This window comes from Accipiter gentilis, chromosome 1 (genome assembly GCF_929443795.1).
Source record: "Accipiter gentilis chromosome 1, bAccGen1.1, whole genome shotgun sequence".
Classification (NCBI taxonomy): Eukaryota; Metazoa; Chordata; class Aves; order Accipitriformes; family Accipitridae; genus Astur; species Astur gentilis.
The window spans coordinates 33,915,619-34,052,805 of record NC_064880.1 but is presented as its reverse complement, the minus strand read 5'-3'; the positions used below and the strand labels follow the sequence as shown (position 1 = coordinate 34,052,805).

General features: G+C 36.6%; 1 protein-coding gene across 1 annotated transcript; it reads right to left on the bottom strand.

The window, feature by feature from the left end:
• Positions 1 to 24,948: 24,948 nt before the first annotated feature.
• LOC126045365 (sodium channel protein type 2 subunit alpha-like) lies at positions 24,949 to 102,477 on the bottom strand. Its single transcript, XM_049816396.1, is given in 28 exon segments — positions 24,949 to 26,868; positions 26,870 to 28,013; positions 28,360 to 28,630; positions 29,038 to 29,135; positions 32,137 to 32,278; positions 33,072 to 33,125; positions 35,590 to 35,871; positions 36,143 to 36,265; positions 41,006 to 41,179; positions 42,416 to 42,570; positions 44,500 to 44,617; positions 52,991 to 53,443; positions 55,362 to 55,718; positions 56,871 to 57,044; positions 58,864 to 59,102; positions 59,923 to 60,055; positions 61,618 to 61,998; positions 62,351 to 62,641; positions 63,511 to 63,717; positions 64,555 to 64,696; positions 65,977 to 66,040; positions 68,750 to 68,986; positions 70,045 to 70,136; positions 70,582 to 70,710; positions 71,584 to 71,673; positions 72,056 to 72,174; positions 74,461 to 74,784; positions 102,395 to 102,477. Coding segments are annotated over 27 exon segments (5,976 nt in total). The 5' UTR covers positions 74,734 to 74,784; positions 102,395 to 102,477; the 3' UTR covers positions 24,949 to 26,834.
• Positions 102,478 to 137,187: the final 34,710 nt, after the last annotated feature.

The following is a 137,187-nucleotide window of genomic DNA, read 5'->3' as shown; positions in this document are numbered from 1 at the left end:
ACAATATTTAGTATCCTGCATGTTTACAAGAAGGTCCCTGGTTTTCGTGCAAACGATCAAGTACCCCAGCAATGATAAGTGAACACTGAATTCTCAAATTCAGTGCAAACTCCTCAGATGATAGGTATCACTAATTTTGTAGTTTTGTACACATATGCAGTTTCTGATATTTAACATCATACATTATCCTAGAAAATAATTGAAAAATTATAACCCAAATAAGTGTAAAAACTTTCTACAATTAAAGTATGAACACTGACTAGTTCAAGGTCACAGTAATCTTAATATTCATGGACTGTTCTTTGATTTCTTTTTGACATCTTTTCCTCTTCAATAAAACTAGCTACGACAGGCTTTTTAATTCCTTTCTCAGATTTTTTTGTAAGATTTATAGGGCTGTCTATTATACCTCTGAGAGTGCCTACAAACCGATTTCCCAAGCCACTATTTTTGTACTTATCTCATAAAAAAACCCATCTGCTGTTTTGCATATTAATGCTAAAAGAGAATGACAAAAATAGAAGGAAAGAAAGAAGTTAAAATTAAAAAGCAATTAATTAAGCATTTGATAAATATGCCTATTTATTTTAAGTGAATGATCTTTATCAACTGAAAATAACCAGTACAGGCAAGCTTTTTTGCTGAATTTTGTTCTGTCAATTATTCCAGGATGTTAAATTTAGATTTTAATATTTTTTTTTTAGTATCTCCCTAAACTAGTTCTTATGAGCTGAAGAGCAACAACCAATACACAATTAGTTTTGGAGACTAAGTTGTTTAGGCTGCAAGTCATCCATGAAAACATTTCTAGAAATTGTAGTAGTAGTACCTTGAACTCCAAGCCATGAGTTATTCACGCCTAAGAACAATGTCAGGCAAAACAGATTTATGGTTCAGCATAATAATAAATGTACCATTAGCACTAAAAGCAGTAAGGCACCTTTTTTTTCTTTCTTTCTTTCTTTTTTTTTTTTTTCCTTTTTCCCGAAACCCTCCTAAATATCCCACAGCATGCATCACTTTTTATATTGATTCAACACAGCCACAGAACTACCTAACACAAAATCTTGAAAGACCTACTGCAATGAACAAGCTCATGAGATTGGTCATCCCCTCTAGCAACACACGAAGATATAATCAGCACTGACTTCTAGCTAAAAGGCATAAATTTGTCACTTAAATTTCATTCTGAATCCAAGTAGCTTTTTTTTTTTGTCTTTGTTCAGTTGACATGGGACCTGGACCTGTCAAACAAACCATATTTAGCCTTCATTATGTTTAAATCTCTCTTCAATTCTTTGAAATGTCTATACTTCTAGAAAAAAAAAATCAGATTTGATTCTTCATAGAAAAGTGATACTTACTGTATTTTGTTGTGCCAGAAATTTTAGAAATATGTTTAATAACTACAGGGTACCAAAGGTGCGGGTGACCTGTTAAATGCTTTCAGAAGATCTATTTGGTTCCCATAAAAGACAATGTTCCAGCTCCTGGATTCTGTTCCTCTTATTTCCATTGTTTGGATGCTTCCAGGAAATAACACAGATTCTCTTTGATCTCTTGCTTTTCTCCCAAGAGGTTCCTAGTCACTTGGGCATAGTTTACAATATAAGAGCTCACAAATGCCTAAAAAAGAAGCCTGTATCTCTGGCAAGTTTTCAGGTCTCTAGCATCTGTAGCTGTTTTCCATAGAAGACTTACTGAGCAGTAATCAAAGCTTCTCAGGCTATGTATTCCACATCCAAACTTTGGACTTGCACACTACAAGCACTCAAAGGCAAAAGACTGTACAGCCTTCACACCGTCCAGAGAGTTAAATGCAGATGATGCACAGGTGTCTAGGTTAGAGCACACTTCTGTCTTCAGTTCTCCTCCACCAACCCAAAGATAAAGACCAGTAAGAATGAGACAAGTCTTTCAAGTTAATACCTTTGACTTAAACATGGAACCTGCATTCAGTGCTGAGACACAGTGGTCCAACGTGCCAGATCTTCCAAATCTTCTTTGTAAATTGAGGGTAGTCCTTTGCAGAGCAGGAGGATTCAGGGTGCTGTCAGTTACACTCTGCAGCTCCCAGGTTCTGAGGTTCTCCAGTTCAGTCCTTAGCTAACTGATACACAGTATATTATTGATTTATATAGCAAGATATATCCATGCCAGCACTCTTTATATACTTAGGTTTGCATACACATTTCACTTCGAGTTTAAATGTTCCCATGTCTAACGTTGAGCTTAGAAGCACTACATACAAGCCTTAAAAAAGATTTGAATACTATCTCATCTGAAGAAAATTCAGTAACTCCTAGAGTGCCTTTTTTTAAAAAAAAAAAACCACATTTGTTTTACCTGTCAGAATAAGTATTTATTTGGCTACTAATTGACCTTTAATTTAAGTAAACTCTCGACTAAAACCAATTAACACAATAATTGTATAATCAGCAATAGTATTTTTAAGCTTACAGGACAAAGTGACATAAAACTCTGTGCTATTTTTTAAAGGATACATTTTTTGCTTGTCTTGCTCATCTTTTTGACGCAGCTTTCTCTTTTTTCATTCCCTTATGTGAGAAAGTAAACTGAATGTCCTTGTAAGCCACTGTGGCTTGCTGTCAGGCAGAGTGAAAAAGAGAGAACCATAAACTGATCAAAGCAGTGCAGAAAAATGCCTTGTCTTTTAAAGATATCAGCTCTTTATGTTAATTTCTTTTGGACTGATCCCACAGTGTAAACCAGTGAGATCTCACAAAAATCTATTGCAGAAGTTTCCTTTTCCTCAATCATTCCTAATGGGTCATTCTTCAAGATTCAGCTATAGCCATACTCAAATCACCAAGTTTTTGGAAGTCAACGAGAGAAAATACTTTTCCTATTTTTTCCAGGTCATGTCAGATGAATTCAGCCAATTCTGTTCTTTATGAAACTTCAACAAAGCAAAATTCTTTAGTTCAGCCTATTTACTTCTTCAACAGTTTTTCATTTTTATTGGAAGCTGTGGCAATGTGACCTTGAGAAAGAAATCTCTCTAGTCTTCATTCTTCAATCACTTACAGTGCAGTATCGGCATACCTATAACAGTCCTGTCAGAGACCATGGTCCTCCTAGAACCAATAGCTCAATTTATGTCAACTTGGAATCATTGCCTTGCAAAACGTAGATTTTGGTCTCCTTGTGTCTAAAGGTGGACTTGCAAAGGAAATCAAGCAATGCAAATCTATCTGTTCTCTTGCCTAAGGTCAACTGCCTGAAGCCACCTGAAAGCTCCAGGTCTAAATAGAGTAATTTGGGAAAGAGGCTGAGCTCTCTCTCACAAGGCATGTGAAGATTCCTGTGGTACTCAAATAGAAACATGAATAGGACTTTCTGCCTATAACCACAGCTCTGTGGTCTTGAAATTTCCTCCAGGATTTCTATTTTGATTCACAGGCTTCCTGGAAACAGTGGGTTTTCCACTGAGCTTTCCATGCCCACTCCTTCAAGACTAAGAGAGCAGGATGGAGTAATTTCTTATTTTTCCCTTTTTAATGTAGGACTTCTGTGAGGACACTAATTATATAATTGCTGCTACCCTAACCTTAGGCCTAAGCAGGGTTACTCTGATACTGGTTGTAGGGCTATGTTGATATTTTCCTTCTACACCCTCTACCCCACTTTTTATTACCCTAAGTCCACTAGAGTAGTCATGTCAGTCTAGAATTGGAACAGTATATTACAATCTGCCATTGCTGAAGAGCTAATCTTGAGCATTTGCAGTAGCAATATAGAAATGAATGCTAGTCCCTGATGAGTTTACTCCATTGCAGCCATTTTCAGATAGGGAAGTGATTTTAAGCAAAAAAAGTTGGAAAACATAAGCAACATTGTTTCACAGAACTTTGAGCCTCACAGGCTAGAATGTTTAGTCTGAGCTTCATTCCACTAGATTTAGCTCAGTTATTCCTCTAATGAAACCACAATTTATTTATTTTGACTGAAATCAGGAGGAGGTGAAATAATTGGGTGACAAAGGGCACAGAATGAAGAGAAAGAAATGCTGCAGATGCCTCCACGGGCAAGTGAGTGTTAGGTGAAATGTATTGAGATGTCCTGCGCCACAGCAGAGAGCAAGGGAAAAGCCCTAAAAACCTTTCTCTGCTGATCTGACCTGTAACCCCAAGCTCGACAACCACTTTAAAGCTGAGTTCATGAGGAAGATACAGCTTGCTCATTCCCGCTAGTCCTTCAGACTACAGGTATATTCCAAAAACTATCTAATCTCCAGTGGCTAATTCATACTGCCTCAAAGCAATTCAGAGAAAAAAGAATAAACAGAATACAGCTGACTAATTTATGCATCAGAGAGAAGTTGTTTCATGACCTCTAAAGGACATAATTTGATTATAATAATCTTAAAGCAGAACTGTTCCTATTAGTCATAGGAAAATACTCTTTTAAGATGAAGGGAAAAGAGGGATTGCTAAGTTAACAAATTCCAAGGTGGAAGTGAACAGTTTAAATTTAATTTGCTCTGAATCTGAAGTAAAGGCCCAGATGAGTTCTATGTCCACTGCCTTTTGTATTAGCTGTTCCAACACTTATTTACAATAAATTGCATTTTACAAGGTGAACTCATCTACTATCAACTGCTGGTTGTTAGGTAATATTATTCCGTTGTCTGTCAGATGTGCTGGGGAGTCCCAGTGTAATATCTTGTCCAGCAGTTACGTGCGCTGCTTAATTTTCTCTTCAGCAAATCCATAAGATGAGTTCTTTAAGCCTGGTTTAAATCTCATTGCCAGTCCTTCAAAACACTTTTGTGGCTCTCCCACAATCTGTTAATAGAACTTCAAAATCTTTCTTGAACAAGAGGCAGAATATCCTAAAGAGACCTCTTCAGTGCAACATGTCCCAACTCACACCACGCTCATCTCCCTGCTTCTGCTTGCTGCTCCCCATTCCAGTCATCACAGGATCACATTAGCCTTCTTTCCCAGATCACTCACTTTGAGGTGGTTTTGGCTTTTAAAGCTTTCATTCTTGTTTCATTTGAAAATGAACTTTCTTATCCTATATTCTGAAGTCCCAACTGTTGCATCTTGCATTTGACTACATTCAAATACAGTGTTTTCAACTCAAATTTTTAAACCAGACTACCCAGCTTGCCTTGAAATAGCAACCTTGTTAACCTTCTTCTTTTTTTATGTCATCTCCAAACTTTACTACCAAACACCTTACAGTATTGTTTGCATAACTGACAAAAATACTTATTACACCAAATAAATAACTTATTCATAGAAGTTCCTTGCTAGAAATAATACCACTCAGCTACATCTCCCCATTAGTAGTATTTTAAAATCTATCAGACCAGGTTGTAGCCCACATAATATATTATCTATTACTTCCAAACAAAGTAAGTGTTTAATGAATGCATGATATTTAGTGCCTTAAGAACCCCCACAACCATGCTTCTACATTTGCCCTTCTAAATACATCCATGATCTTGACAAAAAAAGGAATAATTTAACAAGATGTATCTTTGTGCTGATTACCATGACTACCACTTTAGCCTCTAATTTTTTGGTTGCTCAAGTCCAAAAATCTTCGCTATTTTACTTGGAATTGACATCCATGTAACTAATCAATAGTTCTTCAAAATGTCATTTCTAGGGTTTATACATTTGGAGTAAGATGCTGCAGTATAGGAACACAGGAACTGAGGAAACATTTCTACGACCTTACCTCTTGGAGTTTCCTTGTCTGTACCAAGCTGATTTGGAGATAAAACCTGTCTAAGCTATATCCTGATAACACAGGAGATACTCTGGGAATGGGAACTCTTTTGATCATGAGAAATAAGAACTGATCAGAAACACAGAAATTTTGTGCAGCTGCAATAAAGGCCTATGTGTGTGCTTCTGTAAAGGAGAGATTCTAGAGAAAAGCATGTATGCATGCTGTGTTATTTACCATAATAACCTCTTCATCCTTCAAATGTGTCTGGTATCTATATTTCTATTTCCAAGAATATTGAAGCATTATATATTCCAGTAATTTGAAAGTCAAAGCAAAGGAAGTTTCAGAAGATCTTAGCCTATTGTTATTCAAAATCTAGTCAGCAAATATAAAGTAACTGGATTGAAGGACCATCTTGCCCAAAGTTGTTTTCTCTAACCATTTTGATGTATAAATATCAGTAGAATTTAAAAAAACATATTTGTGTGTTGGAATGAAGCCCAGGCCTTATTTTACAAATTGCCACCTTTTAAAGAATTCAAAACTCTTTTTTTCCAGCACTCTGTAGATGTTGATTACCTTTCAGTGCTCTGTCTAAATGGTTACAACTAAATAAGATTCATTCCCCTCACTTTCCATTTATGGTGCTCAGATGCTGTCCAGAATGCTTAATTTTAAAATTGACTACACAGTCAAGAGCTTCAAAGATGGAGAATACTTTCAGTTATCTATGTTTCCATCATTGCATTCAAGTTGTCTTTAGTACTCAGTATCTAAGCTAGTTTTGCTGCAATTTGCTGATAAGTGTCTGAAATATCAACCCTAGACCTCGTATTTGCTGCTGTGGCCTATTCAATGCACTTTCAGTGTTCAGTTGGTTTTTTTTAATTCAGTTGATCACCTCCCATTAGTCACATTTTGAAAGAAGCCGTACTTGGATCAGCTTGGAATTCCTCCTGGCCTATTCCTTAACACAAATATGAATTTGTCAAGATCCCTTTGGACCACACTTATTGCAAAGTGTATGTTTGTATTTGTGATTTATTTAGAATAGATTATTGATACATAGACTCGAATACCTCTCTGTAAAAGGGTCTGAATGCTACAGAAAGGGTTGTAATGTCAATGATGAGTATCTGGCATCCTGAACTGAAAAGTGAAATCATAGTGAGCTGAGTGGCTGTGTCTTAATTTTTCTGAACTGTGCTTACCTACTGAGACTGGCATCTGTAGGTCTTCCAATTGGGAGTTTGATGAGTGGATGGTGACTAGGCAGCTCTGATTTAACAGAAGCAAGAAGGTACCAACAGGGAAAAGATTTAGAACAGTACACATGGAGTACCTGTTTGGCTAAAATTTATTGTCTCAAGATGCTCTAAGTTCCCGTATAATGAACAGGAGGAAGTTGAGCAGTTCCAAAACCTACCACCCAACTTAGAAGACAGTCCCCCTTTTTTGCAGCCAGTGCTCCCATAGTCCTGACAAGCTCCAGGAACAGCTCACCGGGTTAACTTTGGTGGGACCTGTAGGCAGCCAGTCCACGAGACTTCAGACTCATTTGTTCTGACCTGGTACCAAAACTGCCATCAAGTTAGGAGCCCCCTCACTGACCACTTCCAATCCCCGCTTTTTTTTTTCCTCATTATAATCTGCTGTCTAATTAAAACAACCGACTCATTCATAGACCAGCCTACTACAAGTAAAACATACAGTATTCAGAAGCTATTGTAGACATGCTTTGTGTTTGTCATGATTGGATCACATTTTTTCTTCTATCTCTACTTTTTCCAGAATATTTTTCTCTCTTTCTGTGCATGCTTCAGATCATCCACTCCCTCTCACCTTTTTTTCTCTTCCATTTTATCCTTTCTTTTTAGTTACAAAATTCCCCCTCATCCACCTGCATCTTAACATTTAGCACTTTGTTACTAGTTATGAAGCCTTCAAAAAACTAGTGACTATGCTTGGGATTCCAGAATGAATGGGATGGAGCAAGTATAACCGTGGACAGAAAAAAACTCAAATGTGTCATGTACTAATTCTTACCCGAGAAGAAAACACATACAAATAAAATCATACATGTTCTATTTATAATATGCAGGGTAGTGTATATATTTTCTTTCTGCCAGAGAATGCCACCTTTGCTTAACCTATTAATTCTCCCTTTTCCCCCCCTGCAAAATCATAAAGCTTTCTGCCTTATGGAGAAGGGAACCCAGACTAGTCAGAGGCCTTTCCAAGTAATATTTTGCCTCTCCTGCTATTCAGTATGCATCAACTCTGGCTTGCCTTCCCATCCAGAGATTCATTCTTTCTCCTCCTGAGGAGATTAACATGAAATTTGATAGCTTTCAAAAATGGTTTGAAACCTCGGATAGGAAATAAGAGCAGTTGGGACCAATTGTTGAGAACAGTGAAATCTGTCACACTGCATATAGCCCAGTATGCTCTGACAGTTGTTTCACTCTGAACTGGGTAATGCGAGAGTCGGTAAAGAAATGTTACATAACCTGCCTTGAAGCCCATATTATCTGAGTTTCAGAGAATTTGAACAAAACACAAAGAAAACTATATTTGTTGCCTAGGAAAAGAATGAGTTGGTTCTGCTTATCTTCTAAAGTAAGCTTCTCCAGGCAGGGATTGTATCTCTGTACTTTTTACAATATCAAGTGTGCTGCAAGCACTTAACAATTAATAATGAATAGTAAGTAAATGCAAAACTTGTGAGAGGTGCCAGACTGACATCTCTGGAGAATTCTCCTGTCTATTTATATAGAGAACAGGCAGAGCAGCAATGCAGGCTTGTTTACACTGCCCCGCAAATCACTAATGCATTTCACATAGGCTGCTGAACGACTGTCAAATGGTAACTGCTCACAATCACTAAAATCCTGGAGAGATTTAGACTGCTGGCTTCATATTCTAAAGCTAGAAGTAGGGGTTGTATCTCATTATCAATCATCAGAATGAAGCAGCATCCTTTATTTTTAATTGGAATAACACTACTCCAGTAAAAAAAGTTTTGTTAGGTACAGCAAAAAATATTGCAAGTAGGATTAGAGGAACCACTATTTGCCAGATATTTGTTTATATGCCATAAGAAGTGAGTTAAAAGTAACTTGTTTGCATTTTAGCTGTATTATTTTGTTTAGCATGCCTTGTCATTTTCTGCAATGCTGAAGAACACAGGCATAGTATAACTGGCAGTAGGTAAAATTCTTAGGTAATAGCTAATCATCCTCTCTGAATTTCCCTTTTAAAACACCGGTATGAAAAGCTTTTTAAAGAAAACCTGAACAAAGTAGAAGAATACTTCATTCAGTATTGGACTTACCAGTAATTCTTTGGATGGCAGAGTCAGGAGACAGAAGGAACTTCTTCATGCTCTGCAGAATTTAAAAAAAAAAAAAAAAAAAGGAAAGAAACAAAAAAGATTTCATCTGAAATTACTTCCCTGTGTCTACATAATTCCACAGAACAACAGGTTCACCTTCACATCAGCTGCTTTGTAATTATTAAAGCAGCAGCAGATCAGGCTTATCTCTATTATAGCCACCAAAATCAAAACACTGCCTTTCTCATTAACCAAATAATGGAAAAAATGGGAGTAGTAGGGTAGCATTCTGTAAAGGTACCCATCTGGTTTTGCACTGAGCCTAGGACAGGGCTGGTGTTGAGGCACAGTAAATAACATCAATCTGACTGAAACGAACTCCTGCAGACCTACTCCCACATGTCTGTATACTCTGAGTGTAATGGGTTCGGGCACAGAATGGCACAAAGGCATTTAGGTCTAACTGTGTCACCAAACGTTGAAGGCACCTGGCTTGTCTAGACACTGGCTTTTAGGAAAAGATGTTGATCTTCTTGCTACTCCCCCTCCCCAGCTGTGACTTCTAGAGAACAAGCCCTTTTTAATAACGCAGAAGTCTTTGACTCAGGCTCTCTGAACCCTGCATGCCTCCCTCCTCATATGGCAGGTAGAAATGAACTCCTCTACAGTTGATTTGCTATGTTGGTTTTTAATTGTCAATAAAATAAGGCTCAAAGTAATGTCTGTCTGCTTTGTTTACATGCTGATAACTTCACGCTTTGCTCAATAATCACGTAGCAATCGCAGTACTGAATGAATTCACCCACTACACCAGTCATCAGCCTGCAGGTTTTTTTGCTGCCATTCTTGGCTATTCCTCAAGTTACTATGCACTAACATTTCATTTGATGGTATGTGTAATCAGTCCTCTAATTTTGCTCTGAAAAATGTCATCAGAATGCAACTAATAGGCACATGTCTTCCATTCACCTCGAAATAATAAATTCACAGGCACTATTCTGTCTTTGTTGTGCTCCCCTTTATTCCCCAAAATATTGTGACAGTGAATATTATCTTTTTCTTTTTTTTCTTTTTTTTTTTTTTTTTAATATTGAAGTTCATTATTCGATCAGTTCACATTCCACACTTGGAACAAAACCTGCAAAAGCTAAAGAGTCCCTACCAATCTCTGTTCCTACAAATGCAGTCAACAGCACTAGTAGGTTTTTTGTTCTTTCTCACAATAACATAGACACTTTCCTGAATCCGTAGAGTGAAGAAGACATCATTTTAGCCAGTTCATACCTCTGGACATCACAGTGTTAATTTATGCTCATGAGCCTCTATGGAACCAGGAGTTTATTGAATTTCTCAATATTCTCTTAAAAGGCATCAGCACAATCAGTGGATTTCTGCAAGCACCAGCTGCAAAAGGCTGCTGGCCTGACGACACCTGCAAACTGCTGCAGAGCATGGCTGCCTGCTCCAGAAATTTAACCCCCTACTCAGCAAGCATGCTGCAGAATTAATCCAATCTCTCTCTATTTTAGCTCCCCAAATCTTGGTACATTTACTGAGCCTGGAATCCAAGTGGGTTATTTTTTTCCATTTTATTAGCATTGTGGAGAGACAGGTAAGATCTGATTTTAAAGTCTTCAGTCTAGTTTTTTTGCCATACTCAGGAATCTTGGCAGAGAGCCCAAAGATGAGAAAGGATGATTCTATTCATTTGTAGGGGAGTACCACTTTGATGAAATTCTTTAAAGCTAAGAAAATATATTTTTATTCTCTTATTAGTTTAAGAGGCATATGTAATTACTAGATATATTTATGAATTAGACTAATCAGTTATTTTCAGGTGTACTGCTTAGATAGTCGTATTGGAAAGAGTGCTTATTCAAAGAAGCAAATTTATGCATGTTCTTTATCAGAAGGTTTATTGCTGATAAAAGCTGAATTTCTTAAATTTAATGATGGATAAATATTTGGAGGGAGGGAGAATTTCTCACAGTTGCTCACAAACATGAGGTAAGTCTATCAGGTTGACTTAAAAAATCACCATCTGGGAATCCTTGCATTCAGCTTAGGTACAATCTGCTTCCTGATGGCATGACTCAGGTTGGTAGGTTGAGGCAGCCAAAAGTGATAAAAAGCCATTAAAGGTGGGGTAGCAAGATGCTAAAAAGAAAAATGCCTCATGGGACATTACATCTTAATATTATTATCTGTCCTGTCAGACATCAAGAAGTGATTAAAAAAATACAAATCCCTAATTTTGACTCTAAATACCTTAAGAACAATTAGCATAGAAATTTAAAAACAAAAAAAAGTTTAAAAAAAATCGACTGCATGATAATAAACATGTATACAACCTATTCAATAAAAAAGTCACGGAGACATTTTGCTTCATAAAAAGATCTCTGGAATTCAAAGACTTATCTTTAATTGAATAAAAACTCCTTAAAAAAATCTCTTCTGATCCTGGAAAACATGGCTATGGCAAAGATAGTTATGTGTGACGCACTTCGAAGTTATGCAAATCCTAAAGAGGAAATAATATTAATCCCCAGATTCTACATATTCTTCACTAATCATTTCTTATGCACACTCAAAATTCAGAAAGAAACCCAACCTAACACTTTTTTTTTACAGGAGTCTAAAAATTCACAGATCTTCATGGAATAAATAATACAGGGAGATGCAACCAAAAGATGAAAGTCAACTTGAAAATGAAAGCAAATTCACTGAATGGATGACATCTCACCCCCGACCTTGGATTTTATACAACCACCACGTACCAAAGTTGTCACATCAGTTGTCTCACGGTAGTTGCTCCCAGACATTTTGTAGGTGAGCCGCAATGATCGCTTCTCCTCCTACCTCACCAGGTCACTGCCTCTGCCTTAACCTACCCACCGTGCTGCCATCTCGCTGCCCCCCTGCCAAGGTACCTTGTCATGTCAGCCAAAAATAGAGTTGTATATACTGCAACTGAGTAATAGATGAAATCCCTCTGCTTGGAACTGGAGCAAAGTCATCGCCTTCTAAAATGGAACTAGCCTGTGTTGGCTTTCGCTAGCTCTATGCCCATCTAAACATTCAATGTCAAAAAACTGTGGGTTTGGAAACGGGAATAACCAGAATGAGCACATCGTAAGAGGTGGCACTGTATATTATTTATGGACTGCATTGTAGTAATACTTTTGTCTAATTATTGTGGCAAGATTGGTAAGGAGAGGTAACTCCCCAGAAGGGCTATAAAGTATCCAGGTTTAAAAATCGTCACTCAGAAGTAAGTGAAGTTGATCGGCTACACACCTTTTATTTCTCTTATAGGTAGACAAAATGACTGGCTGATAAATCAGTAGCTACACATGCAGTAGTCTGCTTTGGAGGTGACAAATATAGGGATTACTGTTCCTAAGATGCTAAAAGAACAAGAAAGCAGTTTTCTGGCTAGACAAAACTTTGAAGAAAATAATTCCTGTACTGAACACAAAATGTTTGAAAGACACAATTAGGAAATTTTGCATCATGCATTTGAGGCTATAAAACTAGCTACAGCAGAAGGCGTGGAAAATGAAGCTACTAAGCAAAAGCTGCTCCTGAGTTTATTTTAATTATTGTGATTAAACTTAGAGAAGAACATCAGAGTTGCTGTGAGGGGACACATCTATACTGCTGACATAGCTTATAGCAATACAGTACCAGACAACAGTGTTTTTTAAATAATCTTAACAGAACAGAAAGTTACATAATAAACTGAAACTTGAAATATTACGTGTCCACAGACAAGCTGTTCATTAGTCATAAAGCAGGAAACTTCTGAAACAATGGTGTTGACTTTCCAAGTTTCTGTAAATATCTTCTTGGGTTTTTGTTTGGTTGGTTTTTGTGGTTTGGTTTTGGTTTTTGTTTTGGTGTTGTTTCTTTTTTCTTTTTCTTTTTTTTAATGAGCATCAATTTATAACGTAGAAATTATGGTAGAGATAAATGATTCAGAAAAATATAACACACCATATTAGTTGATGTTTAATCTACTTGTAGATGTTTAATCTACAAGTCAGCAAGCATTTGCATGGAGGCAAAGGTAACATGGGGCTGGATTTTGAGTAGCACGCAGCAGTCATGCTCCTGGGAATCATAGGATCATCAGAGGAAGGTGAGACAGGTTAACTAGTGATACCTAACTTCTGGCCTCTGCTGAGCTGTGGACTCAGTGGGAGCTGCTGCTTCACATCTTGGCAAAATCCTGTTGATGAGCAACCCCTCACTGCTTTCAGAGGCAGCACCTTCTGGAGTCCACTGAGTTTCTCCTAGTGGATTTAACTGGCAACTGGGCACCATTTAAAATAGAAGAGCTCAGAATAAATTAATCATATACCAATTTCAAACCAACTAGCATTTTGAGAATTTTGATGAGTATTATCTTTGTTGATATGAAAAATGTCTATTTCAGCAAAATGAGTTTAATTCACAAAGTGAAGCTCAATGGAGATAAAAATGGAATTTTCATCTGTATTACAAAAGTGAAAAGCTACCAATTTTAATTAACAAATTTCTTGGGTTTAAGAACAGACTATGTCAAGGGTATGGAGTACTGTAAAATGAACATACACAGGTTTGGGTTTGACCTACATTGCCATTTTGACAAAAGATGGAGTCTGAATCCTGATTTTTAATTCTCTTAATGTAGATGCTTTCTTGTTTACTTTGTAATTTTCTTTCTCTTCTACGATGGAAGGAAAACATTAAGGCTTTGGCTTGAGGGACCACCAAGAGATATCCAGAGCCATAATTTCACAGATACCAAATTTGTACAAAAGGGCATTGCTTGCTGCTGTTCCACCTCCCTTCTGTCTACCATAAGAATTTCTATGGCCGTATAGTGAATTGAATAGGAAAATTAGCTGAGTTTTTAGTTCTGCTATCTAGTCTGTTGTAGAGCAACACAAATGGTTGTGCTAACCTAGGGGAAAGGGAAGGGCATGGCCTCTTTCGCTTACATTGCCAGCTTATGGCAGTTAAATATGTTTGTGGAACTATGGCCTAATTTAGACCTTCTACTTGACAATTAGTAAGGATGAGACACTTTCAGAGATGTCAGCTGTCAGAAGTGCTACTGAAACAAAAATCACAGTGAGTCACCAGCACCAGATCTTACTCACCAAAGAGTTCTCAAGAATTTTAAGGAGGGAAAGAGAAAGCCACAGATACATAAAATATACCCATTTAAATGAAATGATGATTGTATGATAACCAGCTTTATAAAAGTTATGACTGTCAGTATTACTCACACTATATTCACACTGAATCAGGAGATTCAAGATTAATGCATTACATTTCAAGGAAGGAAACTGGAATACTGGAAGATAATTTGATGTAAGTCTATAAAATAAGAGAATAATTTTGCACTGATAATATGCAAAGAATATTTTCTTCCTAAATCACTCAACTTCAGGAAAATTCACTTATTTTCTAAGATTTGACCCGAACTTCTCTGTGTTCCATTCACTGTCTAGCAGCTGTGTTAATAAGCCTCTTATATAAACCCTGAACACGAAAAGTACCTAACAGCACTATAACAAACTCTTTCCAAAAACACTTTGACAAGACTTTCCCAGAATGCCTTTCACACCCACGTTGTGAAGGAACTGATAAACTGACACTGTATCCTAGCAGATTTCTCAGCCACTTACAGTATTCTTCAATTATATTGGAATATAAATGTCCCCATGTTTTTAATCTGCTTTGAAAGGCCAGAACAATTCTGGAGTTTCTAAAAGTACTAGGGTATTTAGCACTGATAAAACCAATGAGGTGGCCCAACTCCTCTCCTAGGTAAGAAGAACTAAGATTAGGAAAAGGCAGTGATATGGGATGCTAACTGAAGAACACTGCACTATCTGTGATAGTAATGATTAATCATGATGTGTCAGTGTAATTGACAGTAATAGATCTAGATTATTTTAGACAAATTTGCACTTATCCCTTAATACATAAACTGAGCAGCTGCAGCCAGAAACTCTTGAGCATGTATGTTTTATAAATACAAAGAAAGCTGTGCAACTGCTCAATACCCCTTAACCTAAAGAATCCCTTCACTGAAATCAAGTTGAAAAATTTTCATGTTTTCAGTGGACTCATGATTTTATTACATCATTTTTCTTAATGTTAAACTAAAGAGTGGATTGCCTATAATACTAGTCATAAACCAGTTCAGCTGATTCAGTCTTTGACAGTCTGGAACAGAAGTTACTGCCCAGCTTCATTTTGGTCCTTTCCTTTGTGTTTATCCCTACTCTGCCCACCTCCCTGTGAGCTTTCTGAACAGTTACTTCTCCTCTTCCTTTCCATCTCTTGCCTTTTTTCCCCTCCTCTCACACCCTGATAAACAGTAAAGAGCAGAGAACTGTGATGGGGAAACCCCGCCTCGTCCACAAGTTTGCCAGTTCTGCACTCAAGGCCCTCACCACAGTGTGCAGGGTGGAGGAATGACTTGTTAACTGTCATGCTTTCACAAACAGATCTATTGAAGGGTTAAGATGCTCTGCTCTTGTTTGCGGTGTGCTGAAAGACAGCATTTTCTACCTGCTCAGTAACTACCGTAACTTATCCAGTGCCTTTGCAATGAACAGGCTGGGAAGAATCAGAAAGCAATAGGTTGGTCAGTCTCTCATCCAGGAAATCAGCTAAACCTTAGATTAGCTTGCTAACACATTTGGTAGCTTTTTGGCATTAAAGGTGCCTCAAGGTTTTTCACCACCCGAATGGCCAGCAGCTGGTGATCTCCAAGGAAGGTTTTCCAGAGCAGTATCTCAGCTGTGCTCAGAAAGACTAGAAATTTAGATTGGGCTCTGCCAGATTCTATTTAAAAAATTGTTTTTAAATATACTTAGTGCTGTATAGGTTAGCAAGATTTTAGAAAAGCCATTAGGCACCATGAGAAAACTTTTAAAGTGTTAGAGAAACTCATAGCTGAAATTACCCTGACATTTAACTATACTCTTGAAACTGTTAAGAAAATGCAGTCAAACTTAAAGAAACTCTCACAAGTTTATGAATAAACCAGGTATTTTCCAAAAGCGCTTATCACTTTCATCAGATGGGACGTGTTTTAAAAGGATAGAACCAACTTATCTATATGAAAAAAAAGAAAAAGTACAAGCAGAAAGTAAGTTGGTTATCAGTCTCTAAGTATGAACTATTATCTGCTTCCGCTTACAGTTAATCAGGACATTTTAAGGTAGCATTTTTGCCATATTTCAAAGTTTTTTAATATCACTTCTAGAGTGTCTTCTGTCCCCATGAGGGGCGGCTGAGTACTGTGCATCTGCTTTTCGAAGCATACATACACAAATCTATAGTGGAATACAACTACCTATAAAACCTGAAAGACTCAACTTGTCTCTAATTTATTTTTCTAAAAAACAATGTCTTTTTTCTTCATGCTTTAACATTTATTCTATTGCTGCTGAAGTCTATTTGCTAATGAGGTTACCTACCACCATTTGCTGGTGCTGTCATATGTGAAATAACTGCTACAGCTGATCCAATTACTCTTCAGCTCCACTGTTTGAACCATGTGCTGCGATAGATTGATTTGTGGTCTTCCTGCTTGAAAGGCAACTCTTCTCTTCCAGACTGAGAACAGAGCAGGAAGGAGAAGGAAAAGAGATGGAGACTTCATTATACTCTACTAGATCTGCCTTAAAGTCAGAAGGGAAAAGAACCTGTGTCTAGAGAAACAGGTGTAGGCTCTTAGATGTGGCATTATAGGTAAACGTATTGAGCCCTTCATGTCAAATGAGTGCTACATAAATTTTGAAGCTGTTAAAATTTTTTTCAACTGTTAGACATGCAACTCAAAAGTTCAGTAATTCTTCACCTGTGGAGAGGAGTAGTATCAGAATTGAGGAATATAGAGAACTTATATAATTTAATCCATTGTTTGGTTCAATTACAGTTGGCTTTCTAATGTATCTTTTCACTGGACTTGATAACGTAAAACGAAAACTTGGAGATGAAGAAGGAATTTGGGCATCTGCAATAGGATTTGAGATGCAGCATGCTATGGTATACCAACTCTCACTTTCTCCAAAACCAGACTACTTACTGGGCATTTGAACAAATAGCGCTATACCTTGTTTGAATTGCTTGTTCAACCAAAGGGACATGCATGTCAAATGCATCTCACCTACACAAACAGAAACTTAAGAGGACAAGTCTGTGAGAAAATTCATACTGAGAATGACACAGTTCAGATCAAATTCTTACACAGGACCTGATGACTGCTTTTGTTTTTCGTTTTGGGGTGTTAAAATACCTTAAAATATTTCTTTTACTGTTCTTCTGAACCTTAGACCACCTATGCACATCTGCTGCCCTTGCCTTTATAGATAAAGCACTTCCATAAAAGCAAATATGAATTCTGAACTTTTAAACCTTGTTATATGAGTAGACCTGAGCCTCGTAAGAAGTTTTAATATTCCCTTGTGTTCAAGCAACTCCATTTCTCCTGGGCTTTAATCAGGTGGTTGTCCTCTGAAAAATTCTATACTCTGAGATAAGGGAGAGAAATAAGAAGTCAACAGATTGTATTTTAACATTTTTCCAGTTTTTACTTTTTTTCCTTTTTAGAAAAACCCAAGTTTTTACATATTCTTTCTCTAGATTTATTATGAATGCATAGACATCAGGTCCTCAAAAATATCTCGGTATAGTTGCTATTTGAGCTCTCTAACTAATCAAACCTTAGACCTGTCTTCCCAGGCTTCAGGGGAAACTTTTTGAAACATTCAGACATTTCCAGTACCTATGAAATCATTGTCAATGGTAAAATGTAAAAGCCAGGAAACTAGGCAAGACAGTAGAACCAGGCTGTATGCATAATCCAGTATCTAACTAATGGGATGACAACACACAAATTGTCTTAGTCTTGACCATCACGGACAGCACATGTCAAAATCAACTGCTGGTGCAAGCTGACATACTTTAATATTAAAGAAACATTATCAAAACAAATATTAGCAAAATGACAATGATATCTAAAAGCAATAAACACCTCTTTCCAGTATGTGGCACATAATTCTATCCCCTGAAAAGTTACTGGTAAAGATTTTGAAAAGAGCCATTGATTAAAAAAAATGAAATCCATTATCTAAGAAATCTTAATTTTGAAAGAGTCCCAATCGTCAGTTGTTGAAACAATAACAGTGACAACTGTAGATATTAGAAAAAGCACAGTACAGCTTCTGTACACTTTACCTGTCTATTTTAGTAAGAGGTAGTTCTAAAATACTGCCTTGGAAAGCTGGGTCTCATGTACTTAAAGTAATTGCTTTCATTTCTTCTCTTATATTGTCAGAGAATTAACAATAAATCAAGAAAGTACACTAAAATCAAGCTATTAGAGTTGCTGTATTTTATGCAGTAAACCTATAGATTTTAATGATTTATAATCTTGCAGAAATCCACACTTTATATACACAAACAGAAAGCTTTCAAGTGGGGTTATTTTTTTACTTTACAGTAATGTTGGTAAGCTAAAACCAATACATTCTCCCAATATTTGGCAGTTCTCAGTGAAATTTGTTTTTAAATTTCTATTTGTTACTCACAGAATAGGCATAGTATTATTGTTAATTAATCTGGGTTATCATGCCAATGACATGGCAATCTAACCTTGATAGTCCAGGTGTAGTCTAATTTATTCTTGACTAATTGCCAAGGGACTTGATAGCAGTTAGAAGGGCTTATTTACATTCTTTTCATACAGAAAGATCCATTAAATATTATTAATACTTGTGCTATTTCACTACAATTATGCCATTTCCAATAGCTGGCTTTCCTAATATGCCAACAGCTGTCTTCCAACAATTCCAACTATGAACAGAAAAAGCAATATATTGATAATCTATGACATTAATAATCACACATAATATTAAACAAATGAATTATAGTGATATATATTATCACTATAGTGATATATATATCTTTTTTTCTGCACCCAAGGTTAAACACAACTGCCCTGGTGGCAGTGGGGCAGTTTCTCTCCTGCCCCCCTGTAAGCAAGTAGCTGCATGATGCCTAGTTGCTGGCTGGGCTTAAACCACGACAGTGGCTTATATTTAACCTTAGGTGCAGAAAAAAATGCCACAAAAAGGGGTTTGAGATTAACTTTTTGTAATTAGAGAGACATTTATATTCATTATTTGACTCCGAAGTCCTTCCTGTCCATCCCTCTACATGCATGGCTTCCTTCCAGGGCCTTGAACTCCAGGGGTTACACAATACAACATTTTTATATATAAATAACATTTCAGAGACTCCTGTATGCTCTTGCATACACATCTAACGAGATCCTCTCAAATTCATTTTTTAAAGTCTTCTCCCTCCAAGATTTACCTTGAGCTTATAAATCTTACTTATCTTTAGTGAAATAATAATGCTAAATCTGTAACCTCTTCTGTATGTTTTACATCAGAGATGAGTGGTAATGGTGTATGTTGCAAGTCTTTGGCACAGCCGTCTTGAGAAAAATTAACGTCCTTCCCCAATATTGTACTTTTGAAGGCAATTCTTGTACTCTTCCTTAGACAAGGCAATAAGAAAGCAACCCTTTTACCATAAGGTAAAGACTGAGAGTCATTTTATTTAGACTACATAGCTAGAAGAAAGTAGAAATATTTCTCTTTTAGGAAGTCTGTAACTGGAAAATGGTTAAGTCAGAATGGGTTTGATTTAAATTCTACGGAAGGCTGTTGTACAAGGCCTATTGTTTTCAGTAGTTTTCAATCTGGATCTAATGTTAGAAGTGGATATACTGAGAAATTAGTTTTCTTTTCTAGGTGTAATTGAAAAGATATAGCTATTGCTGTATGGGTACTACTTACCTGTTCTTCCTTGAGACTTCCACAAATATACTTCCATAAGAACAATGGCAAAAGTGGAGTCAGAGCTTGTAGACTAAATGCAGCTCTGAAGAATGTTTGGGGTTTTTTTACACTGTCTATATGCGGGGATACTGAGGAAACCTTTCAGATTCAGTTTCTTTGACTTAACAGCCCAGAAATTTTTAAAAGCTAAGAAATTGCACAACAGAGTTTTTTGGACATTACTATTGACAAGGCTAGGAAGGCCTGCAAACTCAACCTTTCCCTGTCCTTCAGAGAGGAAAACCTATTTTGTTTTACTTCATGATGAATTTTGAAAGTTCATTCATACTACTTCAGTCTGAACTGTCATGTGAAATCTTCATGTCATGCAAAGGAACTGATAGCGGAACAGGGAAAGAAAGCTGGTGTGCAAGTAGGTACCACGTAATATGGAGAAGTTGAGCCTGCATGCCCTCCTATTACACCCTTTCCCCTTTTCTTTTTCTTAAGAAAACTGAGGTGATTTTTAGACTCTAAAATTATTAAAGACGTTTATATAATAATAGACAAGAATAAATAGGGTACATACACATAAATATGTTTTGGATATTAACGGATGTGTAAAGTATTTTTGGATCCTAGGTTTTAGTATGAAGTTTTCTCTCTGATTACAGAAGCAAAACAGATTCACTTGTGCCAAGACAACCATTTCTAATCGTACCCTGCTGCAGATTTTTCTCACTTTCATGTTCTTCGGTACAATATTTTAGTTTTAGAGTGCATCAACTTCCAATTAACTTCTGCAAAAGATTTTATATTAATAACCTTTCAGTAATATCGGCACTGTAATTTCCTTTCCTGTCATCAGTTCTTCTATGTACCTTTTGAAATTTCCTGTGTTTGAAGCTCTCCTTATATGGGGTAGAATTCAATTGTGAAATAAAGGTTTTAATCCTAAAACAGAAGTAGAAAAGTCACATTAACATTTTATTATGTTTTCTCCATATCTGCCACTGGTTACCATCCTTTCAACACAAACATTCTCAATTCCATGTTCTTTTAGTTTTCATACAAAAGTAATGAAATTCTGAAAGATTGTTGCAACATGGCAGGTAAATGAAATTTCAAGTAATTGCTTTTCAAATAAATGAGAAAGCAAGAGCAGTAAAGCTGGTGAGTTCACAGTGCTCTTGAGCATCACTCCCAAAATATTTTTTTTTTCTTGGATGTACATGCACCTCCAGACAGAGGCTACCAAGAGCCTGCATTTATCTGCCCACCTATTTGTCACCCCATAAATCACATCCAGTTTCCAAACCTACACAGTTAAAGTGTGAGCAGCTGCTTTCCATCTATAAAAATAAATATACTAGTATTTGCAACAATGTTGCATGAACCTTTATACATCACCTGTAACGGCCATCAAGAAGTTAAGACAAGAGAGATTACAGGGATTCACAATGCCTATTATTAGAGAGAGCATTTTACCTTTTTGCCTATTATTAGAGAGAGCATTTTACCTTTTTGCCTACCTGAGACCACGAACATCGCTGGCATAGTCCAGTTTGCCTTATGTAGTGGATGCGGATGCAGTTTTTACTGAACATTATATATAGATATTTATGCAAGTATTGCTGCAGAATATGGGCATAAAGCTACTGTATAGTTTGGCAATCAAAAAGTGCCACATGACGGGTTGCTATGGTATCTGCAAGCATGACATTTTTATAAAGCAATACAGCATGTAATTCTCTGACCATTTTTGAACATGAATGTTACAGATACTTACTACTTTGAGAATGAAAACAGCTTATTACATTCTGTTTCAGATATACATTTTCTGAAAAACATTGTGGGGGTTTTTAATCAGCTGTCAGATTCTACAAAGATTATTATCAAGATTGCTGTTAACATAACATGCTTTTAAGACAATAGAAAATCCAAGTGCAGAGCATGTCTGGCACTGCTGGTTTTGAGTGTTGTAAATTGTTTATGAAGTGTCATTCCTTATTTTCATCAAAAGCTTTTCTTGCAGCAGAGATCATGTGTGCTTCAGCATGCAATTTTCCCCTTCTGGAGGGATGACAATGTGCCGCAGTTTACTTTGCTTGGGTTACACTGCAGTCCCTGCAGTATCATCGTTTTTTTTGGTTGGTTTTTTTTTTGTTTGTTTGTTTGTGTGTTTTTTTTTTTTAAAGGCAAGCACTAGGATATGTCTGTTTCACCGTGCAACAGCTCCCACTGATCAGCAAGGAAAAATAAAATATGCTAAGTAACAGAGACTGCATGCTGTATCACAGACAAAACCTAGCTGTGCTCAGAGGAAGAGATGGGTACCATCCCCCACTGAAAATGATGTTGCTAATGCAGAGCCATTAAATATTCCTACACTGCAGATATTTCAGATTATTTCTCCTAATGCATTATAAAGCTAGATAAGCCTTTCTGAATACATACTGTAAGAACAAGTATCGTAAGAATTTTCTATGTCCAAAAAAACTCATAGCATTTTTAATATTACTTCATGTTATATATGACTGTTTGCCATGAAAATCAGACAGATACTTTCATCTGTGATTCTTTTAGAAGGTTGGGGCTCTTTCATCGGTGCACCATGGGATTAAATGAATAATGCCTATTAATAAAAGTAAAGCTAAAGCTATCTGTGGAATTCCCCAGTGCATCAACACCCTTCGACTATATTTTAATAAGCTCAGATAAATGTGGCAGTTCTTAACCAATGTGGTGTCAGGTCTGGATACAGGGCCACGTGCCCTACAGGGTACAGAACCTAAATCCAAAACCTGCTGGTCCAGTCACAGAAGAATTACCAACAAAGCTATCTTAACACAACAAGCCGGATTATCATATTGTAGCTTTAGTTCACTAGAACAAAACAAGTATAAAATCTATAAATTCTCTGGAAAACTGTAGGCTGTCGCCTCTGCCTGTGACTGGAATTTGCATTTTCTTGATCCCTTCTGCTGCTGAAGGAAGACCCAGGCCCAGCACCACGGTCACCTGGCAGGTGGTTGTGCCCTCTTCTGGATGCAGTCAGGCTTAGCGATCTATTATCAATCCTGTGCTGCTGACAGCCAGAGGAGAGATACTCTTTTACTGAATCTGATGTATTTATGGTACTCAGCAACATACATTTCTGCTTAAAAATAATACAGACAACCCCCAGAACATATTTTAGGTCTCTTTACAAACAAAAAGCAAGTGAGCAATATCCTACCTCTTCCCCCTGCCATCTTTCCCTTTTATATTTTTACAATACCAGTAATTTTTTTACGCTGGACACTGGACAAATCTTCTCCATAGAATTTAAACAGAATTTTCCTATGGAGTCGAGCAAGGCCAAGATTTAAAAAACCTCGGAACTTTTTCCCTTTTATGTCCTAATATAGGTGTTGGTTGGTTGTTTTTGGGGGGACAGAGGTGGGGGGTTGATGGCACCTTCATAAAATAAAATACACTTATATTCCTGGGTGGGTAAGAGAGAGTAAAGAAACCTCATTTCTGAGAATATTTTAAAGGAGCCTTTCTTATTAATTTTTCATTCTCTGTGAACTAGGACAGTAAGAGAGTGCAGTGTCCTCCTGTTGTAGGAATTTTGCTTAATGCTTTGCATACTGATATATGACTGACCCATTACGCTGAAACATCTGTCTTATATCAATATAAAACATAAATATATTTTATACCTGCAGGTTAAGGAGGAAGACTGCAAGTCAACCGTCTTCCATCAAGGCAAATAACTTCTGGGGTACTGGAATAGTTTCAAAGACATATAAAATGATACAAGTCTATTCAAATACATACACTTGTAATGTGCAAATGTACTGCTCATTTTGCAAAGGACCAAAAAGTTTAGAATTTGAGTCAACAAAAATGGAGAGTGACTTCAGTTGGATTAAGTTTCAATAAACGTAACTTTAACAAGGATAGGAATTTTACAGGGTAAAATAATTTTATAAATTACCTCACATACCTCTGCACACTACAAAATTGGTAGGAAATCATTACATACACATTTCATGCTTATACCACATAGAATTTTTAAGTTAACTATGTACCTGTCCAGCACTGACTTAAAACAATTTTGTTCTTTAAACAGCAATTCAAGAGTATGACCAAGATTTTTTAAAGCACTTACATTATTACTTTGTGTAATAACTGTTAGCAACTAAGACAGTAAAACAATAACTACTCTGGATTTAAAAAAAAAAAGAAATTTTAATTCAAATCAGACACAGTTACTAAAAACATACACGTTGTCCTTCAAAGCACAGCATAATTGAGGGTTTTTTCCTATTAGCTGTATTAGCTATACAGCAGCTACTCTTCACAACAGAAATGAGAATGGGAAAAAATGCACTAATCACCCCAGGCACAGGTTCACCTGCACACACCCTGCCCCATATCCTGCCGCCTGTACGTAGTAACCTCTTGCCAGGGACCACGCCTGTTAGGCTCTGTAAAGGCATCAGTTGCCTGAAGACAGCAGTGGGATGGCCATCAACAGCTCTAACAGGTCTTTTTCCCTTCTCTTGGCAAGGGTGGATTTCTTGAGGGGGAATGGGATTGAAGTGAATCTGTTATCCCCCTGTGGGGCTATTTCAGTGACAGATCTCAGACCACCCACCCCAGAGTGAGCAGTGTCTGCTGGATCTGCTGCTCACCAAGAATGTGGAGACATCCTCCACTGGACTTGGCCACCAGAGGACACCACTGGAGCTGTAAAAATCTGACAAAAAGCCACATTGTTGGAATGGGATTCTTTTCTGAATTCTAGAAAAACTTCTCTGGTCAGGACAACATAGGCATTTCATCTAGATGGTGACAAGTTGGTACTGATCTAAGTCATAAACCAACATGTGATCTAGATGTCTAAAACACATTGCCTCATTGCTAAAGTGGTTCCCCCTTAATTTCACCAACTATTACTTGTTAACATGTATAAACTTCATACAATAAAAACACAAAGACTAAAACAAGTACATAAAAAGGTCATCTTTATTGTTTTGGGTTGTTAGCAATGTAGTTATTTTTGGTAAAACAACTTCCTGCATGCAGTTCATCAGTACACTATGAGCCAATAGTTTCTATAAAAGCAGGAGCCCATATATATTCTAGTTCTTGTGTAAGAAATGCAAGGTATTCCACTGTCCATTGCACAAGTTCACTATTCAGTCTCATGAAGTAAGATGTTGAACAACAAATTATATTTAAAGTGCTTCTACTGCAGTATGAATCAACAAGAAAAGCAGACAGTGCGAGACTAACACTGGGGAAAAGCAATGTTCCTATGACTAAGATCACCCTGAAAATTGACAGACAGGATTATAATTTCAAAAGAAACCCTTCTATCTTGTTTCACATACAACGACCTACCTACTGATCCGTAAGAGAACTGTACTGTCCATTTCTTTTAAAATTATTCCTTATTAAAATATGCAATTACCAATTCACATTGTATCTTAGGTTTCCCAACAGTAAAGTGTCACAGATAGACAGCAGTAAAAATTACTAGCAACGTGAAGATATGTGTAGTTTCTTGTAATAAGTATAAAATGCTATAAAATAAAACTATTTTCAAAATAACAAGAATAGATCAATAGATATATATTATTAAAAAAATTTTTCTAGCCCCAATATATTTGTCCTGTGTAGTCTGGTTATTTACTGCATATCTGTTGATTACAAAACTCAAACAAAATAAAATCTATAATGGCAGCAAACTATTGCTTACTGGTATGAGGAATGATGGTCTCATCGAATAGGATTTTTTCTTTTTACCACTCACATGCCTTCCCATCTTAGATTTTAATAGCTGTAAGATAATAGCAGCAAGCATGCATCAGTTAAAGCTTCCCAATTATTCGCAGTATTACAGAATATATCATATTATGTGTTGAAATGTTATAAGCTACACTTACTAGGGTACATATGTGATGCAATAAATACTAAGTACTTAGGTCACTGTCTCTTTGTTCAAACAGGTATCACTGTGTAAAACAATTGATTAAATACCAGAGGATATTTTACTTACATATATAGTGTCAGCCTTGATGATAAAAAAAGTAATCTAAATCACAATGCAGGATAAAGGTGATTTAAGTACATCCTTTTAGTCATCTCAGTTTTCTGCAGAAGATTGCATTACATAGAGTGGAAACCTGACTAAAGTACCATGGTGGGGGTCAAAACCACCTCTGATGTATGTATTTTGTGTTGCTGGCATGACCCATCCTTCCACAGTATGGAAACTTAAATCTGAGGTATACATTAAGGTAGTATTTGTCCCCAGAGGTATTTTGCTATCAATTTATACCTGTAGCTTTGATTATTGTCCTAAGTGGGATATATCCATATGAAATAAGAAGTCTAGAAACAGACTTTGTAATGAAGTATGGAAGCTACTCATGAAATTACAGGGTCTACAGTTAAAAAAAAGAAAAAAGACTACCACTTTTTTAAATTTCAGTAATTCCCTGTAGGCACAATTTGGTATTTGTAGCAGTATGTGAATTAAAGCAAATGAGATCATGAAAAAAATTGACACACATCGAACATACACAGGAGATGAAATGTACACAGTGCATACACTTATTCCACAAAAATACAGACTTACTACGACCGGTAATTTTGCACTCCATTAAGGGTTCCTACAGTCCAAGTGGAAATCTTGTGTCTCCTCTCCATTAGTGCCAGCTGATGATAAAAACTATGCTTCTGCAAGGTTGCTTCCCTGTTACAGACTGAGAGTTTGCTAGTGAAGGGTCATTATCTTGGTATAGGCACTGACTGTAGCAGTGGGTAAATATGTAAAAACTTGTCATTTTGGCGTAGTCCTCCAATAAGAGTGCTATTGATAGAAACATCATCTTCTCAGGCTTGTGAACATTCATCATGGACAACCTCTTTATCTTTTACTTTTTATTTCCTTTTCTGTCTTTCCCCTTGTTTTTCTGATTTATCATCATCATATTTTTCTTTTTCTTGTTTTGTTACACTGTCATAAGAAGGTGGATATGTGGTGGATGCAGACATATCCATTTTCTCTGGAGGTGAGTTTTCACTTAGCTTACCAATAATCATATCTTTTTTGATAAGCAGATCAACCCCATCTTTCCGATACATAAATGAAAGTTTCTTTACTGACTGTCTTAAAAGATAATGTCTATAAGCACGCTGAATGATGGTAGCAGACACTTCCTCCTGTTTTCGTTTTAACGTAGTTGTAATTGGTTCATAGGAGACTTTTGAAGGATTGGCTGCCATAAAACGTTCTTCCATTTGTATTCTGAGGGCATCCATCTCGTCACTTTCCCCCAAAACACGCTTTGTGAAAGCAAACAAGATGTCAAGGCAGTGAATTCTGTCACCGCTTACCATGGGTAGATCCATTGCAATAAGTTGAATTGTGTTTGGTTTTGGTATATTAAGAGGAGGATCCAGAGAAGCTGCAAAATCAGACAATTTGCTATATTCTATGAATTGTGTTGCATCTGGATCATACTTTTCCCAGACTTCATAGAACATCTCAAAGTCATCCTCGCTCAAGGGTTCAGCACTTTCTTCAGTAGCAACACCGAAGTTCTCCAAAATCACAGCAATGTACATGTTCACCACCACCAGAAATGATATGATAATGTAGCTGACAAAGAAGAAAATCCCAACGGAAGGGTTGCCGCAGTCGCCTTTAACGGAGCTCCCCGGATGATCTTTATGGGGATCACAGTCTGGCTCCCCACTGTTAAGAATTGGGTCTAGCAAACCATCCCAGCCAGCAGATGTGGTAATTTGAAATAGGCAGATCATGCTGTTGCCAAACGTTTCAAAGTTGAACATGTCATCTATACCAGCTTCCTGCTTAACATAGGCAAAGTTGGACATGCCAAATATCGCATAGATAAACATGACCAGGAACAGCAGCAGACCAATGTTGAACAGAGCAGGAAGAGACATCATCAAAGCGAAAAGCAGAGTGCGGATTCCCTTAGCGCCTTTAATGAGACGCAGGATTCTACCGATTCTGGCAAGTCGTACAACTCTGAACAAAGTGGGGGACACAAAGTACTTTTCAATCACCTTAGCTAGAAACATACCTGTGAAACATAAAAATAAAATTAAAAGGGTAACATTTCATCACAGATTAGATTTTCTACAACAAAGTATAAATAAAGAACATCTCTACCTGTGGAATTAGTGGAAATTATAATTGGAGATAAAATTTATCTGCTATGGGTAATTTAAACTTTTTTCCAGCACTCTTAGAAAGAGTATTAAAATTAATATGGAATTATTAAAGAAGTTACTATTCTAAAGTATGCTTTTCATTTCCTAAATAATCAGGAGACTTTCAGTATTTCCACTGATCTGTAAAACTTGACAGAGATAAAGCATTTAATACATGTCTTACTATATTTCATTTTGAATATAAGAATTTCTTACCTACTATTGAAAGAATAACAACCACAAAATCAAAAATATTCCAGCCAACGGTGAAGTAATAATAACGGAGTGAGAACAGTTTGAGGACACATTCTCCAGTGAAAAGAACAACAAAGACCAAGTTAATCCAGTATAAAATATTTTGCATCAGTTCACCCTGGCCATCTGTTTCTATCATCATGGTGACCATGTTAAGACAGATGAGAACCATAATGGTGATGTCAAATGCTTGCTTTGTTACAATATCAAATACCAGACCTTGCAATTTGTTCTGAGGGGAGAAAAAAGAAAAGGTGGTATTATCTTGCACATAATGAACATCCTTTTCCTCCCTTCATTTCCTTCTTCCTCCCCCAAAATATACAACCAAGCAAAAGGCTGAAAAATCTAAAAGCACTGTTCAGTAACTTCTTTATTTGCCAGCTCTAAGTTTTCCCCTCAAAACCCAACAGGCTTCTATTTCTTCAGATTCTTTGATTTGCTACTTCCTCAGGCATAAAAAATGCGACAGATTTTCTCCTGCAGAACAGAAATATGTACATGTTTCAATTCAGAATGAAGGGCTAATTTGACTTCGGCCTAAACCATTTTAGAGTTGAGAGAAATTTTTTGATAGTTAATGTACTGCTGCAACTTCTTCCTAAATGTATATGATACAAGAAGAGGACACATTCTTACCGCTGGTCTAGGTATAGGTTTTTGTGGTTTCTTGGATCCCAGCTTCTTCATTGCATTGTAATATTTCTTTTGTTCTTCTGTCATGAAAATGTCTTGACCTCCAAGGTAAAATAATAAAACCAGAACATATTACAGCCAAGCCTTAAAATCCATTAATTCACAGCACTGCAGAACATGGTTTTTATGAACCATGTATTCATTCTTATACATTGTTACCAAAACCAAAATATAGTAATTATATGAAAAATTGTTAAAAATATCTGGCAAGTCTTGATGGAAAAATAAAACAAATTAAGGAACGGAGAAAACCTCCAGGACTTCTATCTATTTGTTATTTTAAAAAAATACATACCTGATTAATTCAATTAAATACGTACAAAAAAACCCTTGTAAAAATATACATTCCATAGATACTTATAAATCTAACATCATAAACTCCGCACTGTAAATCAATTGACCAGAAATAGAAAAGCTTCAAAGGTAGAAAGATTCACCAAGAGCTGATACACCTTCAGAGAAACTGTATGAGGAAAAATAAATTACTGATGTGACTTTTCAGGATGCACATTTTATTATTTCAGTATGGATATCTCAGTTCAGATGGTTTTTTGCCACACTAGCATTTCCACAGCGTATGTGAGGGTTGATCCCCCTACATTGTACAGAGATCATCAGAAGCATGGGCTTACTCTGGGGTTTCTTGCCTGAATAAGAGGACAGCAGTCTGAGTAAAAGAGTATCGAGACTGGGATGTTTAATACATGTTTGGAAACACTTGTCAGGAAGAAAATTTCTGTTGACAAGTAACTTCCTTTTTTTTCTTTAATGCATTTGTTTGTAAGTACATTCCAGGTATGCATGATGCCAAAGCAGTGGCACTTGGAAACGGCTTTCAGAGTCACAGGTGATTCTGTGACTTGTCAAATGAAGTGTCAATCTTATTGGGAAAGTAATGATGAACCCAGATGAAGACGTTCTTGAGTCTTTCAGCAGTGGCTACACATAGACATGAACATTTAGAAGTCAAAAAAAATCCTATTTATCATGCTCTCATAATAAGCCAAATAATCAAGTAAAATTCAGTTCTTAGAGAGTAAGGGTTTTGGAAGAAAAACAAGAAATTAATTTGCTGATTATGGTGGAAATGTGATGTGACTCTGTCAGGAGATTTAACCCAGTGGGAAATAAAAACAAAACAAAACAAAAGCAAGCTATAAAGGAACTGGCATTGAACTGAGGATTTCTTCTGCTGCCTTACTGATGTAATGGCTATCAAGAGTGAATAAGTCATCATCGTCTCAGTGTGCTATCCATAGGGAGAACAGTGGTCTCAAGACACATTATATCCCTTTGAGGACTGTAATGGTTAAGAATTTGACAGCTAGTGGAACACTTTTTTTCCCCATGGGAACTAATGTAATGAAAGTAGGATGCACACAGGGACCAAAGAAATGCACACAGTTTAACTACACAGGGACAGTATATTGCAACATGAGGTCTTTCCCATTCATATTCCAACAGTGTTGCCCAAAATGGAGAGATCTCAGTGATGTGAAGGCAGAACAAAGGCAAGAAAAATACTGGTGGGTGGCTGTGCACTGCATGATCTGCACATTTCTATGAGCATGGGTTCATCTATAAATTCAAAAGACAGGCAACTAACGTTTGCTAATTTGCTACATGAAACTGAAGAATAGCACATAGAGTTTTCCCCAGCCTACTTGTTGTTCTTTGTGATATCTGTGGTATTTGACTTCCTTGGTGACAGTTACAACAGTTACAAATGTACAAGGGGTGTATACCACGCTGCCAGAAAAAGCCCTTCAGCAGGAACCCTTCTCTGGCTTCTGAGTTATGATGACTACAGTAGACGGTGTCTGCCAAGTGAACTTCATAGAATTTATAATCACCTCATTACCAAGTAAGGTCACCTTGTTACATACAGACTGACAAAATGCCAACAGCATGTATATAACCTTAGTCTTCCTCTCCAAGGATAAGAAACTGAACCACCTTCCTTTTAAGTACTGGACGCCCCTGATGTTTATTCCAAGGGAGGTACAAACATCTTGAAGGATGAAGATGTCATCAGGTTTGGAACCACAAACTCATCTTTTCTATTATGTGGGTCTGCAGATAAGAGACTCAAAGGATCTGAAGAAGCAACATACGAAGCTGCAGACTTCAATCTCAACTGGAAAGATTTACTGGAAGTTTCCACTGCAGTAAGTCTAGCAATATCTTTTTTTCAGTACAATGAATCAAACTTGACAAACCATCTAGAATCACAAATGAAGAAATTATGTACTGCCAAAATCAATATTCCAGTATGATTCTGCTCCAAATGTGCACAGGAAAATAAGACTATTGTAGACCTTAGACAGCATTTATAGTTTAAATAATAAGTAGAATTTAATTTGCCATCATAGTTTGAATTTTAATCGATTTAAATGCTACTGCAGTTCTTGGCACAATCTTGTGCTCATCTGAATAATAGAAACAATTTCAGTTGAAAAGAAAAACTACATGTTTTCAAATGTCAACAATTTTCATTCTCTTGCGAATTCACTACTAACTCATGAGACAGTTTCCCAACCCTCTCTAATCTTACAGTACAGAGAGTAGTTCCAGCATTCAGCCTGTCTGTATTAGTCTCTTTATAATTGAGAAGGCCTTCACAGTACCACTATATGTTATTTGTGTATCAATTTTGATATTTGTAGTTTTGCATATTCTCTTCTTCCCTGTCGTCTATTTGCTTGAATTAAGTCATCTCCATTTTCACATAGCTTTGTCACAGCACTGTAAGGGCGAGCGAAACACAATACATCCCTTTCTGATGTACGACATATCATTGGGCTGTACAGGGATGTGGAGAACACTTGGACATTCAGCATAAGTTTAAATTACTTCAAATGCCTTAAAAAGCAAAGACTACTATTTCATTATTTTGAATAGAATAAAAGGAAATCTTAATAGGTGATTTCTTCTTTTTCTTTCTATTACTATGAGAATTTTCAGACACTCATATTTATCCTTGCATACATTTGCTGAATGCTCAATAACAATGAAGTGTAGTGAAAATGAAACATGTGATACTTATCTTCTTTTTTTGTTGGTTGAAGTTATCTATGATGACACCAATGAATAAGTTTAGGGTGAAAAACGATCCAAAGATGATAAAGGCAACAAAGTAAATATACATGTACAGGTTGTCCTCATACTTGGGCTGTTTCTCTGTCTATGTAACACAGAAAAACAGGAATACATCACAAATAACAGTTAAGACAAATTACAGTATACCAAGCAGTAACAGTAGTTGCATCCAGCTGGACAGCAACTCCTTGACAAGGTGGGAAAAACAGCTGTTTTGGAGCACACCCTACACTTCCCTTATCTTTGAACTTGAAAATCTATTTAATAATGTGTCTATAATTGCATCACAATCCCCTTCTCTCTGACAGTTCCTCTCTAATGACATTTGATGTTTCATGTAATTTCTACTAAATTTGACAGAAGTGTGCAAATCTCAAAAGCAATTCAGTTCCTATGGACTTTATGCAAATCAGGAGCTGGATAGAGGAGAGATGCAAACAAATACCAGCATTAACAGAAAAACAGGCAAAATTCAGCCATTTTATTTTTTGAGATCGCCAGAGTCTACAGCTCTGGATTAGCTATTGCAGGTGATGTCACTTGATTATTTGGGTTATTTCTGGAGACACAGGAAAAACTTGTTTCCTAATCTGTACAATCACAGTGACATAAATTAATAGGAAACCAGATTTTATTAGTTTATTTACAGATTACTTATTAAATTAGTAACACTTTATATAGATCTACCACTATAATTTTTTTTTACCTATTAAAAGTATATGCACTTAACTACTTTATAGTGCATAGCTTTATACAGAAAATTTGTCAAGGTGTTATCTTTTTATTCTTTGTATTTTACTTTATTTCAACTGCCATCCAAGAAGCATTACATTAATCTTATATTTGTTTTCACTTGGTAAATTTTATATTGCACTTACTTCTCTAGAATCAACCGCAGCATACATGATGTTCATCCATCCTTTAAATGTTGCCTAAAAACAAAGTTTGTTAATATTTTCTATCAAAGCTCCAATTTTGTAAACATTCTAAATAAAACACTGTCTTCTGCAATGTATTTGCACCCACAAAAATAAAGAAGAATATTAAATGTCTGGTAAGACATGCGTGAATTATTCACAGGAAGTAATTTACTGTGGAATACTTTTCCCTAATACATAAACACTGAATAAATTCTAATCTTCATGTGAATTCATATAAACTCTATGTGGGATGAGTTACATTCAGTATCTGAGAATAACAGGAAGACTGCAATTTTTAAGGCGGCACTCGGTTCTAACTTTCTGACTACCAAAAAACTGGAGGACGACTCCAAAAATCAGCCACCATGGGTTGGCATTTTTCAAACAGAATATGCAAATAGTCCTAGAAGAAACTCCAGAAGACAAGTAGTCCCAACAAATCTTAAGAAAATAACAGAATCATAGCATGGTTTGGCTTAGAAGGGACCTTTAGAGATTATCTAGTCCCAACTCTCTGCCATGGGCAGGGACATCTTTCAACTACATGACACACTTACAATAATGGGGCATCCACAACTTCTCTGGGCAAGCTGTTCTCACCACCTTATCATTAAAATAAAAAAATTTCTCCTTATATACAAACTAAATCTACCCTCTTTCTGTTTAAAACTGTTGCCCCTTGTCCTGTCACTACAGGACTTGGGAAAAATTTTCTCTCCGTGTTTCTTATAAGCCCCCTTTATATACTGAAAGGCCACAATAAGGTCCCCCTGGAGCCTTCTCTTCTCCAGGCTGAACAACCCCAACTCTCTCAGCCTTTCTTCCAGCCCTCTGATCTTTTTCTTGGCCCTCCTCTGGACTCACTTGAAGAGGTCCATGTCTTTCTTGTACTGTTGGGGTCTCATGAGAGTGGGGTGGATGGGGAGGATAACCTCCCTAGATCTGTTGGCTACACTTCTTGTTATACAGCCCAGGATATGATTGGCTTTCTGGGCTGCAAGTGCACACTGCCAGCTCATGTCCAATTTTTTGTCCACCAGAATCCCAAAGTCCTTCTCTGCAGGGCTGCTCTCAATACATTCACCCTCCAGTCTGTACTGATACTGGGGATTGCCCTGACCCAGGTGCAGGACCTTGCACATGGCCTTGTTGAACTTCATGAGGTTCACAGGGGCCCACTCCTCAAGCTTGCCAAGGTCCCTCACAATGGCATCCCATCCCTCTAAGCATATCAACTGCACCGCTCAGCTTGGTGTCATTTGCAAACTGCTGAGGGTGCACTCAATCCCACTATCTATGTCGCTGATGAAGCTATTAAATAGTAGTGGTCCCAGCGTAGACCCTTGAGACACCCCACTTGTTACTGGTTTCCACTTGGACATTAAGCCGCTGACTGTAAGTCTTCGGACACAGCCATCCAGCCAATTCTTTATCCATCTAGAGGGCCTTCCATCAAGCCTACTCCTGTGAGCTATGATATTAAGTAAAAACAAGGTATGAAGGGTATGTTTACTGGAAACATTACATAGCTGAACCATTCTATACAACATACAAGAGCTAACAGCACTGCTGTCCTCTACACTGGTAATTTATGCAACTGCCTAGTGCTATTTAGCAATAGCTAGTGTTATTCCCTGGAGCAATCAGACGGTAGCCTGCTGGCACAATACTAACTACTAAATACTACCAGTTGGAGATTTTTAAAGACAGAATAATTACCAAGTACTTATGAGCACAAATATTTTCCCAGAAGCAGTTTGTCAAGCAAACCCAAATACGAATGTAAGCTTCTGTCCTATTGGCTCCAATTTAGATGCTGCCTCTAAAAAAGGCTTGTGCTTAGAAATCTAGCACTAGCAAATTCTGCAAATGCTCATCCACAGTTTAAAAACAAGCTAAAAACTATCTCTAAAAAACCCACTTGATAATAACAGACAACAACTAGAGTGGGACTAGTACGAACAGTAAAAAGGGAAAGAAGAGAAAGGAAAAAAGTGAATTTAAAACCTTTTTCTAAATCAACCGTTGGCTCTCTTCTTGTTTGAAGATCAGATGAGCCCTAGAATATATCTATTTGACTACCATGGTAAAAATTTAAGTCAACATGCCTTAACAGATCAAGAAAATAAAAGAAAATTCATCCTAGCTGCCCTTTTTTTTTTTTTTTTTTTTTTTTTTTTAAATTTTAACTAGATAATGTATTTCTGTAGAACTTGAAAAGGTGTTAGTAGTTGGGTGCCAAGGAACTTTATATCCCTCTGGTAGATATTAGATATTCCTCCTCTTCCAAAATGGCCACAGAATGTATCAGATTTTTACCATAAGCAATATTAATTAGCTTCATAGAACACAATTATAAAACCAAATCCTGCATCCATTCATATATTGTAAAATAACACTGAAAATTATGGAACTAAGGGTTACTGCTACAAAAGTTAAAGCTGGAAAACTAATTTATCAAAATGTATACACTTACTACTTGAAGCAGAGAAAGATAACCAGCTCCAACATTATCAAAGTTTACTTTCACATTTTTCCACTGAACATCCACAGAAGTCATCATAAGATTTTTACACACAGTTGCATTACTGACTTTTTCTGGTGGGAAATTCACACCAGTTGTGGTGTTAACACAGTGATAGAACTTGCCAGCAAACAAATTTACTCCCATGATGCTGAAAATTAGCCAGAATGTAAGACAAACCAGAAGTACATTCATAATGGATGGGATTGCTCCAGTAAGAGCATTCACAACCACCTAGTAAATAAACAGAGAGAAAAAAACTTTTTAAAAACAGTATGTAAAGAAGTAAAGAGATCACTTTTTATTTCAAATGTAGCAAAAAATTTAATGTAAAACATTAAAATACTTTGAAGTAATCCTAACAGAAAAGGAATAACACATATAATACAATCAAACATGCTACTGTTGGCCTTGAAAACAAACATGCAGTTCAGTGCTCCTCTGTGATTTTATAATTAGGCATATTTTTATGGATTTGTTTTACACACTATTTCTTTTTTCTTACCCTCATGCCTTCAAAGCGTGACAAAGCTCTTAAAGGTCTCAAAGCTCTTAATGTTCGGAGGGATTTAATTGCACTGAGTTCTGAGAAACCAAGGGCATTAGCTACTAAGCTAACCAAGGAGACCTAGAGGAAACAAAGCAAAACAAAAGAATTTTTTAATTTTTTTTTTAATAGCCTCACAATGCAAATGTAATGTCTCAAGGAAGAAAACTTTGATCTGGATATCAGAAAACAGTTCATTAGGACCCTAAACTTCTAGTAAGAACAAATAAAAAAGAACAACAACAACAAAAAAATTACTAGAACATTGCATGTAAATTTCAGAACATTTTAAACAGAGACCTTAATCTCTGCAATTTTCATCACAGAGTGCTAGTTAGAAGAATGCACATCATATCTGTGCAAAATGAAGAGCAATTTGGACAAAAAGAATTTGAATAAAAGCTCATCTTCCCAATAAACTCAGCCAAAGCCTGAAATGTACTGAAAACCCAATCCCATTCTATGTGACATGTTACAATACTAAACAGTGCTCTACTACAGATGCATTATTATAGTCATGATAAAATGTGAGCCAGCAGCATTTGCTTCTGCTAATTTGCACTTAGAGTAATTCACTTAACAGGAGATATATAAATAACCAGTAATTCATATTGCCTGCAGATGACGACAGGCTTGGAAGTGGTATATACTCAGTCAGACAGGAATCTGACATGTGTGACTCCTAACTGTATGATAAACACAGAGAAATACCAATGTCAATACAATTACCTAAAAGCAATGCACTCAAATGCATAGAACAGTAGACAGCACTTTCCTGGGAAGTGGAGTTATGACAGAGTTAATAATTTAATTGTGAGCTGTGGCTTGTTGTCTTTTCAGACTACTGCAATCTGGATATTTCAAAATCATAATATCAAATAGCAGAAGAAAATCTGTGTTTACCTCCATTTGACAAAAAACACTGTTTCCAGTGTTTCAAGTTCAAAACTGAAGTTAAAAATTCTAAGTCCAAGAATGATCAAGAAGCTGGTAGATATGTTTTAAGAGTTATCTGCCTTAGAGTATTGAAATGGGTTAAACAATGGCACTTTATAAAATACATAGACAATGAGGAAAAACTGGCTAATTTTTTTAATGTCTTTTAAATATAGCATGCAATGTTTTCATAAAATCAAGGGTGCTTTTAAAAAATCAGGATGCAATGTTTTTTGTAAATCGCACAAACTAGTTAAAACCGAATTAACTCAAGGAACTCAACATCTGTGCAATATGTGAAATACAAGCCAGTGATCACTACAATACCTTATCATGGTGACTATATACCTGTACTTATAAAATAACCCATCGAAAACTTTAGATAATTCAGCTGCTGAAGTAATTATAATTAGGCCACATAGTTCAAGAGAAGAAAATTTCATTTAAAAAAAGGAAAAAAAGAGAACTAGGACAAGATTCAGAAAAAGAACACATTCACTGAGTGGATTGACCATTTATGCCACCAATCTGAATTCCTATACAAACTCAACTATAATACTCAATTTCAGAAGACTGTGCCTTCTTTAAATTCAAGTGCTAGACAAACATTTAGCACAGAAAGCATTAATCCATATGAATCCATCAAGACCTTAAGATCATTAGACCTTACTTTTATAATTCTAGTGAAGACGTAGAGAAAATCTGTTTCAAGCATTCCTGTCAGATAACCATATTTTCTTACATAATGCAGTTATTATATTTTCATATTTGCATTGCAAGAAACCCTCTTCCTGCAAGACTAGCACATCTCTACTTAATGATGCCATAATTTTATCTTTCTTTGTAAACTAAAATACAATTTAATATACTACTTTCTTGTACTTTCTTTTTTTGGAGGGGAGAAAGGTAAGGGAGGATAGTTCATCTCATCACACGGTGCTGATGGCAATTAAAGCCTAATTTTTCTGGTACCATCTGTGGATGTGTGTGCATATGCAAACAAGCTGCTGCTTTTTTTTTTTTTTTTTTTTTAAATAAATAATTTCCTCCTCTTCCTTATTTATGACCATGGTTTGGACAACTCCTGATACCAGGCTCTAAACTTTCTTCCACATACAAAAGTGCTAATTGTAACACTTCTGTGATGTAAAATTAGAAAATAATATTGTATACTATCACAAATACAGTAAATTCAAAAGGTATATTGTAACAAAAAGAAAGGGAAATGTAAAAAATACACTGTAATGATACATGTGAGACAGAATCCATCCTCACCTTCACTTGAACTTTCTGTTCTTATAACTAGCAAACGGGGCATTTGCAGAAAAGCACATTGTTAACGTAAGGTGGAAACACCTTTCTTTGGATTTGTTAAACTGCTTGTGTTTTGGACAATTAATGTGCCTTGAGATTTATTTCGTCTTTTAAGACTGTTACTTTTGTGGAAGAGAGGGTCTAATCCACAAGAATTTTTGAAACCTTCAGTGCAACTGGATTAACAGCCGATTGTCCTGCTGTTTTCTGGTGAGAGACAATGACTTTTGTCCTCACTGAATCTTCCAGTCCAGATGGCTGTCTCCTGTTGCATTTACACAGGAGGAAGCCTTATGGAGATTTCTTTCCTCTAAGGGTAGTTCAAGCAAGCTGTCACACACTACACAATCCCATGTCTGATCTTTTTTATTATACCCTTTTAACTTGCACATGGAAAGCTGAGCAAAACCAGCATTTGTACTTGTTTTGGGGTTAATTATCCTTTTCTGGAAACACTATGAACATCACAACAGGTAAGTTTGTAGCTCTTTCCCAAGTAGGGGACAGCTGAAGAGTTTAGACCAATAGGTACAGAAGGGTTTGCCTAAAAAGATCCTGTAAAATGTTGCCTCACTGTGAAACATTTAATTAGACTGGTACTGGTATGGCAAATTTGTTCAAAGTTTAGCTGGGTAAAGGCAGGGGACAGGAAGATAAAGCAAAGACAGATTCGAACAGTTGAGGGCAGCACACTGCCTGCTACCTAACCAACACGTAAAATGCCAGCAATAAGAGAAAGAATTAAAGTTGCTTGCTACTAGCTAAAAACAATAACAAGTAAATCTGGCAATAAAGTCTGGAAAAGCTAAGCAGACCACCACTGACTTTTTCAGGGGGATGGGTGTGGTGGGAGGAGTGGGTTTACAAGACAGGTGGTCAAACACTGGAAACAGATTGCCAAGTAGGCTGGCAGAATCTCCATTCAAAACTGGGTGTCACCCTGAGCAGCCTAATCTGACCTTGAGGTTAGAACTAATTTCTTAGCTGAGCCTGCTTTCAAGGCAAGGAGCTAGACCAGAAAGCTAGACCACCTCCAAAGGTGCCTTCCAACTAAATTTGTCTATGATCTGCTGCTATAGGGTCATAAGATGTAGGCATTCCAAGCAAGAGATGAAGATGGCTACATGAAAGCACTGAAATCACTAGGAAAAGGAATAGCCCATACTATCCATATGGAGATATGGTATGCTTTACTAAGAAGAATTCATCTTAAACACAATTCAAAGGGGAGAACTCTTATAACTTACTAAGTTTCTTAAAGATCAATACATCTGTTCTGGGAATATATGCTGACTTTATGCTTTGTATAAGTATATATTGGGTCTTCATAACAGAAGAAATGGAGAAGATATGAAAGGAAAAAGCAGAAAATTGAATTTCCCAGACAAAACATATGTTATTTCATGTCATTGAGTTAGCCCATTTGTTCAGAATGGGAATTCTGTGTCCTCACCCTATAACTGATGCTAAAAAGAGAAGCATAGTTAAGTGAGGAAGACTGATAACAAATACCACTTGTGCCTTTCCCTCCAAAACAACCTATTTAAAAAAGAGCATTAGCTAAGTTTCTATTCTATTGGTAGGGGACAAAATTTCTGTCCTACATTCCTGATTCCATCTGATTAATAGAGTTTTCCCCTGTCCATTTGTTGAATTTCCACTCAAGTATCTACACAAAGAGAAAGAAATCCTTTATAAGAACATATCATACAATGTCACTAATTCCATTAATTTCTTTGGAGTGCAATTTCAACAGTAATTTTATAATAATTGTTGAAAAACATTAACTCTGTCACCTAAAACATGGCGCTTTTTTCTGTTATAAGAATTCAGAATTCAGACAGGCAACAAGTGGCATTCTCCATGATCGGAGACAGAGCCAAACAAAACCAAAATAATTTCAGCTTCCAAAAAGTATCTTTAGAAAGTTATGTGTCAATGAAAAGTGCAAGACTTGCAGTGAAATTAGCCTTGCAGCCTAGTGCACAGTGAGCCCCACAACAATCAAGATGAGGACTGAGAATGAGCGATTCCCACTTTTTTTATATTGATCCATAGGCCACCGCTTTTCATTTTCTTCAATCCTTCTTCTTTACTCCAATTGCTGCCTCCTTGCCCCCACCGCTCTTCTTTTGCTGTCTTGATTTCCTGATAACATTCACACCTGAAGCTCTTTGCCAGTGATTCATCAAGCCCAGGATTAACTGTCCCACCCCAACCCCATGTGCTCACTTATATTTCCCTTCCCTTCTGTGTCTACCTCCTCCTTGTTCTCTGTCACCAAATCCAGAAGATTGAAGCCCAATCAGCTGATAGTCTTCACTCACCCATTGGGACGCAGTGCAGTAAAACACAGACAGAACACATGGAATCAATGATAGCATAAATTTAAAGGCAGATTTAGTTACTCACTGAATAATTAGAATGGAATCTTATTCACCAGTATGTCATTTTCTGTTCTTTTAAACCCAATTTATATTCTTCATTGTATATATATGTATCAGATTAGAGTTACATAAAAGAACCTGCGTAAACAGCAGAAATAAGTTACTTAGAAAGTATAGTACCTACACCAACAATCAGGAAGTCCAGCCAGCACCAAGCATTAGTGAAATAAGTTTGAAAACCGTAGGCCACCCATTTTAGCACCATTTCCAGAATAAAGATATAAGTGAAGATTTTATCAGCATATTCCAGTATGATTTTTATAGTCTTGCGCTGTTCAATATATATATCTTCAAAAGCCTGTGAAGAATGGGTTACATATGTCAGATATTCATAGCTCTTTGCAAATTACAAATTAAGCCAAAAGAGCTGAATTAAAAACAGCAAAGTAAAATCACTTTCAACTTCAGGTGTTTTACCTTGAAAAGCCAGCATGAGCAGAGATTACAACTGCATTCTTTCTGAGTTTTAGATTTTATCATTGTCTGATAATGGTATTACAATGTAATAACTGAAGTTGCCAAACAGGGGTTTTAGAAATTTCAGTAATAGTCAACACAGAATTATAATTTGTCACCCTGAAAAGCCAGTCAGGCTCAGTCAGAAGGCAGTCTCTCGATTATAATAAATTCAACTAACGAAAGAGAATAATGAGCTACAGTAACCTAACATTATATTGCTGCTGATCTTTGCTGAATTCCTATATCAAGTGTTGCTGGCAAGGTTTTAGTAGCCAAAGGCTACAGGGGTGGCCACTGTGATAAGAGGCCAGGGGCTGTCCTGTGCTGGCTCCACAATGGACCCACCACAGGAAGCAGCTGAGCCCATCAGTGAAGCTGGTGGTGGCTCTGATATTTAAGAAAGGGAAAAACACCGCATGGCAGTATGAGGACCAAAGTAAAAAAGTTAGAGAAACTACCCTGTAAACACCAAGGTCAGAGAAGAAGGAAGGGACATGGTGCTTCAGGTGCCGAAGCACAGATAATAACAGTATATATCAAATCCTACATCAATCACCAACTAACCCAATACTTAGTAGCTGTGTGAAGGACTAAATGTCACTAAATATAGTATAAAGGAATTAAAGGATTCCTATGTAACAGTCTTGAAATACTGAAACTAAAACTAAAGCAAAAAATTAACTGAGAACATGATGAATTCAGTATCTGTACTGCTTTTGGGGACAATTTTAACTTAAAGTAGAAGAACTGTTCCAGTTATTACGTACAATTCATTCTGTATTATTTTTATAATTTCTTAAACAAGATTTGTAGTGTAATCCTTTTCATAAGCACTCTCACACACACATATCACCTTGTATTCATCAAAAATTCACCTGCAGAATGTTATTTGACAGCAGAATTTTAACAACTTATTTTATATGCACTACTCAAAATATTCTGGGACTTTAGTTCCAAGCTCTCTTTCAAACCAACTTTGTATTTTATTCTTAATGAACACAGATATGTTATTAATCCTATCTCTGATAAAACATTTTTTATAGGTACTGTTTCTATGGGTGCAAGCTCTACTTACCAGAGCACCACTGCTGAGAAGAATCATGAAGACAATGAATGTTTCAAACCAGTTGTGTTCTACTATCTTGTAGCAGGTTTTTCGAAGGTTCCACCAGATTCTTCCTTTTGAGCTTTCCATACTGCCTTTACAGCATTTAAACTTCTGTGTACAGCCTAATAATACAATGACAAATTGTTATACAGTAGAATTTTCATTATCCTGAAAAAGCAAAATCACTCTTAACTAGCTACTGTTTCACAAGGTTCAAATTACTTCAATTTATGCTTCAAATTACTGCATGCTACTTAAAGCATCCTTACCTTCTTGATTTGATACTTTGGATGTAGGAAAACTTGCATGTACACAATTTTTCTACTACCCTGACACTACATCAAGCTTAGAATAAATAAAATTTAAAAAAAAAGTCATCTAACTGACCAAATTTTCATTTACAAACACATTTTAAAGAACTATTTTTCATTCATAGACAGATAATCAAAGAACATATGAGAAGTGTCAGGGAGTAGAAACAAAGAGCATAAACACATAGCAACTTTCACATGACCTAATTCAAGAGTACAGCAGCTTCTTTTAAAATTACTTTTGTCTCTCAGCTAAGGTTCAAATAAATCATGCAGATGTAAACACCCTTTATTTTATTATATTATACTGAGGAATGACCTCTGCTTCAAGGGCTGACTAAGGATACCACTTTCATGACACAAACAACTGATTTAACTGGAGATTGTGAGAGCTTTTCCATGTAGCACAGATTTGTGGCAACCATCCACAGAATTGTGCCTCGCCGTGGAGAACTCCCTACCTTATCATAGGGCCTCAAGGCACCGTTTTCAGTGAACCTCAATATCTGCCTGGCCAATAGTAGTCTCCTTATGTCTTTAAAAATGACTAATCACGTAGAAACATAACCAAGTTTAAATGATTGTAATGGGTCCCAAAGGCAGCATTCCAGTTTTCCTATGAGTGTCATTAAGTTCGTATGTTACAAGTAGGTTACGCTATATGTCATCAGCTCAGATAAAACAGCTACCACTGTGAAGAGCATGATTTATCTTACCTTCAACTACTCAAAATGCCTACATTATGGAAAAATTAATCTTATACTCAAGGATTGATAGACATCACATAATATAAGGATAAGGAAGAACTGTAACATGAAATTATTTGTGAAGTGTACTTTTTTTTTTTAATCAAGAGCTTGCTATATCAATATAGACACGTTCCAAAACAATTTTGTTTTTTTAAAGATGGGTGAAATAACATTTCAAAGGACAAGCAACCTAGCCTAAGTCTAAGGTGTCTTCATAACAGTAAATCAAAAAGCATGTATAACATAGGAGAGTTAATCCTGGAACATATTTTGCTCTGAATTACTTTAATCATGACTTAAAAGGAAAGTAAGACCTGTAATACCACAAAAATGGGAAATACATTCCTATACAGTAATTTTCACTAGTCCTCTAAAGAATATAGCTATACAGAACTAAAATAAATCAAAACTTCTAAGGACATGCAAATATGCTGTTAAGACCTCTTTACTTGAATAAAAACATAGGATCTCATTCACCTGTTGCATCCCACATTATATTTATGCATCCCCTCCCTCCATTAATGCTGTAATATCAAGATAATAACTCTACTGTTTGAGTCAAACCTTCCGAGATCTGAATCATCCACTGGATTGCTTTCTAGCACTATGAAGTGACTGTGGGTAATCGCATGATTCTGGTTTAAATCCCAGTGGAGTGAACCTGGTGTAGGGTTTGGTCTTGCAGATTTCACCACTGAGAATGTCATTTAAACCAACAGCATTACTGACTGCTGAGAATCAGTTTCTAGAATTGCATTTAGTGTTTATTTTAAAATATTATAAATGATTGCATACACACATATTTAACTTTGCATCACACAAATGATTCCACCGACTTCCGTACAGCTATCTACAACAGGCAAAATAAATCATATCATAAGACTTGCAAACTAAGCTCCAGGACTGCTGTAGCAAATAGCTTCCTTGAACTGCCAATGCTTGTTGCAAACAACCAAAATGTAATTGCTAACGCCAAATTTTATTTCCATACCTTCTGTAAAGCATGCCTGTAGCTCTGATGCTTTTTCTGGTTCAGTTTCAGCTTTTTCTTCTCCATAGAGAGCTAAATTAACCGTACTTCCTTCAGATGAGCTGGAAAAATTTAGCTTCTGAAAATAAAATTCAGTAATTTTACTAATATTTACAATTTTAAAACTGTAACATAACTTTAAGCATGCAACACTGTGTGCAGGTAATAATAAGAATATTTGTCACCAGAAATACACACAAACATCCACATATAGCAGTCAATGCTGTTGAAATGTGCATAAATCATCCACTTTCTACCTAGAGATTGCAAGGCATATCATGTAAACTTTCAAGGAATTTCAGAATTTCTGGTCTAAATATAGTACAGCATTATCATTCATCAAAATTACTACTACCAAGTAGATTTTCTGATACTATTCTATTTATTTTGTTTTCTACTCTTATTTTCTTACTATAATTTCTCTTGCTACATTTTAAACCAATACGTTACACTGTACGCTTTAAGACAATGCATATTGATGGCTACTTTCATTAGAGCGGTCTCTTCAACTTGACGACAGTAAATTCTGACAGCAAAAAACTTTAAATTGTGAACTGTCAGGGTAACTGTCCAAGGGAGAAAATGTAGCAGATTTTTAAGGATTGATTTTAATTCAGTGCCTGTTATTCATAATATAAAAATAAAAGAAATGAATTATCAGTTCTTTTTCACTGACATCTTAAACATCAGTATGATGCAAGCTAACCACTTCTGGTATAAAGGACAATTTATTATAAAATTTGGTTGCCTTTGACCACAGATAATTTAGTTATTTTTCATTTTAAGATCATTCTTATGATCTAGATTGGAAAATGCTAAAGTAAAATCAGGATTAACAGGAAACCTTGTCTCAGATGTGAATTTGAACATTACCCTCAACACATTCATAAAACAAATTAAACCTGCCCTATCTTAACCCATAATTATCACTACCATATGAACACCCTTTGTTTTTTCATAAATACTGTTAAGTTTCAAAAAGGAAAAAGTATGATAAATACATTTCAACTGGCATTAATTTGCATTCTTTTTTGCCAATGCACATATGTATTACATTGTGCATTCTGAAACTACCCATTACTCTGGTACACAGTTAACACCTGAAAGAAAGGATTTTTTTGTTTGTTTTAATAATCAAAATTACATAAGTGACATTATTATTAAAAAAAATCACTAATAAAAGAGTAAGCCTTAATTTATTTTTTCTTTTGTAATCTGCATGTGTATTGCAAAAATCCATAGACCGGAGATCTTAAAGGAAGATGCGGTGTCCTGTATACTTAATCTGAGTATGAGTACCAAAGTAAGTCAAAGTAGTTTTGGTCACAGCATTCTCTGACATTTTACAATGTTACCAAGAAGTATGTAATATCAGTAATGAATTCACACAACTAAATGTCTGTAGGGAATGATGTAAGCACACTTTGTAAAACAGCCTCAGTTTTGCAGAATTAACACCATTTTCATTAATTTAGCTAGACTTGCATGATTAAGCAGACAAGTTACAGGCACTATGCAATCAAGCTGTGTTTACACCTTAACTGCAAAATGTGAAAGGACAAAATTATTTTAGGTATTAAATAAGTAATTTTTTTTGCTATGTTTTTGAAAGAAGACAGAGACAATTTAGTAAGAAAAAGTAACCCAGTGTTCTGCATTAACTTTTATTAAAAATGATTCAGTAATACTGTCTGCTTTGCTGTTACTTTAAAAACTGAAAACTGATTATCTGGAATACAACCCCCAAATTACTCATATTTAATGCAAACACCTCTTTTTCATTTTTCATAGCACTAATTTTAAAATACCAATATTCACAGCAAACATCTTCTCCTGTCACTGATTCTACTGAACCTGAGGATAGCACTATATACCACCAGCATTTTATTAATATGCTGCTTTCATCATTCCATGACATATCACATATATATTGCAAAATGTTGCAGCAGTGGTGGGTAAACTGAAATAATGAATTGACTTATAAATCAAATTACTAATTTTAAATATATATATATATTTTTAAGAGTAAGGAAGTTTTGTGTTATACTGCCAAAATAAAAATTTAAAACATGAAGTACCCTGGGTCATTTGAAGTGTAAGCTACTTAGTACACTGTTTGAGCAGATGACATGAATTTAACTGAAAGAGTACAGATTTTTATGAATAAACAACATTAAAAGATGAACAACCATAAACGGAGAAGAAACTTAAAAGAATCAATGCGTTTAGAACATGAGGCTATATATCTCATTTAATACATGGTAGAAGAATCAGAGATTAGAGAATTTTTTTTATTTTTAATCAAGAAAGGCAATTTTCTTCACTCTAGAAATCAAATTAGAGGCTTAATGAACTATTTTGATATAAAGGACAGGTAGCCTGGCTCCCCCTTTCTTCTATGGACAGTTTAGGATATAATCCTGTGCTTGAAGAGTTACAGATTTAAATAAACAATGGTACTCTTTTTCAAGTGAGGTGCTTACTAAGATGAAGGCATCAAACAACAAAAAAAACAGATGGTAAAAAGCAATATGCATAGAAGAGTTTCCTGTTCTAAATAAAAATTCAATTAGTTCCTTTGCTATGTATGAAGTTCACAGAGATCTAACTGATTTTGTGAATCACACCAGGAACAGGACTTTTAGGAAAGAGAGAAATGTTCATCCTTCACCTTCCACGGCACTTAGCTGCTGTTCAAAGTTTACCAAACTAAGATAAAAAGGCCTCCTTGTATATACACTAAGCACTGGATTGAATGGGTCAACTCACGTACTCAGAAGTTCATTAGCTGCCTTGATGTTTGCAAATCAGCAGCTAAAACATTGTTAGAGAAAATTCCCTCAACATAATACCTTTTTTTCTTTTTCACTGTTGACAGTGAAAAGCTACAGAGATTTTGAATACATTAATTTTTTCAATACAAATATGTACTGTACTGTTACAAGGTCAAAATTTGGAGCTCATGACTTCCTTTTTTCCTGAAGGAGTCAAGGTATGATGGCACAAATACCTGCAAGACTAATGTTACTACTACAAATTGTCCCACTGAAGCCACTTAGGATTGCTTGAGGTAACTAGTAAAGAGTCAATCTTTAGTGAGCATCATCTTAAAAATAATAATTGAAAATGTACAAAAAATTGCAGATAATGACTGCAAAGAAAACTCCATAGTAAGAGCTAATAAGTAGGCTACTGATTATTCACATGGTGCAATCTACTGTGCATTCAACTTGTAAGTCACTCACATTTTGATATTCAAATAGTAAAGGAAAATCTGACATGTTTCCCAACCTCCAAAGCAAAGAACAAACGTACCAGCAATACAGCTGTTAATACAGGGAATAAAAGGGAAACATTGTCTTGTGTAATTTTGATAAAACAAAACAAACCCACAGGAAGACTGTGCTACATATTCTCATCTTTTCACTTACTAAGGATCTCTCTTTTTGCTTTTTAATTTAAGTAGACAGAGTCTCTTTTTGCTGGAGAAGGAGATAAAGAACTGCAATAAAATGTAAAAGACAATTGTTGATAACAGCACTTTGGAGAATATGGGCAGGAACCTCTTAGAAAAGAGGATCCAAAAATATTACTAAATAGAAATGCAAGAGAAAACCTCAGCACACCTGTGTTATGCTGCTTATATTCCAGCAATTGAATATTTTCCTGCTTAATCAGATCTACTTTTAGCAGGAAATACTTCTTCAATAAAAATAATCTCATTTTTCCATTCAGTCTCAACAACAAAAGGACAGAAAGCACATTTTTTGTAATCATCATCTTCACTACATCAGCTTGACATATCACTGAGTATGGTACTCTTCAGCATAAGCACAGTTGGTAAAGTCACTTTTATTAGGATCTTTTTATTTATCTTTTTCTGAAAGAATATAAGTATGTCTGTAAATAAAGCTTGCAATTCATTTACCTTTTAAAGGAACCCAAATTATTGTCCGTAGAAAATACTTGGGTTTTTTCACCAAATTAAAACCAAAACCTGCCTCTCCTAGTCTATGTAATTTAAGAAAAAAGAGGAAAAAAAAAAGCATGCATATCTATTAAAAATAAAAAAAGCATCACCTTATTATGCAAGGAAGGTTACAGTAAGACAATATGACATCCAATTGAACAAGATTCAAGTATTTTTCAGTCAAATGATCACAAACCCCTGCTTTACTATTTTGCATGCTGTTCTACACCTGTTCAGATTCACGACAGCAGAAGCTTGAAGCAGTAGCAGTGTCACATAAACCACATCCATCAAATCAGAGTCATCCCCCCCATACTTAGCACTAGTAGAATGGGATACTACCACATTCTACTCTCCCCTACTTAAGTGTCTTTTCTGAAATCGTTTGGAAAAATCCTTAGAAAGACATTTTTCCACTCTATCTTTCTGAATAACTTACAGGTCCCCCTGGCACAAAAGTGAGACCTGAAATATTTCCAATATATAATAGAGTGCAAAGGAATATACGAAAGATAATTGAGGATTCCACAACAAAACTAAGTGAACAAAATTTGTATTTGGAAAAGGAATACCTCAATGCCCTGTAAATGGCAAGGAGCAGAACTGCCCAACTATTCAACACAGATCATCAGGAATAAGAAACACAGCTTGGTACAATTAAGGTTTGTTTCACGGTTCTGGAGTTCCTGAGTTTAGAGGTCTGGGAGGGTACTAGTTCTTATTTTGTCTAACAATTGTCTTAATTTTAGCCTTATCCTCGATGTTCCTAATTTTTATATTTTTTTCTTGCTTGAACTTCCTTATTTATATCATTTTAAAACACCCTGATTTGTTTAGACACCTATGTAGAATCCTACACAGAATTTTTTGCTTGAAATTGTTTATTCTGTCTTTCTAAAAATAAAGCAACTGGATTAAGTTCACAAAGAGACAATTATAGATGATGAAGAGCAAAACTGATATAAATGATTCCCTAACTTTGAATCTTAGACATACACAAACTTCATGAGTAGAATATAACTAAATTATTACATCCATATTCAAAAGGACTATGCATATGTATAAAAAAAAAAAATATTTTTAATCGTTCCGAGGAGCATGTCTTTGATCCTATATTTTAGTTTCTCTTATATGAGAAAACTGGAATGCAAATTATAAAAACATTGTGAACAATCATGAAACAATTTATATCAAAGGATATAAACATTTTAGAACACAAGTAATTGTATATATGTAGTATTACAAAGGCATTGGTCAAATGAACATGATCAGAGAATGTTTGTAATTACATGACAGCTAAAAATATGGTTCAACAGATGAACAGAAAAAGTCAAGTGAAGATTACCTTTCCATTTTCATAAAATCATAGGCTGTTAACCTCTTTTAAGCTTGAACAGTCTTGATACTTAATAATTCAGTTAACAATATAAAAACCTACAAAGCATGCAGGTTATGCCACAGAAGTAGTACAGAAAATACCAAAGACGTAACAAGGAGAGAGGAATATGTTGGGGTTGCCCTCAACCATGCTGTGACGTGAGTCATGGGACTCAGCTTACAGAGCAGCTGAGCATGTTTCCACTACATTGCAATGGATGAGGAAAAATATATTGTAGCGGAGTAGCATGCAGGCCAATCAATCTCAAAAGTGATTATATACGTATGATTTGTTTAGGTAACCTGTGTAAACATGCTGACACGTTGCTCTGCCTGGTTAAAAAGCACCAGATCTGCATTCTTGACTGATCCAGCTTGATTCTACTCCTGTGAGAAGTAAGAATGGTACGCAATGAAGTTAAAACACGGTACCCTTTAGGTGTTTTGAGTTCTGGAAACAGCAGAAGTATGGATTCCTACTTATTTAAAAATGTGTTTTCTAGATGTGTCACACATTTGCAAAACATAACATTTATAGCTGATGATTAGAGCTTTAAGCATATCCAAAGACATACTGAAAGAGGTAAAATTAGCAGAATATCTGAAGCTCACAGATGTATATTGGACTTGGACCTGAACTTAAAAAAACCCAAAACGCCAACCCTCAAATAAACAAACAAAACAAACCCCCAAACCCCTCCACCTCCATCCCCCCAAAAAACCCAAACCAAAATGACAGACAAATACACCCACACTATGTATGTTACAGCCTTACGCATCCCCTAAATGGTAGTAATTAGACCTTTAAAATAACAAAAATATATTTTTCCTTGCATATCATTTTCAAGGTTATTCCTGGTCTTCACTAGATGCTAAATATGTATCTAGGATACACTTTCAGAAAGAAGCCACAGGCAAAACAAAATGAAACAAACCCTTCATACCAGGTCAAACACGAAAACTTCTGGGTAAGCAATTTTTCCCAGCATTGTTAGCTTTTTTTTAACTGCATGACTTTAAAAAAAAAAAAAGTTTCAAATAGTTTAAGGTGCATTCTGGACTGTAATGGAAATATAGCAATGTAAGAACAAAAACCCATGCCTAGCAATAAACCTGCATTTCCTCAAGTACCTCACATCTATCCTTTGTTAAATCTTCTGGTACAGATCTAATCTCACTTCTCACCAATGACTTCTCAAAGGCTCATCAAATAATGTAGCTATCTAACAACTCCAATATAAACTGCTCCCATTTAAAGGGAAAGTCTGAAAGAAAGGGCTGAAATATTCTACAAAATGAAAAGCAATTACCTTACTACTATGAACTACTGTACATGAAATGTTTTTTTGTTGTTAATTTACTTATCTCCTATGGTTGTCTTTTAACCATGGCAATCCTTAGCTACTTTTCCAAATTTGAGTGGGTTAAAATTAATACTAGATAATAGTATCTTATAAACAGCTAATGCTTATGTTTAATCTTGAATATCAGAGGTGAGAAGGCATAGATTTTGTTACCCCACTATTAAATATAAAATAGTGAAAATGGGTGTCATCGACTGCTGGATAATTTCCAGGTAAGAGATTTAACAGAGTTATCAGAGAAAGAGTAAGAGCAAATTACCTGGATTCATGACATATTCCTTCCACAAAACTAACTATTAAAACACACTAAGAAGGCCAGTATCCTTAATTCAGATTAATAATACGTAAATATGTAGCAGCTGTTCAGCAGACATTATAGCTTCCATACAAAGTGCAGTTAATACTTTAAAACAAATTATGAATATTGTTTGCTTTGCTTTTAAGAGGCCTCTTTGTAATCTAAGGTCTTCTCAACTGAGAGGTCAACATAATATATGCAATAGCAGAACCTCCAAAAAGCAGATGGAAGAAATCAAGTGTCAGGAAATGAGCTGCTGAAATAAAAAAATAAGTGTAATACTATTGAACACTGCACTCTACAATAAAATAAAATACCTAGAAGAGTCACCTTATTACACCTTTTAAATTTAAGTTTAACTACATTTTGCTAGACCAAACTTCTTTTCTAAAACTATGAAAGAATAATGGGCAAATTCATTGCCAGTTCAAACAAGCAAAAACCTAAAAAGCCCACAACCAATCAAATAAAACACCCCTCAAACCCCAAAAGAAAACAAAATAATCCAGCCAAAGCAATCCAGGCTGGAGTACACCTGTCTGCACAAGCACTGACACTCCATTAATGTCCTTGTGTCTTCAGGTGCCAGGGGAGCTGATACCAGACACAGTCTGCACAGGAGCCACAGCACAGCAATCTGAATTCTCAAGTGTCTCTCAGGATCCTGCCAAAATCCATGATTTTCCTTCCCCCTCAGTCTGCAGCTGCTGACAAATGACTGCTTTCCTAAAGCTCACCCATTTTAAGGTCAGACAGTTGTATTTGAAGCGATGGGTTCAAAATTCCCACAAACAAGCAAGAAATTAATATTTTTCATTCCATAATTCTAGTTTTTCCTCATCATTTTTACTTGACGTATTCAGTTTGTAATACTGACATTGTTCCCTTGGCTTTCCCCCATCATTTTAACTTCAGAACTTGGCACCTGTTGTTATTACTTTCATTAGCCTGAGTTAGCACCTCTGTCAGATTATCCAGTACAAATAATGCTGATTTCTGTAGAATTCAGTGAGCTTTAAAAATCAGATGGAAAGGGCATTAATAGTCTTTATTAATATCTCCTCTAATCTTTTTTTAATAGCAGTTTACTTTCATCCTTACTTCATGGAAACATTATGATTACATATATTAAAAAAAAAAAAAAAGTCTTTTGTCTCTGTTTATTCTGTATGTATATACTAGTTCGTCTAGCCAACTAAAAATTTGGAAAAGCTTGTTTTTCAAAACCCTTTTATAAATGGGTTCATATATGTTTATACAGGTCTGCCTGAATTTCCTACTCTCTTTAGCTCCACTTTCCCCGCTTCAGTTTATTCACTCTCAGTACAGTCCAACAATATCAAATTGGAATTGCTTTCAACTTCTAAGCAGGAAGAGCCACATCATGAGAGAATACAACTGGTATAATTCATTCATATAAAATATAAAATATTTAAATTTTACCTCCTTGCTTTCCTCCAAATCTGAGTCACTGCTAAGCTCTTCTGTATTTAGATGCTCAAAATCAGATTCTCCAACAGCTATTGGTACTGTAACAGTAAGGCTTGGGTTGTTTATGAATGATGTATAATCACTGCCACCTATAACAGTGGCCATTCCATTCTCATTTTTGTGATAATTCGTATCTATCCTTATGTCAGCGATGGTACAGTTGGAAATGCAATGGTCTCTCTCACCATTCAACTGATCTGTTGCTGTTCTTTGATTTACAACAGCTTGTTTCCTACAACAAGACTTTTGGACACATTCACCTGCTTTTTTCTTCACGTAATCTATTCCGTTCTGAATTCTTGCAACAGCAATCTGTAAGTTGTTCATTTCATTATCATCCTCTGTAGGAGAAAGGCTGTCTGAACTAAATGAACTCAGCAGCAAGGCCAGAAAAAGGTTCAATACCTTAAAAAAAAAAAAAAAAAAAAGACAATATAGATGAATTTTTCTCGCTCAATTTTTCGTTCACATGCTTCTTCGATCACCCATTATGAACTTAGGCTTCATGTCTTCCTTCGCTGTATATGATTCTGGAAATTACACAAAATAAAATGTAAATGCAATTTAAATACAACACCTGCCCTATATCTCAATGCAGGGTTTTTTCTGGTTTTGCATTGCTGTATGACTATGAAGACACTCATAAATTCTTTTTCTGCTCGTGTTTGTGGAAGGTCAGAAATGAATGATTCTTTGATACTCACTGTACAGATCCAAAATGTTTATTTCTCTAGCACAGAGAAGCACTCTGCAACAGAAGACATAGCTGATCTGTGCAGAAAACAGCTTGCTTAAACGCTGGTCCAAACTCACACAAAAGTTGCTGTATGCAACTTAAAAAAATGTGAAGCCCACCCCATCTTATAGCCCCCAAGCCATCCTCTTATGCCAAGACAAAACATAGAATAGATATCAGTTATACAAGCCCAGAATTTACCAGGAGCTGAAATGGTACTAGGATAGCCAAAGCAGCAGAGTACCAGCTCCTGAAGTCTTCAGATCAGCTCTTCTATGCAGCTTTAAAGAAAACAGAGTAAAACTATGTGTTGGGAACACAGAAAGAAAAGTGGTAATAGAGCCCTGAACATACAGCCAGGATTGTCTACTGTAAGAAATTCCACTAGAGCTATGGTATAAAATCAGAATACAGTAAATACTGTGGAAAAATTCAGAGATTGCTACTTCATTCCACAAAGTTGTATCTTCAGGTTTAGAAAACTATTTAAGGAGGACGTTTTGTTTTGTCAACCAATTTCACAGTTCTCTTCATTATAAAACAACAGAATTGTAGAAAATCCTGGAGCAAATGGCTGTGCTACTAGTAGTAATGCATGACTGATTTAAAGATAATTAGCTTATTTCTGTTGTTAGAAATTTTATTCCTAAAGAATGACTCCAGGATGGCTAATTTAAAATCTCTTTTGCTACTGACAGTTGCCTTAAAGAAAAGATGTAGAATAATAGAGGAAGACTCAATAGGCAATGAGAAAAGCAGAGCAAAAGGTGGAGCAATGAAGGCCTCAAATACTGGTGAGTTAATAAATACAAAACATATTTAAAAAGATACATTTATGCATGGTAATGGACAAACGGGTACAGATCTGATGCTTTCCTTTCAAAGAGAAAAAGAAGAAGATATAATACAGACAGCTTTAAAAGTGTCTGTAAAAACCACTTAAGAGATAGGAAGCAAAAAGCTGAAGAGGTAAAAGAAAACATTAAGTATTTAAACCTGTTTTTTCCACAGAACTGCTGCCTTCTAATTCAAGTTTCCTCACCCCATTTATGTAAAAAGTTGGCTGTGCAGCAAGCAGGGCTTAAAATGGCTTAGATTTCAGAGTCTAAGAATGTTAAAGCAGTTTTTTAGACAGGAGAGAGCAAAAAAAGTAAAAAACCTAGCTACATGTGATTGGAAGTGATGCCTCATCAGTTAGGGAGAAAAGTGCCTGCTATGTCCTCTTCTGCAAACAGCAAATTCCCATCCTGGGAGCACAACACCTGGGGAGCCTTTGCTTGCTCTCCTCTCTCTAGGTAACCAGGAGTAGTCCACAAAAACCTGAACACATGATGCTTCTCTCTCTCACCCACATCCTCTGAATTGCACTCTAGACCCCTGAGGGGGCCCATCCTCCAAGCTGAGGATTCTATATAGGATCAGAAATCCAACAAACAGAAAACTCTATTTCAGAACCCATACTAGTAACAAATTCAAAATCATAAAATACATATTTAAATAACACATCTAATAATGCCTAAAACTTCATTACTGATTCCATTACCATTCTTTCTCTAAATGAATTCTCAAATTATTTTGGCTACGTACCACTAGGTTTCCAATCACCATGACCATCATGAATACAGTAAGGCACATGGGTTGGCCTGCAACCTGCATGCAGTCCCACATCGTTTCTATCCATTCTCCACACAGCACTCGGAATACAATCAAGAAAGAGTGGAAAAAGTCATGCATGTGCCAGCGTGGAAGTTCACAGTTGTCAGAGATCTTGCAGACACAATCCTTGTAGCTTTTCCCAAACAGCTGCATTCCAACCACAGCAAAAATGAATACGATGATGGCCAGCACCAGGGTCAAATTCCCCAGAGCCCCCACTGAGTTACCAATAATTTTTATTAGCATATTTAGAGTTGGCCAAGATTTTGCCAATTTGAAAACTCGCAACTGAAAAACAAAAATACAAAGACGTTATTTGCAGTAGTTATAAAAACACTATAGAAATAAACAGATTATGAACTAGTGCCTCTCAGCCATAACAAAAAGAAGAAACTTCAACATGATTCCAACAACCATAACTTACACAGAAACAGGAGTTTCGTAAAATTCACACTTTTAAAGCATAATAAATGTTAGACTGCTCTTTTTCTGTGTAGCATACCTGTATTCTTTTCTACATGAAAGAAAAAGCACACTGGTTGAATTTGTTCAGATAGTGAATTCTAAACATGGCATATGTCTCAACCATTATGTGCAGAAACAAATTAAAAAAAACAGTAAAGCTCAACAGGATTCTACTGAAGGAAAATAAAGGATTCTAAAATCCTTGAAGAATGAGGTCTTTCAAAAGAATACTGCCTCCAACAAATTTTAAAAGTATCAGAAAGACACACATTCTGGAAATAAAAGCCGAACACAAGCTCTAAGACAAACATTTCAGCTTACAAAGGGGAAAAAGTATAATTCATACTCTTTCTCACCCGTAACCCACCCAAAATAAAAAAGGTATTAACTATATTTTGTTTTCAGATAAAAGCAAAAGGAAATGCAAAATGGAAAGACACCACAGGGAAGGAATGTCTCATAGTTCATTTCTCATTTTTAAAAGAAAAATATTTTTCTAATAAAATAAAGTATTCCTTTTTTGCCAAGGTGGGAAAGAAAAATATTTTTTATTTATTTTTTTAAAAATATGAATTTTGTAAATCTACATTTTAAAAGAACACTTCTAGTCTTTTTGCAGTTTCCAGATATGGAAGTAGACAGAAGACTACAAATGTTTTATTTATTTATATCTCTCAATATGCACTAAATAAATTGTACACTTCACTGTGCTTTACCCACCCATGTTAAAACAATTACAATAAAATTACAGCTCTTTCCCTTGAAAAAATGCTTAGTTTCTTCTGAATCATAAAATGGCACACACTGTTCAGTGATAACATAAATAATCTTGTAAAACATGCTTGCAGAGATACTCTATGATGCTTAGCAAAAAAAGTACATATTACTAAAGTGTCTTATTTACATAAGTACAGTTAAAATACAAATATAATGCATTAATTAATGCAGATATATTATTATCACTGATTTATTTACCAATCTGAATGATCGAAGAACGGATAATCCATCCACATTTGACAGAAAAAGCTCCACCAAACTAAGGATAACTATAAAACTATCGAAAATATTCCAGCCAACTTGGAAATAATAAAAAGGATGCATGGCAATTATCTTGAGAACCATTTCTGCTGCAAAAATTCCAGTAAAAACCTGAAGGAAGAATGTTTATTGTTACTTTATAGATGAGTATGAATAAGTTGAACCAGCAGATAAAGAACAACTTAAGAAGTAACAACCCTCTTACAGCAGGATGTCAGAAAGGAAAATTATCACAAGCTGAAGCTCACCGAGAAGGTAAGTGGCAACATCAAAATGAGCTGTAGCATAACTGTTAACGTTTAAACCCAAGATACATTTAGTGATTAGTGAAGAATAAACTATTCTTAACAGACCTCCTGTTTGCTCCTCACATCTGCCATCCATGTAATTAAAGGAACTTTCCTCAGCAAGACAGTAACAGTTGCTCTTGCCACAATGGAAGCTGCTTTAACGAAGGTGTGTGGAAACATATGAATTAGTCATAAACTGGAGAGTGATGTGCTATTAAGTGAAGTCTTCATGAGAACTCACAGATACAGTAAGTATATCTTCTCTCTCTAGCTGCCAAAAACAGGCCAGTTACACCAAGGCTCATGTTTGAAGTAAAACTCCTTTCTGCCTCCGAATGCCTCTGAGGCTTTCTGAGGCAGAAGGCAAAAAACACCTCTGAAATAAATTTATTGTGTTTCCTGTAGATTTATGACTACCAGTATCTACAGAACTGCATAAATTATTATCTTTTACTAGAAAGATGAACAGACTTTAAAAAAGGCAGGATCATTTGACAGTCTTTAAAAGATAGTGCTACACAGTTCAAAAAACAAGAAATCAACTGCTGAGACTACACCTGTATAATAGTGGCATTTTAGCTGTCTGGGAGTAAACACAAATTCTTATCATTACGAAGGAACACTTATACTCACACAGCTCAAAATTAGATGAATATTAAGCTACTTCATCACATATGAAAAGAAAAAATGGTTGCGTTTCCTGGGTAAAACACGCAGGCATGATCACAAGACAGCCCTCTGCAACAACTATTGATCCTCACCCATTTGTCCTCCCTGTCTTTCTCCTTAAATACTTCCTTATTTATAAACAGCAACGTGACATGATTATATTCCACCAATAATGATCTCTGACTCCAGGTTAAGGTGAAAACTTTCAACTATGTCTGTAATAGCTAAAAACATCAGCATACAATGTAAAAGTTGACACATTAACAACTCGGGACTTAAACCTGAACACGTTCCCAACATGTACTAGAATTTCATATATTCTAATAACCAAATTGTTTTATTATTCTGCTACATCATAATCACCAGAACTACCACTTATAATAAACATAGGTTAAGAAGTACAGCACATAACATGATCTGTATTATTGACATTATAAAACAAACAAACCAACCACCCCAAACTCAACTTACAGACTGTGTCCACTAGGGAACAGTCTATATCAACAGACACTCTTGGATTAAGTCACACATTCTTCAGCTTCCAAATTGTTATGGACCAATCAAAGCAACATTCTTCATGGAAATACAAAAATAACAAAAAAAAAAAAAAAAAAGAGTGCAAAATCATAATCCAAAATAATATCCAATTCTTCTTGTGTTATCAATGATACTTACAGTAGGAAGGGATCTAATTTGGCTCCAATGTTTTTTGCAATACTAAACAAAATCAAGTCAGATTTCTTTTGGTTTCGTGTCATTCGAACTCTGGTTGTTGAAAACTCTATTTGCAGAATTTTTAATACAGAAATCACCCTCATATACAACATATCTCAAATGGTATTTTTAGACTATTTTTAGTACAATTAAACCTTTATTTTATGGGATGAGATAATAAAAATAATAGAAGTAATTCTATTTCAAAGAGACACCAGGTTCCAACTGTATCAAAGGATATAGTTGGATGGACTTACCTGATTTCCTATTTTAAGTACATTACTGAATTCGTCAGTCATTGGATAATGTTCCATGGCCATAAACAGGGTGTTTAAAATTATGCAAACAGTGATAGCTAGATCAACAAGTGGATCCATTACAATAGATTCAACTACATTCTTTACTTTCAACCAGGGTTCCCAACAATTCCAAATTAAGAAAGTGTGGGCAAACTTATACCAGCAAGGTGGACATTTTTGTCTGGATTCTTCAAGTTCTGGCAAAAAAAAAGAAATATACAGTGAACAAGTTTTGGAAGATAAATTTTTGGTTACCTGCGCTTTCAAGTTTTAATCTTTATCCCTGGAACCGTTAAGGATGTTTGGAGGAACCTCCTCAGATTTCCAGGAACTTAACATATTGCTGCTGACTGAAATAATTTTTAGAAGACTAGAAGAAAAACCTCAGGAGTTTTTAGCTAATAATTGAAAAAGTTTTCTATTTTTAATATCATATGATCTTGTTTAAAAAAAACCCAAAACTATTTATGCTTACATTTAGGGATAGTTTTCTCAGTAAAACTTCCAATTTCACAGTCCTCTCAAATGTTTAATTACTTATTTTCAGCAAAAATAAGATTAATTTCACCATGAACACATTTTTGAAAACTATTCAAGTTTTTTCAAGAATTTCACTAGTAATAATTTCACAGTTCCAAAGAATCCTACTACACATTTCCTTCTCTGTATTAACTAAGGCCTGGCCTTTAATCTTCTGTAACATTTTTACAGTACAGTTAGTGGAAAATTTATCACAAGGCATATCTTCTAATAACTGTACTGTTAATCATGAATAACTTGTATAAAACACATACAGATTATCTATTTTAAACAGAATGTGTTTCTTTGTTTAGCCTTCTTATCAGATTCCTTCAATTCTTTTTTCACTAAGTACATGCACTTTTGTTCTATTATTCAGCTTATGTATTTGCAATGGCTACATATTTTTTGTCTTCTGTATTTGCACTGTGATATAATACCTTCAAGCAAGTCTAAGACTATGTCAAGAAAGTTCACGCATCTGTAGCTATAACACACCTTCCATTGTATTTGTGATAATGCCAGCTATACTCATGGCTCTTTCCCTTAAACTGGGATCCTCCAGCAACTCCACTGGTATTTGATATGAACTTGCACGCCTCTTTTTTATTTCTATTTCTGTAGTAGTGCTCTATAAAAATAAAGGGGGGCATAAATTAAATTCAGCTTTAGAAATACTGCAAAACAGGTATCAGAAAGACTCTTCAGTTTCAATGAATTCATAATATATAAAGCTTTGTATTTAGTGCTATTACATCAGATTTTTTTCCATTATACATATAACATAAGCCTAATATTTTTTTTAAATGGCTATTTTCTCCTTATACTTCTGAATACTGTTAATACTTACAAAATACTAAAAAAAAGACTTTGATATTTAGTTCCCAGATTACCATTGCATTACAGTTAACTACCATTAACTCCACATTAGACACAAAGAAATTTTGGAGGAGGCCATAATCAAAGAAACAAACAAAGACTGTTGCAGCACTGGAATCGGAAAAATTCCTAGTTTCATGCTTTCTCTACCAATATTTCACTTTTAAACTAGTTCAGTCACAAGATATTATAAACACGTGATTCATGCTAGGAAGTCTTCTGCAATAACAATTACTCCAAAAGTATTTTTTATAGATCAGTCTTGATCTCTATATCCTTTAAATTAGTTTTGAATGGGTATCTTTTACATTGAATAGCTATAATGTCTGATTAATTTTATTAATTTCAACTGAAGAAACAAGTCTGATTTAACTAACCAAAAATTGAAAGTGTTTTATTAAAAAATTTGAAAGCTGTGTTATAGTTATATCATTGAATACACCTCAATTATAAAAACGTTTTGAATGTATGAGCATGAGTAGATTTTCTTCCAGTAAATTAAATGAATGCATGAAAATGAAAGTATAATTAACTGCGAGAAGATTATAAACTGGAAGGAATCTGGCTGATGTACTTTCAGATGCTGTGACCTGTGTAAAAATTTTTGTTTCAATAAAAGAAGGTTTCTAGAAAAAAACATGCAATGGATCCCTCTGCTCCATTCCTGAAGCAGACTGAGGGAAAAGGGAAAACTGATCAGAGGGAGAAATGGATGAATTTGCATGTACTACTTTTTTTTTAATTATACCCTGATCCTAGGAAGTGAAAAACTCAGATCATCTCTGAGAGACAGGAGAAAAAGAAAGGTTTCAGAGTTTCTAAAACATCAACATAATCTCAAAGGCTATGCTACATTTGCACAATACCAAATATACAGATGAGGGAAAAAAGTAGAACCAGAAGATTATTGACAGACAATTAGGAAATACATTTAAAGGGAGGCTAAAACCATAAAGAAAGAAAAAAAAATCAAACCAAAATAATAATATGCAGAATGTTTAGAAAGCTGAGCACCCTGTTTTGGGTTCTAAAACAGATTTAGCAATGGAACATTACTGATTTGATTCACTATGCAGGTGCATTCATATCCTTGCTTTGCAGGTATATAAAAATGTGCTACTTTGTTCTCTTTCCATTTTCATGCTTCAGCCTCTCACTTTTGAGTGAATCACTGTAACCCCATTTCATTACAGTAAGATATGCAAAAGCATTCACAACTTCTCAAGTATTTTTGAAGCATTTCATTCCATTAAAACATTGCCTGGTACAACGAAGAAAAGTCATGAAATCTTGAGTAATTTAAAACTTTCTTACATAGTCATCGGTTGTTGGTTTATCTATTACCACCTCTGGCAGAAGCTGTCCAGTAGGCGACAACAGACGTGGTGGTCCATCCACTAAGGAAACCACCCCATTGCAATCCACAGTGCTGTGCATCTTCCCATTCACTGGAAACACTGTCAGCTTTCTTGATGATCTACTAGCCTGACTAATGTTACTACTGCGGCGTTCACCATGTCTGCGCGGCAAAAAGAGAGAACCTCTTCTGCTCCCATTATCCTCAAACGTGCTGTGCTCATCATCAGCAAAGTCATTTTCAGATCCTATCTCTCTTCCATATTCTCTAAAACTGAAAAGACTTGTTCTGCTGCTACGTCTGGGAGAAAACAGGGAGCCACGAACACTCAGTAAAGACTGCAAAGGAAACAAAAAAATGACCGGCTGAAGATTTTAAATATACAAAATGTATGTCTATGTATTAAAAAAAATAACAATTCATGTTCCCCAGAAATCTGTCACTGTTATTTTTAATACAGTGCCTTAGGTAGATTTCTCAGACTTCTGGGGAAAATGCAATGCTGCTGTACATGTTAAGACCCACCAGATACTAAACAATAAAATGAGAGAGACCAAAACGTTTGTTTAGGTACACTCTAGAAAATAATACCAACAGTAAGTCAGTATTTAAAACAATGCATCATTAGTTTGTTGGATATTACCGTTGTCTCACAAACCCCCAAAATAACAAGTGCATTATTCACAGTACCTGGTGGGGTGATGTGAACGGCTTCCCATAAGCAAGTCTGTTCCCATCAAAAGAAAAACGGAAACCTTTCCTTTTGATACTGCCGTCTGATTCAGATTTTGGAAGCTTTTCATCCTTCATGTCATCCTCTTCTCCAGAGAGCTCCCTCTGCCTTCTTTTCTTCCTTCTATTTCTCCTTTCTTTGGCACTTTTTGAGCTAAGCTTGGATGCATCTGAAGAACTATCTGAGGGTCCATCAATCCCACTTTCACCGCTGTACTCGGTCATCTCTGCTGCAGCTGCTGCTATTGCCTGCCACAGCAATTATTTAATGTGATGCTTTACAAATCACACCATTTCTTAAAGAAAGCTATAATCCTTGTTCCTAAGATTTATATCAAATTACTTCTGGATGTGTGACAAAAACCTAGATGGACCTGTGCAAAACTGCAAATGGAATTCTGTAATATGAATTAAAATAAAAGGGCAATTATGAAAGTCGCTGTTTGAACAGAGTTCTACTTTGCATCCATATCATGGAGTCAGCCCACATTGCTTACAGCATTCTGCCACAAAGTACAATAGAAAATACTTGAAAATTAATAAAATTTATTAATTACAGTAAATATAATTGCAAACAAAAGAGCTAAACAGAGTCATACTTCAGTCTGTATCAATTTAGTAAACTAATTTTAACTGTTATTGTAAGTAACAGCTTCCTTAAGTTGCTGTTAGGAAAAATCTTTGGAGTACTACTCCCAGTCTTCCATTCACTGGTGGTAACACAAGTAGCAAAAAGTAGTCAGAAATTTATGGATAAAAGTATTTTCAACTCTAATCAAGGCTTGACAAGTATTTCACAAGTATTGCAATTATTTCTAAGCTGAGAAGTTGGAAAATCATCACGACAGGTTACTAGATACTACCCCTAGATAAGAAATAACTATTTTTAAACTATTATTCTGATTTGGGGAGTACTTTTTGTTCTCAGGTCAGAAATTCATTAATGCTTTAAACATTATACATCTAAACAGCAATAAAAAGCCACAGAGAATGTAGTCTGAAGCACTTGTGAGGTATGTAAAAGAATGCCTTTTTTTAATACGTTAATTATTGTTTTTGTTTTGAACCAATAGCATGCAAAGGAAGATACTAAAGTTCAAAGACTCATTAGAAAATACCTGAGCTTCTTCTTGCTGCTTCCTCAGCTGTTCAAGCATGTGCTGCAAGTCTGCCTCCCTCTGTTCTGCTTCAACCATAGTTGCTTGATTTTGCTCTTCATAGGCCATGGCAACGACAGCCAAAATCAAGTTAATCAAATAGAAGGAACCCAGAAAAATGACCAGAACAAAAAATATCATGTATGTTTTGCCAACAGCTCGTAGCGTCTACAAGAGAAAAAGAGAAACGATCCATCTGGTGAAGACATGCATCAGTTCTGCAGTTCATAAGCATTTACTGAAGTTGAAAAGTACAAAACTTTTATTGAGTTTTCTTCCTTCTGTAATAAGACCATACAAGCTTTCTGAATTACAAAGTAATCAAAATAAAGGGAGCATTCATGTATGTGAAAAACACGTTTAAGGATCATGCTGCTTTGAGACAAACCTCTTTTAATGCCTAATAATCTTGAAAAGGATGTGGGATCAGAGTAATTAATGTAAATCACACATCACAGGTTGGATGCTTAGCATCTATTAGCATGCTTTCCCGTTGAAATAACCAAAAGAATTAAAGATGGCACAACTGATTACATAATTAAAAGATAATATTTATTATAATTAACAGATTATCACACAATATAGTGAAAAGCTATGGTAAGAAAAGTAATTCGTATCAAGACATGAATTCTTAGTTATCAAAAACAGGATTCAAAGTACAGAAATTAAGATTCAGATTTTGCTGTCAGAATATTTTTACAGTTTAAACTCAATATTAAAGTTTTTGAAAATAAGATCTTTAATGAGGCACAAAATGAAATACGCGCTGTAAAAATTAAATAAAGGATCAAAAAACCCTCATGTGCCTCTTCAGAAGTCATGTGAGATTCTGTAGTAAGTGCCCATGTCTGCTTAATTCTGCAACTGAATTTGCTTCCTTTCATAAATACTGTTCATTTTCAATTGCCAACAATAGCAATGGTATGTAATATAAATATGAATAGCCTTTCCATGTTTGATTTGGGGCCAATAATATATTAACCACAATTTTTACTGTACACTTACCAGCTGATAAAGATTTTCCCAGTAGTCCTGTGTCATCAGTCGAAACAGTGACAAGAAAGCCCAACTGAATGTGTCAAAGCTAGTATATCCATAGTTGGGGTTTTTACCAGCTTTCACACAAATAAACCCTTCTGGACATTTACTAGGAGGGGAAAAAAAAAAAAAAAGAAAAAAAAAAGTAAAGCAATGTATATAAAAAAATCAACTAACACTAAAATGTTTTTAAATTATTGTACCTTGAGCTTCTAATGAAGGTTCACTAGATCTAATCTGCGAAGGGGGCTGCTCTTTGTGGCTTACATTTTAAAAATCAGTGAGGAAATGAAAAGAGTGTTCTTTAAAAAAAGCCAGAAAAGAGCAAAGAAGTAAATGAAGATCTTTCTTCCTACCTTCTTTTACCATTATACACAAAATAAAGCTTATTCCCAACAATTTGTTATTACCTCTAGAGATACCTCTTCTATGGAAACAATATATTTACTTAACAGAGATTCCATAAAGTCAGTACTTCCATGCAAAAGAAAGTCAGTATACATATTTTATGCTGAATTTTGTCTGTCAGCAGGGTTGGCATATCAGATTTCTTGGTTTCTTCAGGTTTGTGAATTAGTCAAGTCAAATTAACAAATTACACCAATTCCTCAACAGCAAATAACCATCATAGTGATACTTTTATCTCCTGAAACTGTACAAATCAGTTTTGATAGCAGGTGATCCAATCCTGATATCAACTGTAGGCACCCTGTTTCAGTTATTGCATTCTTGAAGGATAGAGGAGGTTCTTGCCTCCAAAACCTCTACAGAAAAACTCTATAAAGATTTCTTTTCTTATATGTGCATGTACATTTGATGCATATTTACACACACACATAAAATTATCTTATAGTTAGGCACATATATACACAAAATGTTTACCAAAAAAGATTTAAGTACACCTGTTTTAAAGACATAACCAACGAAAACCAAGGGATGGACTGATATATCATTAGAATATAGAATTATGTGATTTTTTTTTACAAAGAATTGTCACAAAGAGAGAGGAAGACAGTGCCATGCATGCAGCCCACAAACAGAATCCTGAAGATGTCTTCCCAAAAGGCAGTCCTAAGTCCCAGTGCCTCATGCCTATTTTAGAGATGAGAAACGGCATGAAATCCATGATAAAGAAGTATGTTCTTGACATTGGTAATGCAATATCTATGTGCTGAAATGGAATTTTCTAGTTACCTAAGAGTTTTTAAAAGAAATTTACAATAAAATATTTTCTCATTCAACATTTTACTCATTCAAGTGTTTACTTACTATGAACTGTGACCACATTACTGATTGTGAAGTTAGGCAGCTAAATTAGCTTTTTAAGTTTAGAGTGATGTTTTCACATTTTGTTTAGACAGGTAGTATGTAATTTTCAGTGTACCTTACCCTGCATCTGAGCTATTGCCACAAAGTAGATAATCCTTTTGTCCTTCTATGCGATAGAAATGATCTAAAGAAAAAATAGGAAGCAGCATGATTATAAACCAAAGGAGTGGTTTTTTTTTTCTTTTTTGTGAGGATGAACCTACATTCAAGTTATCATGGTTTGAATGTTCATAATCTCCCATCCATATTTTTCCAATAATGGGTTCAAATACTGGCACATCCATACTGGTAAGTAAAGCTGCAAAACTGAAGAATAAAATAAAAACACAATGTAAAAATAAAATCCTAGAACAATGATTAGAACACCATAAATTGCATATTCTCTTCTTGAGTCATAGCAAACACTGAATATCCTTCCAAAATCTGATGTTCAGTAAATGAGAGAAAGTACAAAGCTTAAAATTCCTTCTCTTATTCAGTAGGTAGATTGTAATCAGACAATTAAAGCCTATCTTACTTAAAATGGAACTATTTACAATGGCTGGCTCACAGTTTTGAAGTCAGAGAAACATTAACTAGCACATCCTGTGACTGAAAATATGAAGGTAGCATTTACAGGTAGATGGATGTTCCAATGGCAGTGTTGTAACAGCTGCTGTCCTACAAACAACTTCACAGAATTTTTCTTTTAATTAGAAGGTGGTAGACTTCAGAAATAAAGGAATATCTTTTGTTATTAATGATTAACACCTGTGCTGTCTTTAAAAAAAAAAAAAAAAAAAGAAAAAAGAATACAGCAAGAAAGATGATAACAAATTGGGGAAGATGTTGATATGAGTGAGGGCAGGCTCCATTCAGAGGGACCTAGGCAGGCTGGAGGAATGGCCTGACAGGAGAGACATAAAATTCGGCAGAGACAAATGCAGAGTTGTGTACGTGGGAAGGAAGAGCCCCTTGCAGTGGTACAGGCTGGGAGCTGACCAGCTGGGAAGCAGCTCTGGAGAAAAGGCACTGGCGGTCTTGGCGGACAGAAAGGTGAAGGTGAGCCAGCAGTGTGCCCTGGCAGCCAAGAAGGGCAACAGCCTCCCGGGCTGCATGAACAGCAGCACAGCTAGCAGTGCGAGGGAAGCGACCGTCCCCCTCAGCTCAGCACTCATTAGACTGTACCTGGACTATTGTGTCCACGTTTGGCCCCCCCAATGCAAGACTGACATTGATAAAGTGGAGCAAAGCAAGTTCAGCAGAGAGTCACCAAAGTCATGAGGTGACTAGAACACTGACCCTGTGAGGAGAGGCTGAGGGACCTGACCTCGCTCAGCCTGGAGAAGGGGAGGCTGTGGGGGGAGTTGGTAGAAAGCACCCAGCAACTCCAAGGAGGTTATCAAGGGGACAGAGCCAAATTCTTCTCACTGGTGCGTGGCAGGAGAATGACAGAAAATGGGCATAATTTGAAACAAGAGAGTTTCTGACTGGATATAAGGAGAAACTTTTCACCACGAGGATAGCCAGGCACTGAGATCTAGAAAACAGAGAGAGTTCTGGAAAAAACTCTTATCCAAACTAAACTAATCTTCTGTCATCCTCAGTTCATATCCTCAATGTACCTTTCAAGCTGACAAAAAGCTTTGGTTTTCACAGGGTAAAAAGCTATTGTAATATTTAAATAATCAGAAACAACCCACAGGACGAAGATAGGAGGATTCTAAAACAAACACTTAAATCAGATCTAGTGATGCCCAAATCCTACCATTCAAGAACAGTGCTTATACAATGTCAGGAAATTTATAATCCTATTACTTCTATAATATCTTTAGAGCTGGCCAAAACTCGAAATGTTCAGATACTGGTCTAAATGCCAGTGCCAATACTTTGACATGTGGATCCAAGATCTGCGCACATATTTTCAAAAAGTGAATCTGGCCTTGTTCCTTAATAAATGAAAATGCACAGATGTGAAGAAACGTCACTAGAAGGTATCACACTCAGTCACAGCTGACCAGCATATGATATGCTGAAAAATATATTAGGAGGATCCACACCTACAGATGAATACCATCTCCTTCCCTACCAGAATCTCTACTTGCCTAGTGAGTTCTTTATTTCACAGAGAACAACTGGTTTCTTTTCTTACCTCTACCTAATAATAAAACTACATCTTAACTAGGAAATCTGTGTTATTTATCTAGTGTTTCTCTGTCTTATTTAAAACCTAAAGATACAAGGAGAGGCTAAGAGAATTGGTTTTGTTCAGCCTTGAGAAGGCTAAGGGGGGGGGGAATCTTCATGCTACCTGCAAGTATAACATGAAAGGCTGTAATGAAGATGGAGCCTGACTCTTCTCAGAGGTGCACACTGGAAGTATAAGAGGTGACTAGCCAAAACTTGAGCATGGGAAATTCTGAACTGATATTAAAAAAAGTTACCGTGAGTCTTGTCAAAAACTGGAACAGGCTGTGCAGAGAGGCTGTGGTATCTCAAACCTTGGAGATATTAAAAGCTTGACTGGACATGGCATTGAGCAGTCTGCTCTAACTGGACCTGCAGCTGAGCAGCAGTTAGGATCTCCACAGTCATCCAGACCATCCAACCTGCACAATTCTGTGAATCTAAAACCAAACTAACCTAATAAATATGTTTGTTTCTAAGTGCAGTTAATGGAAAGAACAATCATGTCTGTATGAGTTTGAGATGCAATACACAAAAATTCCTACTCTTTGTCATCCTATTTAATTGAATTTTTATCTTTAGCCTATAGTATGAAATGGTGATCTTATGTGTGCATGTGTGTGTTTATACACAAAAAATTTTAACAAGTTACAACAGTATTTCTTACTTTCATTCTCAATGTATGCCGTCCAATCAAACACTGTACCATTAAAGTACGGAGCTAGGTATTTTTCAAAAGATGTTGAATTTTTTGATGGCCATAACAAGCATTTATTCTTCAAATTGCCCATGAACAGCTGCAGTCCTATTAGTGCAAACACACTCAGGCAAAACACAGTCAAAATCATTACATCTGAGAGCTTCTTCACAGACTGAATTAAGGCTCCAACAATAGTCTTCAAGCCTGCAAACAGAGGCAGATTTTTATTATAATATTAAATATTTACCCAAGCTAAAATGCAATGTGAACTACTCCAACACACTATTAAATACCATGCACAGCTTCACAAAAATAGCCTTAAAATATTTTCCAAAGGAAAAAGGTACCAGTAAGTCTCATCGTTCCTGACAAATTAATCTAAAAATATGAATGGGATTGAATGGTACACATTCCAAAGCACCTGCTCTTCCAATGAAGAAGTAAATTTTTATTCATGCTCTCTATACATGTAAACTACATGTAAAGAAGACTGTTCATTTTATTTTCTTCTTGATGCCTCTTGCTCCAAACCTTTGCCAGTGTTCTATTCCAACACATGATATATTGGTTCTATAACAGCAAACAAAACCAGAACACAATTGCATTGTAGTAGAAATTTTAATGATTGCATTCTATTGCATCCTATTCAACTGGAGGTGGGGTTTGGTGAAGACAGGCATCTTAAGGTAATAAACACATCATGCAATTCCCATGCTACTCTTGATTAACTTATTCCTTGTCAGTGATTCAACTTTTACAACAGACTTATATATTCAATCCCAAATGTTTTTGATAAATAGTAACATTCATATTAGTAAGAGAAAAATAAAAAGAGTTAATTTTGATCCTTAATGTGGGAAAGAAAACTTGACATCATGAAATGGAAATATACACAGGCTATGTAATTCAATTTCTCATGCAAGAATGTATTAAACTCTGAGGCTGAGTGTCTTTGAGAATTAGAAAAGAGAATCAAATTGAAGTTAAGACTAAAACCTGGATGCTTCTGTTAAAATATGAGTTCAGCTTCTGTGGAATTTCAGTCAGCCTCAGTGTTTAACCTAGCTCTCACCTGGAATGACTGATATTGTTTTCAAAGCTCGGAGAACTCTGAATGTTCTCAACGCTGAGACATTGCCCAGGTCCACAAACTCTGTCACATATCTGTAGTGAGGGATTCCACACACAAACACAATGACAGCACACAAAAATTAAACACAAGTGATGCAGAGCGCCTACCATTTTACACAGTTACTTCTTACCTGGGATTACAGAAATAGTTTTCAAAGCTCTCAATACTCTGAAAGTTCGAAGAGCTGAAACATTGCCTAGGTTTACAAATTCTGTTATATACCTGTAGGATTAAATCACAGTTATTCAGAATTAAGGTAGAGTGTACACTACTGACCTGGACCTGTAATCCAGACTATTTCTTTTTGGAAGGGGCAACTTTTAAGTGAAAGACTTGCATTCATATTTTCCTGTTTCAATTAAGTTTTCCCTAAGAAACACACCCTTGAGTACTTCCATTGAACGCAAATTAAAAATGAAATGTATTTCCCCGATTTATTATTTAAATAGTATTTAAAATTGTTCAGTGGCAACTTCTCTTTTGTACTGTGGGATGGTCCACTAATTCTGCTGTGTGCTACATTACTGTAAAATAATAAAACGGAATAAGTTGAAACACAATTCAACTACAATTCATTTTAAATGAGCTAAGATAACCCAAACAAATTATTACAGGTTCAAAAAAAAGTTCTAACTGGTATTTTACTTTAAAAAAATCATATACTTACGCAAAGGAAATGACAACAAAATCAAGCCAGTTCCAGGGGTCACGAAGGCAAGTAAAATCATTTATACAGAAGCCTCTTGCAAGGATTTTTACCAGAAATTCAAAAGTATAAATTCCAGTGAAAGTGTACCTATGAGAAAACATCCAAAAGTTAAAGATTGTTGTTCAGTAATACATCATCACAGGCATAAAGGAAAATCACTCAAAAACAGTGATTAGTGCATGCACTGTAAAAGCAGTTACAAACTCACATAAACTATCACTGTTTTCCCACCATTCTTCTGCAAGGTAATTGGTTTTGTTTATTTATTTTATCTGAAACATATTTTTGTAGTTTCTGTCATATAAAGTTCTGAAATTTCAGCACGAATAATAATAATCATGACTAACATAAAGAAAATATTTTTGCTAAAATAAAAATTTCAGCATGGTTGCTATGTCAGAAATAAAATCCATGGGTAAGTGAAACCTAGTGTTTACTAAAGTTACTTGATGGCTGACCAGGTAGACTTGAGAATGTCAAACAATAATCATCAGCAGAGGTATTTTAAGGGGGGCGTGGGTCCCATTTTTAGATTTTGTTACTCAAAATTAGGGTGCTTCATAGGGGCTACAGAAAGCATCTTCCACACTGAAAAGCAGCAGTTTCATGTTGAATGTCTATTTTCTTCCCCCCTCCCCCCCTTCTTTTTTTAATAAAAATGCTAAAGGAACAGCTCAAGAGGGAGAATGCATAAAAACATTACTTATACAAACATTCTGAACAAGAGTATTAATCAATTTTGTTCAGAGAAAAAGGTTAACAATATCACAGCTTCTTTCCTTCCTAAAGCTTGCAGGTCTATGCTGCTTTGAGTTGCAGCTAGGACCAAACTCTAGCCTAGAGAAAGGAGAATACTGGTGTTACACACAAGGGTAAGTAAAACTACATGGTCTAGCTCCTAATTTAGCTTTTCATTATTAAACCACTTAGAAAATTATTAGCTAATTTAAGTATACTTACTCTACATTCTTTGCCCAGTCTGGAGGGTTATTCCATGTCATAAATACACAGTTTGTCAAAATAGTGAGCATAATGAGCATGCTGAACAATGTTGACTGTAGTTAAGGAACATATTCTTTTTTAATGCTTAATTTGCATCACACAAAACATGAAGAATGGACCAGGCTATAGAATACTGACAACATATATGATACAAATCAGTTTACTGTCACTAGCAATGTCATAAATAATGCAAAGATGTTTCACAATAACGATGGCTATATCACTGATTCTGTAATCTAGGTATACGTGCTGTGCATCTCTTCCTCTGAATTTAATCAGAGGGTTAAAGTGACAAACCTTAGCGCTGATTCACTTTGAGAGAAAGAATTAAGGGCAGGAAAATATTTAAACACTAAACAAGAAAACCCAGTGGTATTAAATATTTGAAAAGACCAGTAATAATTTTCAAGAAACCACTTGAAAAGGATATGAATGAACCAAAATCTTAATAGCTGTTCTTCTAATAATATTGAAAGGAGATAAAAGGTACAAGGCAGGTGTGGCACTGAACCTGAAGATTGTCTTCCCTTTATTCAGTACTATAAATGTCTTTAAAAATAAATAAAATAAAAAAAACCCAACAAACACCACCAAAAAAAACCCCCAAAACACAAAAGGAGCAGGGGAAAGATAGGAAATAGGAAATTAAGGATACATGTTAGCAACCTTGCCATAAATAGAGGCTGTACTTAGACAGACATAAGTAGCCAAATTTCTTTTCAGTAGAATTATACAAGCAAATATCAGAGTCTAAATTTTCACGAGCAATGAAAAATGAACACCATATATTCTTTGTCTCTGTCCTCTTAAACAAAATCTTCCTTTCAGGATTTTCCAGGATTATGTAATTACATTAAAAATATAATTAAAAATTTGTCATTTTTAACAGTTAAAATTAATCCAGCTGTATTACCTGCACTTCAGATCAAAGCTGGCAATGCAAAACAAAGCACCTAACTAACCACTTTTGGGCACTTATGAGCAACTATTTAACTATTTCAGCACTTCAAAACTGCTTCTGAGGTGAGACACCCTCGGCTTTTAAAGACTTTACTGCCTTTATTGCCTGTGCAGTCATTGCTGGTACCATTTACGCAACCATTTTTTATTTTGACTAGGAGAAACAATGGAAATGTCATCTAATGAAATCTTAATTCAATCTACATCTTAAGATCATTCTCCCAAAAGGGTACTATGTGGAAATAAGCAGGATTTAACATGGAATCTTTCTGTTTTCTAATGATATTCCACTGTAAAAGAAATAGATCATTTGACAGTAGCGTTCGTGAAGTTGAAACAACAAAAACTAAACTAAAAAAACCTACATCTGATTATTAGTCATCAACGTTCTGTACTAGAAAAAACACTGCTTTAACTTAGTTGCTTCTTACAAAGGTAATATAGCTCTTTGGTCACTTACACGCAAGATAACAATCTGTTGATTATGCAGTACTTAATTTCAAGAACCTGTTCCATGTTTTTAATTCAACAAGCATTTTATTGATTTGCACAATAAAATAACCATTCACTTCTTATTTTGTACTGCCTTTTGAATGTAAACTCAATTTTGCTTTCATTCTGAACAGCATTCCACTTCACACCTGCATAAAAACATCTTCATCTGTACTTGCTAAAGTCATCACCCTTGCTCTTTTCTGCTTTTGTTATCATTATATCTATAGAAGAAACTGAGTCACGTTACAGTACGTGTATATAAATTTAGATTTTGTCTTCACATCTATATTGGTCCTATAACATAGACCCAATATTGAAACACAAAGTACAGTTTTAGTCTTTACACTTAGTCCTGTACGAGCAGTGAATGTGAGGCTACTCATATGAATGTTATTTTTATACTGTTTTGCTGAACTGATACTGAGCCACAAATCCTCTTTCACGTTAAACAAAACCAAAACATTTTTAAAAAATTTCTGGGAAAACTTTGCATCCATGCAGATGTAAAGTGATTCTAAGAGGAATGACGCAAAGACTTTCAAGAACTTCTTTGCTCTGTAACATACTATTACGGAGGGCATAGGACCTCAAATTGTCCTACCAGTGTACTGTCTTCATGTTCTTCATGGGGCACTGCAGGGAGCGATTACTTGCTGGGGAATTGGTATTAAAATCATCAGGAAAAACATAACAGGTCAGAAAAATCAAATCCTCCCCATTAGACTCAGAACAGTTGCAGTGGTCCTGAAGCAAACTCTAGCATAACAAACCCACATCTGTAACTGACACAAGCTGTTACCAATCCATAGAAATCACATCACATGAAGCTGGCAATATGTGATAATATTATTTTTTTTCTTATGTCCCACCCTAGTCAAATAGAGTTTTACATTTATCTTTTTGTAAAACAAATATTTCTATGAGATTTCAAGGAATGTTTGACAGTCGATTGTTTTGGCAGATGACTGAACAAGCACTTTGTCCAAACACTACCCTACTCAGCTAGATCTCAGGTACTGTCTATGTTTCCTAGAAACCCCAGGAACAGAGTAGCCAGACAGAGAGAAAGTTTTCAAATGCTTCAGCATTCAATCAGATTTGAAAAGATTAAAGGACATCTAATGCAAAGTCTACTAATTCAAAATATCTTCATAAGGAAACCTTAGATATTAAAAGAAAAGCTCTTTTTTTTAAAAAAAAAAAGTAACGTAAGCAGAAGAGTTAAAGTCATATTTCTTATGTATTCAAAATAATTAACATGGTATCACATACTGCATAACACTTTCAACCAGGGCTTCTGATTACCTCCATACCAGAGCATTTATCGCTTTATACTTCAAGAGGTGTGTTCTAATTACACTCTTAATATAAAACACTTACTTTTTTATTAATATAATATGGATCCAGGTCCTCCAGGGGCTCAGATACCATTCCTGGAGGAATATCGCCATAAATAAATGGTAGTGTTTTTCCTGCCTCCAAGTCACTGCTTGGCTTTGGGTGATTTTCTTCATGACTGCCATCATCTTTATGTTCATCTTTGCCACAATGAGATTTTTCATCAGCAATACGTTTTTCAATAGCTGCAAGAGATTCTTTGGTGAAATAGAAGAAGCTGTCAGATCCTGGTGGCAATAGCATTGCCTGTGCCATCTTTTCATTCTGCAAACTTTAAATGCTTTTAGGCTCTTGTGCAAGAAGATCCTAGGAGAACAAGAGAAAAAAAGAAACAGAAAATAGAGGGCCACAGCAACAAAAATCCCCAAATAAAAGCTTTTGGCATAATCATCTTCTGCCTCTTTTCTAATTCTAAAGCACTGTAGCAAGAAGTATTTGAATTAATTGTCAGATACTTAATAGAATATTAGCTACCAGTAACGACATGTCAAATGGATACAAGTTATGAGGTAAAGAAAAAAAAAATTAAAGGAGGAAAAAATATATTAAATTTGCATACAGTTTGTCAACTCAGGTTAATGCAAACCTCACAGCAAGAGAAAAAGGAAAAACATTCCCTCTTTCCCTAGCATAAACATTAAGTTAAAACACACCTTATTGTGAAAAAGAGAGAAATGTATTAACACAGCTATGTACTGCAGTCAAGGGTTACAACTTGTAACATACGGATTTATGCATCAAGTTGGTACAGTACCTTAAAAAAACTTGCAACTTGTATACAAAAGTAGAAAGAAAAAACAAGCCCTTTCTATTTCTCGTTTCATTTCTGATGGCAACGCTACTCCATCTGGTGGCTTATATTATGCTTGCTAAATTAATGTTTATACTATACTATTAGACAGGTACTACATGAACACATTCTATATTTAAAGCCATATGCACAAGCAGAAAGCAACTGGGCTGAAGTTTATTTAGTCTTTCCCTTTTTGGGTTTCCTGACTTGCATCTTCCTGATCTTTAATTGTAACTTTGGTGGTGCTATTGTCCATAATTAAGGAAATGACGATGAAGGATTTTAGATTTATACAAAAAATACAGCATACTCTCCCCAAAGTTACAGCACTTTCTCTGAGGCCAGCTACATTCTCAAAAGATCTAAAGAGAATAAATTGATTAAATTCCAACAAACAATAATAGATCACTTCTTTCTAGCTTTCTATTTTGTACAGTGAGAGCACAGTTAACACCCATGGGCGCAATATCTTCAGAATAAACCAATTTTATGAACAGAGTCAAAATGAAATCCAGTCCCGCTTGCTGGCATTGGTACATGTTGCAGCCTTTGCTAACACAAGACTGTGGTGGGCTGACCTTGGCCAGCTGCCAGACTGCCAGCCAGCGGCTCTCTCCCTCCCACTCCTCAAAAGGAAGGGCGGGAGAACAAACTGAAAAAGCACATGCCTCGAGATGGAGACAAGGGAGATCACTTACCAATTACCGTCACCGGCCAAACAGACTCTCAACTTACGGAAAAAACATTTATTGCCAATTAAAATAGATCTGGATGGTGAGAAATGAAGACAAAACCTCAAAGACCTTCTCCCCCATCGCGTCTTTTTTCCAGGCTGAACTTCACTCCTTTATTCTCAACTTCTATACCTCCTCCCTCCCCAAATGGCACAGGAAAGATGGGGAATGGGGGGCTGGGGTCAGTCCATACCAGCTCCTCTCTGCTGCTCCTTCCTCCTCACGCTTTTCCCCTGTGCCAGCGTGGGTCCTTCCCACAGGCTGCAGGGCTTCAGGATAAGACTGCTCCAACGTGGGCTCTCCACGTGCCACAGTTCCTTCAAGAGATACCCACCTGCTCCAGCATGGTGTCCTCCACAGGCTGCAGCATGGGTATCTGCTCCAGCATGCTCCTCCACAGGCTGCAGGGAAATACCTGCTTCACCACAGCCTGTCCCACAGGCTTCGAGGGAATCTCAGCTCCAGCGCCTGGAGCCCCTCCTCCCCCTCCTTCTTCACTGACCTTGGTGGTTTGCAGGGCTGTTTCTCACACTTTTTTCCTCACGCTGACATGTGGTGCTTTGCCCTTTCTTAGATTTGTTTCCCCACAGGCACCACCATCTTGGCTGAGGAGCTCAGCCGTGCCCTGCGGTGGGTCCGCTGGAACCGGCTGCATCCAGCACAGGGCAGCCCCGGGCTCTCCTCACAGAGGCTGCCTCTGCAGCACCCCCTCCCCACCCCCCCGCCCCCCAAAACGGGTGGTGCCACAGACACCTACTCCAGAAATACTGTGAATACTGGTCAGGGTGCTGTGAGGCCTAATTCCCAAGAGGAAAAAACTTGAAGCGGATTTAGATGAGTTGCTCCATTTTGCTATAGGCTTCTGTCACCAAAAATGTCACAGACTGAGCCTGTTCTACCCAGGAGGTGAGAGCTGGTTAAAGACATAACTTTTTTTTTGATCACAGTGTAAGCTCAATAGTAGGGGTGTGCTGGGAAGGAAAAACATTGATGACATACTTTTTCATGAAGTGTAACAGCTCCTAAGTCAATTAACACATGACACCATGAATCCCAGAAATCTGCCTCTTCTAGGTCAACTTAACGTTCGTTTTGGAAATTTTTCTATTTTTTAGCAATTTTCCAGCAGAAACTAAATTCTCATGGACATGCAACCTAATGTTACACAAGCCACCTCTTCCTCAAAATTAGCCACTCAAAGGTATGCACAGACTTCGAATCCCTGCTTTTTCAGCTGTGCTACAACAGCTTCCAAGTCCTTAGCAAATACTCTTTATCATGATAACAGACACAAAAAAGGGGTCTTTGCACAGGCTAGTACAGAGATGAGAAATTTCCTAATAAATAGCTATAGAAGTCAGCCATTTTTCATGTCAGCCACAAAGCACTTTAGGAAAACACAGAAATGTTTTTCTCTGGAACAGAAAGCCCAAGAATACCAAGTCTTCCCTCATTTATTAAAAAATGAATAATTGCATCCATGCCATCTTGAAGTGATTCACCATTCTCAAATGAAATGTTTGATTGTTGTTTAGCCTTCTCTGGCCACCCTTCTCAAATCCATAGCACCAGTAATCCTGAAGGTCTGCCCAGCCATGCTTAGGCTGAGAACCAGCTGTGTCTGAAAAGGTACTTTTCCTTCAGAAGTTGGATGACATCTGTGGCTCTAAATACCCAGGGAACATGCACCAGCAAAAAGGGAGAAAGACGTGTCTTAAAAGGAAGGACACCACGATCCTTTTCCATAAGCTTAAGTTTTACCTAAGAGCTAAAGTCATACAAGTCTTATTTAGTACCCTTAGGTCATTTACTTTGCTTACAACTCTTTTTCAGAAATAAGGGGGGTGGGGGGGCATTATCCGCTTCTTTATTTGTAAGCTGAAAATTCACAAGGATTTCCTTACTGTGAGAAGCCATGCCAATTTTTTTTATTTTTTTTTTTAAGTCAAGGAAAGTTCTTACTAGCAGGGGCTTTTTCCTACACCAAGATGGTAGCAGTATTAAATCAAATAGTAGGTTTTCCCCCCAAACCCTATACCTATATGGTATATTAACCAATACTGTATGTGTTGTCACAGATTCTGAGGACTGCACTTACATAAAATTTGCCTTTTCTGTATTGAGTGATGCAAACTACAGTTACTATATGCAGCTACATGTAATCAAGTCTACACACAGTTATTATCCAAAATGGTTAGATGGTTGCACAAAGTGGTTTAGCATCTGATGAGACAAGACAGCAAGACCTACAGCCATTAGAACATCTTAAAACCAAATAAAACAGGACCTGTACACCTGGTGCTGCCCTGTTACAGTCATACTGCCCTTTTATGGGCTAAATATGATACAGGTTTTTCAGCATGTCTACACACCACTGACCAATCCACCATGCCTACAAACAAGCAGGGGCATACCTGGCAGTCTAAGAAATACTTAGGCAGCTTTGTGTTATGATGACTTTCTTCAGAAACAAAACAGGCAGAAACAAACATGTCAACAAAAAGAAAGGGGAGACACCCGCGGAGAGTAAGACAAATATATACTATAATATTCAGCTAGTCTTTTGGAGGATGTTCTTATTACTCGGCGAAAGACTTTACAAAACTTTGAAAACAGGTTTCTAGTCAACTTTATGAATGTAGACTCAGAAGGTGATGAATACGATACCTAGAGAAACAACTTGTTATCAAACATGTACTTGAAAAATGTCACTGTTATGTCTGTCTATGCATTTAGGCTAAATTTACTCTTTAGAATAATACGTGAAACTAAAAGTTCATGACTGTTCATCTTACCAAATACCACTACGGCCTTATAGCAGTTTTTCTGAGTTGTTACAAATGTAATCAGAATGAAAACCAATCTTTCCGCTTGCATGTTCATATTCCACCGGTTTATTCAGCAGGGCTTAAGTGGTAACCTTAGGGCTGAGATGAACTCCAGTGTATCTCTCTAGAGACAGCATAGCCAATGACTGCAGCACATCTCAGTGTTAACATAAACCAGAAAAAGGTTATTTTTCAATACATAACAGGAGTCTCTTCTATTAATGATTTACCCTAGCAGCCTAATCACAACCGTGCTTGGGAAAAAACCCACACCTATTAAACACATCTTAAGTTACAGTTCAGTAACCATATTTTCTTGTCATGATTTTTTTAAAGTACTGCAAATATATAAACTCTGTAGCATTGTGGAGCAAACTGATGCCACTTATATCATTACCTCATGGAAATCAGTTTATCCAAGAAAGAAATGGAGTGAAAAAAAAATTATGAAGATGGATGGATTGGTTTAATGACTTAAACGTTATCCCTCTCTTCTGCAGTCTTGATGGCTTCTGTATTATGAACTAAGAGGTAATAACAAATCAAATCAGAAAACAAGAAAGAATGTGAATCATGAAGAAACTAAAACTGACACCCACCCCCCCCCCCCAAAAAAAAAAACCACAAAAGTCCTTCTGAAAGCTTACACACACACACACACACACACACCCTCCCCCAACATTAAAAAATCCACCAACAGTAAAAACCAAAAAAACAACAGATAAAAAACCCTGTTTTCTTGCTTACTATCAAGAAATAGGCTTGTGATCCAACATGGCTATATTTTGCATGTAAGTCTGAACAGACACTCTCCCCATCAAGCAGGACAGAAAAAGCAAGTTATAAATGGAAGATTACAGGCAACTGCTGCATACCACTGACTATCTCATAGCACAGCACTAGAAGGAAACTCCTGGGTCCAGGAACAAGCCAATAACAACATGATACTAATGTAAACATTAATATATTCTCATAGAATATGGTTTGATGAGCAAGAATAATTTTTAAATGGCCTTTAAAAATATATTTTTAATATATATACAAAGAAAAGCATCAGGGTCATATTTATGGCATTTTAGAAACAGTACATCTCTTATTACTCCATTTTCTATATCTGACGTAAACAGATTGCTGCTCCAATAGATTCTCTACCAAGTTGTATTAAATCCAGCCCTATATTATTTTACAGGTAGAAGTTTGAGGTTTTGAGCTTGAGTCCACTGGGCTTAAAAAGAAAAGCACAAATGCATTGTTTATATTTTCTATAGGAAACTACAAAATGTTTATTTTAACATTTACAAAAATAATGGTCACACTTAGGCCCAAACCATACAGCAACAAACCCTCTGTATTGAGAAAACCTGTCTCCCATACAGACACGGTATATTTATCTTCGTATTTTTCAGAGTTAGAAACAACACATGTGTGCTTACTACTCTATATTCTATAACATAATGATGAATTTTTACAATATTATTTTCAGTGTTCTCTGTACGATGGTGCATTTCATAGTGCTATTCGAATAACACGAATAAAGTTTTCAGCATACTAAAGAAGCCAGGTGAAATTACTAAGTCTCAATAACCATATGTCTCACATGTATGAAGATTAATTAAAAGTAAAAAGCTATTACCATAACAGTCAGGTGAAGATGTACAGTGAAATTCAGTTAGGCAAATGATCAAATTTGATGTGTCATAAGCAAACCTACATAAATTTTCTTTGCTACACTCTGTTTTGTGCATGTATGTATAGAAAAGAATATGGGTTTTTTTCCCAGGGATACTCAATTTTACTATATAAATTAAAACTTACATTATTAACTACTATATTGTCATTATTCAATGATGCAGCCTTCAGACTGTTATAGTTTCTACAGAAAATAAGCTGGTTTTATCCCTGCTACTTCAGTATTACTATTCTGTGATAATACAAATCTAGAAAGTTCTTAGGAAAATGGGTTAATCTAGAAAGCGTCTTCTCTAATCAACAATTAAAAATCTAGTAGTCTTCCTTCTTCTCTCAAATAGTTTCCTGTGTAGATGCTAACAGTACATACACTACGTGTCCACTTACAATGCTAAACATCAATAAGAACTAAAACATTTCTGAATTATTAATTGCTCTGAGACTGAATAAATTAGACCTAAGGTACATTTCACCCCTGATACTTCTTGGCAGGAGACTGTGGCAATACAGTAGCACTAAGTGGGACAACTCATTTCAAACAAAAGATTTTGCCATGTCCTTCATTTATAAGTTGTTTCTTTCTCTATAGCTTTTTATTGAAAATCATTTTAAAGACTAAAACAAATGCCTGTGGAAGACAGACTGAATTTGTTTGGTTCTAGGGATTCAACTTCTTATATGCAAATCACCTTACACGACCTGTATCTTTTCCAAAGTTACTCTAAACTAGCTATTTTCAATTCAATAACCTCTGATTTCAACATATGAATTTATAGTAATACTCAGAAGACACCTGAAAAATATTAATATTGCAGGAAAGAAAAATGTTTAAAAGGTAGAAGATGCTAAAGCTCATCTTAAAAAAAGAAAATTTCTCTAATATAAGCCCATTTTTAGAATCTGCAACCACTTAGGCAAACTGATCTGCCTCTTTCCTTTATGTCAGAAAATGTATTCATCAAGTGCAGATCCAGGAAATTCAGTCCTCACAAACAAGCAATCCAATCACCGATGTATCAAAGAGAAAATCTGGAATAGAGCCAACACATAGCAAGTACAAAACTGTGAATTTTTTATTGTTGCCAACACAATGAAAACCAGTGAAAAACATGATTTACATTATCAGAAATTATATGCACATATTTTTATTCTAGCAAGTATGATATTTATGTATGAGTGACTACTATGACATTTTTCCAGACCACAGAAATACTTCTCGAAATTTGAAGACCCTGCTTCTAATTAGGTCCAAACAAATCATGTAGTCAAGTCCCTGGATAGTAATCCTAATTTAAAGCTTCCTCAAACTGTTAATTCCTTTTACAATATGAAGACAAGTTTACATTAGATTTGCTCTTACACTAAGGGTATTCTTCACTTCAATGAGCCCGTCAGCCACTGGTGCTTGCTACTTTCGCATATTTACAGTAAAAATTCTCATCTCTGAAATTTTCATCTAGTGATATGAGTTCAGTGACCCTTTTCTTTGAGTCAAATAAATTATACCAGTCACTGAAAGTTATTTTCACATTTTTGTGTTTATGTTACTTTGTGGGGCAGGTTTGCTTTTGTAAATCCTGGTGTTCAGTCTTGCAAAGTTTCACTATCAATGTGTTCGGCTTTTTTTCTCTTTCATTCTCCAGATTCCTCCCTCAGTTTGCTGCTGTATTTCTGTGTCATTAAACCAGATTATGACAAAATAAGACTATGTAGTTTCCAACACAAAGCACTGATAAAGTGTGCTGGGTGACCTTTACACCAAACCACTTCTCTCTTATGAAACCAGAGATGATGACATGAAGTTAAGTACATTATGATCTTTATTTGTGTAAGTTGAGATATTTTTTCTGTATAAATTCAAAGCTTTTAAATACTATTTCTACCTGTGGCTTTAAATGAGCATGCAACTAACTCCTTGTTTTGATGCTTAAAATGCAAATAGAAAAATTAAATACCTCCATGGATACCACTTAATAACATACCGTAGCTGCTTAAAGATTAAGCTATGAAACAATACTCTCTATATGTATTTTCAACTAATCACGGTACTTGCACAGTGTTTAGTTTCCTTGTATTCATTAGCTGAGTATGAAGGAACGGCAACCATCATACAGGATAGATTTATTTTCTTCACACAGAGGACTTATTACCCAATAATTGTGTTCAGTTACAAAACTGAATACACCACTTAAACTTGCTTTACCTATATGAATTCTTTAGGATGTAACTGCCAGATTCCCCAAATGATAATCCAAAATTTATTTTATCCAGAATCGTATGGACTTCATCTTTTATCATATAAATCCTATAAGTTTTTGCACCAAGAGAAGTTCATGAAAACACAGTGAAAAATAAATTTTATTTTTGTACAACAGAGAAAATAGAGTTTTAGGAAAGGCAGCTTAGCAGGATGTTTAAAAGTAAGTTGAAAACAGTTCTCCAGGAGGGTGTCTTTTTCCTTAAGCATTGAAATTTAAAGGAAGGAATAAAAATGTTTTATAAAAAGACAAAACTCCAATAAATAAATAAATAAAAGATTTTTCAGAATTACTTACTCTGACCTTACTTACCTCAAGTAAGACCGTAATAAGACCTCAAAGTTACAAGAAAAACAAGAATGCAATGACAACATTGCAAGTTACTTTTCAGAGTTAGATTTCTTTTACATTACAGATTTTCTGCAGTGATTCCAAGAAGTCAATAAATAACACTTTCAGAAAATAAGTACTACAGTACTTCTAGATTAAATTTTCAGAAGCTCTCTGGCTCAGATTTCACCTTCACTGAATGAATGCCAGCTGAAAAAGAAAAGCACACATCCTTCAAATGAAATTGTGAAGAAAATAATTGCCACAGTAGGCAGAAGTTTTGCTTTAAAATGTTCTGCCTACATAAAATCCAGACATTTACAAAATTCTTACAGACTGCAGTCATCGTATTATTACCAGCACATGTGCTCACTTAACATTTTCTTGGATAATGCAATTTTTAAAGTGAGTAAAAAAAATAATAATCTTTTTGCTTGAAAAACAGTATTTTTTGAGGAATAATCTTTCTTTTTTTGTGAAGTGGAAAGAAATAAATAAAAATGAGGTGGGGGGTTTTTGTTTGGGGTTTTTTTGTTGGTTTTTTTTTTTTCAAATGGGATCCTGACAAAGCTATGTGGTCCTTTGCAGGACTCTGTCCACAGAATAAGAGTTTAATATTCACATACATGTACAAAGAAATCCAGGAATTGCACTATTAGAAATTGGAAAAATGTTTCTTTCAAGTTCACAAGCTCATTTTTTATCTGTCAATGCTACATTACAACAAACTTAAGACCCAGAATTTGGTCCAAGTTCTTAAGTCAGGAATTCTTATTTGATTTAGCATATACATGAGAATTGAAGCTTTTAACATGATATCTAAAACTGATACGCAGATCCTCCTTGTGTAATGGACTATTTATTGGAAGACACTCAGCTACTCTGCTTTCTTGCACAGCAGAAGAATAAGCATAATTGTATACAACATTATGTTACATGACTAATGTTAAATTAGTTTTATCCAAAGCCACTCTCAACTTCCATTAACATATGAAGGAGATTAAAAAAAAAAACACCTCAATTATGTTTAAAGGTTAAGGTCTCCCAAACAGTCTTTGTTATCAAGAGAGAACATTTACCAAAAAAATACATTTGGAAATTATAAACTTGGAGACAATAAGCAACATTTCTTTTCTCAATTAATGGGAGAATGATAACTTTCACGAGAAGTGAATTTGCATTGTATTACAGTTGCATATAAAACCAGGATAACGTATTTTAACATATTAAGTGACATGCTTGGAGAAGGACATGTTAAATGAAAAGCAGAGGCATCTTTCCATGCATAAAATGCAAACTTCCTGCAAAATAAAATGGACGTGGAGATAAGATACATAACAACTGGCCTAACATCTACATTCTGTTGTGAGAAGCCTCATTGCAAAACCACAGCCATGACACATCTCTATGTTAAATATATTCATGTTGAGTTCAAAATCCAAGATAGTTTTAAGCTTGTACGTAAACTGTAGTGTTGTCAGAGATCTTTTTCACTACTGTTTTGTAAAATTAAAACCAAAGGAAAAAAAAAAAAAAAACAAATACACAGCTAGTCTACCAGTCCTATGTCCAGCACTACGTTATAGGAGAAAGTCTCAGTTAAGTCTCCCAAAACTCAGGGCTGTGAATAAAGGCAATGGACTGAAAACACTCTAAGACTGAAACATTAATAAGTCAGAGGCTCTTCCCAAGAACTCTCTGAAAAAAGCTGAGCATCAGAAATCTCTAGGCATCAGTCAACCTTACAGTAAATTACCACCTTTAACAAACTCACACAAGAGAATGCCAGTGTTATACTGCAACCAAAGACAACCAGTCAATATCTGAAATATCTCCCCTTCATTGAGAGCTTTAATTCTGGGGAAGTGTATCTAAAAACAATGGCAATCAGATTATTTTAAACAGCTGAGACAAAAGGGACACGCATCTCTTCTTGCATACAGAAATTTCTATACATTTCTACAGGTAAGAATTTTCTGGTCTCATAGCAAAAAGCAGCAGTACCAGAAATAACAAATTTAATGATCTCTGCATCCAAACAATTATTATTACTCAAGAGGTTTACGACTTCCCACTTCAGGATATCGTTTCCCCTGAAACAGGTCACTTCTTTAAATTACCCATATTCTGCTTTACTTCAGAGAGACAAACACAAAATTTCTTGCTCCAGAAGTTGGAAATTCATGTCTATATAATGCAAGCAAGGAATTCATTATCTTTCTGAACAAATATATAATCTAGCTGAAATTTTAAATGACTTGAACTTCTAAATCAGTCTCCCCTGAAAGAGAAGAACCCAACATTAAGTAAATTGAGGAGGAGGAGTTAGGTCATACCGCACACTATGTCAGCAAACACGTTGCAGCAAATGAAAGGAGGTGAGCCTATCTTAACTATCTGCATTCACTTCTTAAACAAAAGGGCATTTCAAGTTAATCCATATGATACACTGGTCTAACCAAAGCCTGGCAAGACCATTACCTCAAACATAGTATGAGTTTTCAATAACCTATTTTGTTGGTTAACCTTTTTTTTCCTTGTTATACAGTGGTACTGCTAACAGCCACGTCCTTTTATGATCAAATACATTTTCTATTAATTATCAAAAATTTAGTGTGGTCCACAAAGCCAACTAAAACAATATGGCTTTTCTTGTGTTTTTTTTTTTTTTATAAAAGACACGTTCGTCACATTGTTAGTAATGTATTATCATCATACTGATATCTACAGATATCTACTGATATCTCCTGTGACAGTGGAAGACAATCTAAATTTACTGATTGGTCATTCTTACCAATCATTAGATAACACAATGTTACACAGGAGGAGCTGGAATAGTGGCAAAATGCCCCAGATAAATTACTCCCTTAAGGGTGTTACTTGAGAAAGAATTCTTGAAGGCATATGGCTGAGCCTCTGCGTTGGCACCTGGGGAAAACCCCACGTCCAACAGAACTGCTGTCAGTAATTACTAGGATACACCAAGAAGAACCTCTGTTTTTTTGAGGGCAACGCACTGGATTTTGTGAAATTTATCAGTTTTTAGGAAGGAGGATAATTCTTGGAATCAGTCATAGCTACAAAAGACACAAAACATTTACTAGAGGAATAACTTATACCAAGCTTTTGACAGAAAAATTAGACAAACTGAGCAAAATTTCAGATTCAGTTCTCTGTGTCATAAAAATAAGTAGATAATCCTCCCTTTAAAGATGCTTTCACTGCAAGTTAAAGGATTTAGGGCTGGGAGGAAAGAAAGAAATTGAGAGTTTCTTTTGCCTTTTCATAGCTAGGTGCTGGAATTTTCACAGTGAATCCATTGCTGGTCCATTAAAATATATCCTCCCAAAGTTCATTTACTGTCCAGAGAGACTGCCTCAGCAGCAAATCAGAACCGATCCACAATTTGTTCAGACCTCATAATCTAGTATTAATGAATTATTAATACAGTAATAAATAAATTACATGCACACATATTACAAAGTACATAAGCACTATGCACAGCAAAGAAACTGCACGCGTCCACGTACATGCGATTCTTTATTAGCTTGGCTGTTATAAGCACGGAATCAAAAAGTCATCTGTTGAGCCACGTACATCAGAATGTTCCATGTAAATTACTCAGACTTTGTATACATGATACTCAGACACTGCAGAAAAATCTCCAAGTGATTTATTCCAAATGATGCAGGTGTAGCACTTGCTATAAATTTTTTAGACTTTAGACTGTTACGTGGTTCAGTTTTGTTGTCATCATTCCGATAACTTTACTGTAAAATTGATTTTAAAAAAAATTATCTCGAATGCCTTACCTCTGTCAGATTAAAGACATCCCCCTAACTGACTGTAGCAACACCATCTTTACATCAATGAAACTTTCATTAATGCAGAAAGTATTACATGAATTATGACTGATTTCATAATTAAAAGAAAACATTGGATTTGGTTGTTCCACACAGGGAACATGTATGCCATGTCTGAAGTAGAAGATTTAGTTTATTTCAACTGCAGCTACAGAAAAAAAATATGACACTTTCCAATAACATTTTTGGTATTGTATTTATAATCAGTTATGTAAAATAAGATTACGGAAGTCAGATAGTCCAAACTGCAGCTCAGAATGAGGCTACAGTTACCTACCTTCTATCACCTACACTAAGAAATCAGTAGGTTCAAGCGGTCCATTCCAGGTTGCTTCCCCATGCCCCTCCACTGGGTCTCAGGATCCCCCAAGGTGCCCTAGTAAATCCTCCACCCACCATATTCCAACCTGCTCCTCGTGCAAGCCCAGGCTTCTTTTACCAGCTCTCTACTAGCCCTCGGCATCATCCACCCTTCCAGCTTTCTGGCTTGCATTCTACTAGGTGGAACTCTGGAATATTTGCTGCAGGTTTTTGCTGGTCTGTTACCAAATGGAAAACCGCCAAAATTCTGAAGCAAACTAAGTTTATTTGCTGTTATGGATAACATTGTTATGACATAATAAACATGATGGGGATTTTATCAGGTGTTTCTAATGATTATTTTAAAAATTAGTAATTTTGTTGCACTTTAGTTTTCCATGCAGTAAATAAGGACATCTGTAAAATGGTCAGAAAGCATAACTGAACCGACATATCATTCGAAAGATTTCAGAAAGCAAATGTGCTTCGTTAGTGCTTTGTTGTAAGCTTTATAGCCTGCAAACACCAATAGCGTCAGGTTTTCTCCCTCAAATGTTGGAAAAGAGTAAGATTTATTTTTTTTCTTTTTGCAAATAAGAGAATACAGGAGAGAAGGAGGGGGAGAAAAAAGCAACTCCTCCTCCCCTCCCCCCCGCCAAGTAGATATACAGAAGGTGAAAACTGGCTACAGAATGTAAAAGACAAAGCAAGGAGTACAGCCAGACCTCTTCCAGCTCCTCATTCTGGCCAGACAGGCTCCCTATACTTCATTTAATGGGCTCATTAGTGTAATCTGAGTCTACTTTTTATGCCTGTCTAATTTCCTAGTGAGGCTCAGCTGCTGTTCTGCAAATGGATGCAGGCTGGGGGTGACTGGTAAAACCTGGCTCGGGTTATAGCGATAGGGAAGCAAAATTCCCAAATCCATTCTATATCTTTGTGCAAACACTCTGAAAAAAAAGAAAATTGCATCAGCATACATCATCACAGAAATGTATGGCAGGATGTTCTTGAAAAGGTTCACCTGTCAGGTTCAAAAAGGATTTAGCACTGCCAGTGTATTATTGAATTTTTATACCTATCAGAAAAAAAACTATTTACTCATGACATCCATTAAAAAGCCACAGAAGCAGAATAAGCCTGTAAAATTGAGATGAGAGTTCAATACCAATTATTCTTTTCAGTTCAACAGCCTCAAATGCAGTGCTGTGTTGCTACAAGAGATTTTGAGGCTGTCAACCACATTGGCAAAGTTCACTGTCTGCTTCCCAACGAACACGAGAGCATGAGAAGGAGAGAGAAAATACTCTAGAATACCTGCCACCACGATGGGAAGTCACAGGAGATAAACACCAAAGCAGACATGCAAGAGAATCTTAATTCTCATGACAAAGCCTTGCTAACCACTTCCAGCTGAAAGTTCTGTCCACAGTAATGAGACATATTGGAGCAATAGTGATGCCACTGTTTATACTGCATCCAATCCACACATAGACAGCTTTACTTTCTAAATATTTGAATCTGCACTAAAACCAAAACAAAACCCCTAACAAATGCAGGTTTTAATGCCATTTTTTAATAAACAAGCAGCAAGAAAATACTAGCATACTCTAGTTTCATATTCAGTTCTTCACAGAGTAGTGCTCTAAGAATAGCTGCCTCCCCGTAAGTAAAGCCAGAACACAGGAGCTGGCTGGATGTTTATCAAAGATGCTGGTTTTCCCAATGTCCCACCTGGAGGTAACTCAAGTTATGGGAACAGAACAGCGACTGCCACCAAAACCTGCAGAATCTTGACAATGCAGGGTCTTAGAAAGGGCTGGAGTGAAAGAAGAGGTCCCTTACTTGGCAATCTCGGTTACCTTTTTCTTTCCCCTCACCCACTAAAGTAGCATGAAGCCTGTTTGTATAAACTGCACCCCTAAATACAACATGCATGAGTAGACGTATTTATTAAATAAGGAAATACAAGTATTATTGATTTCCTAAGCTTGTAAAGCAATTCATACAAAACCTGCCAAATAGTAAGAATAGTAGACAAACACAGAAGTGCTTGCTAATCTGTTAGTAAAAAGAACTTGTTTTGGCCATAGTGAAGATATTTAAAATCACATTTAAGCTTTAACATGACCAAGGCTTTGAAGTTTCTGGGATCTGAAAGGAACATTATCTGACATTTAGTCCTGGGTGATCTATTTAGATAGTTCATTCCAAGATAAAAATGATAGCTAGCTTTTCCTCCAGAAACTGCAACCTGGCCTCAGTTACAATTTAGTAATTAATCAATTATGTAATTTTTGAAACAGATAATGAAAGTGCTTCCATACTTGAGCAAGAAAACAGATATTCCCAGATGTATAGGAACATGAATTGACATACAAGAGGGAGGAATTTGCAACAGAACAAGTCTGGAAACTAATTACCAACTCTGAATTAGCAGGTCTATGAGCCAAATAACATTTTTAAAAGCCTAAAATATAAGACAAAATGGCATACATGGAATAACTACTTGTATATATTGTAACATTATTTTTTTAGTTTGAATTTAAATCAGTATTTTGAATCAAATCCTATTGAACACAGCCTTTGACTTTACTAAAATTTTATATCAAGCTGGAACTGTTGATTAAACTCGGATTTAGATTATTTCCTCCTCTTTCTACAGTATTTTACTATTATTGATGATATACATATTAAAAAAACCAAATCACAGTTACATTCAACTCCAGCCTTGCTGCCAAAAAGCAATATGATCTACAAACAAAAATATAGTAAATATAAGGGAATGAATCCTGTCATTTGCATATTCTGTCCTGACAATCCAATTAATACAGCACAGTAATATTAAAGATTCACTTACCTTTGCCTATATTTCTGTGAGTTCACAAAACCCACTACTTTTTGTCAATACAGACGCTAATGTAAGATTGTGCCTTCCCTTTGACACTGTAGCTATGAAATATCCACATGAATGCCCATCAAGCAAAGGTGCCAGGAGGGTATAGACAAATCAACATGTGTTAGAGTTTCAAAGAAACTTTTCTGGCTGAAGCAGAAAATATATATAGGAAATATATACATGCTAGCTAAACAGCAATGCAGGAACATGCAGAATATGGTCACAGATTACAAACAGTGCAACAGTTAGAGTGGACGTAATGGAATGAGAGGAAGCACTGATGGCCTTCTCCTCATGCCAAATTTATCACAAAAACAGGCACTCCCATCATCATTGTTTTTAACCCAAATATTAACCAAACTATTCCCACTATTATGCCAGTGGCTGAAGTAAAGATATAGGAAGCATTTCCTTTGGGTTTCCTACACTTTCTAGCAGTCAGACCTATTTCACTACAGAACTGCCTTCTATCACAAGACAAATGGAAAAGAGATTTTGAAAGAAACTTGGAAATCAGGTTGCTTGAATTTGAAGTGTTAGAAAATGCCATAGTGAGACTGGGATGATAATCACAAGTTTCTTTCACAATCAAAAAAGCCCTGCATTTGTTACACTCCATCTGTTTTGCTCAGTTTTGTTCAGGGATAGAATTCTTTTTGAAAGAAAATTTTTCCCTATGACCACTGAGTCTTTTCTGTAAACAATGTTAATTCTCTTAGTCGTTATCAGTCATTTTCAGACACTCATGTGATCATAAGCCAGAACAATTGAACTTAAAGGCAGCTTTGGCAGTAGTTTTCTCTGGGACTTGAATCCAAAAGTCTTTCTGTTTTCTGAAGTATTTGTCCTCCCTCATCCCTTCTTCTTCTTGGCTTTCTGTTTTACTTGGCTCTATATTGTGAGACAGGTCTGCTACCAGACAGTGCATACAGTTGGCAAAAATACAAGAAAGCTTTCTCAACTTGCACAAAACCATACAAAACCCACACCACCGGAGACTCTAAAGGACATCTGGAAACACACCACTCATGTTTTCATTTACTTTTCTTATGTACTCACTTTTGAAAAATTACTCCCGTTCTAGATTGTGTAAACAATGACCACGGGCAACAAAAAATTAACTGGATTAGATTAAGTTATTTTAAAACAAAACCCCAAAGTTAATGCTACCCTTGCACCTGGCAGGGGAAACGTTGAACAAATGAACAGATATGACAGTATCCTCTAAAAGAAAACAAAATCTGCTGAATGAAAAAGGAAGTGCAAATCTGAAGTAGTAATTTAATTTTGTAATTATTTTCTTTCCCCTCAAAATGTTTTGTGCTCCACATTTAGAGTTTCAAAATCAAGGTTGCACTGGCTGATATCGATTGCCAGCTGATACATGAATGAGAGGCAGCAGTAAAACACTACACCACATTGGATTGTTGAAAAATATTGAAAAATTTATCATTATTAATGAAGCATTACTATTGATAATATTAAAATCAAACCAGTGAAATACATTCTGCAACCAATTTACCTGATTCAGAGTCCCATCTAAAGGATGTCACTGCTACGTGCAATGAGAAACAACTTTCAGCAATTAAGTACAAAAGACTCTTGAAGATCGGCAAGAAAAGGATCATCTTCTATGAGCTATTTCATGATAATCTGTAGACCAAGATAAATGTAGTGTTCTGGTGCAATCCACTCTTCTGGTCATTGACAACATATAAGGAATTCAAAAGAAATTTATTTTTTTTCACCTCATACTAGTATCACAGATATCCGTATTTTCCCAAACATGCTCAAAAATTCAATGATTAAGACTAAGGAGACAAAGTTGATAGTTTTAGTGACCTAGCTTTTGATAAATTCTGAAGTATTCAAAATGTTTGCAATCATTGTATCAGCTGCCTGACTACATAAAAAAAAAAAAAAAAATCTGCCAAGTTCACACTGTATTATCAGGGTGTGCCACTTGGTAGAAGGAAAAAAAAAAGCCACAGAAACGTGTCTGCCAATGATACCTATGCAGAAGTCACAGAACCATCTACTGGCTTGGAATCACCAATTTCCCCTGCCTTGAACCTAGCAATTCACAACCCTTCTGAACAAGCCCACATGGGCACCTGGTGTGGTTCAACAAGTCAGGCTGGACAGGGCTTTGAGCCCCCTGATCCAGCGAAAGGTGTCCCTGCCTATGAGGACAGCCCCTCTGCTTGTCCCTGCCTGAAGGATTACCTGTCTGTGCTGGGGACGGGGACAATACCCTTTTGATCATTACGGGCCCCACCTCACACACATGAAAGCACTTCATAGAGTCCCACTTTTATTAAGACAGCATGGTCAGCACAGGAAATATCCAAATTGATTTCCCTGATAGTTATCAGTGTTTGTCCATCATCAAATCTAGAGCCATTAGTAATACTTCCAGACACAACACCTGTTAATCGTTTACTTTGGAGCACAAAGCACCAGACGAATATGGGCAACCTACAGGCAGATCTTTGAAAACAGCCCCTACAGCAACAGTAACTAATAGTCATAAGCATATGGGGGACAGACATTTCCCCAATTCTTCCAGCTCAGATTTGCAACTGAAAAAGAAGGCTGTATCAGAACGTGCCTTTAAAAACCTGATGATTTAGAGGAACATGAAACAATATTCCACATAAAGGATTACTGGTAAGATAACAGGTAGCTCATTCCATAATACCGGATCAAATTCATTCTTCATGCAATTTTGTTATTTTAAGGGAGGCTCTGGAATCACCCTAAGGCAAATATGCAATTGAATGAAAGGGTCTTGCTATAAAATCTGGAGTAAAGGTGGAGTAAAATAAGCAATTTGAGGGCTTTTTTTGCAACATTTGAAGGAATGAGAAGGGCTTGAGAGGCCGTATCTCCTCCCCAACCCCTACATCAAAGCTGAGAGAGCAGAGGGCAAACTGCATATTAACAAAAGCTCTTGGGTGGATTGCAACATGAAATTTAAAGGAAAATATTAGAAATTGTCATAATATGCTTCCTTCATGTGAAAATATTCTTAAAATTAAATACTTGTATTTTAAACAGCTTTTACAAACTCATTGTGAAGATTTCAAACATACACTTCAGAAGGCTCAGCAACATAGCACTTGCCATCATGCATCTTGACATCAAAGTATTGTATTATTGACTAAAGCTTCCTGTATTGACTACCACTGCTTAACTCATATGCACGTTTGTAACTTTTGTGCGCAGAAAAAAATAAATGGTGTTCAATTCAGAACGTGAAGTGCCAAAACTCAACCCCACATTTCTCTGCTGCCCCAGTGGACTGAAGACATCTTTTTAGGTGGCCATGGGGGGGGGGAACAAAACAAATCAAAACCACCCAATATAAAAATAAAAAAGTGTTATTTGGTATAGAGACTAACTATTGCTCCTTGATGTAGGCACACAGCTTTTCTTAATACATATGCAGTAGTAGTACATAGTTCCCTAGAAACAAGGGAGTCTTTGCCCCAAAACGCTACCTTGCTGCAGAAAGCATTGATTGTCTCGCACAACCGCAATATAATTAAAACAGAATTGCATGACATTCACAAAAACATTTATTAAAAAAATACTATATAAAGTGCAGCAGTTGGTTTAAAAAAGTAATTTCCTGGTTTTACTTACTTTACCACCATTTTCTTTTTCAGGCAAAAAGAAAGCAGCTGTTTCCGACCAGACCACCAGAGCCACTGTACTTTATCAGCACTGTGGAATGACACTCAGCTTCAAAATCTTCCATATTCCTTCCTTCCCAGTCATACAGTAGGAATAAATAATTTAATCAAGTATTCATAAGGGCAGAGGAATAGCCTATTAGTCTGTGCCTGCATTCCTTCTCCCGCACTTCTTGCATCTCTTCGAATTGCAGACTAGGTAGAAGTGTACGTCTTTTTATCTGTGCATTTTATAGCTTAGCCAAAAAACCAGCACTATGAGTTTAAGAAAATAAGAAACTTCTGAGTATCTTCAAATTCACGCACAGCTTTCTAAAACTAAAAGTGAGTACAGAACCAGTATAAACGAAATGTTACAATTTTTTTAAAAGAACTAGAAAATTCACACTGCATAAGAAATGAGAAGAATGGCACTAAAACAATACCACTTTTAGAAAATGTTACCAGAGACTTCTTCAGTCCCCAAAATTAAACACCCATCTCCTTCTAAAAGATTCCTATGAGCACACATCCCCATAATGCAAAACCATGAAAAAGGCAGTGGGTTTTGTGGCTAGCTCATTTGCTGGTAAACACATTTACATTTCTTAAATTACTTACAAAGTACCAAGCTACTGTCATTTGACACATTAGTCCAAAGACGGGAGGAACATTGTTCTCAACCTGACTGACCAGGGGCAGATTCTAAACAGCAAAACTTAAAGATCATCATTTATTATTTCCATCTGAGCTCAACTAAAATCCTTATGAACAACAAATACAAATGGAGTAGCAACTAGTGTCCTTGTCAGACACCCTTGTCCTGCTTCTAGAGTTTTAACGTAAATGTTTTAACAATGTAAAAGCTTGAGAAAAAGTAAAAGGTATCAGTACTGCTCTAAAACATACAATACACCTTTGTTTGGCCCTAGAAATGATGGCACTTGCTTAAAAGAATGGGAGTTGCTATTCTGAGGCTTATAAATGCTTGATGCTACTTGCCTTCTGGTTTATCTGCCTCTGTGATTCAGTTGCCACAGTCAACCATTTCTCTAAAGACCAAAAATAAACAGTCATCACTCCCCCAAGAACTAGAAATTTACTTACTTTTTTCTTACAGTGAAAGCTAATGGTACAGTATGAAGGCTGTAAAAAAAACCCCGCAAACCCACAAAAAAAAACCCAAACCACAAAACCCCCACACCCCCAAAACACAAACCCTAAAAAACACTTTACAGTATAAGAACTTGAGATTCATTTCTAGAATAGAGTGACTTTGGTTCAGTGCAGAACACCCTACTTCTACATCTATGTCCCTCAGCAAAATTATGAGATACTTTTTCAGCATATCCATGCAGTACTATTTAATTTTAAAGTAATTCCTATGGCTTGTTGTTTTAGAGTTGTCAAATCATTGTTTTAGATTAATAGAAACACTCTCTCACCCTCTGCATGCCTTTAAATTATTAGGTAATTGTTTGAATCTTGTGGGCCACTGGTCCATTTGGCCCTGTGTCCAACTCAAACCCACAAAAAGTAAGTAAAGCATTATGCAGCAGAAAGTGCATACAAGAATCTAGAAAAGCAGTATTTCTGAAAGGTTCTGGAGAATTTTTTGAATCCACAAAACAAAAAGGTGGAAAAGCACAAGGCTACGGTAATTTCTGTACTCTCTTTTCACAATAGATAAACCTTCTCAAAAAGCGAGTGTCTGAAGACTTTGTCGAGAATTAAACTTTCTACAGCAGAAAAAGAGAGACACTCTTAGTTTCGTAGTGCCTCACCAAAGTCCATTTCAAGCTTCTGGACTTCTCTAAATTATCATCTCAGATGTATTGGTGCACACGTTTCATGATAACAGTATGTGTCTTACCCCTAAATAGAAAACCGCTGTGATTATTTAGAAATAAAATAAATGCAGATACTTTTGCTCATAAGTGTAGATCATCTCAAATCCAATCTCTGTTTACTCAGTGCAGCAAAGCCTATGGAAGTCATGATTTTATTCCTTTTCATCATCCACAAAGTAGTACATCATCGCTACATGGAAGGAAAAAACTCTGCTTGAATTCAGTAAAAGGACAAATACGCAGCAAGATGAAAATAAAATATGCCTCGAGGGATCAAGAGACGGAAGAGGGGTGAAGGAAAGAAAGACAAAGTAAGTGATCATGGCTATCTGGTGCTCCAGACAAATGGACTCTTCTTTCATTCAATTTATTAAATCTAATTAACAAAATAAACTTTTTTATGCCACAGAAACTGCTACAAAGTATCATTAAATATCATCTCTGAAAATCATCAAGTATTAACCACAAGTATCTACACCGCGAAAGCTTTAAATCACGTCTTCTCTGTAATAGTCTTTGTCTTACAAAAAAGAACTGAAAATGGATACATCACTTGACTGACATACAACAGATTTAAAGAGCTTTAAGATTAAGCTTTAAGATTATAAAGGTAAATAAACATAACAATTCTCATTGGTTTTACTTATCTATATATTCTTTAAAAGTCCTCCAAGGTGTCACTCTAGTTCCGAAATATCGTTTTTCCTCCTAAAACTGAAGGTCATGTTATTAATGAAGTGAGTAACTTGAGCGTAAGTTGAGATCTCTTTTTGTAAAAAGAGCTGTATACTCTTTTTGACATGGGAAAATATGGTAAATCCTTCTTAAAAATACATGAGTTAGCCTGCAAACAGAAAAATAAGCTTCCAAGAATTAGGATCTGTTATTGAATCCAAATGTAAGTTAATTAACATATTTTTCTCTAATAAACATGGTATAAAATATAGAGCTCAAAATTATCTAACACAGTGGTCCACTATGTCATGCAGTTATGTCCTTTGAAATCTCATGCACAGGCTACAGAAGAAATACAGGTTGTGTTGATCAAGAATTTTGAATCTGACAGTGACAGGACTGACAGCACGCAGAGGTCAAGCAAGCTACTACCTTATATCCTCTAAGACAGACCGTGAGATCAACAGAAGTTCAACACAACCCATCACCACCACTGCTCTACACAAAAGCTGGAGTCCAAGTCCCAAGACAGATGCACTGTAACAGAAAAATAATTGTATTTTTACTGGGATAGGAGAGAAGAAAAAATAGACTACACCATGAAAATTGGTGTCTCCTACCCAATAAGCGGCTCTGTTCCTGGATGAGATCCCTCTGACTGTGCTGAACCTGAAGTCTCTATTTTAAATAAAGATCTTTCAGGTTTTGATGGATTGGTAAGAAAGGCAGTCACCTTCATGGCATCCTTAACAAGAGATGACTCCAAATATGAAGTGTCTTCATCCCCACTGCTCTTTCTATGGACATGTTACCTAAGCAGTGCCTCCACATATTATTTTCCTCAATAAGTATCACTTCACTGTGACTGTTTTTAGAGCCCCGCTCTCTCCTTCCTCTTGCCTCGGTTGGCCTGTATGTATTCAAAGACAACCAATACTAGAAGTACTCTACCCAGTAATTTCAGCTCCTGTATAGTGACCCCATCCTTCCCCTACCAACGATGTAGTTAGGAAAAAAAAATAAAAAATAAAAAATTAAAACACCCTGTGAACCAGATAAATAAATCCAGTAAAACTTCCAACAAATCAGAAGTTTTATCAACAAAACACTGCAAAGCCTTTATAAACACACTGTAGTTCCACAGTATATTGTAACTGCTTTCCTCTGCCTCTGACTGTACCAATTAACCTGGCTACATGTATTAAAAACTCTGAAGGTACTGCCTACCTTCAAATCGTTACATTTATTTCAATTCCTTCGAGGTTTTCTGCATGAATATAAACCTTGCTGTAAAAGAAGCGCTCCCAGATAGAATCAGGATGGACATACGAGAGCTGAGCAAGCACAAAACCACACCACTTGCTGGCCAACCACAATCCCAATGCTGAGGAACTGTGCAGCTCCCAGGCAGCAGGTACAAGAGAAGCCACTGATGGATTTAGGGCAAAGAAGGAGAAGTCCCTACTAGGAGGCAGACCTCCAAAACAAACATTTCCTCACTGACTGGCCAGCTGCTCAGAAGGCACACTTCTCACTTTATAAATTATTTGCATGCTAGTTGATCAAGCCAGATGGCCAAGAAGTATATACATATTAATTAAGCGTTTGGGTACTAGAAACAAAAAGCTCCTTCCCGGCTGCTATCCGATCAAATATCAACCATTTCCTCTACACGTGCAGCTAAACTGCCAGCACGATTGCTGCACAACTGTGTCTAAGCTGGGAGGGCAAACATCACAGTGCGTGGAGGCAGCAACATGAGAGTAAGTCAGAAGGGAAGGGTAGAGACACAAGGTGGCTATGGTAAGAAAGAAGAGGTGTGAAACAGTCAAGAACTACTAACAGAAGGAAGAGAAATGCAGCAAATGCAGTAGGAAGGGGAGGATGCAGCCTTTATACAATCTGTACTAGCCTATCCACTGATCTAGAAGTTATTTATACACAGTAAAAATATTTGGGCAGAACACTGCTCGGGGATGGTGTAAATATTCCAAAACATACCTTATACGTTCAGGAAACCTGGAGATCTATTAATGAACGCAGCAGGATTTCAAATTGCATACTTAAGGCGCAGAAGAACCCTCGTTAATGACTTTGTAGCAAGGTAAATCGGTATCTATAGAAGTATTGTAAAGTTATATGCACCTTAAAATGAGATCAAAGTGGGTTTCAAGATTGTGTTTGCTATTTGGTTAATTTTCCTCCATAATATCTTCTCGGTGTATTACTTACTCATTTTCATACCAGGCTAATCTGTACAGTAAATCATACTTGTCCAGACACAAAGCCAAACAGTGAGTCAAATGCAAAGGGCTTGCCTAGCTTTTTCCAGAAACTCAGGCAGCAAAACTTGGCGATCTCTCAGGAGTACCCACAAGACAGACCAAAACTAGAGACACCCCGCCTGCTGCTGCTGCTTTGGGTGGGTGCAGCATAAATGGCAGCAGATTTCTATACCCTGGCAAGTACGCTAGGCACGGCACCAGTCCCTATGGCACCCCAGCGCTGCCAGCCCGCGGACACAAGGAACAGCCGCTAGAGAATATGTGCTCCAGCCCGTCTGCAGATGCAGGTAACGCTGCAAGGGCACAAAGGGACTCCTTACGTCTCTTGGCTACTCTGGCCACTCTGTCTAAGATATGGCCATTTTAAACAAGCATTTTATGTCCAAAACTTCAGGATAACATTGGGTAATGATTCTGCAAATGCATCATCTGAGCAAGATACCATTTCAGGCTAGAAGAAAAATGAACTAGAGCTATACGTCAATAATCTTGTCAACAGAATAATAACCCAAGAAGACCAACTAAACGTGTAGATACAGGAGGGACTCCCATTTACTATCTGTCACAGACGTGCATATTCTCAAGGAGGCTTAACTGGAGCATTGTTTTTGTTTTCCCTTAACCTGCTGAACTCCAGGCAAGAAAACTGCATGGTGTGACTTTCAAAGAAAGAGTCCAATCTTGACAGAGAACTTGACAGAACTTCTATGGAAATAACTGTATTAAACTTAGCTGCTCACATATGAAAATATATTCAAATTTCCATTGTGGGTTTGTTTGGGGTTTTTTTTCCCCAGAATGCAACAACTGCATGCAAGATGGTTTAATTTTTCTTTTAAGTTTCTGCTTTGCTACTGAATTTCTACAGTGCATTTCTTCCAAGATTTTAAGAAAACTATTTATACTGAACTTACTACATTGCATGGAAAAATGCAGCCTGTACTTAGAAATGTGAGAAAGGGTTTAGCTCCTATCTGGAAATCAACTAGTTAACAGCGACAAAAACCTTAACAAGAGGAACAAGACAATTAATGGGAAATCTTCCCTGGTAACAGACCGATGTACTTTGGACACAAGTGCTTCAACCAGCACAACCATTCAACGTTGAGAAGATTCAATTCTCTCTAAGGAGCATGACATCTGTGATTATCATTGATAAACACGTCCTTGTCCTGGGTTGAGTTTACAATTCATTTAACAGGAGGAAAGAAGCTTTTCAAAGATTAAATTATACCAGTTTTCTCTCCATGTGTTCTGGATTTGTATGCACATATGCAGTCCCAAAGGACGTGCTGCAGAAGGCATCCAACTTAACGTCCCTATAAAAAAATTAAATGAGGACATATGTGCTTAAAGGATTGGATCCAGGAATAGTATGTTTCCTTGGAGTGGAATAAGGTGGAATGTCTTCTACATGCTATGACTGCTTATTAGTACTAAGTATGTATTAATAATAAATTAGATCTGTTTATATGAAGAAAACCAAAGTATTATTTATCTTTTCAGCATTACCTCAAAGCTTCATCTTTGCCTCAAACAAAAGAAATGAGTTTTAAAATAAAAAATTGAAGGCAAAAACTGTCCATATCAGTTTTGTACTGCTGATAATTAAACCTGACATTAGCAAAATCTATTTAAAAGCCTGGGAATTTGTTCACATCTCATACTATTTATCTGCACTTTGCATTTCTTTTAATGTGTGTAATTTTAAAATCAACAATCTGTTTCACTCATTTCGATTTCTCTCTGTTGAACTTCGACTGCAAACACTGAATGATGTTTTAAATATGTAAGGGGCAACGTTTGCTTTTGCGTCTCTTAGGAATAATATAAAAGTATTCATCAATGCCTAAGATTTACACAAATCTTGCACTTTCACCAAACCTCTGCTGATATAAACTTCAGCAAAACAAGTGGCCTTTAGAAGGCCACTTAAAGATATGTAAGAAAGAATTAAAAACCAAGAGCCTAGATGAAACTATCCTCTTGAATCCCTAACACAGACAGGTGACAGGGACGGAATGTGGGTGAAGAGGACATCAAACCCCTTGGACTGGCTGACGGCCAACCCGGCCCTTGGCAAATCTGGGAGCACCCTGCGCACACCTCTGACCGCCTGGGACCTGCGTGCGATGCACACGACGCAGCTCTGCCTTCCCACCCTGACACACCCTTTTCCATCAGGACCGGCCAAAGAGCTGCTGTGTTTCTCGCAGAGCGATCAGAGCCAACATATAGGATGGATTCTTCCTATTCGCCTGCAACAGCTGCATTTGGCAAACAACGACGAGGATGCAGCAACTGATCAGTTTCTAATAAAAAGTAGATTTTTCAGTCGACTTGGAAGCTAGATGTTTCACACACACACTATTAACACGAAAATGGCAGTGTCAGAGCTGCCTTTCATTCCATATGAAAATTCACACCTTATAGTGCTGTAGTGCTATGCGTCAAATGGTAAACATGTCATTACAGTAATTCATCTCACAAAATACTAAGGTTTGGGGGGCTTTTTGTTGCTAACTCCCACACATATATTTGCTAACAACCAAGTTCAACTGGGGAAAAAAAAAAATATCAGATTTTCCTTTCCACTGCTTAATTTTGCTTTTTGCATCCCACTCAAACTAGAGGTCTTTTTAATATATTCCAGAAACAATGAGACATCTGGTAACAAAGAAACATTATACAGATTGGAGTCCTCAAGTTAAATGGCAAAATCTGAATTTACATAATAGGGGGAAAGTGCACTGAAATTCATTTTCTTGATGGAAAACTTCCCACTACATGACTTTTAATAAATCAACCGTGTACTTTTGTATAAGGGTTGCTCCCATCATTCATTTTCCTACCAAGATTTTTTTCAGCCTGAAGCAATTACCACTTGTGGAAAGCACGATGAGCGCCTTTCTGAATTACTACTCTTTGTATAAAAGTCACAAGAAACCAATCTGGATAAACGAAACAACTTTGCTCTACCTGGAGTACAAGATGCGATGCAAGTTTAGAGTTGAGGTAACAAGGCGCATAAGAACGATTCATTTGTCGGGTTTCTAATTTCTACACAAGTACGCAGCAGATAAGGCTGCCCGAGACGAGAACGTTGTTCTCCCCAGCTTTCCCTGTTGCTCTCTCTCCCCTGCGTGCTTCTTTCATCTTCCTACAGATGTGGTCACCACTGCTTAGCAACCAAGGGGACGTGATGGCACAGAGGGAAAACCTCCATCTAGGGCTCACCCGGCCCCACCTCCACGGCTGCGAACTACCTTTCACGGCAAATGAAGAAGAGTACGTTTTCTTTGTTGCCTCAGAGATACCGAGTGGGACCTCAGACGCAGCTTGGTGTGAGCTGAGTTTTCTTTCCTTGCTGGGTGTACGGGGGAGAATTTACCAAGCTGTAGACTCGGAGAACCTGAGACCTGCCAGTAAAACAACTCCCCAAATTCTACTGCCGCTCAAAAAAAAAAAAAAAAAAAAAAGAAAAAGAAAAAAAAAAAAAAAAAAGGGGTGAGGGGGGAGAAAAAGCCAGATGCCAGGGTGGCGGGGAAGAGAAAAGCAACAGAAAGAAAGACAAGGGGATCAACCGAATACACTGCCTACTTTTGCTCAGCGCCCCAGCCCTCCCCTCCGGGGCGAGGCCAGGCGAGGAGGGGGGCAGAGGGACCCGCGAGCGGCAGCCGGGAGCAAAGCCGGGGCAACAGCCCGCAAGCGAGACGGAGGAAAGAAAATACTCACTTCTCCCATGCCACAGGTAGGTGTTGTCTCCGCGCTGCAGAGCGGCCGCTGCCTCCTCCGCCTCCTCCCGGCCGCCGGGGCCGTCTCCCCCGCGCCCCGCGCCCCGCCGCCGCCGCCTTCGCCGCCGCCGCCGCCGCCGCCGCCTCCCCGGAGCCCCGCCCGGCCCCGCAGCGCCCCCTGGCGGAAGGCCGCGGGCCGGGCGGGGCCGGAGGGCGCGGCCGGGCCGCGGCGCGGCGGCGGGGAGAGAGAGGGCGGGTGCCCGGGGGCGGGGGCCGCCCGGCCGGGAGCGCGGAGCCGAGGGAGCGCGCAGGGCTCTCCCCGCGGGAGGGGGCGGCGCCGCCGCGTAGAAGCTTGGGGAGCGGAGAGCGCCTTTCCTCCGGGCGGCCCTCCCGCTGCCGTTCGCTGCCCTCGCCAAGCCGAAGGGGGTCTTGGCAGCCGATCGCTTTCGGCGTTCTCGGGCCGCGCGGAACGCTAAAGGCGTGGCCGGTGGACGCCGCTCCTCGGTGTCCGCGGGCCGCGATCCGAGGCAGGGACGTGACACGTTTGCCCGACGAGCTTGTAAAAGCACTTCGGTGTGCTTCTCCTACCGATGGCCGATTGTAGTAGTTTTCGAAGATCTCCTGGAAAGCAGGCAATGAAAAATAAGCTAGTCTGCAGCTCAGGGCAAGAAGAAGCGTTTATTTTGCGAAAGGAAAGTGCCTCAGAGTTGCTGTGCCTCGCTTAGGCAAGAAAAGTGCCCTCCGCGCTCTTGGGTGCGGGCAACCGGCGATAATTCGATGCAGGCTTTGGGGGAGCGTAGGCACCTGAAGAGCACTGAGCATTAGAGCTGCAGAGCCTCCTTTCTTACGACGCGCATCTGAAACCGTTACGGGTGGCGAGCCGCAAGCAAAAGCACAGCTAAGCGTAAGTGCAAGTGCCTAGCCCCCAAGTTAAAATGCCAGCCCACCGAGGCTCCCCAGCACTTCCACCACCAGTTCTTCATATTCCCGAAGGCCACCTGCTGTGGCCTGCACCGCCGCCCCGTTCTGATGTTCTTAGAACCTCAGTGGCTCTAGGCGGCTGTATAGATCAGTCACATCCGTAGTTTTTTGTTTGCGGTCATAGCACAAGACCGTGCAAAGTCACTGGAAACGCCTTGAATTCCTTGCCGCTCCAGAGCAGGGAACGGCAACATAGGATAGTTTTGATGCCAGAGTATGAAAACTCGCCATATGCCTGTTACAACAAAACAATAAGGAATAGCGTTTGTTTTCTTCCATCTTTAGAAATAAATCTTCGCCTTCCTTAGAACTATGAAAAACGCATTAACAAAATTCACAAGCATAAATTTGAAAATGTTCTTATGTGATCTCTCTTCCGTACTCTCATTTGCTTGCCCAAAATCTGTCACTTCTCCTGATGGCAGCACCAGCATTCCACGGCAGGGAGAAAGAGGTCCTGAGGGGGTGTTTTCCTCTTCACTTCCATCATTTTAGCACAGGTAGTGGGTCACCTGTGTCTGTAGCAGACTTAGTCCTTCCCCCGAGTTGTGTCAGATTCCGTACCAGCCCCCAGGTGCGTGGAGCCTTCACGAAACAGTACCCATATTGTCCTGGCCGACCGCCAGAAACCAGCTTCTTGATTGTGTCTAGTTCTCTCTTATTTTTAAATGAGTTTAAAAAAATTAAAAATGGCACGTCTTCTCTGCAGTATAGTAACAGTATTTGATAGCTTCAGCCTGGTTGCTCCGAACAACGTATTTTCTAAGAAGCTGTAATTTAGCACAGGAGACAGTGTTACCTGACTTGGCGACTACAAATTAAACCCTTTAGATTTCTGTATGCGTTTGAAGCTGAATGTTAAACTGGAAGAGATCACATGCAGAGAGAGAATTTTTTTTTTCTCCTTCCCTCTCAAAATGCAACCCAAATAAAGGGGGGGTTTCCCCTTTTTACTCTGTTTTTTTAAAGTTGTTTCCAATTTTTTTTCTTTTCCTTATCATTTTGACATTTTAGTACTGATGTACATTTCCCTTCCGAATGCCTTGTCTGTGTTGAAATCTGAAATATTTCAGTATCCAATGTTACTGGATGAAATGTCATGTTTGTCTTAGGGACAAGACAGGCCTGGGGTATTCCAGATAACGATGAATATGCAGTTGGCTAACAATGACAATGCTTTTAAAAATTACCGTGCATTATACAACCAATAGATTTCCTTATGCCACAGACTGCTAAATTAATATTAAGTAAGTAATTTGTTACATTAAATTGAAATAAGTCATTCAAAAGCGTCCCCACACAGCTGTGGCATTTTTCATCTGTTTATGTAACAACCTCTACTGCAGTGGGATCTGGATTCATTACTAGGCTGCAATAATTACTCAGTGCTGGAGTCGCACAGGCAATGAGTACAGACTACAGCTAATTTACTTATTTGGTCCCTGTTTTCATGCAAAGTCTTAGTCACGCCCCATAATAATAATAATAATAATAAAACCATTATTACTTTCTAATACAAGTAATAGGATCATAACTGTAATTGCTAATTAATAAGTGAAAAGTGATGGGGTTTATCAGACGGTACAACCTGTTTCCGAGGAAGAAGAGCGAGCGAATTGCAATAGATATTACCGTAGCACCACTCAGTGTTCAAACTGGATATAGCTTCCTAATCAGTACGTTTCTGAACAGCTGTGTTGCCACCTGAAGAAACACAGTGATTGTGCTATTTATAATCTCAGTAATCCTATACATATGGCAATGTGCAGCTTACTTATTGTATACCATGAGAGCAGTAAAGCATGGATACAAACGTGTGCTGAATATAAACATACTGGAAGAAAAATGTCTAGTACCTATCTTGATATAAATGAGCCAAATGGAAGTATTAATGGAATGGAAATCACTACAGTTTGTTACCAGCATCTTTTCTCCAAAAGCTACGGAAGAAATTTTGACCTGTTTAGTCCTTTAGTTCCTTGTCTACTTTCCTACTTACAATAGATCATCCTGGAGAACAGAACAGACTTACCCTCTGCCCATGCTTCCTGCCAAATAACATTATACCATATAATGCATTACTGTGCTACCTCTTCATTCATGAACATGATTAGCAAGGAGATGGTCGATAATTGGCTTCAGAAAGTCTAGCCTCTTGCATCATATTTCCAGCTTGGCATTGGGCCGTGTTAAAGTCACGATGCTTGTATTAATGGGATGGTTTCCTCACGAGGACTGGATAGATGTGAAATTAAAATGATCCTATTTTCTTCAGCAATCCTTGTTTCTGTCAGTCGTGAAATATTGCTAAGCCAGGAGCTGTTTCACTGGTGTGTCTACAATAAGCCAAGATCAGCAGCTTCCTCGATGCCTGTCAACAGTCAGAAACCATTTTTCACTGGATTTTTTTTTAACATGTCCTTATATTAATCTTCCCTTCCTCTTGGACAATAGTTGTCATTTTTGTTTTAAAATTGTACCATCAGACTTCACAACTTACAGTGTCCAGTTAGGTGTCTCTTTCTGGCATTATATCGTCTACCTTCTCCTGGCTTTTCTTTACTGTAGCTTCTCCTGTGTTTTAAGATAAGCTATTCAGATGGCACTGCACAGGAGAATTGTCATGTGTGTGAACTCATTCTGCCATGACAGTGTTCTAAGAATTCAACATCAACTTCAATGCAAGATGGTTTTTGATGGTATAAGTCAATATTAGCATAGAAAATATACATGCCAAAATACGCAGTATGTAAATAAATAGTAAAGCCGAAAGTGCCACGAGACACTGCTGCAGGAGCCCCATGAACTACAGGTCTAGCTTCAGCTGATTCTAAAGTGCTGTTGCATCAAATTGCTTGCTAATTGTAGAAGCTAATGCGTTGCTGGCTATATGATTCCTCTGCTCTTCCACAGTGTATCTGCCATTGGCTTGTGCCACAGAACTAGTGGACTATTATCACTGAGGTATTAAGATCTTTCAACATCTGCTAATGAACTAGAATATGGCTATGAAATTATCTAACTTAAAAAAATACTGGAAAAGTGAACAGCAGTCAAAATTTGCAGTTAAAACTTTTCCTATAGTACATCCATTTCAGTTTAAGTGAAAATAATTTCTTGCTACGCAAAGCAACCTAGAAGCAGTATCTGAAAGGTCTCACTGCGCTGCAGAGGCTATACAGAAAACACTGCTTCAAGACAGTGAGTTGAATTAATGTACTGCTTTTACTCTTTCACCCTCTTTCAAGAGTCCACCAACAGTGGTCTCCTACCTCTTGCTGAAGACTTGCATATTGGCTTTTTTCTCTTCTTTTAGTGGAATTGTCATCCACAAATACAACTCGTTTATAAAAGTTTGCATTCAACTTCTTGTTGACTATAAGACGTTTTAAAGAAAATGAGTATTTCTAAAACACCTTTTGTATTGCTTCTTTTGTCTTGATATGAGTGACTGAGCCAACACTGTAGAGAGATCGAACTAAGAATTTAGTGCAGAATCTCATTGGTTTGCTCGACTCTTGCAACATCTGATTATCAGTTTTACACTGCAAACGCATTCTTTTCTCACTTCATTATAAATACCAAAACAGGTGAAGTGGATGGAAAAATGTAGTTTGTTGAAGTGTCATAACTTGCACTCAGCCAGGTATTTGAAGACTGGATCCCATTCTGTCTGTTTGGAGTAAAGCCATTATCATGAGTAATCTTAAATACCTGTAGACCAGTCAGTCCTTTTAGACAAGCTCAGCTGACAGTTCTTTAGCCACTTACCAGCACACATATTTTACAGATTTCAAATTATTTGTTCTATTATTTTCTTACCCCTTCCAGTTTGTTAACTCTTTCAGCTATGGGGGCAGGAGAACCATTTTCTACACATGGTCTCACTAAAACTGCATTTGTTGCAGTAACTCCAACTGCAGCTTTCTGTTTCCCTTCTTATAAAGCAAAAGGTAAAATGTGCTATACAGTGGTAAGTAACAAAAAATACAACATCAGTGATTCAGAGAGCTCCTCAGGCAATTCATTTACTCTTGGACACAAGCTATTTAGATCTTTAGGTATTAAAAAAGATACATGCTTACTTTCTGTGTTAATTACTTTAAATGTTACCAGTGAATACAGATGTTTAAAGATGTTTAAGCCTTGGTTAAGCAATTTATTAGCATGTTAACATCTAAACCATTCTGCGTAATTTTGAATAATAATATAAATATTAATACAGTATTTCTGTACCATAACTGATTAGTTTGGCCTGCATTATAGCGGCAGCTCTCACCTCAATATGACTTGGATTTTGCATGTGTCTTTCCAGTCACATTGTATTGACACGTCCACATGAAGAAACTTCTGCATTGCTGCATATGCCATCATACCTGTGAGGATGGAACATGAAAAGACTGGAAAGTTGTGGATAGCTGAAAAATATTAATAATATTTTAATTGCCATTTAAAAAGCACTTTTAAGTAGAAAGAAAATAAAGAAATATATTTTTAAGAATAAGTTGTTAGTAGGAAATGAAGAAAATATTTCTACTCATAAAATATTTTGCCTAAATCTCCCTTTCACAACCACATCAATGTAAGCATTTGTCTCAGTTCCCAACACAAAAACACACACAGTAATACAGATAAAGTTGGATCTACTTTACATATATGAAATGTATACCTGTATTCTGACTTAAACCCTAAGTAATTGTTATTAAATTAATATTGAAAATGAATGTGGGCACAGATTATGTGCTTTAAAAAATTTCTTTATTTAAATCAAGCCTTTCCCCAGCTAGTCACGTTTCTTGTCTTTTTTTCCCGCAGCTTGACTAATTTTTCTCTCCATCAGTTTTAATTGTACTTTCACAATTTCTATTTGCGATTGAGAAAGTAATCCAATTGTTGTTGAAATTGAAGGTAAAACTGCCCTAAAGAGAGATTTTCATAGGAGCGTACTGTGAAGAAACTAAGTGCTCATTTCAAAGGAAGTCTCTACTTTCTAAATTACATGTTTTAGTACTTGTCCACCTACTATAGTTCATTGACTGTTCACTAGGTTGATTTGTAAGAAAACCATGTCTACTAAGACCATAAAAAAACTTGAAAATTTTAACAAGACTTTGTGCCCACCATCTCCATAAGAGGGCAACCTTATCTAACTGCTGAATTCTATACAAAAAAATAAAATACAAAAATAAAAAGGTCTTTCTAGAAGCTTTAGAGGGGAGAAAACCCTATGGAGAGTTCAGTATGAGACAAAGCTATTAAATTATCTTAATTGTCATTTTAGTGCTGGTAAGGCAAGTCTAACTTAAAGCGTGCATTAACTCTATATTGATGTTTTCCTAAAACATCTGGTTTTTGACATTTCCTTATAGTCTGAAAGTTAAAATAATGTAATTAGGTCACTAGAATTACAAAGCTTTTTTTAGTACTGTCTAGTAAAATAGGTTTATTTAACCAAGACAGACTTGCTAGCAGGAGCAATAGACTCTAGCTAACACATCCTCAAGCAAGAACATTCCCCTCCCTGGTTTGGTTTATCTTCTATCTTACCACAGTAAGGTCAGGTTTTCTAATTTTTTGAGTTAATATTGACAAGAGTGTTAGCTACTATGTCTATTTCAATGGCAACTGATATGTCTGTGGTGATGTCAGTGATAACACTGACATGGTAAAAAGTCTGTAAACAGTGGATAAAATTATTTAATTTATAAACTGTCATCTTTAAATTGCCATGAAGTTGCCTATCGATTTGCTAGGGTGTCCAGAAGGAAGGAATGCCATTTAAAAGAGTCAGAAATGTACTTAAAATACGCGTGCATCTGTTGCAAAAAGTATTGCTCTGCCAGGAAATTACAACCTTTTCACTCATCTGCTCTACTACTACTGACAACAAAACAATTTCCATTTACAAGAAATCGGCACTGGTTCTAACTTCCTCTGTTGACCTTTACATATTCTAGGTTTCTCTTTTGCTATCAGGACAGTCAAGATAGAGTTTGGATACCCTGGACTGGACTGGTAGTAGGATACTTGTTTCAAAAGCATTTTTAAGATACCACTTTTGACTCTTAGCCAGGAGGAATACTGTTGGTGTTTTTAAATGTTAAAGCAGTCTGGCTGAGTCTCTTTCTGCAAAACCATGGTTTGGAACAGGAAATTGAATTTTAGGCAGGGCAGACGTTGTCTCTGAAGATCCACTCAAATTAGATGAACAGCAGCTTTTTTAAGCAGCAGCTTTGCATGCTTTGTATATGGCTACTGAAAATTTGTAGCTGTAACTGCTGCATTTTTTCAAAGCAGACTGTAGGGCTCATTTCATCCACTCAGACACTGAAAAAAGAGCAAAGCAAGTTGCTCTCTGAAAATGGGAGTCTTAGCAATTTGCCAAGCATTGCACTAGAAATTTGTGCCAGCTGCAGACAGAAAAATCCAGTTCCCTGGAATAATGAGACGGGCACAAGCTTAGCACAAAGATAACATGAATTGCTAATAGGAGAAGATTAGCTACAGCACCCTTCTGACTAGTCCTGTTCGTTCTAGCCAGACGGGTTTTTCTTCCACTTTCCTCAGGTTATGATCTCAGGATTACTCCTTGCGTCTGAAGTCATACTCCTCTGAGGAGCCCTGCTCCTTGTTTGGGACCTGTCTTATATCACACGTGCAGAAACACATCAAGCAAAACAACTCTGATGCAGTGTTTTGGCTCACTACACTGGTAAAAAATCTCTCCCCTCTCATCTGTTTTTAGAGGACAAAGACAATTAGAGAAAAAGACATATGGTGGCTACCCTTTCAGAAAGAACGGTAGGAGGCTAGGTAGAAATGTCCCCAACATCCATCCCAAGAGCGTAAGACATGCCCCATTCTGGCATGGGAAATTGGCACAAATTTCTACTGAATGATGAAAAGTATTTACCAGCATTTCCTATACATAACACTGAAGGCAAGAAAAGTTGTACCATTCCGTTCTTACCAAACCAGTAAACACATTGCCAAACCCACTGGATATTGGGTCATATCCAGTATCATGTACAAACATACGGGGGGGGGGGGGTTCCGATTTTTGCAAATCTACAGTTACATATGCTTTGTTCTGTGCCCACTGCATTTCTGTTTCTTTCCTTAAAATGAAGTCTGATCTGTAGCCATTGTCTTGTCTATCTCCCTGTACACTCAGATTCTGATCTTAGTTACAGATGTAGCTGCACTGAAGAGTACATTATTACTCCTGATTTATGTAGCATAGCTAACTTTTAAGAAGAGACTTCAGCCATTCCTATGAAATACCAAGGGGAACCTCTTTGAATCTGAATCACTCCCTGAACCACTTTTGTTGAATAGCAGTAGTTCAAAGAAACACATCTCTGATTTAAGAAGAATAAAATGAAAAAAAATGACAGTCATTTCCATGCCTTATGCCCACAGACATAATTCACAAGACAGGAAACTTTAAACATCCTATGTAAATAGAATGGTGAATGTATTGAAAATTGTTTTTAAATGAGAATGAGGGTAAAGTTGGATGACTTGACCTTGCATTGCAAATTAATTTTTCATAATAATTTTTAGTATCACAGATTATTTTGTATTTATTTTCAGAAGATGCAGGCTGACACTGCTGAATTGTAGGAATAAAACTACCGATTTCCAAAGGAAAACCATTTTCATTCAAGCTAATATCTTACTTAAGGATTATTAATTCCAATAGCTGCAATTTACTGCCAGGAAATCTGACAAATGAAAGGAACTTCATGTCCCTGCTGTGTTGAGCTGAGCAACAGTTTCTTTAGATACCTGTTTTACCTTTTTTCACTGTTTTTTTGGGTTTTGGTTTTTGGTTTTTTTTAAATCAGAGTACTGTTAACTCCTTTTTTTCTGCCTCAGACTTTACTTGGCCTGATTTCTTTTTCACATTCTACTTTCATTAGACCAAGATGCACATCAGTTATTTTATATGGCCCAAATCCAACAGAAGTGAGAACTGGAACCATTCAACTCACAACTCTGGTAGAGAAAACTGGCACTAATGCTTATGTGTGTGTATTTGTTCCCTTGATTCTGAGACTATCACCTTTCTAGACTGGTTGACAAGTTTTCTTTCTTTGCCATATGTATACATAACATACAAGCTAGGGCTGTCCTCTCAGCATCAAAAATAAGTAAGTTTTAGGGAACTTTGAGTTTTTAAGGAGTATTTAAGCTATGAAAAAATGCATATGATGCAAGAATAGGGCCAGCAGCAATTGACAGCTGAGACTGGATAATCAGCAGTAGCTGACATACTGTATTTTGTTCCCTTCTGTGTATTTTATTTCCATAATTTTCCTTGTTACACCTTTATGAAAAAATACGACTATTAACACCTAGTAGACAACCACATGTGTAATACAGTATTTACATTAGCAGGACATAAATACCAATAGGCTAACAAATTTACCACTACTAGTACTATCGATATGAAACAATTTATTTGTCACACAGGTTTTTTGTTTCACTCAGGAAGAAAGACTTCAGAAGAACATGCAAAACTCTCAAGTTACCCAACAGACAGCAATTGGTAATCTCCTTCATGTACTTTTATAACCACAGAGTTTTTAGTAGTCGTGGAAGGCATTCAACTGATTTTCCTGGAGATAGAAAACTGATTTACAGCAAAGCAAGCTTTCCTTATCTCCAGAATAAGGGGGAACCTTGGAGAGGCATATAGTTCAGTCTCAATATTTACTCCTTCTAACCAGAGATCAAAGATATAAATGGTGATGGTGCTTTTCGTGTCCACTGCGAGCTGACCTACATTGCAAAAGTAGTGGCACTACATTTCTCAATGCAGCAGCAGGTTGCAATGATTATCCCATCTATCTTGAATGTTACCTTGAGTGCTTCCACGTATGCATTACAGCTGACAAGAGTACAACAGCAGGGCCATAAGGAGAATGCCAATAATCATAAAAAGCCAAATTTGACCTACTTACCCAGAGATGAGTAGCATCCTATTTTCAAGCAGCAAAAATGGATGACACACCTTATCTAAATAAGCAAGACAGATAAAAATAACAGGAACTTGACAGGTGAGCTGAAAGGACTGCTATAAAATTTGAATTTAGAGGAGGGTGAGAGAATGAAGACAGGGAAGAGGTAGCCCCTCCCTTGGCTTATGACTTTCCTCTCCTCAGCACTCAACATTCAAAATTCTCACTTTGTTCCACTTGATTCAGGCAGCAGGACAGGAAGCCATATGGCAAGGTGACTGGCTAAATAGTGCCTATGAGGCTTTACTGACCAATAGCATCTGCCAAGTGTGAACTTTACCTTCCCTTATGTGCCTGTCAGGTATACTAGATTACATATTGACAAGACTAATTTTTCTTAACACACCACTAGATACACATGTTGATGGCACAACCATTCTGGTTCTAACATGGTTAAAGTACAACGGTGATATTTTTGTTTGTTGCACTAATTATTCCAGCCCATTCAATATTACCAAGATAGAGTATTCACCTTCGTATAACAGAACTAAGCTTTCATCTGTACAGCATCCCTCCTTGCTTTTAGGGATTCTCAGCAACTGGAAATCCTGACAAGTACACTCATTTACTATTAACCTGGTCTTACCCTTTCAGAGAGGAGTGTACAAATAGATGAAAAGCAGACTCGCAGGCCATGAGACAAAGAAGGTCTCCACATTAAAGGAACCAAGAGCAACCAAGTCTGTTTCATAAAAGGATTATGCTTTTAAAGGCGTAAGTGTAGGAGAGTTGTAAGCTGTTTTGAGTTTTCTGATAGTAACTGCAAGATGAAAGTCTTGTGGAAACTTAATGAGACACTATTTCTTAGCAGTCATTCTCCAGTAGGAATTTTCTTTTCAGCGAGGGCTTTCTAGTCTAGCTTTTGTTTCAGAGGCTGAAACCAAACAGAAAAAAAATGGAGCATTTGCACTATGAATATAAGGACAATCACATCTTCAGCGGGGATTGCTGTGTTGCTGGAGAGCCTATCTTTTACCTGAGCATCCAGATTAATATCAAAGGATTATGATTGCTGAGATACAATTAGCTGAAACCAGATCTTTCGTTTTGTTTTCTTGTGCAGAAAGGTGCATTCAAGCATTCTGAACAGAACAGTAATAATCTTTGATCTGTTTTGTGGACTTCTGTCACACACAAATCAGAGAGTTCCCTTACAGGTACTAGATTATAAATTCCTCTGACCAGTGAAACTGTATAATTTTCACAGACGGAAGTAGACACATTTATAAGAACATAAAACTAAACAATATCACTTACTTACCATGCTTTCAATACGGTATGAAAAGTTGATTACATCATGAAAGAAAGAACAAGTTGCAGTACTTTGGCAGAAGGCAAACTGTATGGAAAAGTTTGAAGGGACAAACCAGGAGGAAGACTGGAAGGAATGGGAAAGAGTAATACACAAGCAATCTTTTTTGTAGGAAATAGAAGCAATGAGAAATGAAAAAAAATCCATGTAATTGGGACCCTTTTTGAGAGCACCCTTGATGAAGGGATCAAAATAGATCTGGTCAGACTTTTCAAATTTCATTCTGCTGGGAAATATTTCATTCTGATTCAAAGGGAAAACCTAGAAATTGTGAAGCTTCCCATGGGTAGGAAATCCAAGCTGTCTCATTTCATTTCATTTCATCTCATCCTATCCCATCCCATCTTTGGAGCTCCTTCTACTGATTTGATTCCTGGTACCCATGAAAATCTACTAGCAGAGTTTCTGATCCTGGAAAAAACACACTATTGAGCTCTTAGTATGGCTGTGATCCCTAATCTGCAGAACATTGCATCTACAACAACAATCACATCATAAAAAAGAGTGCTAAGACACCTACTGTGAAGAAGGCAGCCTAGAAATGGAGAACAAAAGATTAAGACAAGGCTAAGGATGCAAGAGTCTTCACTCTAAGATCATGGCAGTAGGAATCTTCCAAGCACTAGAAGTTCTGGTTCAGGCTTCTATGCTGGAAAAGTTCTTGAGTTTTTGCAGTAACTTTAAGCAGTGGTACATGCAGAATCTACTGAGCAGACAGATTTACCAAGTAAGACCTGCAACAAAGGAAAAGCCCCCAATCTTTGCAGAAAATAGTACAACATAATTCACTCTCAATGGCTCTGATAAACAGAATATAATCATCAGTTTTGTCACAATGGCCTCGGAAGATAAGATCAACCAGTTTCTTACGAGCCATATTATTTAGCATCACATATTGATTGTGAGATTTCACACCCCCAGCCCCCAGCAATTCAGGCTTCATAACATCCACTGTCCCTTTAACCAAAATGGACTTTCTGATGATGGATACTTTGAGCGGCTGTTTAAACACTGAAGGCACTCAAGCGATTGCTTAAGCAATTATTGCTAGAGGTACTGCATTTGAGTCAAACCCTGACTAGGAAAGAAGATGTGTCTTTCACATGGATTTCATGAAACATACACGCTGAGACAGAGTTACAGGGTGGGTACCTCTATAAATATGGTTTGTAGAAAAATTATTAAAAAATTTTGCATTTTAAGTGTCTTTTGGATAACATTTTCTCCAGGGTTTCCAGGTCTCTGTTGTGAATTTTTCATAATGCCTATATTGGGAATTTAAGGAATATGATCTACTTGGGAAAAAAAAAAGTGAATTAAGCAACAACAACAAAAACACTAGAATTTACCCTGCTTACGATGTGACATTCCTCTAAAACAGTAATGGGCAAGATGCTTTGACAATTTCATTGTGTTATTTGCAGAAAGCAGAACTATTTTGAAGCAAAACCAGTCTTCATTAAAAAGCATTCATGTTGGTTGATATTTGTCATGAAAAAAATCAGAGTTAAAAAATCTGTTTAATTTGCTTAGTGCATAAAGAACAGAATTATGAAAAATTTCAGCACAAACTTCTCAGCATTCCTAAAGTTTTGAACTTCACCCTGGAAATTCTAGACGTCATTTCTGATCTTTCCTTTTTCATTCCTTTTTTTTTTTTTTTTTTTTTTTTTAAGCCAACTCCTGACTTCAGGTTGCATTACCTGGTGATTATGTTCAAATGTCTTGTGGAGGAAGGCTGCTAAAGTAGCTTTTACCCTCCTTTCTCCCACAATAATTCTTCCATTATGCCTTACATAGCAGAGCTGCTTCTGTCATGTCACTTGACATGTAGTGAAATAACCTGAAAAGGGAATCTTGTAAGAGAAGGAAGAAACTAGGAGGAGCAGTCTTCTCCTTTGAGGTCAGGACTAAACTCACAGCCAGCAAAGAAAACAGTCTGTGTATTAAGTTTAGCAGTACTGTTAACAGCACATATTCTTGAAAACAACTCAGAACAAATGCTGTTTTTGTTACCTTCGTATTCCTCACAGGAATATAATGATACAGAATTCATTGCCCTACTTTCTGATATAAATGATGACCCTCCATTAATCACTCAGTTTTACAAGTGTTTTTGCATATGGGTGAACTGCACAATGCTGTTTCTCTGGGAAAACTATAGTTTAAATAATAATGAAACAGCATTTTATAAAAGATATATTCTCCTGATTTGTTTTACTGTCATGAAATGGCTGACTGCATGGAAAATATATGCACAGTTCATCAAATTACTTCCCTATTTTAAAAAATGTAACTGCTATTCTTTCTGATTATTGCAATAACAAATATCTTTGCTTTTAATCAGACGGGGTTATCTAGGGTTTAGCTATAAGGACAATAAATAGGCATGTAGAAATCAACTTTCTGGAGCAGCTTTGTAAATGTTCAGTGTTTGAATAACACCTTTTTTAGATTAAATATTTTGGACTATAGATGAAAATCTCTAATATAGCATCTGCATAGAAACTAGTATTCTTGCCTACAAAATACATATCCTCATTTCTTATTTTTTTAAAATTTAAATTCACTAAAATATAGTAAAATTATAAGTAATGAATATTAAAGAAAATATTGACAATTTCAAGTTTGTCTAATTAGATATTGTCAAATTGCTTCTTATTGGTGGCATGTTCAAATGGATGTGATGTGAGATATACAAAGTACTTTGTATTCATCGTGTACTTGGTCCTGCACCATAACTTCAAATGGACAAAATGGCACCTCGGGAAGACTGAAATATTAAGATCTGCAATGAAAATGGAATAAATTTATAAAACTTACAATGTCAGTCTCATCATATTATGAGGAAAAAAAAATTAATACTGTGCCATTTCTTTCTCCCCTTACAATCTTTGTCACAATAATGAGGTGTAATAGTCTTTAGTATACAGAATTGATAGGATCCTAGTCAGCCCCAATGCGGTCTCGGCTTTTATGAATAATGAGGTAAGAAAAAGCCCATCATCGGCTTGTCTTGAATTAGCATTTTGAGATCTCACATGTTGGAATAATGAGGTAAGAAAAAGCCCATCATAGGCTTGTCTTGAATTAGCATTTGAGATCTCATATAGTGTGTTGGAATATGGTGGTACCTTGTCACAATGATAGTTGTGAGAATGACAGGTATCACAGACAACACTAATTTGGTTCTTCCTGCATTCTATAAAGGTGATAAGAATGGCATGGTTTGGAGGACAAAGAAAAAAGAACCTGTTTATAGATGTCAAACCTTTCAGCCTTGCAGTCTGCTTTCCCATAAAGAGCCAAAGCAGACCAAGAGAAACTGATTTGAAATGAGGTAAATAGTACAGCAGAAGTCTTAACAGCTTTTCAGAAACACACAGACCAGCTGCAATTTAGTACATAAAACTAATGGTGCACTGTTGACTCGCAGCTGCAGAGCAGGCAGATGGCAGCATACGGCCATACATTTGTGAAATGAAGTAGAATTTCAGCACTGACCTTCTGAACCAGGATCCCAGGGGATCACAGAAATTCCATACAAGTTTGACAGGGTGTCTCACCGTGGCTTCATGGCCTACTTACAGGTGGGGAAAAAAAAAAAAAAAAAAAAAAGAAAAAAAAAGCCGTTCACTGTCTTTACTGGTACCTTTTGAGAATAAAAATATAGGTAACTGGAGAACAGATTGCAAGAATGAATGATAAACCTGACATTAAAAAAAATGCTGTTTGTAATACTCCAATTACATAAGCTCAAAGATATATTTGTTACTATATTTTTTTTAAGGGGAATGTGTGTCTGCATATGGGCTTATGAAAAACAGTTACAAATGTAGACTAACATACGGTTTCAGTTTGAATTCATACTTTTAAAGGGTTGTTTTATTTTAAAACTTTTGAGTGTTGATACTCATACACATGCAGATTTCCAGTAACTTCAGCACATCACACATCTAAAACAGGAATTATATTCATGCTGGTGACTTTCCAAACAGGCAGGACATGTGCAAAGATGTTCAGGAACATCCCACGAGACTGTCAGTCTCCAGTAGAATTTTGGCAAGAACTTGCCACCGAAACTATTGATAACTCCTATATGTGCAGAAACAATACTTTATGGCAAACCCCGCCCTTTCATTCTGACAGCAGAACCCACATTGTTTAGAAATCACTTGAATACACATAAGGTTCATAGTGCAAAGCAGATGAACAGTAAAAAATTAAAATGACAAAATTTAGGTCATTGTCCTCATCTACCAAAGAAAAATATCACTTCAAGAAATACATCACCACTTACTGGAAGATTCCTCCATGGAAAGTTCATGCTGGTATAGCTAGATGGGAAGAATATCTGAAGTAAGGATTTCCCAGCAGAAGCGGTAAGGTATAGGGGGGGTAAGGAGGGGGCTATAGTTCTAAAAATCTACAGGTTCAAGTGGAAATAGTTATCCTGTGTTGTCAAAAGACTATCATCTGACTGGAGAAGTAGGGAGAGCATTGCTGGGTTCTCTTCTCTCTGTTAATACCCAAGTCCAGTCACACAAAATCCATGCAGGAAGGTAGAAGAAAAGGAAAAAATTCAGTTGTCTGTGCAAATGTTGTTTATTTTGCACAGAAAGTTTCCTTCATATGCCCAGATTACTTTAGTTCTAAATGACTGAGTTTCACAGACCCAAGGATATTATTTCTATCTGGTATAGGAAAGTATCCTGTAAACTGCAGACCAATGTAATGTTTGCTTCAGTGTACATATATGCACAAGTTGTTCCTCTAAGATCACTAGTTATCAGGGAGTTTCATATTGTATTCCCCTTTTTTGTCACCATCTAACCCAGCATTCAGTCTCTTCATCATACATAAGTGTATTGGCTTTGTGTGGCAAGGTTTTGGTAGCGGGCGGGGGGGGGTTACAGGGGTGGCTTCTGTAAGAAGCTGCTGGAAGCTTCCCCTGTGTTCGAGAGAACCCATACCAGCCAGCTCTAAGACGGACCCGCCATTGGGAAGGCCGAGCCCATCAGCAATAGTGGTAACGCCTCTGTGATAACATTTTTAAGAAGGGAAAAAAGTGGGGACAGACAGAAAAAGCAGCCGGAGACAGGAGTGAGAACATGTAAGAGAAACACCCTGTAGACCCCCAGGTCAGTGAAGAAGGAGGGGGAGGAGATGCTCCAGGCGCCGGAGCAGAGATTCCCCTGCAGCCTGTGATGAAGACCATGGTGAGGCAGGCTGTCCCCCTGCAGTCCAGGGAGGTCCACGGTGGAGCAGATATCCACCTGCAAGCCCGTGGAGGACTCCACACTGGAGGTCCAACACTTCCCAAATATCCTTTCTTCAGGCCAGTTACACCAACGTGGCATGGGGAGGGTCTTTGCTTTCCTTTGCAGTAAGTGGAATATGGAATTGGTCAAGGTGACGCTTTGGATAGAGCTGGAATTCTTTAGCGTACATCTGATAAAGTGCATAGTATAAGAAAACAATTTCAATGTCATTTCTCAGCTGGCTGCTAAGTTATTTCTGCCAATCAGACTAATGAATGCACTGGGTTACATTTGTAGTCCTTATTTATATAGTTGGATTTAGAGTCCCCCTCATAATCCTCCTTTAAATTAATCCCCATTTATGTCCTCATTTTAATTGCATATCTCGCAGATGCCTATTTCGTATTTAAGAGAGCAATCCAAAAAAGAACCATCAAGGAAGCAACAGTACAGAAAGAGCATTTCACAAGAGACTACTTTGAAACATATTAGTGAAAAAATACAAAAGCGATTTTTTTCATGGTGTAGCTATCATGCTGTAATTCCTGCATGAATTGAAGACTGAAGCAGCCTCTATGTGCGCTGTTACGTGAACTACGCTAATTCTTCTAGGAGGGCAATGCCATGGTTCAGAATGATAACACTGCAATATCTTTGCTTAACTTCTTATGGTCATCCATAAAAATGTTTAAATAATAAAGCATATTTTAAAGTAATTGTGCTGATGTGTCAGAGGAGGATAACATTACCTAAGAACTGTACCAAATCCCTGAAGCTGGCTCCGCACATAAGCCAGCAGACTTTCAAATCTCCCAGGCCTTTTCCTTGAGTTTGATTGATGAGCGCGGCTGCAGTGGCAGGATGATACACAAGCTGTCTCAGCAGCATGACAAAGAGGGAGTTGAACTGGTCTGGAGCAGAAACACATCCTGGAGGGACTGGGTCACCTGCACAAAAACTAAAATCGTGCTTTCTGCCAAATTTTTGTCCCTGTGGCCATCATCGTGATAATATGCATTTTTTTAAAGGAGTAACATTTTTGGAGAGAAGCAACATACATATTCCCATATATAGAAAAGAACTTTTGTCCCACAGGTTATTTTGGGTCCTTTAATATACCTTATTTGCTTCTTACTATTCCTACTCGATGGCATCTCATTATCTGTCTGGCCATACCGAACCCATCTAAGGGATCATGGCCAAAGCATTTTGTACTTGAAACAGTAGTATGAGTCTTAACATCTATACTTATGAATGAAGGCATGATGGTATAATATCTGTGCAACCATTTTGTTTGTAGCAGAAATGCTCGTATGTAAACTACAGTTTGTTTGTAGCAGAAATGCTCGTATGTAAACTACAGGACAGAGAGATAAATTTAAAATGAAAACAAAGGACTGAATTATTTGGATAGTTACAGCACATATTACTGCCTTAATGAAGTGGGGTAGAATGAAGAAGACTGCTCTCCTTCCTTTGATTTGGGGAACTATACATAATATCGTTTTAAAATGGTAGAATCACTCAGCATTGTTCTTCTAGCTGTGTCAGCTTTTTCAGTGCTTCAGTGTGAAAACTATTTTTACAATGTGTTTAAGTGAAGAGGCTGAGTGATGAAGACTGTAGATGAATCTGAAGACAGACTAACAGCCACATGTATTTTTCGTGAGTATTGACCTATAGTATTTGGTTGTATTTTACTTTATATCCCCTTAAAGAGTTTCATATAGCTAGACTGGATTAAGTATTGTTTTCTGGCTGCTTGCTTAGAGTAAGTTGACACAGTCTCCTCATGGTTTTGGCAACAGTTCAACAGTGACCTAACATTTTCAAGATACATGAAAAAATACAATTCACATTTTGTACATTTCTTGAATATTTTTTCAGTAAGTGAGATTATTATATATGAATGTTATAAAAAATTTAGAATGCTGTTAATAGTTACAACTGTGTGGAGAAGAACTTCCTTTTAAATTCCAAGTATACTTACCCCGTCCCATTTTAATAGGAGAAATATTTTCACCAGGATATAACTTTTTAGCCCGCAAAGTATAACCATATTTGAGATTTTCTCTTATTTTATGTTTGGAAACAAGTAATACTATGTAAGCCATCCTCATCTTTCAAAATTCAGTCTATTATCCTGGATAATTATATCATTCTGATTATCATACTATCTAAGAATCTGTTTAATAGTAAAAGCAATTATAGACTACTCATTTGAAAAATAGTATATTAAAAATGCAGTTAGAAAAACTAGTGAGATACAAACTCTCTTAATTTCCCAAGGATTTATTTTTTTAATTATTATTCCCCTAGCTTTATAGTTTGGTAGTTACAGAAATATTGTATTACTGTCAGCATCCAATAAAGCATTTTTAAGTACTTTCTTGAAACTGAAAATCACCTAGTTTTTACCTTAAAAATTTGCAAAGGAAGATAAAGAATGAACCCAATGATTCAGAAGTTATTTAATATTCACTTGTGATATTTTGGCTATCAGCAGGAAATGTTTCCAAATTACTAAGGGCATTTCATAGTTCTTTTGCAAAAGTGCACACTTTCGATTTTAAAGATTCAATATATTTGTTAACAGTGGTAATTTAAAATAACCTTTCTGTTTCAAATCATCCATATTAATTTCATATCTAGTGTCACATGTGTCTTAACCTTGAAGTAATGGCTGTTGATAGAAAAGCTGTAGGACATCTGAAGAAAACATAAAGCCATCCAGGAAATGTTTTTAGGCTCAGGCTTAGGCTGTGCTTCATAACCGTATTTCTCTCAAAAAAAAAAAGGAAAAAACAAGTACTTCTTGCTGTAATCAGCATATATTTTCCATCTTGAATAAGATGCCCCATTTGAATTTCATTTTTGTGTGAGTACTATCACCAACACACTCCCCTGGGTACAGAGAAAACAATAACTTTTCGTATCAGAATTTAATGTTCAGCTTTGTACTAGTGTAACTCTACATGGTTATGATTAATGACCTACCTATTGCATTTTCATAAGGGTTGGAACTTCAATGTATCGGGTAAAATATTGGCCTCATTGAAGTCAGTAACACAATTCCCATTGACGTAAGAAGTTTCAGAATTTCATCCACTGTCCTTTGATTTCACATTGTTCCTGATCTTTCGTTTGAGTATTCAGGAGATTATATGTGAAATGAAAAATATGTATTTTTATCTATTCATATTCTTTTAGGTAAGTTGCAAACAGCTATTGTTTCTTAAACATACATAAGTGTTCTTGCTATGCACAAAGAAATCTGGATTTCAAATATCTCTGAGAAAATCATGTGAAAACAACACACTGAGTTGATACTTCTCTTGTAATACTTTAGATACATAAGCAAATAAATGTATATACAAGTTTCAGTAATTATGTATTCATATATTTAAACATAAAAATGCATTTTGAATATTTGATTGTGCCATGACCTGACAATCAGAAGTTTAATTTTTTCTAGGCCTGAAAATTCTTTAAAGACCCTACTAGACCTCACAGATCAAAAATAGTTTTCAATTCTTAAATAAATAATGGTTCAATCACTTTTCCACATCTAGTAAATATGGAAGTCTAATACTAAGTAAAAGTAAATCTAACAGTAAGTAATACTAAAAGGGGTAAGAGATATAAAGGGCACAGAAAAGGCTTTTCAGCATGTTCTTTGCTTTGGTCCCTTGTGTGGTGTCAGTGCTGCAGAGCCAGAAGCAGGGCTGTGTGGACAGAGCTGCTTTCGCTGGCAGTAGTATTCCCCTCTTGCCTGTCAGCATGGTTGTATGTTCACTGTCTATGACATCATGGGCACCAAATACACAAATTATAAAAATCAATACCAGCCCCAACTTGATTCAACATTACTACCTGATATTCCGTATCCACTAAAGTCTTTTGTCTTCACATGTTTCTGCACTATCGAATCCTTATATTTGCCTCCATTAACTGTACTGGGTTTCAGAGTGATCCACTTAATATGGCAGTGTGTCCTAGTAACTAAAATGCCTAGTTACAAAAAAGAATGCCAAACATGAAAAAACAAAAAGAGAAAAAAATACAACCTCTAAGACACCAAGAGACAGGGTTTATGCTTAAAATAAGCTCTGTGACTTCCCTTTACTGTACAGAAAACCGGCATTTACATGTAAACTTAGTATAAAGACCTTTTGTGAGACTCAGTGTCTCAATATCTTGGGTGGAAGGGGATATAAAATTATCATAAGATAATATTAATACAGCTATTTAAGGTACTACACTGGTAATAATGTCCAAACTGTAAAGCTGTATTAGGTTGTGTTTTAACCATCTAAGGAAAAATTAAACATGAGCAATTAGATAAAACTTTGATGCCATAGAGAAGAGACTGACTGATCCTAAATTATACTATACTGTAAAACAAGTGCTCAGTAGCATCACAGCAACAATACATTTCTGCTGTTTGACTACACTGAACCCCAGCAGCATTGCCTAACGTATCTATTCCGTCCCAAGTACATCAGTAAGGGTTGGTTCAGTGCTGTCATCGGAAGAAAGGTACCAGAGCTGCAAAAAAGATTTTTACCTGAACAGCCTGATTATATCAAGATTTGAATGCCTGTTCTTTGAATGAAATGCTTGATTTGTCAGGAGAGAACCATACCAAAATACAGGCAGAAATGTGTATAGGTATCCATGCAGTCGACTTAGAATAGCAAAACATATAAACAATAATTTGTAACTGTAACTATCACATAGAGTAGATTAGCAGCTGAAATTGTAAAAAGGCATACTAGAACCCTGACAGCAGTCTTAGAGAAGATATGCAAGGAGGTTTGCAGAATCCCATTTTATGCTTTTACTTGCAAGAAGTATGAACACAGAGATAAAAACCTGGCATGTTTCATCTTCCCTCCAACCTGACCAGGTCTAATGGAATTCTGGCTATCAATAAAACAAAAGGGTGATTGAATTTTGACACTCTTCTTGTGAGACTGAATAATAAACCAGAAAACCTTCAACTTTGACCATGCTCCAAGAGAAACCCCGTGCATTTATGTTAAATTAATATTTGATGTCATTCCATTTAAAAATTGGTGATATACACTATCACTTGGTAATAATAATTTCATTTCAATTTGATTAGATGTGCTTCAGCTTATTGTCATATTCATTAACTACATTCACTGCAATGGGACTGTAACACTAATCTGTTTGGATTAATTTCCCACAGTCAAACAACCTGGGAAGAAGTACTCTTTCTGGGTTTTATAGATATATAACTTCAGGAAATCTAGTTCTGAATCAAAAGTGTGAACCTGCAATTACTGTCCCTGCTGTTAACATAGGTATAAAAAAATATGAAGTTACAACAAAGTGCCGGGCTGATGGTACTTACCATTACTTATCACGATTCGCAAATTGATTTTCTGCCCTTACATATCTTTAAAAACCAGTTGTGCTTTTTAAATACCATCATTTTTCATAAGCTGATGAGTAAGACTGAGATTTAGAGCCTCCCAGCAAACATTCCTGCCATGATCCAATTCTCAAAAGAATACATTTACAATATGAACTCCTCAATTTTGTTTTTCTGCTGTATGTTGTTTGTGAAAATCCTCAAGACTCCCAGAAGCATTCTTTTCCTGCATTTCTGTATTCAGATGAAGATTCTCACCCTTCAGCATTTCTTTTGCAGCTGAAGCTAATAGGACTTTCCTTTATAAATACACAGGGAGTATGTATCTGCATCACAAATTATGCCAGTGATTTTTTTTCTTTAGTCAAAATATGAGTAAAGCTGATCATAGGACAACCTTCTCCCATCCTTTTGAGATCTTCTGCTTAAATTTGTCTTGATTCAGAATACCGACTGACATTAAAATGAAGTTAAATATTATAGGTGGCCTCAGACCCATCTATAAAACCAGACATGAATCCTAGGCTCCTCAGGATTCAGTACTGCATGTATAGGTTTGAAATACCACATGCCTGGGTGAAGGAGCACCTTAAGGAGAACCTCATGTACCTCAATGTCTTATGATCTTAAATGCTCAACTCGAAAACCTGTTAGGAAAACAGCACCTTCCCAGTCTGAACTAGCCATGATCTTACCAGACGGTCACTCTGAAGGACTCTCAAAACAACAGCCACCATTTAAATGTTACATAGGTATTTCTGTGTTGAAATGAAAAAAAAAAAAATAGCACAGAAAATATGAACAAAGGATGTTTGGATAACAAGATGTAACGTTTCCTGAAAAAGCTGAACAACATCAAAACCATTCTAGCGAATTCTCGCTCAAAAGGGAATTGTTCCTGAGCTTGCAAAAAGGACTTTAAATTTTATAAAAATTATTTGAAGAACCAAATACTGATAAGAAAGTTTAATTTTAGAAAAACAAGCCCAAATAGAAAACAGTGGCAAGTTGTCTAGTGAGAACTTATATTTCATTTACAAATTGACTTTACCAAACTGCAATCTGATCTTTTCAGAGAAGAGCACCACAGGGTTCTTAATGCTTTTATTACAAAGCAGCAGCTACATAACACTTTTTACAGGCATGTACACTTACTCAACCACCGACTGCCACAAGGTGTCCTCTCAGTAATTGTTCTCTAATAGAGGCAGGGAATAGCTCTCCCCTTTCAAAAGGATTTTTTCCATAAAATTACAATCTCAATCTCTGAATTTAAGTGACTCTTTCTCCTTTATTATACTCATTTAATTCTACTATGCAGGTGTTTGAAAGTGATTTGGAAAAATACTTAGATGTCTGAACATCTGGAAATAAAGTTTATACATTGCCATGTTACCATTGTATGGTAGCGGATAAGCTTTTTTTACAGATTAAAAAATGTACAGCTATAGCTACATAGATTCTGTGGAGTTTATGATTTTAAACAAAGGCATCAAACGCCTTGTTAATAAAGGGGTCACCAGAAGTTCAGATTTGCCATAATAATTTTTTTCAGATAGCCACCACCGTATCAATGATACTTTGCCTCTATTGGGAAGGTTTTCTACTAAGCCAGGAAAGCCAGTAGTCTTTCAAACCTCTGCTTCTTTTTGTCGTTGTTTCAGTATTTATCTAAGTTCAAACTGTGCAAAGTGTGCTGGATCTGAGTTCTCACTGTTTGCTTTGATACTCATGTTTGAACAGTGCAGGCCATATTCTTTGCCCAAACCTCTACGGATGTCACAAGGTAAGCATTGCTCAGGACTCCTTTACTTAAAATGATATCCTACCTAACAAATTCAATCATTAGCAGAATGGATCAAGCATGCTAGGAAGGTTCTCTACAAACCAACATTCAGTGCAAGTAGAAAAGGGAAAGAGAACTAATGGAAAAATCTGTAGGGCTTTTAGTGAAGGCAAACAAGAATTCATTCAAATTCTTATTCTAGCTGTAATCTGTTCCCAGTGGTATCTAAGAGGGGAGACTGGGAAAGGAGGGATCAAATGTCTCTAAGAATATACATTAAGGAGAAAAATTATCCATGCACATTAATCCTACCAACAGCAAAAGTAAGATAATTTTTTAATAAAGGCCTTGCTATGTAGATTAAAATTACTCTTCTGCTTTACTCTGCAAAAAGATTCATAGTGGAGGCTATAAAAGAAAAAATACAGTTATTTCTTCCTGTCTGACCCATTTTTAGCACAGCGGCCAACAGGACAGAAAGACTACTAAAACTACATGTGAACTCATAGTTGTTCCTTGGTATTTAAAAGAAATATATCCTGAATCAAATTCATCCTTTATGAATTTAGCTAAATAAACGCCATAAGGAGTGACGGCAAGAGTAAGCACACGAATAACCAGTTTTGTAGCTTCTGGTGGCCCCAATGGTTATCTTTCAAGTTACAGAAATTTAATCTTTGAGTTATAGTGTTTCCTTCACAGTCATTAACAGGTATTTGTATTTTGAGTTTAAACAGTAAACTGTTTAATGTAGGGAAAAATGTATCTTGGTTTTCCACTGTCAACAGACAATACTAAGACATTTTCTTAGGCCCGCTGTGTATTGAGTTTTCTAGGGTGCAAAATCAAGATTAATACCTACTGTTGTAAAGGCATCTTGGGATCCTAAGTGGCAAAACAGCAAATTCAGGGCCTTTAAGGTCATGAAGCCTGTTGCATAATACAGTCACTCTGACACCATAGTTACTGTTATTACAAAAGTCAGAACCATCCTCCACGTCAAGACCAGTCTTCTACCTAGACTTAGAAAATGACATTTCGTTGCATAAAGGTTCTGAACAGCTGTCACACAATTTATTAGAGGATGGAAAGAGGTATCTAAAACCTGCAGCTGCTCCATTGCGATCATTTGTCTAGATGTAGATAGACTACAGAGCCAGTTCCTTAAAAATGAGGCTTGTGTCCCGTAAAGTCAGATATGGATCTTTGCTGCTGTGCTCTGTTTTCCAAGTTTGTCCGCTGCAGCCAACATCAAGCAGTGCCTCATTCTGTTGGTTTGCGAGTAACAGGTTGAAGAATTAACGTGGAAAAGTCAAGGCTTCAAGAAAAAATGAAGCATATGGAAGACTCTTGTCTCATGTCACTTTCTCAGTTATTCTGTATCTTACAAACCAGTGTCACTTTGTCAAACATTTTGTGTTGCTTCTTATGTCTGTATCTTGAAAATTTCCAAGACGTTTGAATAGTAATACGCAATGATCAGATAGACATCTGTCAAGCCCAGACATATCAGAAGCAATGATTTTGTGTGGCTGGTTTGGGACAAGGTGATTGATCAGATATTCTCTTTTGCTGTGACCTCCTGTAGAAGTCACAAGCAGAGTGTTTGCAGACTACATCTGCTCATTCATCCTCAGCCAAATTCGGATCTCTTAAAATTCATAACGGTCCTATATGCATAACAGAGAAAGCTACCATGGTAATGCAGATCCTGGGAAGAAGAACAGCCATCTTTTTCTACTAACAATATCACAAATATATTGCAAAAGTAATTCCAACACTTGAGCCAATACTATATCATTATCAAGTGCAGGATTTTCAGTGCTTCCTCACTGGCAAAGCCTTTAAAATCTTATACAATGTATCTCATTGTGTCTTTCATTTTTTACAGTTTTTTTCTCCTTGCTGGTACTGTTGCAAATATGAATCATAAAGTGTGTTTGCATAATATTGGGGTTTTGGTTTTATTTTTTTACATGCAAGGTGGAACCAAATGCTTTAATTCTAAAAAATTAACTACTAAAAATGTGACTCACTAAATCCTGAAGCTCTTAAGCACTTCAAAATTAGCTCATATACTACTTTGGACATTAGGAATTATGGGAGTCAAACATTATTTGTTATTTACCTCAGTGGTAATATGCTAACTGAAAGAATGGGTGTCCAGGCTACTACCCTTAGTGATGATGTCATTCAGCCATTCACTTGGGCATACCTCTAATTTTAGACATGGACCCATCAAACTCAACTCTTGCTTGAAAACAGCAATGTAATTCAGGACCTTGCTGGATGAGAACCCAAAAGCTGTTTATTTCAATCTACAAGCGCAGCTGTTAGAGAGATTCTAGTTTAAACCACTCACAAATAAGAATTTTAACATATTTACATCCCTCCTGTACTTCTTGGACCTAGAGGCAAATGGTCCTCAAGATACAGCACATCGGAGCCCAAAACATAAGCTGACTTGCCCAGTCATGCTTCAACTTAGTGGCAGAAACAGGAAAAAAATCTGGTTTCTCAATTAATATCTGTGAAATATACCATCTCCTTTTCTGTTATCCTTCCCTTCCATTTCTGGTCTCTCGTCTCACTCCCTCCCATCCCTTTCTCCTGCAAAAGGATTAAATGAAAAATGTACAGGAAGGTCAAGGACAGACAGTTTTGTTACTGATTCTTAGAAGAGGTTTACAGTTAAGTACTGACAAGTACAGTCAGGAGTCATCCAGCTATATTCTCTTCCCTATAAAAGAAAAAGATGAAGTATCCACCAGCAAATACATGCTATGGCCTTAGTATACCCCATCAATGATAGGCTATTAGAACAGCAACACCATATAATACCCTTCATTACTATCCCTTGTCTCACTAAACATTTGTTTCACATCTATCAAACCATTCAGTACTACTTTCTGTTTTATATCATACTCAGTATTCCTTGAAAAAATAATTTATTGCTCATTGGTATGGCATATAGCACAGTCAATGGAAGAATACCATTTCTGGGTATTTTACTTCCTTATGGGCTGTGTTTGCCTCCATTTCTTTTTCTGCAGCTTTATTCACAGGCTTTGTACTCAAAGCATTGTGACTACTATATTTACAGTGTTGCTCTCTAGATGACTGACTTTTCTTTTTTTTGTCAGTCTTTCTGGACTCTTTAGTGGATCTGATTGATCAGAAGACAATAGAGCTGACACTTTAATTCACCACTGCCCAGTCTATGCTTCTGCAATTCCTTAGAGTGCACTGAAATTCCAAAACATCCTACTTTTGATTAAAACAAACCCCCAAACATGTAAATTTGGCTCTAAAAATATCCAGCTTCCTTGTTCTCAGGTATTGAATGTATCTGAAAACAGAAAGGGGGAGAAAGGAAATATTAGTTTTAAAAAAAACCACACACACTTTCAAATCAATATTATTGTTCAGCCATACTACAAAAGAAATTTAAAGGAGGGTTTTGCATGAAACAAGGATCAGATATTCACATTCTCCAGAAGTGAACTTCCCGATTCCACCTAACCCCAAAATCTTACGTGATAAAACCACACTCTTAATCAGGCAACTATCTGGGAAAAAAACCCAAAGCGTTAGCAAGCTGAGGAGGTTTTGTCTAGGCTGAAAAAATAGCTGCACATGGTGCTCGTAGCTTCAAACTCTGCAATCGTCAGGCAATAAGCTCCTGTGTCACAGAAGCATCCAGGAACCTGAGAGCAGGGAATGGTGGGCCATTTATGGCAAATGCGGTCTTGATCCAATTCCATCTGAGATCAACACTGAAATCACAATTTCTTTTAATGCTGAAGGAAATCTTCTACAACTTAGTCTAGTAACAAAAAAATAATTTCTCCCCAAATGTACATATGTAACATTTTACAATACTGCTCCTTCAGACTTCAAATATAACAATATCATATATAGCTTATATAGACTTAATAAAATATAATAAAATATCTATTATACAAGTGGATGTTATGTCAAATAAAGCCATGATACATAATTGGTTCGATGTTTTGTCTTTATTAAGCTGTGGTTTTCATTACAAACCTAGTCAAATCAATATTTGATGCCTTTGCAATGTTTGTCTTTTTTAAAATGAGAATTTTCTTGCTCTCTCTGGTATCTTTTAATGTCCTGTTGTGAAGAACTTTACATGATTCCTTCAACAATTTCATGAGTCTAGTTAAGGCACTTATTAACGCTTGTTAAGAAGGTAATTCCAATACTGTGGAATTACCATGTCTTCTCTTGAGAACCAGAGAAGTCCCACCTATAAAACTCTCCCTATCCCTCGAGCAACAGGACTGAAACATTGCCCTGGAGAGCTGGAATTTTTAATTCTGCAGGGAAACAATTTCTTTATTCTTGCTCTAGACATTCAGACTGACCAATTAATAAAAAATAGAATCTGGACTATCACCTGACCCTGGCAACAGAAATTTTTCATTTTGTATCTAACTTTCAGATTGGTATTATCACAATGAATGATTCTCCAGTGCATATTGCAGTTTCAGTAACACTTATTATGGATTGCCTACAGTCTGTATCTGATTATGGCTAATTTTCTCTAAACAAAAGGCTTTTCCTGAGAAAACTATAGTAATATAAACTATGCTCGTGTTTCATATACTTAGATTTTTTGGAGGACATTTTAAATACTGAAAGGACTATCGGGGAAATTCTAATTAACCCTGAAAGCATGAAAATGAGAGGTGAAACACTTTGAACCACTTGTAAAAATAGGATGTAGTCAGCCTTTTTTTTAAAACTTGGATGTCCTCTGTGGAAGTCTGCTCTGCCTTAGAATGTGCATTTGTTGAATATTATTACTGGTGTCACTAGACTGTCTTGTCTGAAGAAATGCTCTCTTCTGTACTTTTTTGTTTACAGATTTTGTCAATGGAGTGCATAGCTGTTTGAATAATACTGTAGACCTACTGGATATGAAATTGCTCTCTCACTGGAGAAAATGGAGTAACTATGCCAAGTCACAAAAATGTATACATTTAAGGGCACACTCAGGGCAATATAGTGTTTTGTAATTAAGATCTAAATGTGATCATTAAATAGTAATATATTAAATCTTAAATTCACTCTAAGGTAGATAGGACCTCTTTTAAAAAATTAATGAATTGAGGATAGAATTGTGGCACAGTTGAGATAAATCTCAGGAGGAAGGATGACTTGTGCTGATGCGTTGTATTGGGCCTTGAATGATCTTGGATCCCTCCCCAGCGCTGCCCTCAACTTCACCTAGAGCCACATACACTCCTTTAGTCAACATTGCAAAGGTATTTAGATATTTGAAGATGGAGAGAGGTGTCTGCTAAGGTTTTGAAAACACTTAACTACACTAGGCAGTTATATAGTCTTGACTTTGAATTGGAGACCTGATCTCAAATGTGGCCTGTACAAAAATGATAAATAGTGTAAAGTCCTTGTTCAGACAACACCTTATCTAAGACTCAAATTGATCATCACACCTCAGCAACTGAATCAGAAAGTTAAGTCAACACCTCCTCACGCCTGGGGACAGTTCACTTTCAGTAACTGACAGAATTTGAGTTGCTGTGATTTAGGGCACAGTTAGCCATCCATAGGTCTTCTGAAGGTTTCCTTCCTCTCTACCTCCCATGGTCACTAAATAGAGAATTTTGAATGGATATATGCCCTTTGGGTACCAGAATAAATGCCATCATTTAACTATGGATATCAATTTCTGGTTGAGGTTTCTTCATTCCTTTTTTTCCCCTCAGTATTGCTAAAGGATAAATGTATTAATGTTCTCTGAAGAGACTGTAACTGGATCAGACAGCGTCATAAGAAAAATGTGAGCAGAATCATTTGTCATGCTAAGGCTAGACATATTCTAAGAGAAAACAGAATGCAGTTTCTTTGTATAAATAATTGGGAGTTCAGAAACATTTTCATTTTATTGTTTACTCACATAAAGATTCTAATTAGTGCAGATCACTGAAGCCCATGATCATCTTACAGCATTTGGAAAATCCACTGACAATAAGACTCTTTCACCTTCCTTAACCCTTCCCGGTTAAATGATTTAAAATCAATCTAAGTTTAGATTGTAGTAGATAGGAGTTATACTCTGATCTTAAGTCTGCCAAGCTCTAGAACTTCAGGTCTGGAAGAGGGAGTAATTCCCAGAGACAATTTTTTTCTAGTGGGAATAATGTATAAGTTTATCTCCAGGACAAGTGTGACAGCTTGCGCAGGATATCTTAGCTGCTTTAATCAAAAGACTTTCTATGTAGCAATGCACTGGACTACACCTGGAAGTAAAAGGGAGGAGGATGAGAAGAGAAGAGGATAGAAACTACAGCTATTGATGTGATAAGCTCAGGATGGTTAACTCCACTGGACAAATACACTGTGTGTGTTGATGCACTGGGTGCTTTCCAAGAATGGTGCCAAACAGAGTGCCCTTTTGCCCCTGAAATAACACACAAGGTCCACATCAGCATAGATCAAAGTCCTCAGGCACAGCATAAAGCTGTTTGGGAACGAACAGATAGTAATGGGTAAAGGAATAGGGGATATGAAATCTTTAAGCTCTCAGTTCCACCTCATGGAGGCTAAGTGTAAGCTACTCTGTTCACTAAAAATCTCTGGCTTCCGATTACGTATGAAGTCTCACCGTTGTCCTTGCAGAAGTCATGAAAGAATCCCCAAGTGCAAAGCACCAGCCAGGCTGGTTTTCCAACAGCTTCACAGACAGAATCCTTGGCCTTCAAGTGCTCTTGAGATCACAGTCTGATTTCCCCCTAACTAAACCTAATTGTCAAGTATTCTTGATAATGGTTTCATGAGTTATGGCAGTAGAGTACAGGTGTGGGCCCTAAAACACCCACTGAATACTCATAAGCATCCAGTACTATTTACAACATTGCAAGCTCACCAAACTCCTCATGAGTGTCTACCATCAACAACATACTACACTGTGAATACCAATAGGGGAGAGAAAATAGTTTCCTGTTAGGAGTAATGGTGGAAAAGAGTGCATTCTATTCCCAGGCTTTTCAACACACATGCATATATTATTGCAGTAAAATCTTAGGAAGATATTAAAAAGGGGGGGGGGGGGGGGGGGGGGGGGGGAAGGAAGATTTCCACTGCTGGATATCTTTCAGTCATTTTTAGGCATGCTGCTAACACAGCAGTATTTGTCACAAATTCTTGCACAATGCAACGGGACAGTTAGTGGGAGTAGAAACTATCCCTGAATAGTCACTGGCTCAAAAAATAGGTTGTACATAAAAATATGATCTCCCTCAGTATCACAAGAGAAGCAAGCTGTAGAGGTAGTAGCTAAAAATTGAATTTATGGTATCATATATTGTTCATATGGCAAGGCAAAATAAGGGGATGTAGTAGAAGATGGTTTGAAAAATTTCAGAAGTAGTTTCTGACTCTGGAAAGGCAGTCAGACATTGAAAGGAAGTTCATTCAGACTAGATAGTAAAATGTCTAAGAGAATATAACATGTTTCAAATGTGAAAGAATTTGATATTTTGCTGGAATGCATACTTAAGCTGCATGTATATTTAGCAATATAGCTTGGAAAAAGTATCATGTTTGTGGAAGTCAATTAAGGTGCTGGATTTTTTTGATCTGGGGGAAATTTCAGAAATTAATCATCAAGTTGGTCCCTTGGTATTCTCAATAGTCAAATCCCATCAGACATGTTAAAACTGAACTGTAGTAAAACACTGGGAATTTGGAATAATATAAATGAACACTGTGTATTTAGACTGTTTTATGTGCAGACAATTTGTCCTTGCTGAAATTCAAACCATGCTGAAACTATCTGCTCTGATACCTTCTGCCAAAGTAAAATCTGCTGACTCTCTGTAAGGAATCAAGTCATATGTAGCACCTAAAACTTCTTATACTGTAGAAGGAGGAAAACATTTTCTTAGAACCACTGGATGTACATCACAATTTACATTACAACAACATTTAGTAAAATGAAAGCAGATGAAGCCAGAAATACAATGTTATTGAACAGAATGGCTCTTATCACTTCTTGGGTGACTAAGTCACATGAAAATTAAAGTATCTGGAGAACTCCTCAAATGACCATAAAATCCTATTTCCACCCACTCAGCAAGCAAGCAAGCAAATGTTTCTAAAGTGGCCTGAAGGACATACTTGTAATACATGACAAGAATACAAGTGCCACTGGTAGGCAACAAGAAAATCCTGTATTTTTTTTATCACAGACATTTAAAGAAGGTAGAACCCTTCACCTTTAAGTACAAATACTACAGTTACATACACAACATCATATACCACCTTTGTCCTGACCCAAGGTTAATACTATCCTTTGATCAGGAATCCTAAAAAACCCATAAAAACAGCTGGACTGGAACACTGCAAAGCAAAAGCTGAGTCTTTCAAAGTTGCTGAAAATGTAAAGACAATAACCTTTAATTTCAGTAGACAAAATTTGCTTTCTCTTTGCAGAGAAGATTACCTCTACCTCTTGCCAAAATACAGGTATCAATTAAAGTTTTGATCACGCAGGGTTTAGTTAAAATTTTGTTGGGTCACCTGGCGTGGATGTGAGAGCCATCTCATCTTTTTCTAGGAATGTAGACTGGAGATATTTTTCTTTCTATCATCCTCCCCTTTCAATTAAAACATTTTCCTGATGATTTCTAGATACAGACAGACTTTCCAAATAAGCAACTAAATTTAGTGACTTTTCATGTTTAGAAAGGAACTGCAGCTTTCACACTTGAATGGGTATTCTATAGGAGTATCTACAAGGGTTCTGTTAGCAACAAAGCAAGATTAATGGAAATGTACCTCCAGAAAAAACTGTCAATCCCTAATTTATGTATGTTTAAACAAGTACAGTTGTACAGTTGGAGTCAATTTTGAAATTCAAATGAGTTTGTACAAACTACATCACATTTTGCTGTACATGTTATAAAATGATCAAAAGAGACATGAAATGAACATTGAGACAGAAGCTCAAGTGGTTGAATCTCTCTCTGAAAACCAAAATTAGAAATACCTCCCCTTCATTCAGCAATAACCGAAAATAACTCACAAGAAGGTTGAGAAAGAGCACAGGAAGAAATCTTAAAATCATGATCACTGAATAGAAGTGAAAGCAAGTAATTGCTCAAGATCCAACTCAATTAAAAAAGTTAGTCTCATTATTTCATTAGAATTTTATGCAAAAGGTAAAAAATATTAGTTTAAAATAGAGATACAACATACAAAACAGAAAATGCCTTTAGAAAATAGCAAAATATTTTAAAACCACCAGAATATTTACTCTAAAATCTAATGTTTATAATTTAAAATATAGTTGTAACCTTTGAAAGGAGTCATGGCTCCAGTTCTACTTAGTCGGTAAGACAAGACAAAACTCTCACAGTATATGATCACAGTGTATACAATTGTGCAGCTATGCAGTCACAAATGCTGCCTGCAGGGATCTAACTCAACATTGTGTGGGTACAGGGCTATTCATTTTAATTATTCTTACTCCAGATTCATGAGGACAAGGCCTGCAGTTCACTGCAAATTTATTTATGCCTAGTGGCTTGCTCATAGGAACATCATAAAAATGTTCATCACATCTGATAAAAATGTGGGAAAGGAGAATGTGTGTGCATCTACCTCGTGTTTTCCTGTAGGGGGTAAAAAAAAGGGGCAGTCTCAACTCAGAACGTCTGTCTTCATACAGTTAGAAGATCTGATTCCCCTCTCATTGAACAGGTAGCTGATAACCACAAGCCGCTATTCCACAGGCATCAATAATCACTTTTATTCCATTTTTACTTTCACATAGTTGCTACTGTCACGTGCAGATTACACTGTTGTGAGGTCACTCGCTGCATGACACTTTGCTTGAGTTGCAAACCCACACGATAATCTCCCACAGAAAGATGTTCCATAGAAACATCTATGCTAAACATCAGGCAGGCAGGCTGTGTGTGTGTGTGTGTTTACTGTTTGCCTTTGTCAATATAACCCTGCCCTGTAACGATGATTCCCAGTTCGAGAGTGATATTCCTAGCAGTGTAAACCAGGGGAAAAGCTGTTTCAAACATCTACCGTAGTATCTAGGATGTCAGGACTGTATAACCCCAGGGAGTCACACTGTTGCCAAGCCCATGGCCACATCTAAATTCAATAAAGTAAGACAAATTGCTGTAGCTGTAATAATCCTTAATGGAAAAGGATGCCCCAGTGAGAGTACATTAATACATTGAGATGACATATCACTCCATTCTGGGAAGCAGTTACCAAAACATTATATGGTCAAGGAACTTGTATGCTCCCAGATACTGCACAAATCATCCCAAATGTTGGGATGATACTCGCATATAACCACATATTGTCTGTATACAAAATAAATGAATAATTAAAATATGTAAAGAAAACAGACTAAGCTGTTTGTTTTGCTATTTAAAACAACAGGCTTACACAGTGCAATAAAATATTAATTCACCATGTTTTCCTTTTGCTGATCTATTTTTCTGGATTGATTACCTCTGAAAGCTTTCCTGACATGAGCTTTTGTACGCTGACAAAAGGGAGGTGAAGCGAAGCATCTTGATTAGCTACAATGCAGATCAGCTGCTAGTCAAGCTTACCAGAGCAGGAAGAAGAGAGAGCATGTGGTGAGAAGACTGCATCTATCATAAGTTAGGTTTTATGGAGAAGACTAATCTACCCTCACATTTTCACAGAAAGCAGAAAAACTAGCAGATAATACTTACAGCTGAGCTTCTAAATTGGCTGGCTCAGTTCTTGTGAGAAATAGTAACAGAAAGAGCAGTTAGATTTGATTGTCGTGCAAGCTGTGGTTGTCATAACAATTAATGTGCTGCCTCATAATCAGTGGGTTTCAAACAAGAGCCATGCCTGGATTCCTGAGGCCACCTGCCCTTAGCAAACTTTGATTATACTCGACTGTAACTATATCAGTGTATATCATCTATTCAAGTGCCCCTGAAAAAATACACTTTTTAACAAAAACCCACAGA